The sequence below is a fragment of the Pelophylax lessonae genome (genome assembly GCF_965119305.1).
Source record: "Pelophylax lessonae genome assembly, chromosome: 13".
NCBI classification, from domain to species: domain Eukaryota; kingdom Metazoa; phylum Chordata; class Amphibia; order Anura; family Ranidae; genus Pelophylax; species Pelophylax lessonae.
Genome location: NC_138780.1, coordinates 175449244 through 175555919, shown reverse-complemented (window position 1 = coordinate 175555919; position 106676 = coordinate 175449244). Strand labels below are relative to the sequence as shown.

The following is a 106676-nucleotide window of genomic DNA, read 5'->3' as shown; positions in this document are numbered from 1 at the left end:
TATGCTGCCCCCGCCACTCCTCCTATCCAATTCCCTTGTGTTCCGCTGTCTCTGGGCCCCTGTGTGCTCCCCTGTCCCCCCCTACTGTGCCCCCCCCCCCACTGTGCTCCCTCCCCTCTCCTGCTGGCTGCTGCAGGGGATGTGTCACAATAGAGAACCAGGAAGGGGTCAGTAAATATGTAATTTACCAGCTCCTCCCTTTTCTGAATGGACAGAGTCATAGTCAGCGACATTGTAAAAAAATAAAATAAAATGATAAAAAATAATACAATTAAAATACCAAAAAATAAAAACTACTGACACCAGTGGGTGAACTTCCAGGATCGCAAAGGTCACACTTGCGATCGGGCCCTGGCATTCCACCACCGTGTGGAGGCCCCAAGATGGCAGGAAGGGGGCCCACTGCAGAACTTGTGAAAGGGTCCCGCTGCCGGACTGTAATAAAGGGCCCTGCAACGAGAGTAAAGGGCCCCAGGGTCAGTGGGAAGAGCCCCAGGCTTGAATGGAAGGGCCCCGGCCAGGGGTCAGGGGGGCCCTTCATGGTTTCTTGCACCGGGGCCCTGAAGGTTCTAGTTACACCTCTGATTTTTGCACATGTATTTTTTATGCATTTTTGTTAAACCTTTGTTACAATTGGTAACCACGTACACATAACCCAATGTGCTTTTACTTACCCAAGCTGTAGACTGTTGGTTACTTACATACACCCCTTTAGAATAACTTCAGACTAGGCATGGCAAAGTTTCAAAGTTTTGCTTCAATAACTTGAGCAATACAGATGACAGTAATACAGTTCTTTCCTAACCTAGTCCCTAACTTCAGAGGCTGCCCCAAAAGTCCATCCATGGAAAGTCCTTATAAAATATGTTCCATTATACTGGTGAAGAGAAATAAAAATTAGGATGGCGCTCTGGTGTGCATCATTATAGTAAAAAACCCCAATGGAGGCTCAAATGAACAATCTGATAAAAGTTTATTGAGTGGGTCCACAAATGGTTAAAACAATTTAATAGGTAATCCTACCGATCCTTGAAGCCTCTGTGTCTCCTGGCTGGTTTTGCAGGAATCCCTGATGTGTGTCATGGGAGCCTGATGGCCGATGGAAAGGGATAGGGCTCTCAGATGAAGAAAGGAATTGGTCTATGCGGGAAGGGCTTGCACGGTCCAGAACCATCAGGCTCCCATGACACACATCAGGGATTCCTTCAAAACCAGCCAGGAGACACAGAGGCTTCAAGGATCGGTAGGATTACCTATTAAATTGTTTTAACCATTTGTGGACCCACTCAATAAACTTTCATCAGATTGTTCATTTGAGCCTCCATTGGGGTTTTTTACTATAATGATGAACACCAGAGCGCCATCCTAATTTTTATTTCTCTTCACCTATACGCCATCCCGTGTTTAGGAATGGGCGAACAGTGTTGCAACAGACATATTTACATATGCAACTGTGCATTCTCCATATAAGGACATTACAGGATTTTTAAACCTTGGATTAGCGCTAGAACCCCTTTTTTTTTAGTCCATTATACTGGTGACTTCAGGGTGGACTGCAGGTCTCAGCAATCCCCCTACATTGTGGAAGGTCTCTCGACTGGGCGAGCAACTGGTCCTCAATTTCTTCCCTCACTTCTCTTCCTCCTCAGACTGTGTGTGGCTAAAGATTATATTACATACAGGTTTAACACATTTAGCATAACACATTTAGCATACAGATTTAACACATTTGCATCAATTGTTTAACATGGAATACAGGAAATCCATGCAATTTTCAGACTTTAAGCCAGAAATTATATATTCCTCCACCAGATTATTTTTATTTAATGCAAGTGTCCTCCCTTTGGAGAAATATTACGTTGCATCCTATACGGGACTTGTCTGCCTCCTTAGTAGAAATGGCATATATATCTATATCTGCCATTTATCCATACTTGACTAGGCTTAGAGCTTTTGAATTAGGTAGATCTAATATCCAAAAATGGTCCAGGGATTTTCAGGCAACATAACACCTAAAATACTTAAGGGATCCTGAATGGTTTGTAAAAACATAATAAACGAAGTATGGAGAGAGACACAATTTAAAGTAATGCATCGAGCATACTGTATATACCAGTCCAAAGCTATGACCCGCACGCAGGACTCAAGCTTAGTTGTCCAAAATGTGGAGAAAATAAGGCCATGTTAGCACACCTTTTCTGGTATCGTCCCTTAGTTAAAAACTTTTAGAAGCAAGTACTAAGCTATAGATCTAAAATCTGTGGTTACACCATTTCCAGAAGATCCAATGCTAGTGTTGTTTAACTACTGGGAGACAGCGCCAAGGCGACAGTCAGAAAATTGTAACGCAGAATCAGGCTGCATTTGTCTAATAACAGAAGAAGGTTCATACTAGACAATGGCTCAACCCATTGCCCCCAACCTTGGAAAGGGTACAGACATAAAGAACTTGTCTTACTTAAAATCTATCAAATAAAATAAGTGATGGGGGGGAGCAAAAGTCGAAGAAAATAAATCAACAGTCGGCTCTATATATAGAGAAATCCTTAACAGTACAGGAGAAAGCTCATTTATCAACTAATTGGGTGTATACAAGCTGTAAAACTAAAATAAGAGGGGGGGATCACATTTTTTTTAACTCATTTATTTTTTTTTCTTCCTTTTTCTTTTTTTTTCTTTTTTGTTACAATTTTTAGTTTTATTATTTATTTATTTATTTTTTTTATGCTATGTTTCACATCTAAGACTCCAGATTGGAGATGTGAAATTTGAGTCTATTGGAGAAAAAAAAGCTTATATACTAAGAGAGAGTGGTGGAAATGAGAAATTGACAATGAATGAAGCATAAAGGAACTTAGTGGCCAGAGTTGGTTGGGTGAAGAGTAATAGAGAGAAGGAATTAGGAAAAGACCCGGAAAATTGATATTATTAAAAACTGTACTTTACATGTCATTTATTTGTTTGTTTTTGTAAAGAAAATATCTTGAAAAAATTAAAAGTGTTTTCCAAAAAAGATTCTATACTGCATCTTGTCTGTGTCTCTTCCCATGCAGACCGTGTGTGTGTCTGGGCAGAGCCTTCCCCCCTTTTATTTACAGCACAAGGAGAGAGGCAGAGCTCAGAGAAAGTGCGGGAACTGGGTTAACTCTCTCCCTCTTGTCTGGGCCAGCACCTGTCCCACTAACCAGCATTTCATACAAAGAAAAGGGGTGCAGCGCTAAAGAATAGTTGATTAAAAACCACCAAAGTCCATAATGAAGGACCCATGTAAGGTAGATGGAAGTAGATCTGGGAATCTGTGGAAAACCCTTTACCAGCATCCAATCACACATCCGCTTACCAGAGGATATAGACCCCATTACAGAGATCTATATAGGCATGATGAATATAATCCTCTGAACACACAAGAAAGACCCCCAAATCCCAGTGAGCATTGACTACAGGAGCGTCTCGAGTTCTTCCTGCTTCCCTACCGGTTTCGTCATAAAATGACGTTGTCAGGGGCATGCACCAGCATTTCAACCTGCTTACAAGAGGGCTACACACGGATCGAAATCTGGCCAAATTTCAATACTTATACGTATACCCAGGTTTAGTTGCAAAAGGGCGGCTCCAGACTGAGTTGCTTCGGCCGCAGCGCAATGGTCTTACTGTTTTGATGTGATTTAGTGCCCATTCACACTAGTGCATGTGAATCGCACAGGAGCACTGTGCAGTTCCTGTGCGCTACACATGCAGTTCTGTGCGGTGCAATTTCAGCCCCATTCATTTAGAATGGTCTGAAATCGCACCACACCGCACCAAATGTAGTGCATGCACTACTTCTTGAAACATGCGGCAACTGCATGGTACAAAAGCACCATGCGATCTGGTGTGGGCAAATGCAATGCTTTTGCAACATGCGTTTGGGGTGTTGTTACTTGAACTGACCCCTGCAGCAGATCCCAAGGCCATTATGATTGGAATGCGGTGCACGAAGCCACATGGGAACACGGCTCTCCCGCACTGCATTTTAGTGTGAACCAGCCCTTAGCTGCACTTTGCCATAGACTTCTATTGTATGACGCAGTTTTGGTGAGCTTTCAGAAAACGCACAATAGCTGCTAATAGAAGTCTGTGGCGAAGGGCATACCAGGTACCTTTCGCTGCACCAGCACTGCGGTCAAAACATGGCAGGACAGTGTGAAGCCGTCCTTAACCCAGAAGATTGCAGCGGCAGGGTGGTGGAAGGGGGGCAAGGACAGGAGGATTTCTACTAAAAACAGAGGAATCAGCAAGGAATTCCTTTGTGCAGATTTTTCTGTTTTCATTTTAACTATATTTGGTCGTTAACCCTTCCCTGCTTTATTTAAAAGGGGGGGAAAAAAAGGTTTGACTTCAAATATACTTTACAGACACACTCACTCCTTTAATGTGCTTTTTTCTGCATATTGACATGCACATCATTAAGGAGTCCCATTGGTTTAAAGTGGAAAAAAAATAAGCCTCAACTTTTTTAAAAATGTGTCTGCTCTACTTTTTGTAATGGAGTGCATAGCATGTGTGTTGTAGTAACAGTAGGGGTGCCTTTTAAATTGACTGGTAATGCAACATAGTCCATGGGTTAAGGTGTGTTATTAAAAAGAAAAAAAAAAACTTAAAAAAGTTCATTAAAAAAAAATAAAGTATTTCATTTTTTTTTTTTTTTTTTACATACTGTCACCAGTCAGTATCCCGGATCACTGCCACACCAGTCATATGATGATGCTGTACTGCACTGGTGACAGTATGTTAAATTAAAAGAAAAAAAATTTCCAAGGCATATATCAGAGCACTTGCTCTCCACAATATGATGGAACAATTTTCATGTGAAAACAAAAAAGAAAACTTCCAATGGCATAATAACCAACCAATTTGAGCTTTATTAAAAAATGTTTTCTAAAAGAGCTGCTCACATTGTTTAAAAGCAAAGTAGGCATTACAAAATACGGATCACATATGTTATTGTTGAAATCTTATCTCACCACCAGTTGAGGCCAGCTGCACATCCTGGTGTCTAGGTTGCCGTGAAACCACGTCCCAATGCGTTTCGTCACTTCCGACGTCGTCACAGGGGGACCCCCTGTTTTCACATGACAATTGATCCATCATATAGTGGAGAGCAAGTGCTCTAATATATGCCTTGGAACTGTTTAACAAACAAGCGAGTGTGCCGATGTCAGGGAAGAGGTTCGAGGAGAACTGGCAGATACGCCAATGCCCAAAATGGCCGCGCTAATGTGCATACGCGATGGTGAATTGGCGTACGCCACGGTACGTCCTAAATACCAGCATCCACTGGCCTATATAAAGTCAGCACTGGCTATCACCCATTGCTGGATTATCTTCAGCTAGTATCCTGTGTTCCCTGTGCCTTGAACTTCAGCTTGATTACCTGTTACTGACCCGGCTTATTCTTGACCTTCTCTGGCTTCTCTCCTGGCTCTGAACCCGGTTTGCTTTACGGACTTGCTCCTGCCTATTTCTGATTTCCTTCTCGTGTTTGACCCTGGTTTGATCCCGACTACTCTACCTGTCTCTGTTCCTGATTGACCTCCAGTGTTTGACCCTCGGCCTGGCTACTGACCTTGCTTTGCTTTAACCCGCCTGCATTTCCAGAGATCCCTTGGTTGTGACCACCTTCTCCACCACGGATCTGATTCTTCAAGAAGCTTCACCTGCAGGCAACCTGTGCACCTTTGGGCACAGCACCCTCTGTCACCATCTCCAGGGGTACTCTGGTGCACTCAGCCGCAAGGGGAGCCCTCTCATCACCTCAGCCTCCAGCCTGATACCTGACAGCTGACCATGAGAATGGAAGGCAACAACAGCTGGTGAGTTTGTCATCCACTGAGAATGGGACCACGTATTGCACATGAAATGGTGGTTTGAAAGTAGTACTTGGAATAAGAAAGGGACTCACGAAATCTCAATTATTTAGAGCTTTAACCAATCTTTTACACAGAGATCAGCACTGGGTGTTTTTTATTTACGGACTTATGCTTACATTTATGGACTTTCTTTGAATATAGATGTAGCACCCTCCTAGACAGGTGCTAGGTAAAATCATTTATTTTGCTCCATCTACTTATCAGGGGAGCCTGATCTTTAGTTAGGCCTGCTCATTGTACTCAGTGTGTATTCATCTGGTCTGAGGGAGTGTCCCCACTGCATCCAATAGGGAGGCATGTTGGACAGTGGAGGAAACATAGCCAATAATACACAGGGTTTTGTGGCAGTCCCAGTGGGAGGGCACCACCGCAGTGCATCCTGGGATTGACCATAAAAGCCGAGAGCACAAGAGGCAGGGTGTCTTTGGGCAGGAAGCAGAGTCCCAGGAGGAGGGTGACGGCTGTCTCTCCTCCTGTCAGAGAGGAAGGCGGTCACAGGAAATCGGCCTAGTGAGCCAGGTGTGGAGCTGAGCCAGAGAAGTCAGAGGAAACTGACAGTGGAGCTGAAGGCAGAGCTCTTCGGAAAAACAGTGTCCGTGTGTACCACGGGGGCTTGTCAGGGGTCTGCCCAGGAAGGGGAACACTCTAGTTAGAGGTCAGTGGACCAGTGGCGGCCAGTGTGTTGGGGGTGCAGGGGCACCGCCCCCCCCTATCCATGCGTCTGGCCCCTAATCTACATGCGGGGCGCCGGACGCATTGAGTTCAATGGGGCTTTTTTTTTTGTATCACCTGATTACTGCCAGAGGCTCTAATAGGCTTCAGCAAAGGGTGGACCCGGGGCGCAGAGCAGTGCGCCCCGAGCCCACCCATTGTGTGACAATAGCGAATGAAAATTCGCTATTGTCACACAGATCCTCCTCCTGGCCAATCAGGAAGCGAGTCCGAAACCCGCTTCCTAATTGGCCGAAAGGCAAACCCTACGCCATTGGCCGAGGAGGAGACGGGAGGACTGAGGACTCGAGGAGACGGGGGGACTGAAGAGAAGCCGCCGCTACAGGTAAGTGCACTGGTCTCGGGGGGGGGGGCTTGGCACGATGATCTCTGCATTGAGGGGGGCACCATGATCTCTGCATTGAAGGGGGGCACGCTGATCTCTGCATTGAAGGGGGCACGATGATCTCTGCATTGAAGGGGGCACGCTGATCTCTGCATTGAAGGGGGCACGCTGGTCACTGTGCATTGAAAGGGGGCACACTATACCTTGATTACTGAAGGCCCCTTTCACACTTTTGTGACCTCAAAGTCACGCAATTTTTTACAGCGTTTTTTGCCACAAAGCAATGCCTATTACATTTTTCTGTTTGCGCCCCCCCCCCCCCCCCCTCCCTTCTCTCATCCAAATTCAAATAAAATACAAAAAAACAAATCCCCTGCGCTGTTTACTGACTGAGTCAAGGACTTAAAGTGCTAAGGATTTACAAGTTGTTGCTTAGGGTAACCCAGGGGAATCCGTTGTCAGCAGCTCCCAAGGGGGCAGTGCTACATTAATATTGTTTTTTTGTGATATTCATAGCGCTATATTTAAAGTGATACACTGTTACTTTATTTTTTGTATTATATGACTGCCACATGCAGTAGACTTTGAAATGCATACTGTGATTGGTGGCCTGGCTTCACCGTCGCTATGCTGTGCCAAAGTCATAGTAGTGGCGCCCAATGGGGAAAGAGCAGGGTCCCTGGGGACGGACTGCAGCCGAGTTGTTGTTCAATGAATATGCACCAGGGAGTGGTCGATAAGCTTAATAATGATTATTTGGCAGCAGTTTCTGTAAACATACATCAGATTACAAGGAAGGGCTGCTTTAAGAAAAATCATCAAGGGTTCAGTCATTCATATTGGACACTGGAAGCTTCTGAGTGTGAAAACATTGAGCCTGTCTAGGATTACTTTTTTTTGTTCAACCTTTATTATTGAGAAAATGCATTTTTATTATTTAAAACCTATACCTGTATCTAAACCCAGCTAAACTTTCAGTTTAACCACTTCTGGACCAGAAGGATTTTCCCCCTTAATGACCAGGCCATTTTTTGCGATTCGGCACTGCGTTATTTTAACGGACAATTGCGCGGTCGTGCGACGCTGTACCCAAATAAAATTGATGTCCTTTTTTCCCCACAAATAGAGCTTTCTTTAGGTGGTATTTGATCACCTGTGGGATTTTTATTTCTTGCGCTATAAACAAATAAAACGAGAATTCTGGAAAAAAAAAACAATATTTTTCACATTCTGCTATATAACGTTCCCAAAAAAATAAATTTAAAAATCAATTTTTTCATCTTTTTAGGCCAATTTGTTTTCTGCTACCAATTTTTGGTAAAAAAAAATTGAAATAAGCGTATTTTGATTGGTTTGCGCAAAAGTTATCGCGTCTACAAACTAGGAGAAAGATTTATGTAATTTTTATTTATTCTTTTACTAGTAATGGCGGAGATCTGCGATTTTTAGCGGGACTGCAACATTGCGGCGGACAGATCGGACACCTAACTGATATTTTTGACACTTTTGGGGGAACCAGTGACATTACTACAGTAATCAGTGCTAAAAATATGCACTGTTACTGTAATAATGACACTGGCAGGGAAGGGGTTAACCTAGGGGGGATCAAAGGGTTAAGTGTGAGCCTAGGGGGTGTTTTCTAACTGTATGGGGGAGGGACTTGTGAAATGACCACAGAGACCTGTGTTCCTATATAGAAGGATCACAGGCGCTCTGTGATCATTTCAGAGAGAACAACTGCCTGCTGTGTTTACAACAGCTGACCGTCCTTCTCTCTTAGCGGGGAGTGATGCGATCGCGGGTGCCCGGCGGCAATCAGTGCTGCCGGTCCCGTGGATCGGCATCCCTTGCCCCCAGGAACGCTCCCGCGGATCGCCGTACAGGTATGGCAATTCGCGCAGCCGTGCCAGCCTGCCGCAGTATATATGCGGCGGCAGTCAGCAAGAGGGTAAATAACATGAATACATTAAAGGCACATCAAAACAAAAGGTGGTCAAAGTCTTGCACTTCATTTTTTTCCGAAAGCAACCACAGCCTGAGTAGAAAAGCTTCCCCCCTGCCAGCATGCTTTAAAGATGGACCCTTGTTCTCCTCATGGAAGCAGTGGCCTCTCAGCAGAGGTCCAACCGATGCCCCCAAATAAGTCAGAGCCAGAGTTCTCCAATCAATATAGACCATGAACTTTGCTGATTACAGAGTTCTAGTGCAGACTTATCAGGGGGTGTGTTGGACCTCTGAAGAGTGACCACTGCTTCCACATAGACAGCAAAGGACCTGCCCTACAGCATGCTGGCAAGGGACAGACTTTTCCGTTTTGGTTCTACAGAAACCAAACTGTAAGACTTTGCACACCTTTTCTGATGCACCGAGTGTACCTTACCATACATTGGTGGTCAGTGGGAAGAATGCTCCTTACATTGGTGGTCAGTGGGAAGAATGCCCCTTACATTGGTAGTCAGTGGGAAGAATGCTCCTTACATTGGTGATCAGTGGGAAGAATGTCCCTTACATTGGTGGTCAGTGGAAAGAATGCCCCTTACATTGGTGGTCAGTGGGAAGAATGCCCCTTACATTGGTGGTCAGTGGGAAGAATGCTCCTTACATTGGTGGTCAGTGGGAAGAATGCCCCTTACATTGGTGGTCAGTGGGAAGAATGCCCCTTACATTGGTGGTCAGTGGGAAGAATGCCCCTTACATTGGTGGTCAGTGGGAAGAATGCTCCTTACATTGGATGTCAGTGGGAAGAATGCCCCTTACATTGGTGGTCAGTGGGAAGAATGCTCCTTACATTGGTGGTCAGTGAGAAGAATGCTCCTTACATTGGTGATCAGTGGGAAGAATGTTCCTTACATTGGTGGTCAGTGGGAAGAATGTTCCTTACATTGGTGATCAGTGGGAAGAATGTTCCTTACATTGGTGGTCAGTGGGAAGAATGTTCCTTACATTGGTGGCCAGTGGGAAGAATGCTCCTTACATTGGTGGTCAGTGGGAAGAATGTTCCTTACATTGGTGATCAGTGGGAAGAATGCTCCTTACATTTATGATCAGTGGGAAGAATGTTCCTTACATTGGTGATCAGTGGGAAGAATGCTCCTTACATTGCTGGTCAATGGGAAGAATTCCCCTTATGTTGGTGGTCAGTGGGAAGAATGCTCCTTACATTGGTGGTCAGTGGGAAGAATGCTCCTTACATTGGTGGTCAGTGGGAAAAATGACCGCTCCTCCCTCTTCTGTACAGCCCATGCTGAAAGTCTGGGACCTGTTCTCATTGTCCGTGTCACACAGTAAGTAAATGACGTGTGGTGTGGAGGCCCCCGACAGCACCTTTTATGGTGATCAGGAAGGATCATTGTGAGTGTTCAGCAGACAATGTACAGGGATAGGAGATCAGACAGTACATGGAGCAGTGCAGTCTCTGACCATCTCCTGTACTATGTCTGGATTCTCTGACCATCTCCTGTACTATGTCTGCAGTCTCTGACCATCTCCTGTAGTATGTCTTCATTCTCTGACCCTCTCCTGTAGTTTGTCTTCATTCTGTGATTATCTCCTGTACTATATCTGCAGTCTTTGACCCTCTCTTCCAGTATGTCTGCAGTCTCTGACCATCTCCTGTAGTATGTCTGCAGTCTCTGACCATCTCCTGTACTATGTCTGGATTCTCTGACCATCTCCTGTAACATGTCTGCAGTCTCTGACCCTCTCTTCCAGTATGTCTGCAGTCTCTGACCATCTCCTGTACTATGTCTGCAGTCTCTGACCATCTCATGTACTATGCCTGCAGTCTCTGACCATCTCCTGTAGTATGTCTGCAGTCTCTGACCATCTCCTGTACTATGTCTGCAGTCTCTGACCATCTCCTGCAGTATGTCTGGCACTAAATCAGGGTTTTTCAAGCTTTTTTCAGTCAAGGCACCCTTTAAAAATGATGGACAGTCTTGAGGCACCCCATTCTAAAATGTAAAAACTATTCTAATTGTTTTACATAATGCAGCAACATCCAAACGTAGGACACCAACATTAGAGGTATTTTATTCTTCCAAAGCAAATACACTTTTGCAAACTGGTACTGACTAGTATTCCAGTGTTTCTCTTCTCCCTCAGTTTTTCTCCATCACTCAGCTAATGTGACCCCAATGCTGATGGAGAGGGGCAGGGGAGGGCCAAACAAGGATGCTATGCAGGTAACTGACATCCTCCTTATCAACCGATGATGCCATTGGTCGTTAGGACGCCGGCAGCTAGAAGGTTGTAAGGTTGCACTGTGAAAACCTGGGGCTTTGTGTAACTAAAAGGAAGGCTTTACCCCCCTTCACCACTTGGTACCTGATGCTGAACCCCCCCAAGGCAAAAAATTATCCACAGCCCTGCTTTTATTGCAATACAAAAAAATGACGTAGTCATTAATATAATGCCCTTTGTTCATTGCAGATTTCCACATATAGATTGCAAAACACTAAAATGCTTATGTGAGAATTATCAGGTGCCGCATGCTGACCCGCCCACTGAGGATGACACAGAACCGGAGCGATGATGCAATATCTGACAGCAGAATCATCTAGGAGAGAGTAGCCCCTCCCATCAACCCCGCCCCCTGTTCATTCACCCTGCCATCCAGTTCGGAAGAAGGAGGGGCCCTGCGTGAAATGCCCGCCCACTGTCGGTCGGGGCTGAGTGGGCGTGCCTCGCATGTGTTTATAGACACGTACTGAGTTATTGTCGTCCTTACGCAGTCGTGACGTCGGACGGGCCACGCCCCCGGTCTCAGGGTATCTTCCGGGTAGTAGCCGAGTGCTGGAAGTGATGCTACTGCGGAACACCGGAGAGGACACCATGAGACCCCTCATCATCCTCACCTTCCTCAGTGGCCTGCTGCCATGGCAACCCGAGCTCGTGGCCGCCGCGTCCTCTTCTGCCCAAGGCTGCTTCTGCCAGGTGAGGGGGGGAGGCTGTGCCCTCCGGCTATAGGAGGGGGGGAGACACCGATAATGGGAGAGAAAGCCTTCCGATAGGGTGCTGGGGGCCCCCACTGCGCCTTCTATAGGGGCCCCTTTTATCTGTAATTATTATTACACTGAACTGGTATTCTCATTACATCATCATTTCATAATTATTATTATTTCAGGCCTTTAAAATACTTTTATTATTATTATTATTATTATTATTATTATTCACTGCTATTTATGTCATATAACCAACACATTTTTATTATTATTATTATTTCTTTTTCTCCAGAGTTTATTATGCTCTGTTTATTATTTGCTTATGTTTTTATTCAATATATACAATGCTCACATTTTATGATTTATAATGTGTGTGTGATTTATAAAAATAAAATAATAATAATATATAAAAAAAAAAAATATATTATACATTTTTTTTTTTTTTTTTTTAAAACCTTCCCCCTTTTTTTTATTAATTTCTCTGGTTAGTATAGACCTCTATTGGTGTTATTTGCTGCTTGTTCATTTTTTCATTGCAATTATGTTATTTTAATTTATATTCATCCTATTTTTCTTTTTTTTCGTATTCTAATCTCTCTATAGATTTTATAGGACACTTAGCTGCACCTGCCACTTTTCTTTCTTTTTTTTTTTTTTTTTTTTTTTTTTTTCATTTATTAAAGCGGTTGTAAACCCTAATAAAAAAAAAAAAAAAAAAAAAAAAAAAACCTGCAAGACAAAGGCATAATGAGCTAGTATGCATCGCATACTAGCCCATTATGTTTAACTTTCCTTAAAACGAAGCCCCGACACGGACCCCCGGACATCGATGCGGGCGCTGCCATGATCCCTCGTCGTCTCTTCCGGGTTCGGCGGCTCCGGCGCGCTGATTGGCCGAAAGAGACGGCTCCAGCGCGCTGATTGGCCGGAGCCGCGATGACGTCACTCCCGCGCATGCGCGCGGGAGTGATTTTTCCGGCAAGCTCCCGGCAAGTTAATTGAAGGTCCCCCCGGACCTTCAGAGCGCATGCCCTGCTCGCGCGAGCGGCTGCATGCACTGTAAATATCTCCTAAACCGTGCCGGTTTAGGAGATATTATTTGTACCTACAGGTAAGCCTTATTATAGGCTTACCTGTAGGTAAAAGTGTCAAAAAGCGGGATACAACCGCTTTAAGCCATTCTATCTATGCAGCACATACTGCTACTATATTATTATTATTATTATTATTATTATTATTATTACTATTATTATTAATGATATTATTATTTTTATTTTAGTAATATGTGCTATATATATATATATATATATATATATATATATATATATATATATAATATTATAATAGCTTTTTTTAAAAAAAAAAAAATTGGCATGTGTCCTATAAAATCTATAGAGGGATCAGAATACAAACCAGAAAAATAGAACTAATATATAATTTAAAATAATATAATTTTAATTAAAAAAAGAACAAAGCAAACCAAAAAAAAAATAACTGTACAGGTTTTACATGGCATATTAGCAGCACATAACACCAATAGAGATCTATACTAACCAGAGTATATATATATATATATATATATATATATATATATATATATATATATATATAATAATTAGCAGCAGATAACTCCAATAATATAGGGATATATACAAACCAGAGAACCATATATGTAAACTTATAATATTATATATTTATAAGTGCTGCATACATAGAAATATAGCAAATAATAATATAAAAAAAAAAAAGTGACAAATTTGTCCTATATAAACTATAAAGAGTTTTAGAATGGGATCAGTGAAATAATAAGACCTAACTGCTTACATGGGATGTTAGTAAATAATAGAGCCAATAAATGGGGATCTGTTCAAACTATCGAGAAAAGTAAAATAATACCTAAATGAAAGTGTTGCATAATAGCAGCTGGTAAAGGTAAGAGTCCATTCAGACTAGCGCGACCTGTCAGCCTGACAAGTCGCGGTGGGTCGCTCGCCATAGATTAGCACAGGACCTGTTCTAATAGGAGCGACACAAGTCGCTCCGACTTAGAAAAAGGGTCCTGTACTACTTTGGGGCGACCTGGAGGCGACTTGCATTGACTTCAATTATATGAAGTCCGTGCAAGTCGCGGTGCACGCTATGCACCGCGACTTCACAGGTCGCCCCACAAAGTCGTATCGCGCCAGTCTGAATGGGCTGTAAGAGTATTATAAACTCTGAAATAATGAAGTATTATTGTTTGTTCTTTACTACTTCTTGGCTTACTCTCATAAGTCCCGGTTCACACTAGGGCGACCTGTGAGGCGTAGCGTCGCCCCCTATGTGAACGGGGCCTGAATGTTACGGTTTCAGTTTTAAACTTCTCTTTGGGTTATATCTCCATTTGTTGGCACTCACTCATTTTTATCAGCTGTTATTCTTTATATATAATTATTTGTTAGTAGTTGGTCACTTGTTCTGTAATGTTAAAAAGAATTTGTAGAGGTGTTTTTTTTTTTCTTGTTAGCATGATTTTGCACTTATTTATGTATGTTGCCCATAGGGCAGCCCATTCTCTTCAGTTGGACGCCCAAAAAAGCTCTTGTTCCATTTTTGGGGATAAACTTTGCTCAGTTTTTAAAAGGTGCGATTTGGTGGAATCCTTTTATGCGACAATTGCAGCAAATTGCATCCATTGCGTGTTTACTAAGATTTGAAATCATGGGCCAAATCAAGGCAATTCTGCCGGCGATTCCAAATAGCCAAGTGGGAATGGGGCCCAAGCCTTCAGTTCTTTCCATACGCTCAACATTTCTATCCACACAGAAAGCCCAGACACCCTAAAATTCAGAGTCTCCACCAACGCTCTCCACAATCCAGCAGTTTCCCCAGCTTGTTCCTCCGCCCAGCGCCTGCAGTTTTCTTAACAACCCTTTGTCATTCTGCCCATTTCCTGTAAACCAGCCTTCTTTTAAACCACTAGAATAATAAACAAAAACCTGCGCCACAGATCATATAAACTCCAAAGTGCAAAGCTACTGTGTTCAACTTGGTGCGGTTGTGTGCCAACAAATATTTCCTCAAAGCATAGCGCTGTCATTGAGGAAATAATTCTTGTAAACCACCCTCTCCCCAAGGGGCACATCACCATGCTGGCTGGGCTCCCCATACTACAGGACTGAGCAATACTTGCATATCTTTACGTAAAGGCCACTCAGTCCTGAGAAAATGCCTGACCCCCCCCATGCCATTGGAGGAAGAGGAGGATCCTTCTTTTCTTTCGTGTTACTGGGCCAGCTTGAGTAATGCATGGAAAAGTTATGGAATTAAAAAAAAAAAAGAAATGGTTGTAATTGTAAACCCTTACATATAAAGACACTATCCTAAAGTGATACTCTGAGATGAAACAAATGCTCCTACATACGTTGTACTTGTTTTATCTGCAGCCGACTCCTCTCTACAGCCTCCTAAAGAATACCGCATCTCTTAAGTTTCCAGAGGCAGGGGCTGTGTGTATATGTATATAAGGCAGCAGTGTGATCCAGGGGGGAGGGGGGACAGAGAGCCAGAGCACTGTGTATAAGGCAGTGGTGTGATCCTGGGGGAGGGGGGCAGAGAGCTTAAGCATTGTGTGTGTGTATAAGGCAGTGGTGTGATCCTGGGGGAGGGTGGCAGAGAGCCAGAGCACTGTGTATAAGGCAGTGGTGTGATCCTGGGGAGGGGGGCAGAGAGCCGGAGCATTGTGTGTGTATAAGGCAGTGGTGTGATCCTGGGGGAGGGGGGCAGAGAGCCGGAGCATTGTGTGTGTGTGTGTATAAGGCAGCAGTGTGATCCAGGGGGAAAGGGGCAGAGAACCAGATCATTGTCTATCCCTCCCCCCGGTTCTAGTTGCCTAATCCTATCCTTGGTACTAGAAGTCTGCATAGATGTGATTCCTCAATTTACATGGCCGAAGGTGTGATTCGTCAAATCGCAGGGTAGAGATGTTAAAACTCATTCGATGTGGAAGACGATGGTGTTGAAGGCCCCCACCCCTCTTAGGGCTGGTTGTTCCAGTTTGACATAGCTGGCCTCTTTCACGCCTCCTGTGAAGTGAACCAGTTGTCCAAAATGTGCAGCACCCTTTCCCCCGGAGCATTTCCCTTTTCCCTAAGATGTAGAAGGACTGCTGAGCCCTAACCTGTACAATCTGCCCTCCTATGTTAGGACAGTCGATTGTTGAGAGGTCCCTTCATCTCCCCAATGTACCGGTCTTTGCATTCCTCACTGTTGGATGTACAAGCTTCTTTTTCTCGCACTCCAGCTATGTAAGGGATACTATTTTAATATCTCTACCCTGTAGACTTGACAGCAATTCACATGTGCGTCCGGGCGACTCGAAAGATTATCACCTATGCAGACCTTCATACCAAGGATGGGATGATGTAACTAAAACAGGGTGGTTCTACAACTTTCACACCTCCCGTCCTGTTATTGGACAATCAACATCTGCCTTGACACATTCCATTGTGATTGGAGTAAGGTGCCTGGGCTCCCTGTGTGGATATAAATGGTTGGGTATGTTCCTGACACTTCAGAATTGAAGAAGTGGTTTTGAGAAGTTATGAAACGTCTTCCAGCGTTTTACAGAACACGTCCAGTTGAATGTGAAGAGTTACAACTAGCTATACCATGCCTTGGATAACTGAGAACCTTCACAGACATATTACTATTGTTGTTACGGTTTTATATTTCTCTAAGGTTTGTATAGATCTCCTTTTTATTGGCTTTCACCGATCGGCTTTATTAACTGCTAATATTCTATGGGATACGTTTTATCAGTACTTGCTGCTATTATTTTTTTAATACCTGTTATTATTCCATGTATGTAATACTTGGCTGTATTATTATGGTGGTTCTTGTTTAGCTGTATTATTATGGTGGTTCTTGTTTAGCTGTATTATTATGGTGGTTGTTTGTTTTATAACATTATTAAGTCTTATTGCTTTTATAAATAGTTTTCAATTTTAAATTCTTCAATGGAATTATTCTGATGTCCCATTAGACACATTTCAATTCTTCTATTTAAGCAGTTTATAATTGTATTAATAATCACAAAAACAATACTAATAATGATTTGTTTTCGTAGTAGTAATAATAATTATTTAAAAAAAAAAAAAAAAAAAAAAATATATATATATATATATATATATATATATATATATATATATATATATATATATATATATATATATAATTATTTTTAATTTGTGGTGTTCTTGTATAATAACATCTGTCTGGTAAAACGTGCATCCCATTCTTGCGGGGTTTATTATTTGCTGCAATTTAGGGTGTCTATTTTTTAGGTTTTCACACAAGATTCACAGAAGAGTTTTTAGCTAAGATTTACAAGGTTTATTTTATAATTTCTTTTTTTTTTTTTTTGTTATGTGCAAACTTTTATAAAGTGACCTCTTCGTGAGGGAAACTTTAGGGCTGATTTACATTTGTTTGCACATTGCCACATGTGAGTGGGTCCTTACTGCTATTAAAACACAATTTTTATGACCTGCCACTCCCAACTTTTTATTATATTATTTTTTTTTTTTTTTTTTTTTTTTTTTTTTTTTAGTTTCTGTGGACCCCTTTGTACTTGGTATTGCATTTTTGCACACACATTACCAGATAGGTTTTTTTGTGCACTAAAGCCTCCCATTCATTTAAATTGGATTGGCAGGGCATACCGCATTCTGCAAGCACATGACCGCTGCTGTACACGTGTGCAGGGGTGCTATTCTGGTGTTATTTCTACCTTGAGGATTTGATTATTAATGCTTATTGGTGCTCTTTACATCTGCTGTCATTCATCCCTATGGAACGGCAAGCGATTTGTTGGAAATGTCGCCCAATTGTTAAAACACAACACAGAGGAGTGAATTTGGCTGTATTGCAGGGGGTGTTTTTATTGGTAGTGTTTTTTTTAACATGTGGTTGTTGTTGAATTGTATTTCCCCTTCTTTTTTTTATTTGGTTATTCACTATTACTGCTTTAGTTTATTATTTCATTTAAGGATAAGTAGTTTGCCTTTTAAATATATTAGACCTGTATTTAGGTTGTAACATGTCCTAAGCAACCTGGCCCCCTCTCCTGTGGCAGCTGGTGGGGGATCCTCTTGCCACACCCACTGTCAGATTTTAAAATCGGTGGGGCTTTGCCCGCACAGCCACCTTATTCACCGTGATCAGTAAATAACCTACAAATCCCATCTGGCACCATGACCGAAGGCTTGTAGTTCTCTATGAACTACAAGGATGCCCTCATAGTTTGACACTTTCTCCAGCCTTCAAACTGGCAGCTCTTACAAGAGGTAGGGGCCAGAAAGATGGAGGTAGTGTCTGCAGTTGGATGACATCGCACCTGCGATTCACTGTTCATGGGTGGCACAGATGGAGGGAACCTTGCGAGATCATGTGGCACAAATGAAGGGAACCTTGCTAGATCATGGGTGGCACAGATGGAGGGAACCTTGCTAGATCATGGGTGGCACAAATGAAGGGAACCTTGCTAGATCATGGGTGGCACAGATGGAGGGAACCTTGCTAGATCATGGGTGGCACAGATGGAGGGAACCTTGCTAGATCATGGGTGGCACAGATGGAGGGAACCTGCTAGATCATGGGTGGCACAGATGGAGGGAACCTTGCTAGATCATGGGTGGCACAGATGGAGGGAACCTGCTGGAACGAGGAATTACTCTAAACTTAACAAGCACTTAAAACTTGCAGTTCCGGGGCGCCCCCCACTCCAAGAGTATGTGGGGTTTTATTTTTTCCCCTTCAATCCTGGAGTTCAGCTTGTGTGTTTTTTTTTTTTCGTAATGCATTCTATGTTTTTAGTGTTGTAATATTTTAGTATTTGTAATAGGCAGTACACATGATAAGAAAATCAGTGGAAAATTTCCATAAGAGAACAGTTGGTCGATTATCTGTTCGTTAGTAAAGTGCTTTCAACAGCCGATTCCGACTGGACGGGGAAAAAAACAAAAATGCAAGCTAGAAAATTTTTATTGTACATTAACACAGTGTCCAATCAATGTGTCCAGTAATCGTAATGGAAATAATCAAAACGTATGTGGTCAGGTGGACGTGGCTGGAAGAGTCGCATACACTATATCAGGGGTACTCAAATGTAAACTTGAAAGGTCCACTTACAAATTTTCCATTCAGTCCGAGGTCCGGAAAAGTGACCGTCAAATTCCAAATACAGAACGCCAACAACAAAAAAAGGCATTCCCCAAAACTTGCCCCCATCCAATGCAGAGCGACCATTGTGCGTGCCCCCATTAATGAAAAGCAACCAGTGTGCATGCCCCCATTAATGCAGAGTGACCATGTGCGTGCCCCCATTAATGCAGAGCGACCATGTGCGTGCCCCCATTAATGCAGAGTGACCATGTGTGTGCCCCCATTAATGCAGAACGACCATGTGTGTGCCCCCATTAATGCAGAGCGTGTCCCCATTAATGCAGAGCGACCATGTGCGTGCCCCCATTAATGCAGAGCGACCATGTGTGTGCCCCCATTAATGCAGAGGGTGTCCCCATTAATGCAGAGCGACCATGTGTGTGCCCCCATTAATGCAGAGCGACCATGTGTGTGCCCCTATTAATGCAGAGCGTGTCCCCATTAATGCAGAGCGACCATGTGCGTGCCCCCATTAATGCAGAGTGACCATGTGCGTGCCCCCATTAATGCAGAGTGACCATGTGCGTGCCCCCATTAATGCAGAGCAACCGTGTGTGTGCCCCCATTAATGCAGAGTGACCAGTGTGTGTGCCCCAAATAATGCAGAGTGACCAGTGTGTGTGCCCTCAATAATGCAGAGTGACCAGTGTGTGTACCCCCAATAATGCAGAGTGACCAGTGTGTGTGCCCTCAATAATGCAGAGTGACCAGTGTGTGTGCCCCCAATAATGCAGTGACCAGTGTGTGTGCCCCCAATAATGCAGTGACCAGTGTTTGTGCCCCCAATAATGCAGAGTGACCAGTGTGCGTGCCCCCAATAATGCAGAGTGACCAGTGTTTGTGCCCCCAATAATGCAGAGTGACCAGTGTTTGTGCCCCCAATAATGCAGAGTGACCAGTGTTTGTGCCCCCAATAATGCAGAGTGACCAGTGTTTGTGCCCCCAATAATGCAGAGTGACCAGTGTTTGTGCCCCCAATAATGCAGAGTGACCAGTGTGCGTGCCCCCAATAATGCAGTGACCAGTGTTTGTGCCCCCAATAATGCAGTGACCAGTGTGCGTGCCCCCAATAATGCAGAGTGACCAGTGTGCGTGCCCCCAATAATGCAGTGACCAGTGTTTGTGCCCCCAATAATGCAGTGACCAGTGTGCGTGCCCCCAATAATGCAGAGTGAAAAGTGTTTGTGCCCCCAATAATGCAGTGACCAGTGTGCGTGCCCCCATTAATCTGGACCGCCGAGGTCTGCTTCCTTCTGTCATCAGCGGGGGGGGGGTTAGAATTGAGAGGATCGGAGTGGCTGTGTTTAGCGCTGCATGATTACAAAAAGCCGAGTACAAGTTCTTCTTACCCGACGGAGAGGATGTCCTACAAAGTCCCGCCTCCTGGACACTGGCTCCTATGATAGACGTCACCAGTGTTCTGTCTATCATAGGTAACAGCCGGCCCAGGAGGCGGGACTTTGTAGGACATCCTCTCCGCCGCAGAAGAACTTGTACTCGGCTTTTTGTAATCATGCAGCGCTAAACACAGCCAGTCCGATCCTCCCGATCCTCTCCATTCTGTCCCCCGCTGAGACAGAAGGAAGCAGACCGCTTCGGCGGTCCAGATTTTAATCCGTGTGGGTCCGGAGGCGGCCCGGAGTCCGCCTATTGAGGACCCCGGCACTATATTATTTCCTCTGCTACTTCGCTAGCATGTAGCTATGTTTGCCTTTGTTGCGCGAGAAGTTTCGTACGTTAATATAATTTTCGGTTACATCATGATACGCATCTTTGTGGAAAATCAGACGGTCGCTCGATTTTTCTCATAGGGTGTATTAGGCTTTAGACTCTGGAAAAGGCAACCTATAATCCTCAAAGGGAGATGCAAATTATTATAATTATAATATGCCTTTTGTTGCCTTGTGGATAGTTTTGGCAGGATATCAATCCTTTCTAAACTTTGAATGTTTTTGTTGGTGTTATGGAAAACCCTAACAGTATGAAATGAGAGAGTAACCAGGAAGTTATTGTAGTGTAATAATGCCTGTTAACATACGATGAGATTATCGCCTCAATGATCCTCCGATTTTTATTTATTTTTTTGCATGCTATTTTCCTATCGAAAATTAAGAGGTTATTCAAGTTTAAAAAATTCTCGTACGACAGACTAAAAATTCGGAAAGTAATATATTTGTATTGAATTTTCGAACAACAACTGTACCGATTAAATGAAAATCGTATGATCTGGTATCTTACGGGAAAAATTTTCGTGCCCTCCCATTGGATAATTTTGCATGAATTGTCCTGATCGACTCTCCAAAGCTGTGTACGAACTATCGGGTTATCATATGACTGCTTTTGAAAGCGGTATTTTTCGTACAATTTTCTGATTTGTGTACAGGTCTTAAAGGTATAATATTTAAAGTGGAGTTCCACCCTATTTTTATGCTTACCTCCATCTTCTCGCTCCGGGTCACCTGAAAAAGAAATGGATAATCGCATATTTTTTTTTTTTTTTACTTACCTCGTAGCGAAGAAAAAAATACTTACCTTACTTCCTTCTTCCTCCTTCCTCGGCCGCGGCCCGTCGTCACTTCCTGGCTCTGCAATGATTCCTGGGAGCTGAACGTCATAGCTCCCAGGAATCATTGCGCCTGCATCGGCCCCGACGTCAGTTCTGGGTCGCGCGCGTCATCCCCTTCTAAACAGCTTCTGGGCATGCCCAGAAGCTGTAGAGGGATGACGCGCGCGACCCGGAAGTGACGTCGGGGCCGGCGCAGAGCATCGTGGGACCAAAGAAGGCGGAAGAAGACGCCGAAGGGGATCTCGCTGGCTTCAAGCTGCCCACATCTGAGATGGCAGCGCTGGACAAGACGTTTTCAAGGTAAGTATTTGTCCTAACAGGTAAGTGCAACCCGGGACAGATCAGAGGCTAGCCATTGTGGAATGTACTAGCCCTGACTGTCCCGGGGGTATTAAAAAAAAAAAAAAAAAAAAATCCAGGGTGGAACTCCGCTTTAAAGTCGAAGGAAAGGTGATAGTCACCCAGCTTTTAGGCTCCATTCACACCTGGGCGTTTTCAGCTCCAAAAACGCTCAAAAGAAACGCTTCCAAAACGCCCAACAAGTAAAACCCCATTCATTTAAATGGCCCCTGTTCACATTTGAGCGTTTTGCAAAACGCCTGTAGCTGAAAAAAGTACATGAGCTTCTTTTTGGGCTGATTACCAGCGTTTTTGATAGATGTCAATGAAAAACGCCTGAAAAAATCACGGTAAAATCGCGGTAAAAATCGCGATAAAAAACGCAACGCTCAAGTGTGAATGCAGCCTTAGGCTCCGTTCACATGTAGGCGTTTTTGGGGAGTTTTTCTGCTCTAGGATCAGCTCTCAAAACGCCCAACAAGACAAATCCTATTCATTTCAATGGCCCCTGTTCACATCTGAGCGTTTTGACGCTGTATACAAAACGCCCAACGCTCAAAAAAGTACATGAGCTTCTTTTTGGGCAGATTACAGGCGTTTTCCATTGATCTCTATTCAATCTAAAAACGCCTGCACAAAAATCACCGCAAAAATTGCGGTAAAATCGCGGTAAAAAACGCGCGAAAACTCTACGCTCAGGTGTGAATGTAGCCTTATACTCTGACTCCACAATACTCTTCTACTTCCTGCAATCAGTTAAAGCGGTTGTATCCCCAAAAAACCCTGCAGGACAATGGCATAATGAGCTAGTATGCATCGCACACTAGCACATTATGAAATACTCACCTTAGAACGAAGCCCGACACGGTTGTCCGGAACACCGCTGAGGCAGCTGACAATCATCCCCCGGCGTCTCTTCCGGGTTCAGCAGCTCCGGCACTGTGAGTGGCCGGAGCCGCGATGAGACTTCACGCATGCGTGCAGGAGTTCACTTTCCGACAAGGAGCTCTAAAGGTCCGCAGGACCTTCAGAGCGCATGCCCCGCTGGTGTCAGCGGCTGCATGCAGGGTGAATATCTCCAAAGCTGTGCAGGTTTAGGAGATATTAATTTTACCTACAGGTAAGCCTCATTCTAGGATTACCTGTAGGTAAAAGTTAAAAAGCGGAGTATACTACCGCTTTAAAGTGATACTAAACACATGCTTTTTTTAGTTTTGCATTTTCACTTCTATTTCTGTATGTGGATGATGGCACTGTAATTATTTTTACTTAAAAAAAAAAAAAAAAAATACTTTGTAGTACTTTTTTTCCTAATCAATATTACAGCTGTCGCATGACCCAGATCTCTCCCAGCCTGTCTGCAAGGACACATAAGCAGGAGGGGCTTCTAGTTCTCTGCTGCTGGTCACATGTTCAAAAATAAAAAAACACAAAAAAAACAGCCTTTGGAATACAGAGTAAAAATAAATATGATCAATTTACTGTTTAAACTGGCATACAAATATATATATTTAAAAGAAGACCAAGAAACCCTGCGCTAGAGAACAAAAAACTGCCAACACTAAAAGCAAATCAGCCATGCTCCAAAGAGCTAAAGTAAAAGTGCAGCGCTAAATAAATCAGAATTTTAAAGTACTTAGAATAAAAGATGCTTTAAAATAACAGTCCACAGGAGTAGTCCTAGCAGGAACCAGACCACCAATGGAGACAGACTCAAGACCTCCACTTCGCACCCAAAGTGAATAACCAAATCCACTTACCAGATAAATCAGACCACTAGATTAGAGGAGGTCGAGAAGGCTTAGTAGCAGAGCTTTCTTCGGCTGGTTGTCACATACAGCGGGCGTATACGGATTCCTCAGTGTGTATTCCTCCAGGACTGGTTCAGCTTCTCCCCACCGATCATCCAGCTCCGGCTCCCCCTGATCTCCCGCACACTGCTCCGATCTCTCCTCTCTGCTCTTCAGACTGGCCGGCCCCACCCCCTCCAAACGTCGCACCCCAAGGAGGACGAGACTGACATTGGCTGGAACATTTAAAATCAAATATTTAATTATTTTTTGAAACTGACACTGTGTGGGTGGATTTCTACCAGTCACAGGCTTGTGTCAAACTCCTCCAGCCTGTGTCTTTAAGATAAGAGGGAGGTGAAGCCTCCATTATGCTACATGTAATATCCCAAACCTGTTGTGTTTAGCTGGTTAGTGGACATGGAGGAGGGAGTGGGCTGGCATTTACCACTGTGTATACAACCACACGTGTGACTCCTGTGTGTGTGTGTGTGTGTGTGTGTGTGTGTGTGGAGCATAGAAAAACGCATTGAAAACTGAGCATGTGCAGAGTTGCCACCACAGCTGCAAAATCTGGGGACATGAACAGAAGAGAGCAGCAGGATCAACCAGGTTTATTTATTTGTTTTGCAGAAAATAAATCCCATAATGTCGGAGTATGGTTTAGCATGTAATGCATCATTTATTGATAGTTTTTGATATGAGTTTATTGGCACTTTAAAGTATAAGGAAAGGAGATTGACTTGTCCAGCTTTTATACGCTGCCTCCACACCTCTCTTCTCGTTCCTGCAATCAGTTACAAATATTGACATTGAGATTTATTATTATTTATTTTGTTGCTTACATGACCATAAGTGTCGGTTCACACTATGGCGATCCGAGTTCGGGGGCGACTAGTGAAGTCGCCGTGCACCGCGACTTCGGCGCGATTTGTACCGACTTCACATAATGGAAGTCAATGCAAGTCGCTCCGATGTCGCCCCGAAGTAGTGCAGGAACTATTTTCTAAGTCGGAGCGACTTGAGTCGCTCCTATTAGAATGGTTCCCATTGCACTGAATGGACCGCGACTTGTCAGGCGGCCAAGTCGCCTGACAAGTCGCAGTAGTGTGAACCGGGACTAAAGCTCCTGCCTGTGTTTGCCTGAGCAGGGCTGACACTCATCAGCGCTTTGCCATCAAATGACCACATGGACAAGGCAGGAAAATGACTTTAGAAATGAGATTTATTAGTAAATAGAGCATTGGGGTGGTAGTATTTAAAATGTGGGTGACTGGATTTCCTTCTACTCAATTGTGACAAACTCTGCAGTTCTAGTACTTTCTTGTGGGGTATGCCTGTACGCAACACAGTTTAAGTACACAATGGGACCAGAACATGTATGTAAAACGAAAATGTACTTCAAAGTGAAGCAATACCCTTCCTTTTTTTTTTTTTCTCTCCATTTCTCAATGCATGTAAATACACTAGCTCTATAGGAAATCTTGGTCAGATTGGCATGGCACTGCTCCCAAACAATAAGTGACAAGGACACCAAACTTGGGGAGCACGTTAAGGGGACCCAAGACTATGACATGGTAGATTATCTAGGCATAGATTATCTAGGCAAGCTGCCCGGCCACAAAATAGGATACGTTGTAGTCCTGGGTCCCCTCTCGATGCTCCCTAAGCTTGGGGTTCCTGTCCTTTATGGTTCGGGAGCAGTGCCATGTCAAGCTGATCAAGAATTCCTATAGACGCCAGTCCTAAAAACAGGGAGTAGTGCCATGCCAAGCTGACCGTACTCGCGAGTGTATGTAAAGTGAGTGTATGTAAAATGGGGTATGTCTGTATAGCAAAAATGTGAGTTGAAGTGCCACGCCACTGCTAAAAGCTCCAGATAGAAATTTATAACCATAAGGCCCCTTTCACACAGGCGGACCGTTCAGATCCGCCTGTCAGTTTTTTTTTGGCAGATCTGAACGGTCACCACATGCATCTCTATGGGGCATCGGATGTCAGCGGAGACATGTCCGTTGGCATCCGATCCGTCAAATGTGGACGGATGGGATCGGATGAGAACAGACCGACGGTCTGTTCTCATTTGATTCCCCAATAGAGATGCATGGGGACCTGACAGCTGTGTCTCCGCACGGAGAACACCTGTCATCCTCCTGCTCAGTGGGGGATCGGCGAATCGATCCCCCGCTGAGAAAAACTGAGTCCGTCCGACAGACTCCATGTGTGAAAGATTCTCCAACAAACCTCTAAGGGCTTCACAGAACAGATGAATTTTATGTGCCACTTTGTGTTGATCTATCACATAAAATCCCAATAAAATACATTTACCTTTTTGGTTGGAAACATGACAAAATGTGGAAAATTTCAAGGGGTGTGAATACTTTTTCAAGGCACTGTGTGTGTATATATGTGTATATATATATATATATATATATATATATATATATATATATATATATATAATATATATATTATACATATACACAGTGGGTACGGAAAGTATTCAGACCCCCTTAAATTTTTCACCCTTTGTTATATTGCAGCCATTTGCTAAAAAAAAGTTCATTCTTCTTCCTCATGAATGTACACATAGCACCCCATACTGACAGAAAAACACAGAATTGTTGACATTGTTGCAGATTTATTAAAAAAGAAAAACTGAAATATCACATGGTCCTAAGTATTCAGACCCTTTGCTCAGTATTTAGTAGAAGCCCCCTTTTGATCTAATACAGCCAGGAGTCTTTTTGGGAAAGATGCAACAAGTCTTTCACACCTGGATTTGGGGATCCTCTGCCATTCCTCCTTGCAGATCCTCTCCAGTTCTGTCAGGTTGGATGGTAAACGTTGGTGGACAGCCATTTTTAGGTCTCTCCAGAGATGCTCAATTGGGTTTAAGTCAGGGCTCTGGCTGGGCCATTCAAGAACAGTCACGGAGTTGTTGTGAAGCCACTCCTTCGTTATTTTAGCTGTGTGCTTAGGGTCATTGTCTTGTTGGAAGGTAAACCTTCGGCCCAGTCTGAGGTCCAGAGCACTCTGGAGAAGGTTTTTGTCCAGGATATCCCTGTACTTGGCCGCATTCATCTTTCCCTCGATTGCAACCAGTCGTCCTGTCCCTGCAGCTGAAAAACACCCCCAGAGCATGATGCTGCCACCACCATGCTTCACTGTTGGGACTGTATTGGACAGGTGATGAGCAGTGCCTGGTTTTCTCCACACATACCGCTTAGAATTAAGGCCAAAAAGTTCTATTTTGGTCTCATCAGACCAGAGAATCTTATTTCTCACCATCTTGGAGTCCTTCAGGTGTTTTTTAGCAAACTCCATGCGGGCTTTCATGTGTCTTACACTGAGGAGAGGCTTCCGTCGGGCCACTCTGCCATAAAGCCCCGACTGGTGGAGGGCTGCAGTGATGGTTGACTTTCTACAACTTTCTCCCATCTCCTGACTGCATCTCTGGAGCTCAGCCACAGTGATCTTTGGGTTCTTCTTTACCTCTCACCAAGGCTCTTCTCCCCCGATAGCTCAGTTTGGCCGGACAGCCAGCTCTAGGAAGGGTTCTGGTCGTCCCAAATGTCTTCCATTTGAGGATTATGGAGGCCACTGTGCTCTTAGGAACCTTAAGTGCAGCAGAAATCTTTTTGTAACCTTGGCCAGATCTGTGCCTTGCCACAATTCTGTCTCTGAGCTCTTCAGGCAGTTCCTTTGACCTCATGATTCTCATTTGCTCTGACATGCATTGTGATCTGGAAGGTCTTATATAGACAGGTGTGTGGCTTTCCTAATCAAGTCCAATCAGTATAATCAAACACAGCTGGACTCAAATGAAGGTGTAGAACCGTCTCAAGGATGATCAGAAGAAATGGAAAGCACCTGAGTTAAATATATGAGTGTCACAGCAAAGGGTCTGAATACTTAGGACCATGTGATATATTTCAGTTTTTCTTTTTTAATAAATCTGCAACAATGTCAACAATTCTGTGTTTTTCTGTCAGTATGGGGTGCTATGTGTACATTCATGAGGAAGAAGAATGAACTTTTTTTTAGCAAATGGCTGCAATATAACAAAGGGTGAAAAATTTAAGGGGGTCTGAATACTTTCCGTACCCTATGTATGTATGTATATGTATGTATGTGTATGTATATGTAATGATATATATATATATATATATATATATATATATATATATATAAATATGATTATCTCTCGTAATTAAATTTTTTTTTTTTTTTTTTTTTAATAAACATGTTCTAATTATCTGCTCTGTGCAATGGTTTTGCACAGAGCATCCCCCATCCTCCACCCTCGGAGTCCCCTGCCAATGGTCCTCCTCCGGCCTTCCAAGGCCCCACCCCCCTAGAAAGCCGCTTGCGAGAGGGAGTACTCATGTGGGCTTACTCCCAATCCTGCCCCTGCTTCCTTGTCATAATTGACAACAGAAGGAGCCAATGGCTCCCACTGCTATCAGTCTGCCCAGGGAGTAGGGAGAGGGCCGCTGCTCTTGTGCACATTGCTGGATCAAAATCTGGCACAGGTAACTATAAAGGGAGGGGGGGGGGCTAGATGGGATTCTAAATGTAGAACTTTTTTTTTTTTTTTTTTTTTTAACCATAATGCAAAGAATGCATTAAAGTGACTCTAAAGGTTGTAATTAAAAAGGAAAAAAAATATTCTTGCCTGCTCTGTGCCCCGATCCCTTTATTTTTGGGTCCCCCAATGGCGGTCCTGGCTCCTCTCCGCCCTTCTGAGTGCCCCCATAGAAAGCCTTTTGCTATGGGTGGCCCACAAGAAGGCTCTCAAACTGCGCTCCTGTAATAGGACATTGTTCATTCACACACAGAGCGCGGTTCGGACCCGCCTGCCACTCTGGATGACAGCAACAGGAGCCAATGGCTCCTGCTGCTGTGTGAGCCAATGAGGAGAGAGACTCGGAAGAGCTGCTGCTCTCATGCACCTCGCTGGATTGGGATGGGGCTCAGGTAAGTCTAAGGAAGACAACCTGCACCCGGCAGGTTTTTCATTCTATGCATTAAGGTAAAAAAAAAAAACTCCTGCATCTTTGCGCCACTTTAATTAAAGCGGAGTTCCACCCAAAAGTGGAAGTAAAAACGGGTATCCGCCCTGACTTCTGTGTAAGGTCGACGCGGCGATCTACGTCACGGCCCCCCCGCCCACAGTGTCTGTCGCTGACCTTCTTCCATTTTTTTTTTTTTTTTTTTATTTTTTTTCTCTAAGACAGGCTGAAACTCTGCTTTTTCCGTTTTTAAAATGTAAGTCCATTCAAAACTAATTTGCATAGAGTGAGGAAGGATTAAACCCCCCCCCCCCCCCCCTCTGTCAACCATAAATTAGATTTTTTTTTTTTTAATCTGGGGAGGGGGGATTCCCATTACTTCCTGTCAGCAACAGATTCCGCAGGCAGGAAGTTAGAAAAAAAAAATCTACCTGGAACAAAAAGATAGCTGGATAAATACAGGGAGTACAGAATTATTAGGCAAATGAGTATTTTTGAGGATTAATTTTATTATTGAACAACAACCATGTTCTCAATGAACCCAAAAAACTCATTAATATCAAAGCTGACTATTTTTGGAAGTAGTTTTTAGTTTGTTTTTTAGTTTTTAGCTATTTTAGGGGGATATCTGTGTGTGCAGGTGACTATTACTGTGCATAATTATTAGGCAACTTAACAAAAATCAAATATACAGTACAGTATACCCATTTCAATTATTTTTTTTTACCAGTGAAACCAATATAACCTCTCAACATTCACAAATATACATTTCTGACATTCAAAAACAAATCAGTGACCAATATAGCCACCTTTCTTTGCAAGGACACTCAAAAGCCTGCCATCCATGGATTCTGTCAGTGTTTTGATCTGTTCACCATCAACATTGCGTGCAGCAGCAACCACAGCCTCCCAGACACTGTTCAGAGAGGTGTACTGTTTTCCCTCCTTGTAAATCTCACATTTGATGATGGACCACAGGTTCTCAATGGGGTTCAGATCAGGTGAACAAGGAGGCCATGTCATTAGCTTTTCTTCTTTTATACCCTTTCTTGCCAGCCACGCTGTGGAGTACTTGGACGCGTGTGATGGAGCATTGTCCTGCATGAAAATCATGTTTTTCTTGAAGAATGCAGACTTCTTCCTGTACCACTGCTTGAAGAAGGTGTCTTCCAGAAACTGGCAGTAGGACTGGGAGTTGAGCTTGACTCCATCCTCAACCCGAAAAGGCCCCACAAGCTCATCTTTGATGATACCAGCCCAAACCAGTACTTCACCTCCACCTTGCTGGCGTCTGAGTCGGACTGGAGCTCTCTGCCCTTTATCAATCCAGCCACGGGCCCATCCATCTGGCCCATCAAGACTCACTCTCATTTCATCAGTCCATAAAACCTTTGAAAAATCAGTCTTGAGATATTTCTTGGCCCAGTCTTGACGTTTCAGCTTGTGTGTCTTGTTCAGTGGTGGTCGTCTTTCAGCCTTTCTTACCTTGGCCATGTCTCTGAGTATATCACACCTTGTGCTTTTGGGCACTCCAGTGATGTTGCAGCTCTGAAATATGGCCAAACTGGTGGCAAGTGGCATCTTGGCAGCTGCACGCTTGACTTTTCTCAGTTCATGGGCTGTTATTTTGCGCCTTGGTTTTTCCACACGCTTCTTGCGACCCTGTTGACTATTTTGAATGAAATGCTTGATTGTTCGATGATCACGCTTCAGAAGCTTTGCAATTTTAAGAGTGCTGCATCCCTCTGCAAGATATCTCACTATTTTTGACTTTTCTGAGCCGGTCAAGTCCTTCTTTTGACCCATTTTGCCCAAGGAAAGGAAGTTGCCTAATAATTATGCACACCTGATATAGGGTGTTGATGTCATTAGACCACACCCCTTCTCATTACAGAGATGCACATCACCTAATATGCTTAATTGGTAGTAGGCTTTCGAGCCTATACAGCTTGGAGTAAGACAACATGCATAAAGAGGATGATGTGGTCAAAATACTCATTTGCCTAATAATTCTGCACTCCCTGTAGATAAAAGTCTGTTTTTAGTAGGTTAGGTTAGGATAATGTGCGGGGGTCATCTTTACACTCATATACTGCATTTTTAGCTTCAGGGTTTTTTTTTTTTTTATCAAGGGGGAGGTCAACCAAGAGTACCGAGAACGCACTGTACAAACGCACATAAGAGTCATATGTCCCCACGTATCAGAAACCTACACAGAGCTCTGGCTGGTGATCAGGACACACTTTCAACTGACTCTCTGTGAATGCTTCATATCCATATGAGAATATTTTAGTGTCCTGACTCCTAAGCAATCCCACTCATTCCTGCTGAACACTCAAGGTTTGGCCATGGGAGGGTTACTGTTCTATAAATGACTTCCTATTTATGTAAATAGTGTAACACTTGTGCAATTCTCACATGTATTTTTATTTTCAGGTCACCGGCTACCTGGATGATTGCACGTGTGATGTGGAGACTATAGACAACTTCAATAATGACAAGCTGTTCCCAAAACTACAAAAACTCCTGGAAACAGATTATTTTCGATATTACAAGGTACAATACTTTGGGGGAATTCAATTAAAAGAGGAGTTTGGCTTTTTTGGTGTGTGTGTGTGTGTGTGTGTGTTTTTTAGGAATCTTGCTTACCTAGGTGGATGTAGCATTGGTCCAATGCCGCATCTGCCCCCCCCCCCCCCCCCTGCTGCTTCTCAGACTGAGAACCGAGCAATCAAACACAGCTGATCGCTCAGTTCTCAGTGCTGTCAGTCACTGGCTCTCTGCTTTGGAGCACTGAGCTGTGGAGGGGCCGGGAGCACAGGAGGCTTAGCCAGATTCCAGCCCAGGCATCTGGGTGGATCCTGACCATGTGGTCGAGAACTTCCCCCAGTCTGGACTGGCTCTGTGACGTCAGCCAACAGCGGGCTTTGGCTTGCTGTCAGGGGAAAACTGGTCACGGGAGTGCAGAACGAACTGCACTCCTGTGATTCACAGGAGAAGTACAGTCAAACGAGCTTTGGCTATACTTTTAGAACTACCTGTACCTAATTCAGGCAAACATTTGTACCAGTTTGGGTAACATTACGGACATGGGGGGACAAATTTGGGTAGTTTATCGCCACTTTAGGAACGCTTTTACTTTAGATTCTTAAAGAATTACCGCCAGGTTACATATTAAAAAAAAAAAAAAAAACTGGTGGGATTTTGAAGTGGTTGTCAACCTCAGACATGAAATATGAACCACGTTATACCCCTCTATAGTGTACTTGTCTCAGTCCAGAGCACTTAGGAGTTGCTTTACTAAAACTGGAGATGGCAAAATCTGGTGCAGCTGTGCGTAGAAACCAATCGGCTTCTAACTTTCAGCTTATTCAATAAAGGTTTGACAATAAAACCTGGATGCGGACTAGTTTTTTTGCACAGCTACACCAGTTTTTTGTCTTCGCCCACTTCATGGACCACTTCTGACAAGTTTTCCTGACACCAAGAGGTAAAAAGGGGACATGGGAGGGAACTCCAGCACACAGCCTGTGATTGATAGCCTCAGCTTTGTTCCTGTGTGCTGTAAAGAGGGGGGTGTCCCTTCCCTCTAATCAGTTCTCTATAAGCTCTGTAGAGTTCCCCACACCTGCTTTCTGAAAGTTCAGGCAAGCTGTATAAATTTTGCACTTTACACAAATGAAGAGAAGCCTGCAGATAAACAGGTACAACTTATGTAGGAGGCTTTGCTTAATCTCTGTGTATCATCTGAGACCATTAACTTCACTGGGTGTATATATAAGGGTTTACAACCACTTTTGAAACCAGCTCCGAGCTGGTGTACAGAGGTATGCCAGTGCTCAGAGTGGGCCACGTCGGTGTTGGGAAGCTGTTATGTATGTGACCCCACACAGTACTTTCTCCCGGCCCCATTCAGCAATCAGCCAGGAGATTCCAGTGCCAAAAGGTAAATGTAAATAAAGGGGATGGGGATAGTTTTCATGTCGTTACCCAAATATGGCAATGCACATGTCACTGGGTGGGAGACAAGTCCCATCAGGTCCACCTGCCTTCTGAGTCACAGCACAGTGGCATCCTGCCTAGGAGTCAGTAGGCATTTGTGTTCTATGGCACATGTACTTTTAAATGTCACATCACATCTGTATCTCACAGGGACGTGCTCAGCATTCCTGTGTGATGCAATTTTCAGCCCCTTCATTTGAATGGACTGAAATCGCACCAAAAGTAGCACACGCACTCCTTTTAAAAACGTACTGCGGTACTATGCGACCCAGTGCAGGTAAATGCACTGTTTCCAATCTGCGTTTTGTGTTATCGCTAGCAATCTATTGACACTTGCCGCACATCGCACATCCAGTGACTTTGCAAAAGCACGGCGGGAAACCCAAACAGAATGCGGGTTTCCCACACCGTGTTCTGCTGTGAACGGGCACTAAAGCCACAAAGGGTTATAAAGGGTAAATTGTAATTCCTTAGGCACATTTGCCATCTGGCTCAGGGTAGTTGGCCAGTCTCAGCTGATTGCGTTTGTCTACGTTTTTGTTCCATTGTGTCCTAAAATATCTATCCTTGTGGCTGCTGAAAAATTAGAGCCCTTGATTTACAACTACTGTATATTATTTATTTTTTATTTTTCTTTTAGGCAAATTTAAAGAAGCCATGTCCCTTCTGGAATGATAATAGTCATTGTGGAATAAGAGACTGCGCAGTACAGCCCTGCCCTACAGTAAGTAATGCCACAGTGATTTTCTAAATGATTTGCTCTTGGAATTTTATTTCTTCAATCTCCACAGACCGCTCCTCCCTCTCCAGAACCCTCTGGCTTCCTCCAGCCCTTAGCGAAGCTCTGACCCCCGAAGGGAACTCTGGCCGCTGACAGAACTCCTGCCACCTCTGGGCCCCTTCCAGCCCTTTGGCCTTTGACGAAACCCCCCCACCCTTGACAGGACTCCTGCCACCGCTACCACACCCTTCCAGGCCCCCGCAATGGAACTCCGGCCGACTTCAGCCTTTGCTGGGACTCTGGCCCTTTCCAGAACTCCAGCTACCTCTAGAAATCTGACCCTTCCGCCTCTTTGGGGCCTCTTCAGATCTCTGGCTCTCTCCAACCCCCCCCCCCCCTCCTCTCTGGAACTTTCTCCAACCCCCCCTCCTCTCTGGAACTTTCTCCAACCCCCCTCCTCTTCTCTGTAACTTTCTCCAACCCCCCCCCCCACCTCCTCTCTGGAATCCTGGCTTTCTCCAGCCCGCCCTCCAGAACTATGGTTCCATCCTCTGAGCGTAACTCTCTGGACCACAAGCTACAGATTTAAAAAGAAAGAAGTTGTTCATGATTGGGTGAGATCTATTTAACATTTTGTATCTCCCTACTCTGCAGACACACAAAAAAACTATCTCCTGCGTTCAAGAGAAGTGCACTGGCCAAAGGCAATTCTCAGCTAGTCCAATATTTGCAGCGGTTTTGCTGTCTCCTGCAGGCCAGGGAAACCCCAAGGAAATCCTGCAAAAACAAAGGAACAGTGGGTTACCAACCTAGTGCATTAGCTTTGAGGTAGATCCCATTCCCCCCCCCCACCCTCCTCAGAGCCCTCCCTCAGGGCTCTGAGGAAGAGGGGATCTCCCCTCGAAACGTGTTAGCTGTTTGCATGGTCTTGTCACACTTGGGACTTGTCTAGGTGACCAGGTCGCTTCCAGTATATTTTGGACTTTGATGTGCCTTATTTCTGATGTTATTTGTAAGTTTGCATCCTATCTTTTTATACAAATAATGCAACCACAAAGGTAAAGCGCTAGGTTGGTGCTCCCGCTGTTCCTTTCTCTGCATACTGTAATTTACTAATGCTTTAACCTTGTACATTGTGCAGTACACCATTTACTCTGTATACTGCGATTTACACTTGAATTAATTTACTACACTTGACTGTAAAATAAACTGTGTCCCATTATATACTGAGCTACATATCTGTATTCATGCTACGACTATACACGCTTCAATGTCGTTATTCCACGCTTCTCTGCTGTTTAATATATAACCTCCACCATCTGTTGTGAGCACTTCAGTTCTCCAGATACCAGAATACATTATCACCATGGTCCCTGCAGATAAAAAAGAAATTAAACAAACATTGTAACATACAAACTCGCTCTGCCTATGAATTTCCGTTGCTGTATTTTGTCTAGTGTGCTGTTTTAATGGAGATTGAGACCTTTGGACCCCCAAGTCTTGTTCATGGAGTTCATTGCTTTCTCTGCAGCCAGTAATATTCAATATTAAATGCTCCGTATCTGCTTCCAGGGAGTGAGTGACACATGTCCTGAATGTTTTCCTCATTAATTCAAGGAAGGTGAACTTTCTCCTGCTCCAGATGCTGCAGTATGAACGCTCCCCTGAGAATAGTTGTTAGGCAACAGCTGGAGTGTGAAGGCAGAAGGGTGACGAGGCTAAAAGGACCAGGTGACCTCAACTGCAGTTAACCTTCATGCAAGAGCTATTTGAAGTAGACCTTTTAATTATTCATTCTTGGCATATCGTAAAAAATATATATATATATATTTCATTTAAAAACTGCCCTTAAAGGAGAAGTGGGACCAAAAGCTGGTTTTCGCTCTTCTCCTGTGACCTGTATTCAGCTGACAGTGGGCTAAAGTCAGCTGACGTCACTCAGTCCCTCCAGATTCTGAATGGATCCCGACTTTATTGTCAGAATCCACCCAGATGCCTGACCAGCAGTTGACTCAAGCCTCGTAAACAGGCAACGATTATCGGCCGTCTTTTGTTCAGTGTTGTTGTGTTGGTTGAAATGTGCTCTTGACTGCACACACATTTTCTCGGCCAACAAAAAACAACTTCAGAAGTGATGTCATGTGCTGGTTTACTTTCTGTGTGTTCTTTCTTCTCTGAGCATGCCCAGTCTTGCCCATAAGTTTTTTTTGTCTGCCGAAATCTGTACTGACTGACGGAAAATCGGCCGTTCTGTTGACGGCCAACAAAAATTTTATAGCCTGCACACCAGATTTTGTTTGGCCGAAAAGTCGGAGTCGGTTGTCGAAAGCATCATACTAACAAGCCGAAAATCGGCCGATCGGACGTTGGCCGAAAATTCACGGCCAACTATCGATGCGTGTGTACGAGGCATCAGCCTCTCAGCATGCCTATTTAGAGCCCGAGCCAGCCACTTCCACAGACCAGTGCTCTAGGTTAGCAGTAGAGGGGCAGAGTAAAGTGTAAAGGGCTGATAGTCACTGGCTCACTGCTCCCCAAAGTTCGTAAACTGATCATCCAGTTCTCAGTCTTAGAGGCTTCGGGGGACAGATGCAGCATTGGACCGATGCTGCATCCACCGAGGTAAGTGTGTATGGGGGTTTATTTTTAAACCTTTAGCTACATAGTGTACCAATTTTGCATTGCAGCCAGTGGGACGTGATTTTTGCATTGCAGTCAATGGGATGCAGTCGGCCAATGTATATCTGTAAAATCTGATAAACAGCAGCGCTCAAAATTACTCCAAACAATCCTCCAGTAACGTAAGGCATAAACAATAGTGGAAAGGAAAACCGTTGATTTCCCCCCCCCCCCCCCACCAAGAGGGAACAAGCACACTGTCTCTTACCAGATTACAATGACTACTGGGTTGAGCAGCAGTCAGCTTTTTTAAAGTCACTTGATCAGTGAATCCAGATTCCTTTATCATGAAGACAGGCTCCAAACCGTATAAATGAAGAAATACAAGGCAATCATTGCGCAGATATTTCTTAAAAACGATTTATTATACATATAGATACTACACGCAGGGTACTCGCCAAAAGGATAAGCATGTAAAAACAAAGGTGGCGGTGTAAATTAGTTTCCAACCAAAAGTATGGCTGACCTCTAGTGGTATGCAGTACCAGCATCACGTGGCCAAACTCCTCCTGACGTGTTTCGTCATAGGTGACATCATTGGGGGGGGGGGGGTGTAGTGGTGCAATGTATACCTGTGCATCCCTACTGTGAGCCTTTACCAGTGTGTATTAAAGGACCCCGCAAGATGAATGCCTCATTTTGTGGCTGGAGGATGGGCAGCATCATTTAGCGATTTCCTCCACAGCCTTACTGTTCCTAGCCCGCCCCTTTAATTTTCAGTTCTTTCAATCATGAAGGCTCAGCATTCAAGGTGGGCATTGCCTAGGGTAGTCTGCATGTAGAGTGGTTAGATCTTCTCACTCCTCCAGACTGACACCTACTCGCCAAGCATTTTGATGTTCATTTCTAAGAACCAGCCTAAAGTGAAAGTCTTTTTATACAAAAAAAAACAAACCTGTTATAATTGCATGCTCTGTGTAGTGGTTTTGCACAGAGCAGCCCAAATCCTCTTCTCGGTCCCTTTTCGGCACTTCCCTCCTACCGAATGCCCACACAGCAACTTGCTATGGGAGCACCTTAGCCGCAGCTCGGTGTGTCTATTCAGACACCGGAGCTGTGACTCTTCCTTGCCACGACTGCAGACTGCTGGCAGTGAAAGCCGGGGTAACGTTAAAACCCTACCCCGTGAAAATTCCCTACCCTCGTCACTTCCTGTGAGGGTACGTCAATCAACAGCTGAGCAGCTTCCCAGTGCGCATGCTCATAGCTGCGGTGGTTAGGGAATTTTCATGGGTAGTGTTTTTTAACCTTACACTGCGTCATTTATCAGCTGTTGCAGCACGTCCCACTGCGCATGCCCAGCCGCTAAATTAAATCATTCTGGAGACATCCCTGATCAGCAGGTGCGGCGTCCCAAATGAGTGACTGTTACAGTATAAAACACTGTAGCCGTGATTTGTATTTTCATACACCCGCTGCCGATTACATTTTCCTGGAGCTGAGGGAAGTCTGACGGGCTGGATCCGAGATGATTTCGCGCGGCAACAGCTGATGAATGAGGCAGGGTTCCGTGAAGAAACGCTACCCCCATGAAAATTCCCTACCCTCCGTAGCTGTGCGCATGCGCACTGGCAAGCGGCTCAGCTGATGTATGACGTACCCTCACCGGAAGTGACGAGGGTAGGGAATTTTCACGCAACACCGGCAGTGAGGAGGATGGTTTATGTTGAATCTTCAATAAATGTAACCATATTGCTACGCTTAGCAGCGCCTCTCTTCTCTTTTATACTCTGGAGCTCCTGCTGTATTTTGCTTCTAATCCCCTTGTGGCGGCGCCATTTGTGGATGGACATTTTATGGTTACACAACCTATCACATTGCTATAATCTTTTTATATGGACTATAAACTGAAGGACTTAGACTAAATGGTTGTGGAACGAATTATCTGAGTTTTTATTTCTTTTGGAGAAATTTGCTTTGATTTAAGAGTGCGTTGGTATACAAGCATGTTTCCGGATCGAATTATGCTCGCAATCTAAGGTTCTTTTGTATATAAATCTTTCCTTTTTTTTGTTTTCAGTGAGTAAAGTTTGTTGCTATGGTTAATTTCTAAGAATGTGTCTTCACTGACCATGTAGAGTGTACCTAATAAATGTGCATAGTTTTTTTATATTTTATTTTTATTTTTTTAGGACGCTGTTCCACCTGGAATAAAATCACCTGGTTATAAGGTATGTGAAAATTTATATAGCTGTAGTTGTAAACCTCTGAAATATGAAATGAACAAACTACATCCCTCTATGGTATATGCTTGTCCCAGTCCAGTCCTAGTGTGATTTCTGTCTTCTCTCTGCATGAATCACTTCTTCTGAAGGGGATTGACCGCCTCAGCTGTGTATTTTCCACTGCAAGTACCGGCTCGGCTCTACTCGGCCCTGCTTGGCCCGGTTTGCTTTTCCACTGCTGGTACCGCATGGTACGGTGTTGGAACAGCTTGGTACGGTACGGTATGGTTTGCTTTTCCACTAAAGTAGTACTAAAGTTAAGTGGGTGGGATAACAACGATTCTCTGACCAATCAGTGGCTAGTAGTGACTGCATGCAAAGGATTGTGGGATATGGTACCGGGTATGGTACCTCTTGGAACCACAATCGAGGGGGTACTGTTTTTGAGAGCCGTACCGTTCGGTTCCATGCAGTGGAAAAGCGCCACCGAACCGTTCCTACACTATACCATGCGGTACCAGCAGTGGAAAAGCACAAAAGCGAGCCGAACTGTTCGGTTCCATGCAGTGGAAAAGCGCCATATGTTTCCTATGTGTGAAGGGGGGGGGTTCCATTCCCTCCACTCAGGTCTCGGATTACTCTCAGCTCCCTGCTCTATGCTGTGAAGTGTGACATCAGACTCCCACCCCCTGCCTTCTGGAGCTCAGAAATGTTGTGTAAAATGTGTGCTTTAGAAGGCTGTAGAGAAGAGAGCTGCAGGTCAACAGGTATAACCTATGTAGGAGTATTTGTTTTGTCTCTGTGCATCACCGGAGGATGGTCACTTCACTGGGTTTATGTAATGGTTTACAGCCACTTTAAATATAATGGTCGTGGTAACTGCATTTAATTTAAAGCACTAGTCCAGCCAGACCGTTTTAGTTTTAGTCACAGTGGGGAAGGATTGGAACCTCTTTTGCTTTGTATTGCTGTTTCTGCAGCCATTGGAGAGATTATTCCCTCACTTGCTGTTTGGTCACCAAAATGGGATATGAGCAAAATCTCTCCAATGGGGCCACATGTTGTAATAACCTAACTGTATGACCAGTAAAAAATGAGACTTCAGTATGGCTTTAAAACCGGATTCCACATCCGTATGATTTTTATGTGTCAGCCATACGCCTCACTTGGGATTGAGACGCTGCGCATGTGGTGGTTATCTTCGTTCCACTTTTTTGCAGAGAAGGCAAGATGGACATTTTGGAAATGCTCATCCCTTAGAGTCACCCTAAATGACCCAATCTTTGCTTAAGCCCCCGTTCACATTGACTGTGGCTTTGAAATTGTGTGACTATCTAAAAATGCACGATTTCAAAGCCGTCTCTTTGTGTGTGATTTGGAAGACATCGTGCGGCTTCATGCACAGATCTGTCTATGCAAGTGGCACCCGAGATCGCCAAAAGTAGTGCAGGAACTATTTTTTTTTTTTCAAATCAGTGCGGCACAGCAAAGTCGGCGTCGCACCGATTTGAACAAAGCGATTGCTGGCAATAGGCTGCGACTTGTCATGTGATTTGACCTTACAAATCGCATGACGAGTCACTCCAATGTGAATGGAGGATTTGAACTATCAAATCGCATGACTAGTCACTCCAATGTGAATGAAGGATAAGTGTCTTATCACCTTAGCAAGGTAAGCTTGTCCTAGATCTGGTAGATGTAGGTTATGGCACTTTTCCACTGCAAGTACCGGCTCGGCTCTACTCGGCCCTGCTTGGCCCGGTTTGCTTTTCCACTGCTGGTACCGCATGGTACGGTGTTGGAACGGTTCGGTACGGTATGGTACGGTATGGTTTGCTTTTCCACTAAAGTAGTACTAAAGTTAAGTGGGTGGGATAATAAGGGGGTGGGTGGGATTCTCTGACCAATCAGTGGTAGTAGTGACTGCATGCAAAAGATTGTGGGATATGGTACCTCTTGGAACCACAATCGAGGTGGTACTGTTTTTGAGAGCCGTACTGTTCGGTTCCATGCAGTGGAAAAACGCCGCCTATACCGTACCGAACTGTTCCTACATTATACCATGCGGTACCAGCAGTGGAAAAGCACAAAAGCGAGCCGAACCCTTCGGTTCCATGCAGTGAAAAAGTGCCAATAGTGCATTTTGCGTTGTGTGTGGGTTTTTTTTTTTTTTTTTTTTTAAGCTATGTTCTCAGCAGTACTTGAATAAAACCTTACTGTGTGGTGTGTGCGTGGTGGTTTTTTTTTTTTTTTGTTTAATGCCGGTTACCATTAATCTACAACAGTAGGACAGGAAAGTTGTTTGCTGTTCTAATCTAGCACAGTGCTGAGCAATTCATGCAGAGGAAGTGTGATAAGTGTGGGCTGATGTAACTCTGATCAGTTTCATCTAAACACAAAGCTTCCCGTCAGCTGTCTTGGTTGCCATTTAGATTCAAATGTTCGGATTGTAACTGAACAAAAGAATGTGAAATTAAATCAAATTGTCTGCTGTTGGCAGCACAAATTCTCAGAATCTGGCAGTTAGAGGAACAGTTATTTTAAAATATCACTGGCATTTCGGTTTATGTGAGAATCTTAAAGCGGAACTTTACCCATAACCACTTGATAAAAAAAAAAAAGCAAGGAACATGCATTCCACATTAATAATTTATGATACCAAAATGAGTGTGTTGCCTCCAGTATTGTTCCTGGTTCTTGCTGGAGGCTGCCATTTTTTATGAAGCCCAGAACCCCTAAACAGCATAAAATCAGAAAGCGGAACAAAACCCATTGATTTTATCTGTTTCAAAAAAGATGCATTCCTGGAATTCCGACACTTTTGCTTGTGTCCTTAAAGAGGTTGTAAACCCCAATTTTATTTATTTTTTTCACCCTGAAAGAGAAACATATAATGAGCTAGTATGCATCGCATACTAGCTCATTATGAAATACCTTAGAACGAGCCCCCGCTGTGCCGCCCGCTTACCTCTATGATGGGCGACATGTTCAGTCGCCCGTCTTCTTGGATCGCGGCATCCGGCCATCTGATTGGCTGGAGCCGCGGTGACGTCACTCCCGAGCGCAGGAGCCGAGGGTCACGGCACGGGGCTCTGAAGGAACGGCACGAGCGGTCCTTTCCTTCAGAGCACATGCGCCAGTGACGTCACTGGCTGCATGTAAGGTAAATATCTCCTAAACGGTACATGTTTAGGAGATATTTACAGTACCTATAGGTAAGCCTCATCATAGGCTTACCTATAGGTACAACTTGCAGAGGAGGGTTTACTTCCTCTTTAATGAAACTGTCAAGCCATCAAATGGCTGGTGTCATAACTGATCACATGTGCGGCACCATGGCAGTTGCAGATCATACCGAAGTAGGGTCCCTAGCTGTAAACAATAGAGTTAAAGCAGAATTAAAAACTGCAAGCAGATCAGCATCTCCCAATTTATTTTTTTAATGGTTTACATATACCTGCAAAAGGGGCCAGCCTGAAGCCATCTAGCAGGAATTTATTTTCTGACTGACTAAAGATCCACTTTAAAGCAGAGTTCCACCCAAAAGTGTAACTTCCGCTCTTTTGTCCCCCCCCCCCCCCACATTTGGCACCTTTCAGGGGGGAGGAGGGAACAGGGACCTGTTTTTGACAGGTACCCTTCCCCACTTCCAGGATACAGCATCACAGCGCGGTCCCTCGGAAGTTCGCCCCCCCTCCTCTGCCGCCGAACCAATGTTATTGCAGAACACGCTTCGCGCATGCGCAGTAGGGACCCGCCCGTGAAGCCGCAAGGCTTCACTCCCGGTTACCTTACCGGCAATGGCGGCGGCAGCACCTGACAGCCAATGGATCGGCTGCGGTGCCGACATCGCTGGACTCCAGGACAGGTAAGTGTCCTAATATTAAAAGTCAGTAGCTACAGTGTGTGTAGCTGTGTGTTTTTTTAATTTTTGGACGGGGAGGCGGAACTTCGCTTTAAGATCCAGTTTTAAAATTTAGTTTTATTTAGGCAAGATTTAGATTTGCCCAGTATCCTTTTTGGGAATGTTCAAGCCAAGAACTTCTGCTTAACCACTTTCGGAACTGCCCACTGTGTATTTACGTTGCTACTTTGACGTTAAATAATGGAGTTATGACAGCAGATAGCTGCCATAACCCCGGTATTTTCCTACACGGGGTTTGGGGGTTCCAAGTAATTTTCTAGCAAAAAGTACTGATTTTTTAACTTGTAAACAACAAGTGTCAGAAATGGGCTTGGCCCAGAAGTGGTTAAAGAGACCCCGTATTCTTGCTTATTCAGCGCAAAGCGATCGGGTCTTTTAACCCTGACCCATTATACTCTCCTTTTTTTATATCACAATTTCAACAAAATATCAGGTGTCTGCTAGTGTTATAGCTTGGGAGAAGTGGTGACAGTAACTTCGCTGTTGCGTTACAGGTTTGGGTCTGGTGATTGGCCACTAGGCCTATGCACTGCATCATGGGAGTAGTTCATCTGTACCTGAAAGCAGCAAGTACTTTGCTGAGACTCCAATGAGGTGTGTGTGTGTGTGTGTGTGTGTGTGTGTGTGTGTGTGTCACACCCCCGTTCAGTTTTGATGCAAGGGAGTTGGTTTACACTGAAGGTTGAACTGGGCCTTACACCCATTTGAATGAGGCCTAAAGCTACACTTGCTGCTTAACAAAAAAACATTTTTGAATATAATATTTTATATTTTGCTAATTATAAATATTGATTTCTGACCAGATCAAAGAGAAAAGTACATAAACTACAGTATATTTCCCTACATAGGTCACAAAACTATTTTACATTCCCTTTTTTTTAAAATATATTTTTGAGATTAAATAAGTCAGCCATGTTTTAGGTAAACAGATCCTTGGGGAAAAATACATATTTAATTTGGCTAGATCAAGAGAGAAGGTTTCATCTCCCAACAGGAGAGGCAATCTATGTATATAATGAACAATGCCTGTTGGCTACAGCCTGTAACAGGCTTATTTATCTATAAACTGGATTGTTTAGTTCTTGCCATGCTGAGTGACGATTTTCCATCATTTCACAATTCTGCTTTCTACTGTGCGTTTGTTATGGGACTGTGTATAATAAATATTTCTTCCTTGTCCATTGGGGGATACAGTCTTATACCTTCAGGTTATACTGCCGCCTAAAGGATGATTTTCAAACTGTAGCCAAGCCAAGGGTATAACCCCCTCCTACTACCAGAATGCCGCCTTCCCTTTTTTTTTTTTTTTTTTTTCTTTGCTAGTGTCCTGGGAGGTTTGGTGTGTGTGTGTGTGTGTGTGTGTGTGTGTGTGTGTGTGTGTGTGTGTGTGTGTTTTTTCTACACCACTGCTAGAGGTTTGATCTGCAGCTATCTGACGTGGTCATCCTCGACCTGGCTTTTGCACAATACCAAAACCAGACCCCCCCCCCCCCCCCCCCCCGCTGCTTGTGGCATGCCTGCTGATTGTGCCAATGTCTGCTGCCTGGAGTCAGCTGTCCTTTGCTCTTAGTCTCTTATCCTCAGAGTCCTCTTTGGCTCCATCATGCATAGCCTGAGCTTCTGTGTCTAAGGTTTTTACTATGGTTATGCAGAACTTTGACGCGCATTACCCAGATACTTAATGACTCTGCTGAAGAGGATGCAGGAGAGTGCTTCTTGCCTTTGCATACAGATTCTCTTATCCATTTACCTGTGTCCTTGGCATTTCCTGAACCAGTTGCCAAATCCTCATCAGATGAGCTTTCCCCTGAGGAATCCTATTCTTCTACTATTACTCCCAATTTAAGAGACCACCTTGGCTCTTATCAATGGCTTGTGCACCACTTTAAAGCTAGAGGGTCAGCCTGTTGATTCTACCAGTGTTCTTTCCAGCTTTGTGTTTTGAAAGAGCCCACAAGGCGGCAAACACTTTTTTTTTTCCTTTTGCATTCGCTTTTTTTTTTTTTTTTTATAGCTTTTTCTGTACAAAGGATGGAAGCGCGAGCTGGGTTTGTATTCATTTGGTGAGGATTATGTCTAGGAGATTCCCTCTGTGGATCCAGCTGTATCTCGCCTTAGCAGACTGATTACTATTTTGGTGGAGGATGCAACTATTTTTAAGGATCCAAAGGATACATGACTTGAAACCCTTTCCAGAACTCGGTTTCTACTGTCGGGTCCTGTATTGCAGTGGTCCTCAGGGCCCACTAACAGGCCAGATTTTAAGTATTACCTTGGGGAGATGCAGACTAGAGTACTGCAATCACTGAGCAGTAAATGATATCACCTGGGATGTATTTCAGTTATCTTGCAAACCTGGCCTGTTGGGGGCCCTGAGGACCAGGGTTGAGGACCACTGCTGTATTGCATCTGATTTTGGCTGTGATGTCACTTTGTCATACTTTGGCTGAGTGGACTAAATTCCTTTTTAAAGGAATCCAACCACAGTTGCCATTGATCCTCTACCATCTGCTCCATGTGTTTACCAAGCAGTTTGGTGGTAAATTTAATCTGTGATGGTTTCCTGGATGACTTTGACCTTGTTTCTCGCATAGGTCTCTTGATACATATACGAGGGACATTTTGTCTTAAGCGATGGACTACCAAACTGTTTTGTAACAAGCGTTTTGACTGCATGGTCTTGAAGGGACAGCACCTCTTCGGACCAGCTCCCATCAGTAGTCCAGTGGGGGGCCATAGGCAGGGCTGATAATACTGCTAGGAATTTCAGTGTGGCAGTGTTGGCTCACTGCAGGTAATTTAGTGCTCACTAGATTTTTGGCAGGGTCAGCAGGTGTTTTTCTGTATTTGAGAAATACTTGAAATATGCAGTGCATCTCTGCAATACATTTTATAAGTTCTTGTATATATGTTCTGCCAAGACATACCCTTTTTAAAGTATTTGATGCTTCATATGCATGAATATACATATTCTTACCACCTGGCCTTGACGACAGCCTTGTACTTACCTGATTCGGCGTTCTCATTACCGACTCTTTTCCCACCTGGGCCCCTAGGGGAGTTCGAGGCTCCCTCCGGGCACCTGCTGATACCTCCCCCCCCCCCACGACCCTCCCCTACTTACCCAGCTTTCCTGCCAACCCAGCCCCCCCCCCCCCCACTCGGGCCCCGGCGTACCCACTTAAGTGGTTGGTTGAGACCCCTTCTGTGTGGGGGTCCATCCACGCAGTGTGGCCTCGGCCACACCTACAGTTTGAGCGTACCCTCATTGCATCCCAGACGGGACGCCAGGTCGATCCCATATACGTATTGCATTGCTACATGTTGTTTGAATGTTGTATGCAACAGTTTTGTATTTCAATGCGCCTTGTTTTATCAAGGCATATACCTAATATTTTCACTGCATGTTGCTGTAGCATGTTTCTTTTGCCTTCAATAAAAACTGTTTAAAAAGAAACGAATATACATATTCTGCCCATTAAAAAGAAAAGAATATACATATTCTGCCCATTGCTGCAACAGCTGTTCAAGAATTAACATAGAAGTTTTGGTGGACCTTGCTGCATTGCAAGTCTGCAAGACCTCTATTATATGACTGTATACATTTTGTGTATTAATTTCTTTGAAAAATAGAAATGCGATTCCAGTGCCATGTAAACAAAGCCATAGTTTTCCAATTCTCTATTTATTTTTATTAAGAAGCCCTGCAGACTGGTCCAGCCAGGATAAAGAGGTTTTCATGTGTCCTGCAGAGAGCAGTTGGTTTCTATGGAGCTGTGCAAAGAACTGCAGCCTCTGAATAAACAAGATGTCATGGTTGACAGGATGCACTCCGTAACTCGATCAGATTAAGCAGGCGATGAATTTTGAATGATGTTGTGAGTGCAGTTTTTCAGGCTGTGCGTTATTGCATCACGTGCTGGGCAGTCATGGCAACCCATGGTTGGCTGGCATTTATGCTGACTGCCAGTTACCATACGCTGTCTTATTTTTTTTTTTTTTTTCACTTAAAGTGAACTTGTCAGCCATTTTAGGCCCCTTTCACACTTATGGGACCTAAAAGTCGCACGATTTTGGCTGGACTTGAAGTTATGCCTATGGACCTCCAAAATGCATTAAAATCGGCCCAAAGTAGTGCAGGGACTAATTTGAAGTCGCACAGATATGAACGGTACTCATTGGAAATCATGGGAGTATGCCTTGTCAAGCGACTTTGCAGTCCCAAGTCGCAGGACAAGTCGCACAAATGTGAAAGGGGCCTTACACTTTTTAAAAAACAGAATTCAGTACCTGGTAACTCCTTTTTTCTAGGAAGTCTGAGAGATGGGTCTCCTCGCACCTAAAACAGGAAACCCCTCATCCACCATTTTAAAAGGCCGTCGCATACCTCAGTAATATACAAGTGCTGGAGGAACAACAGGCACATATACATTATCCTTCCATAAAATTTCCGCCTAAAAAAAAATAGGGATGGGTATGAGAGCTGCCCTGGAAGACTTCCTAGAAAATGAGTTACCAGATACCTAACTGTTTTTCTCAAGTTGTCTTCCAGGGCAGCATCTGAGAGCATTTAGCAAGTAATACTACTGGGGGGGGGGGTCTACAACCTAAAGGACCTTTCCACTGAAGGATTGATCTTGGCTGGACAGGAAATCTATCCTGTAATATTTTGTAAGGGTACTGAAGCTCGCCCAGGTTGCCACCTGGCAGATCTTGTCTGCCGATCTGCCGTAACACCTCCTTTCTCCACATACAAAGATGGTCAGGCCCTGGTAGAATGGGCTGCAATTCCCTGCGCTGGTACCTGGTTGAGATTGGTAGATGTAAGGCTCCATGTACACGGGACGTTAGAAAAAACGTGCTGCAAAGCTAGTTCTGACGCCGGGAAAAGGCAGCTGTTAAACGTGCTTTCAGTAGCTGTTTCCATTGGCGTTATTGCACATTTGGCCACGTTGCTTTTAGCAGCGTTTTTTCTGCCTCCATTCAAAATCAATGGTTCCCTATGGGAGCCTATTGATTTGAATGGAAGGCGCACCACAAGTTAGGATCAGGGTGATCCGACTTGCGGTGTGACTTGTGCTGTGAGAATCTTGAGGGGGAACTCCATGTCAAAAATAGGAATTAAAACTGCACGGGGGTCCCCCCCAGGTTACAAACCAGGCCCTTCGGGTCTGGTATGGAATTTGAGGGTAGCCCCACGCTTAAAAAACAGAATCCATACCAGACCCTTATCCGAGCATGCAGCCCGGTAGGGCAGGAAGGGGGAGGGGACGAGCGAGCGGCCCCACCAACCCCCCCCCCCCCCCCCCCGGGCCCGGGACCATACAGGCCACATGCCCTCAACATGGGGGGTTGCTGGTGCTTTGGGGCAGGGGGAGATCTGCACCCCCCCCCACCCCAAAGCACCTTGCCCCCATGTTGATGAGGACAAGGGCCTCATCCCCATAACCCTGGACGGTGGTTGTGGGGGTCTGCGGGCAGAGGGGGCTTCTTGGTATCTGGAAGCCCCCTTTAATAAGGGGGCCCCCCAGATCCCGGACCCCTTCCCTATGTGAATGTGTATGGAGTACACTGTACCCCTACCCATTCACCCCATAAAAGGCAGTGTGTGTAAATAACGACAGTAGACGTTTTGGAAAGTTTATTAAAAATCTTCATCCGGTCTTCTCCACTCTGGTCTTCTCCCTGAAAAAACCACCCCACTGCTCCTAAATGGCCATTTACAACGTCCCATGTACATGGAGCCTAATGCCCCATACACACGTGCAGATTATCTGCAGACTTTTGTCTTCAGATTTACCTTTTCTATGTAGTGTAAGGGCCTGCCGGATTGCATACAAATTGAAAGTGTTTAGGTTTGACCTCCTATTATATGGTTTTGGTAAGTCTACAGACAAAAGTCTTCAGATAATCTGCACGTGTGTACGGGGCATAAGAGATGCTAGTCTGATCTAACTGCCAGCTCTGTGGAGCTATTGAGGCGAACCCCTTCCTCTGTCCATACTGATGCCAAAGATTTAGGAAATGACCACTGACTCCACGGAGAGATTCTATCTACACTGAGAGGTTCTACCCATAACTATGAAGAGTAGCAGGGAACCCCTAATTAAATCAGTTTTAGGAATCCATACTGAAATAGATTTTTCTCTGTGGGCCATTGGAATAAATGTCCCATGCACTGGAGACCATAAAGACCAAAAACCCTATATAGCGATGATCAGAATTCCACTTTACAACATGGCCACAAAAAAACCATCGCTGGCACCATCCAATGAGCAGCCAATCTGGCACTGTAAGCATGGAGACACTGCTTTACATCCCTGGTTGGGTCTGAAAATAGCTAAGAGATCACCCATACCTGAATCCAAGTGAACTACTGTAAAGACTATAGAGACCGGAGCATAAAACTGTATAGTAGAATTCCATGATACCTACACCATAATTGCCACTGCAACGTCTGCTGTGTCCAAATAGCTACTTAAAGCATTGACTAACAAACAAAGCCCTTGACCATCAGTGTAGAAAGGGGTGACCAGGAAAGCGCTCTGACCACAAAAAAGAAAGAAATACACAAACTGCTAGACTGGCAATCAGTCACTACGCATATAAGCAATATGTAAGAACAATCATACAGTACATTCTTCTGTAGCAGAACAGGCTAACCCGTTCATGTTGATTGTTACACCACGTTCTGTTAAGGAGGACCATCAGAAAACTAAGGCCTGCTATATCACCTCAGGCTGGCCCCTTCTGCAGGTATAGCTGTAAAACCCTAAAAATAAGGGTCTTTTCTGTGTAAAATTCAGTAATACATTGAGTCATCCTATTTTGCGCATGCTCAGTTGCTCCCCATTTTAGGCATTTTTAGACAGATTGTAGACCGATCTGATGACAGCCTTAAAGCGGAAATAAACCCTATTCTCTTTTACAGCCAATGAAGCTGCTTCTGTCTGATCTGTAACAGTCATGGTGCTGCGCATATGATGCGACTCATGACGTCAGTCATTTGATGGTTTAACAGTTTGGTTGATGCAACAAGGACATGTGACAGTTAGCAATCCAGGCATTCCAGGAATGTAACTTTTTTTGAGACCTAAATTGATGGGGATTTGTTCCGCTTTAGGCCTTTTTCGATCTAAAAGTCATGCAATTTTGACCGGACTGAAGCAATGCCTGTGTAATCTTGAGGTCTATACACCGCCAAAACGCATCAGATCAAAGTAGTGCAAGGACTACTTTGAAGTCGCACAGACATGAACGGTACTCATTGGAAATCTAGTATGACATGTCATGTGACTTGCAGTCCCAAGTGGCAGGACAAGTCACACAAGTGTGAAAGGGGCCTTATGATTCACTTCTGCTCAGGGGCCATACAAAAAGATGTGACTATATTTGAATATGGTGCAATAACAACCCAAGCCAGGTATAAGGTCTGAGTGATGGCAAATGATGGGCTGAAACACCCATAAACACTGCACATAAAATGTACTACAGATTATCATGTGGATGACCTGGCTGTCTCTGCATCCCTGGCCTGGGATATACTATTGTATAGAACATAGACACTATGATAGAATGTAGTGCCCCACATCCTTCGTATAGGCACACCCTCTTCTATAGTGCCATAAGCGGAAGACCATCTCCACTGTAGGGATGTCTGCATAAACACAATTGCTTTTAAGGAGATGAGTGATATTCCATATTCCCCTGAAGCTAGAGGACTGGAATCATGTCCTAAAATCTACCAGTGTCAGGCCCAGGGAATGTGTCTGGAAATGCCTGAATGTGTGGGATATGATTGTCTGCTGGATGAAGCTTCAGGAGTTAGGTCTCCTGGGCAATCCATACACAAGGACAGATACAACTGGAGTATAATAGAAGACATACATGTATAAAGAACTGACTAGTGCTTAATCATGTAGAACCTGCTGCAGCAAAGCCAATTTCCTTGAAGGTTTGAAGAAAAGAAACCACCAATATATAAAGTCACCGGTTGTAAACTCCTAAATAAAAAGTACCCTAGTCGGGCTCCTGACCAGAGGTCTGATTCCCCAAACCGGGCACACAAATTGTCTACCATAAATACAACCATATTGGCAACTGCATACAGTCGGAGTTAAAGCAGTATGCATATAATAAAAGCTTCCCAAATCATGGCCCATATATGGCCGAGGCCCATGCACAAAGTAGACTATCAGTAGTATCAAATAGAAACAGAGTCACCGATAATTGGCAAGAGCCTTGATCTGTGACAAGGAGAACTTGGGTACTGGACATCAGTAGCGAACGTTCAACTAATGGTCTACGTCATTATAGTCTACAAACAATATCATAAATGTAGACAAAATAACATTTTGAGACATAGTATACTGCAGAATCTCTCCCCCACCCCCTTTGCTCAAACCCAACCTGGACACCATTGCCACCTCCTTAGCTCCCATCGCACACTGACTCCCTAGGGCGGCTGAGGCTCTGAGCTTTATTTCTGGCTCTAAGATAAATTCAGCAAATCGGAGCCATTAGTGTGTGTGCTACCCAGAAAACCTGGCGTAAAACACCATTTTACAGAGTAGCACGGAGTCACCCTGCTACACTGGCTTAACATTAACTACGTCTAAAAATGTTCCGTCCCCCTTCCTGCTACTCATTCTGCCTAGCCTGTGTAACAAAGATTTTCGTATATGCCAGTTTTTACTCCAGGATGGTCCCATGATCCTTTTAGCCCCTGTGTCAGTGAGAAGCAGGGGCGAGGAGGGAGCGCCAACAGTAGCGGGGACATGGGAGCCTATGAGTGATGTTACCACTCTCAGAATTCCCAACCCAGTTTCAAGCACACCCTCTGCCTCTTGGAGCTGCCGCTCACTGACACGGACGAGCTAGAGGTGCAGGATCATGTGACCGGACTAGAGTGGACTGAAAATGGGCAAGTATACACTTTTTTGTTTTTACATAGGTTAGGCAGAATGGGTAGCAGGTGGGTGGTGGGGGACATCTTAAGCATGGGTTAGTTAGGCCGGAATTCCATTTTAAAGTGATTGCAAAGGTAAACTTTTTTTTTTTTTCTTTTAAAAAATAATAAACATGGTATACTTTTACCTGCTCTGTGCTCTTCATCCTCCTCCTTCTAGGGTCCCCCCGCTGGCACTCCTGGCTCCTCCTCCTACTTCTGAGTGCCCCCATAGCAAGCCGCTTGCTATGGGGGCAGTCATGCAGGCTTTCTCCCATTGACACAGAGCATAGCTTGGCCCTGCCCCTCCTAACTAGCTGTGATTGGCAGGAGCCAGCGATGTTGCTTTTGTGTACAGTGCTGGATCAACATCGGGCTAAGGTACTATAAGGGGGAAGGGGGCTGGGAGGGTGCACAGAATGATTTCTGGCTTAATGCATTAAGGTAAAAATCCTTCTGCCTTTAGAAGCACTTTAAGCTTTCTTCAAGTTCATCTGTTCTATCTTAGGCCCCTTTCGCACTTGTGCGACTTGTCATGCGATTTGGGACTGCAAAATCGCATAACAAGTCCTCCATTATTTCCAATAAGTACATGTGCGACTTGAAGTCGCACCGACTTCAAAGTAGTCCCTGCACTACTTTGGCATGATTTTGATGCGTTTTAAGGTACAAAGACATTCGAGCCCAGACAAAGTCGTGGCAAAATCGCTGTAAAATTGTGCGACTTTGAAGCCGCACAAATGTGAAAGGGCCCTAAAGCCCTCTTTTCCACTTAGGCCTCATTCACATGGGCGCTGAGACCTGTGGTTCTTAAAAATTTGTGTGTTTATTCAGTTTGAGCTGCACGTTATTTGTGTTTGGGGCCAAGCGCATGCCTGTCGGATTGGGGCTGTATCCATGCATCTGCTAAGTCCTCATACATTGACAAGGGCTGCCTACACAGCACCTGTGTGCTCAAGCCACATAACATATGGTCCATTCACAGACTTCGTGTTAGTGCCAGTGTGAATGAGGCCTTCAAGTGTATTCAAATTTCTTCTGGCTGTGATGTCAGATCTCCCACCTCACTTTTTGTCCTCGGGACTAGAGCTGCACGATTAATCGTATGAAAATCGCGATCTCGATTCACCCCCCCTGACGATCTAAACCTGACATATTCTCGATTCTTTGCATAGCTGAGGGAGCAGAGAAAACAGCTGTGGAAAACTCCCAGTAACTATAAACAAAATGATTACATTGTATCTTTCCTCCCGCAAACGCCTATCAGCATTAAGGCTGGCCATACACTATACAATTTTCTTGTTCACCTTTGCTTTAGATTTACCAAAATCATGTGATATAGGGTCAAACCTAAACACTTTCAATTTGTATGTAATCAGGCAGGCCCTTGCACTACATAGTTTAAGGTAAATCTAAAGGAAATTGAATAAGAAAATTGTATAGTGTATGGCCAGTCTCCCAGTAACTATAAACAAAATGATTACATTGTATCTTTTCCTTCCCTCTGCCAGGGAGAAAGGAAGTTTAACCTCTTAAAGACTAGACCTTTTTATGACACTTGTTGCTTGCAAGTTTAAAATCATTTTTTTTTTGCTAGAAAAGTACTTAGAACCCCCAAACCTTTTATATATTTTTTTAGCAGAGACCCTACAGAATAAAATGGCGATTGTTGTAATATTTTATGTCACACTGTATTTGCGCAGCAGTCTTTCAAACGCAATTAATAAACTTTAATGAATAAAAAAAAAAACGTAACAGTAAAGTTATCCCAATTTTTTTTGTTACACAGAGAATCGTGATCTTTATTCCAAGCTAAAAAATCGTGATTCTCATTTTGGCCAGAATCGTGCAGCTCTACTCGGGACATACTTTTCTTTTTTCCCAACTGAGCCTCTGAAAGCAGTAAAACCAAATAGGCGTTCTAATCCTTCCCCATTTCTATGCAAAACGAAACAAATATAAAAATAACTTTGGCTGTAGAATCACTTAATTTACATGTGCCCTGTGCTGTGCCTACAGTGGAAGCCTGGGTAAAAGGAGAACTAAACCTATTATTATTTTGCAGCCAAAGGCCACGCCATCTTGGCCTCTATTCAGATCTGCATTGAAATTCCTCAATGGAAACACGACCATAGAAACCTTACAGAAGGTTCACCTCTTCTCCCACTTTGCTCAAAATAGTTTTTGCTGGATCTGTACTTTTCATTTGGTGAATCGGATGTTGAAAGTTCTGTACACAGTATGGGAAGATTAAACGATCCGTCTGAATAGGAAATTATTTGTCCGATTTTTCTTATAGTGTGTGTACCCCACTTTATTGTAAATGTTTTGTTTTGTGGCCAACTTTTCCACCATATTCACAGTAGGTAACCATTTCCCTCTAGGCACTTTTAAAGCAAATTATTTAAGTGCCTGAATGATCCTTTTATCAAAGCAGAAACCTCTACTATTTGTATAATTCTTTTTTTAACCCCCTTCGTGCTGACGTAACGCATGTATGCGGCCTCACTTACGTGGGCTTTTCTCCATGGGGCGGCATATATGTGTATACCCCTTTGTGCTGGGAGCGCGCCACACAAAGCTTCATAGAGAGCCCCAGGTCTCATACGAACGGTCGGGACCCCGGACTGTTGGTCCCGGGTCACCTGATTGCTGTGATAGCCTCTGATTGGTTATCACTGTGAGCCCGTCCCTGTTTTTTTTTTTTTTTTTTCTTCTGAGTGCCGGTTCACACTTATGCGCTTGTACTGCGAATGCTATGCGTTCTAAATAGTCTCCAATCGCATGCATTTACAAACTTCATTGAATTCGTGACACTCGTTCACATCTATGCGTTGCGATCCAGATGCGAATGTGATGCCATGATAAAAAGGGTCTTGTGCGAGTTTACAGAGTTGCGTTGCGAATTTAGTCTCCATAGACATCAATGTAAATCGGTCTGGACTCGCATTATCAGTTCAGATATGTGCGAATTCTTATGTGCGAATTTTTATTTTTTGTTTGATTTTCCCCTCAGCTCCACCCCTCCTGAGCTTAATTAACATAATCAACGCAATAAAATTTTCATTACAATCGCGCTGGTACTATTGAAAAACACAAGGGAAACTCGCACTGCAAATTCGCATTGCAAGCGCAAGCGCATAAGTGTGAACCGGCACTGAATGAATGAAAAGATGCAGTGCATCTTGCTATTCTTACAGGAGAGGAAATGTAAACATACCAAAGTGTGTTTAAAATAAAGGAAATCAAAAATAAAGAAAAAAAATAAAATCAAAGTTTGCCAGGGTTAGTGTTGGGGTCAATGGTCACCAGTGAATTGAGTAGAATTACGTGTGTGTGTGTGTGTGTGTGTGTGTGTGTGTGTATATATATATATATATATATATATATATATATATATATATATATATATATATATATATATATATATATATATATATATATATATATATATATATGTGTGTGTGTGTATATATATATATATATATATATATATATATATATATATATATATATATATGTGTGTGTGTGTGTATATGTATATATATATTATAATATAAATATTATTATTTTTTTTTTTTTTTTATTAGTATCCGTGTCTGTTAGTGTCAGTGTGTTTTTAGGTGGGGGAAGATTTAAAAAAAAAAAAAAAAAGACCATTGTTTTTTGGGCTGTACTATGGGTACAAACAACTAATATACATATATGTGGTATCTCTGCATTCGTCAGGAGCAGGAGAATTTTCATTTTGGGTGGTTATTTGGTGGTAAATTATGAAAATGGCAAAAAATATACAGCTATATTTAAAAATGTTTTTGTTATACTGTTTTTGGCCAGTTTTTTCCTTTTTTGATAAAAAAAAAAAAATCAAGAGATTTGTTACCATTTACCACCAAAAGAAAGCCAAATTTGTCCTGAAAAAATGCGGTATAATCCACCTGGATACACAATGTAGTTGTGGTAAAATGTATAATTTTACTAACACATGTCAAAGTTGCAAATTTTGTGCTTGGGCATTTAGATTTGTTTTACACTTAGGTGTGTAGGGGTTAATGTTCGGTGTCAGGAAATGATGGGTTTCAGTAACAAAATGTCATGGTGATATCTGTGTCGGTCATCCAGCGTGGGGAATCAGTACTAGATACAATGAGATGACAAGGCTGCTGTGACACTTATCTGTCTTATCGACGCAAGTCAGCTGCTGAGGGGGATGCCATTATCAGGCCTCCCGTGGCTTCTGTAATGCTTGTCACACGTGGGCATGGGCGGAATGCCGAAAAATTACACCGCTTGGTAGAGCTGCACGATTAATCGTTAAAAAATGGCGATCTCGATTCACACCCCACAATCTTAAAACTGCATGTCCTCTATTCTTACGGAGCCGCTCTCTGCTCACTCTCAGCTGTCAAAAAAAAAAGTCTCCGGGCAAATGTTTATCAACATTGTTAAGGCTGCTAGATAACTATAAACACAATGCTTTACAATGTATCATTTCCTTCTTTTAGATCAAAGGAATGAACTTCTCTGGAAGTAAGGGGAGTGTAACCTCTTAGAGCCACCTCAGAATCGGATCGCACAGTGGTTCACACTTGTGCGATCCGATTCTGTGCAATCTGTCAGATCACACTGCGATATGCGATCAAACTGGGGGTGTCGTTAACATTTAATTGACACCCCCTGCGTATCGCATATGGCAATGTGAACTGCCAGATGTGCGGATGCGATGCGGGATCACGCTGCATATTTGCAGCGCTCCCTCATCGCATAAATGTGAACCGAGCCTTAAAGCGGTAGTATACACCGCTTTTTTAACTTTTTTCCTACAGGTAAAGCTTACCTGTAGGTACAATTTTTAAAGTAGAGTTCCAGCCTCAGGGGTGAAATTTAGATAAAAATACCCCCGGGACAGTCAGGGCTAGTACATTCCATTAAGGATAGCCTCTGAACTGTCCCGGGTCGCACTTACATTTTTTTAGAAGAAATATTTACCTTGAAAATTTCTTCTCCAGTGCTGCCATTTTGGATGTGGGCAGCTGAAGCCAGCGCGTCCTCTTCGGTGTCCTCTTCTCTCAGAATGCGCCTGCAATGGGCCCCGCTCGTCACTTCCGGGGCATGCACGTCATCCCTGCACAGCTTCTGGGCATGCCCAGAAGCTGTTTAGCAGGGAATGACGCGCCTGCACAGAAACTAACGAGTGGGGCCGGTGCAGGCGCATTGACTCCTGGGAGCGATGATGTTCAGCTCCCAGGAGTCATCGCAAACCAGAAGAGACAGCGCGGGCTGCGGCCAAAGAGGGAGGAAGTAGAAGGAAGGTAAGTAAGTATACTTCTTGTATAACAAGGTAAGTAAAGAAAAAAAAAAATTCGGGAGCATCCATTTGTTTTTCAGGGCAATTTCAGCAAGCAGATGGGCCAAAGTTGTTTTTGAGCCCGGAACTCCGCTTTTAAGATCTCCTAAACCTGCACAGTTTAGGAGAAATTCACCCTGCATGCAGCCGTTGACACCAGCGGCACATGCGCTCTGAAGGTTCCTTGCTGGAAAGTGACGCCATCGCGGCTCCAGCCACTCACAGCGCCGAACCCGGAAGAGACAAAGAGGGAAGATATCAGCTGCCTCAGCAGTGTCCGGGAAACCGTTTGGGGGTTTCAATCTAAAGCCCCGTACACACGTACCGATGGTCGGCTTACAAATGTTCCTCTTTTCTCCCCGGGATGTCGGTGTCTGCTGAAAAGTGCAAAGACAGCACAAGGACAGCACAAGAATTTTGTCCGCCGACTGCAGAAGTGATGTCATGTAATGGTTAACTTTCCCTGTGTTTTCTATTTTCTGAGCATGCCCAGTCTTGCAAATCTGCGGTCTGTCGGCCGAATTGTGTACTGACAGGCGAACAATCGTCCGTTCTGGTGTCGGCATACAAATATTTTCATGTTTGCACGAAAGACTTTTGTCCGCGGATTGTGCGCAGACATCTGTCGGAGGCACCATACTAACACGCGTACAATCGGCAGATCCTTCGTCCACCGACGTTTGTATGCCGACGATCGGTACGTGTGTACGGGCCTTTAGGTAAGTATTTCCGAATGAGCTAGTATGCGATGCAACTAGCTCATTGTGCCTTTTTGTCCTGCAGGGTTTGGGGTGTTTTTTTTTTTTTTTTTTTTTTTTTTTTTTTTTGAGGATACAACCGCTTTAAAGACTAAGCCCTTTTCTAACACATGTTGCTTACAAGTTTAAAATCTGTATTTACTGCTAGAAAATACTTAGAACCCCTTAAGATTATATATATATATATATATATATATATATATATATATATATATATATATATATATAACTTTTTTTTTTTAGCATGGACCCTAGAGAATAAAATGGCGATCGTTGCAATCTTTTGTCACACTGTATTTGCGCAGAAGTCTTTCGAACGCAGTTTTTTGGGAAAAAAATACACATTAATGAAGTAAATAAAAATAAACAGTAAACTTAGCCCAATTTTTTTTGTATACTGTAAAGGATGATGTTAACGCCGAGAATTATGAGAGAATCATGGTCTTTATTCTAAGCAAAAAAAAATTGTGATTCTCATTTTATCCAGAATCTTGCAGCTCTACTGCTTGGTTTGCATTTACAAAACCTCTTAAAGCAGGATTGTGCATTTCACAACTGATTTGGTTTGTTTAAAAATGATCTTGCATTTAAACAAGTTTTTTTTTTTCCCCAGTACTATGAATGTATTTGTGACCCATGCATTGGGTGACAAGCCACTTTAAAGTGGACCTTTCAAGTCTGCATGAATACATTCTGGACATGTGACGATACACATTTTTACAATTTTTTCAGAAAAGCTCTACTTGTTAAATAATCTCCATCCATGATCTATAGTCAGAGATGATTACTGGTCATTACTGTGCTGCAGGCAGGAGGAAACTTTTCCACAGTTGCCCCCGCCCCCAGTGATCAGACTGTAGCATTGCAACTACAGTCACAGGGGCCGATCTCTGTAAGAAATTTGTCTTGCACAAGATTTACATGAATGTAATATCTGACTCCCCACCAACAAAATACCTAGAAGTGTTGGGACCCATTCACGCTGCTGGGCATCTGTCAAATTTGGGCTGCAGTGAGGTGTGACGGGATGGTGTGATACTTGTTTTACCTCATCACCGTTTTTATTTTGACAACTTTATTTAAAGTGCACAAATGGCACTTTTCCACTGCAAGTACCGGTTCGGCTCCACTCGGCACTGCTTGGCTCGGTTTGGTTTTCCACTGCATGGTACCGCATGGTACGGTTTTGGAACGGTTCGGTACAGTTTGGTACGGTTTGCTTTTCTACTAAAGTAGTAAGTAGGTGGGATAACAACGATTCTCTGACCAATCAGTGGCTAGTAGTGACAAACAGTCAAGACTGCATGCTAAGGATTATGGAATATGGTATCGGTACGGCCCTCTTGGAACCCCAACCGAAGTGGTACTGTTTAAGCGAGCCGTACCGTTCGGTTCCATGTAGTGGTAAAGCGCCACCGTACCATACTGAACCGTACCAGGCAGTGGAAAAGCGCAAAAGCGAGCCGAACCGTTTGTTCCATGCAGTGGAAAAGCGCCAAAAGTAACACTTCATATCACTGTGTGGTGCTCTGCTGTGCAGTATCTTCTGTGCATTGTGATAAAATTCACCATATCTGCATTTTATCACATCTCTGGGCTACATTGCAGTGAGAAATTGGCACATAGAAAACAATGGTTTTCAACTTGCAATGTAAGGGCCCTACCTTGCATACAAGGGCCAATTTGGACAGGAGCCAATTGCCTACCAGTATTTATTTTTATTTTTTTTGGGGGGGGGTGGAGGGTGTGAGGAAACTCAGGCATGCAGAATTCATGATGGTAGTGTCCTGATTGGGAATCAAATTGAAGATACTAGTACTGAAAAACGGAAGTGCTGCTGACCACAACTTCACTAGAATCTGCCTGAAAGTTGCATACTGCTCCTGGGGCGGTGACCTCACTCATATGGTAGCTGAGTAGTTCCCTCTTCTCTCTGCTGGCACGAGCATGTAACTAGAAGTTCAAGAGTGCACCTATAGCTCAAATAAGACCCAACCAACCCATCCAACTCTTTAAAAACCCTAAATCTAGCGGAAGCGCTAACCTTTGTTGCAGAAACTGCATCTCTATGAAGCCGCCATGTTCCGTCTCCTTACTCAATGTTCAGACATTTTGGGCTGCATTTCAGGTACTTTGCTGGGCACCTCTGGAGAACTGCGAGCTGAAAACTAGACTTTCCAAAGAAATCAAATTTTTGTCTTCTGGTTAAAGTTTTACTTTTAATAAAGCTTGGGCCTCTTGCCTCCCATTGTTGCATAACTAGAGTCTATGGCCTCACTGACCAGGAAGCATAGGAGGTGTCGGAGCTAATCTCAACCAAAACCCGATAAGTTGTCATCCCTGCCGGAGTTCTCTCCTGTTGGACTATAGAACCCCTCCCATGTCCTTAACTCCTATATAACATAAGGCCTGGCTTACACAGGGCGTACATAAGCGTACCTCTGCGGAGGGCCGTGCAGATTGGGAACAGTGACTGTGTCTGCGCAGCTGCTGCATCCCAATTGACAGCAATAGAGGTAAACGCGGCCCTCCAGGGTTGGGGGGTATGCTCTATGTGAACCAGGGATAGTGGAGAGGCTTACTTTATTCCAGCGGTCGCCAACCAGTGTTCTATGGTCAATGAGAAACTTTTGGTGGTCCCCAGGGGTTCTGTCTCAAGCCAACCTTGTGGCAGATGTTTACCGTCCAATATTTCCAGTGTTGTTCTCAATGAGCGCTGACAGTCTACTGTCGGTATGCATTGTTACCTGATGCTTCATCTGTAGTTCCGACTCCTGTGAGCTCAGAGGGAGGTTCTGGGAGTGGTACAAAGAGCGAGAGGGGAAAGGTGGGGACTTCCAATGGCAGCTCTGATCAGATTGTAAGAGAGCATGGAGCTTGAGCATATGGCTGGATAAGGAGGTGAGATCCAATGAGTATGTGTAAGGCAACGGTGTGATCTAGGAGGAGGGGGACCGAGAGCCGAAGCATTGTGTGTAATATATATAAACCCGATTCCAAAAAAGCTGGGACACTGTACAAATTGTGAATAAAAACAAAATGCAATGATGTGGAAGTTTCGAATTTCAATATTTTATTCAGAATACAATATAGATGAGATATCAAATGTTTAAAATGAGAAAATGTATCATTTTAAGGGAAAAATACGTTGATTTTCTTTTTCATGGCATCAACAAATCTCAAAAAAGTTGGGCCAAGGCCATGTTTACCACTGTGTGGCCTCCTCTTCTTTTTATAACAGTCTGCAAATGTCTGCGGACTGAGGAGACAAGTTGTTCAAGTTTAGGAATAGGAATGTTGTCCCATTCTTGTCTAATACAGGCTTCTAATTGCTCAACTGTCTTAGGTCTTCTTTGTCGCATCTTCCTCTTTATGATGCACCAAATGTTTTCTATGGGTGAAAGATCTGGACTGCAGGCTGGCCATTTCAGTACCCGGATCCTTCTTCTTCGCAGCCATGATGTTGTAATTGATGCAGTATGTGGTCTGGCATTGTCATGTTGGAAAATGCAAGGTCTTCCCTGAAAGAGACAACATCTGGATGGGAGCATATGTTGTTCTAGAACTTGGATATACCTTTCAGCATTGATGGTGCCTTTCCAGATGTGTAAGCTGCCCATGCCACACACACTCATGCAATACCATCAGAGATGCAGGCTTCTGAACTGAGCGCTGATAACAACTTGGGTTGTCCTTGCCTTCTTTAGTCCGGATGACATGGCGTCCCAGTTTTCCAAAAAGAAGTTCAAATTTTGATTCGTCTGACCACAGAACAGTTTTCCACTTTGCCACAGACCATTTTAAATGATCCTTGGCCCAGAGAAAACACCTGCGCTTCTGTATCATGTTTAGATATGGCTTCTTTTTTGGCCTATAGAGTTTTAGCCGGCAATGGCGAATGGCACGGTGGATTGTGTTCACTGACCATGTTTTCTGGAAGTATTCCTGAGCCCATGTTGTGATTTCCATTAAAGTAGCATTCCTGTATGTGATGCAGTGCCATCTAAGGGCCCGGAGATCACCGCCATCCAGTATGGTTTTCCGTCCTTGACCCTTACACAGAGATTGTTCCAGATTCTCTGAATCTTTGGATGATATTATACACCGTAGATGATGATAACTTCAAACTCTTTGCAATTTTTCTCGGAGAAACTCCTTTCTGATATTGCTCCACTATTTTTCGCCGCAGCATTGGGGGAATTGGTGATCCTCTGCCCATCTTGACTTCTGAGAGACACTGCCACTCTGAGAGGCTCTTTTTATACCCAATCATGTTGCCAATTGACCTAATAAGTTGCAAATTGGTCCTCCAGCTGTTCCTTTATATGTACATTTAACTTTTCCGGCCTCTTATTGCTACCTGTCCCAACTTTTTTGGAATGTGTAGCTCTCATGAAATTCAAAATGAGCCAATATTTGGCATGACATTTCAAAATGTCTCACTTTCAACATTTTGATATGTTATATATTTTATTCACAATATAATATAGATAAGTTTTATTAGATTTGTAAATTAGTCCATTCCTTTTTTACTCACAATTTGTACAGTGTCCCAACTTTTTTGGAATTGGGTTTGTATATAAATATAATCTCTCTATATCTGAGTATGTGTAAGGCAGCGGTGTGATACAGGGGGAGGGGGGAAGAGAGTTGTAAGTAAGGGCCGAATGGCGACCACTGACCTAGTCCAGCAGGGGAGAATGGAGAAGGGTTGACCGTGCAATTTGTAAATCCAGTGGTGGGGTTGTCCGTTTTACTACAGGAAGTTCGTAGCTCAATGGATTTCTTGCAGAATTCATCGATATTTTACCGTAGCATTTTTAAAATGACAAAACCTTTTAAAATGGTAATTGTAGTGAGATACTGAAATTTTTATGTTTAGTCAGTTTACACCTACACCTAAATCTAAAAATATAAACTCTTTGATGTTCAAAGCACCAGACACAACCTGCATTGCTCCTACTTTTTTCATTTTTACATCACTAAAGGTTTATAATTAAAGTTCAGATTCTCCAAAAACGTAATATATTGTTTTTAGAGAATGCAGGGCTTGAAATGGTAATCCTCGTGTAGACGTTACCTGTTAATGTTACTCTGGAATGTTTTTGGATTGCATAAATTGGCTGCCCATTGGTGTGTGTCCACTTCTTGAAGGTCGAGGAAAGTTTAGATTGTGTAGTTTGCGAATGTCGCAGAAAGGTTATGGAAAGCGCTAATGCCAGGCGGATTCAATGATTATTTTGGAAGCTTCTAAAAGAGAAAATAATCTTCCTTTTTGTGATAAAAGGACCATTATAGGTGAACCGCCGCTCTCTTTTTAGACAGAGATTGTGCTTTGAGATTACTGTAGAGTGTTCACCGGGCACGGTTTTAAAGGAGTCAGCTGTTTTATATTACAGTCTACAGATTGCTGAGACTGACATGCAATATATTCTATTCTATCTGCAGCTGCTTTTTATGAGTCCTAGAACAAAGGCAATGTAAATATGGTTTGCAGACAAAAGCACATTGCCATAGAAGTAAACGAACGCCTAAAGTTGAACTCCGGGCACAAAAACTTTCATTTAAATATACTCTCTAAAAGCCAAATGGGATATAAAATGACTTTGTGTGCAACAAATGCCTCTGCCAGCCCTGGTGTTACCTTGCAGAAGTAGCAGTGACATCATTACTGTGCTCTACATAGCCTGTGCAGAGTAGAGCTGTGGGTGGGGCACAATAGGCTCCACCCACTACAGGCTGCCCTCAAAACGACAGGAGGGGGTGGACACGAGACCAGTCACCCTGCACAAGGAGAGAGCAGCTTTTGCAAAAAGTGTAACCCTGGATTACTGCACAGATCTGAATGACGTACACAAAGCACACCAAGATTTATATTATAATACGCACGTTTATTTTATGAAGACATTCCATCCATAGTTACATAGTTAGTGAGGTTGAAAAAAGACATCCGTCCATCCAGTTCAACCCATGATGTGCGCGTGTGTTTGCTGTTAACCGTACATTGTATACCCCTGTATGTTGTGGTCTTTTAAGGTGCCCATCTAATAGTTTTTTGAACTATCAATGCTCCCTGCTGATACGACTGCTTGCGGAAGAGAATTCCACATCCTTACGGCTCTTACAGTCAAGAACCCCTTACGCACTTTAAGGTTAAACCGCCTTTCCTCTAGTTTTAGTGAGTGTCTTATTGTATTTCCTTTCTCTGAATAGGTTTTTCCATATGCTAGGGTCGCCAGTACAGTATTTGTACATTGATATCATATCCCCCCTCAATCGTCTCTTCTCCAGAGAATAAGTTCAGTGCTTGTAGTCTTTCCTCATAGCTGATGTCCTCCATTCCCCTAATTATTTTTGTTGCCCTTCTCTGGACTTTCTCCAGTTCCAGCACATCCTTCCTGAGGACCGGTGCCCAGAACTGGACAGCATACTCCATGTCTCTCTGCTTTATTTTGTCGAGAAATCACTTTGAAAAACAACCCCCCAAGCATTTCTAGCGGTGGCCATCTTGAGTAAAGGCAAATGATTCATGTAGTATTTATTTCCTGCAGTCCATCTGCCCTCAGCTTAAGCATGCATGCAGTAGAGCTGTGCTTGGCTGGGAAAACTCCTCCTCCTCCCCTGCTGAATACTCCTGGAATGTAGGACATAATTTACCCAGGCAAGAAACCAGGAAGTAAAGATAGGTGTTAAAAAAAAATGTTTAGAACAAGTAAATATGATATACTTTCCTATTTACTAAAGCTATCAGCATGAGGATTAAAAATAATTGGTGGTGTTTTTTTTAATTTTAGAATCCTACCTACCTAGGTGGATGCAGCATCTGTCCCCCACCGGCTGAAGGGCTGAGAACCAAGCGATCAAGCACAGATCGCTCGTTTCTCAGGGCTTCCTGAGCAAAGAGCTGGTGAGTGTCAGTTACCACGTTTTGCTTTGCCTCTCCATTGCTCACTGGAGCCCTGGGCTGTGGAGGGGATGGAAGCAGCCGGCTCAGGCTCTCAGCGGCTTGCTGAGAGGCAGTGCTGGTCCAGACATATGGGCGGTTCCTGACCATATGTTAGTGACCTTTCCTGAGCCAGCTCTGTGACGTCAGCTGACAGCTTGAAAACTGGTCACTGGAGTGCAGAAGGAACTGCACTCCTGTCATCCACTGGAGAAGTACAGCCAAAAGAACTTTGACTGTACTTTTTTTCTTTTGGGCATCTAAACTTGACTTGGTATCCTCTTGTAGTACCTGTACAGCCTGTGGGCTGCAATGTCATCCATAGCCTTTGATGGCCCATCCGTTGTCTGCTCTCCCTCCTCTCCCCTGCAGCTGCTGCTGGCTGACACAGGAGAGATCATGTGAATGGACCGGAGCAGGCCAAAATTTAAATATATACATTTTTTTTTTTTTTTTTTACACACAGGTTAGCCAGCATAGGTGGGGAGGGGACATTTTTAAGATTTCTTAGGGTTTAGCTTGGAATTACACTTTAGTGAGTGCGTTTTTATAAAGTTTGAACTAAAGCCCTATAAATACCTCCACCTTCCAGTGATGCATTCCTTGCTGGCTGCTGTCATCTCTTCTTCCAAGCTTCTTTCAAGCGCTGGGCTTTTGCGCTCCTGATTGGCTGGTGGGAGGAAATGGAATAATTTCAGGTGTGCGCATGGGAGTCAGTGTACATTCCCGCTGTACCGGAATGACTAACTGTTCATATGCAGCTCCGTGTATGTTCTGTAGAAGACTGTGTGAACAGGCAGGTAAGTGTGTGTTATTGTAGAAAGACCTAGCATGTCCCTTCTCCAATAAGTAGCAGCCTGCTTGCTGTGGTTACCTTAAGTTGTTCTACTTTAAGGCTACATTCACACCTGAGCGTAGCGTTTTTACCGCGATTTACAGGCGTTTTTTGTGCAGGCGTTTTTAGATTGAATAGAGACCTATGGAAACGCCTGTAATCTGCCCAAAAAGAAGCTCATGTACTTTTTTGAGCGTTGGGCGTTTTGCTCACAGCGTCAAAATGCTCAGATGTGAACAGGGGCCATTGAAATGAATAGGATTTGTCCTGTTGGGCGTTTTGAGAGCTGATCCTAGAGCAGAAAAACTCCCCAAAACTCCTACATGTGAACGGAGCCTTAGTGATTGTAAAGTCTCATGGTGTGTTTGTTATTTAAAAAACAAAACATTCTACCTACCTCCTCTGTGCAGCTGGTTTTTCACATGGCAGCCTGGATCCTCCTCCTCGGGTCCCTTTCCCCTGCTCCTGGCCCCTCCCACCTGTTGAGTGCCCCCACAACAAGCAGCTTGCTATGGGGGCAGCCAAGCTGCAGCTCCATTTGTCCATTCAGACACGAAGCTGCTGATTGGCCCCGTCTGTCTCTGTCTCTCTGTCTCTGTGTGTGTGTGTGTGTGTGTGTATATTATAGTGTGTGTACATAAATATGTGTGTTTTGGATTATAGACCATAAAGCCTGAGCACCCACAAGAAAGCCCTTTGATGTACAAGAAAAGCCTGTTAGGATGCATGCTGTGCTTATCTGTCGAGCAAGGGCAGTGATGTCCAGACTGCTGCCCAGGGGCCAGATGTGGTCCTTTGCTTGCCTGTATCTGGCCCCTGGGATACTATTCCTCTAAATTTACACCGATGATGTGCCACAATTCCTCCCCACTGACACCAGTGGTGGGGCACTATTCCTCCCCACTGACACCAGTGGTGGGGCACTATTCCTCCCCACTGACACCAGTGGTGGGGCACTATTCCTCCCCACTGACACCAGTGGTGGGGCACTATTCCTCCCCACTGACACCAGTGGTGGGGCACTATTCCTCCCCACTGACACCAGTGGTGGGGCACTATTCCTCCCCACTGGCTTTTTATGTACTTCCATTTGCTGATGAAATAGTTCCATAAATAGTCCCCATGTGCTGGAAGGCTTTTATGTTCCCTATTAAAGCACAATATGTTTCAGCCGCTTTGGCTCTGTATTGTGACCAGCGAGAGCTTACCTAAAATTCTGGCACTCTTCTGTAAACTTGTATGTTAAGGGATTTAATTAAAAGGAAAATAAATGGCATTTACTCTGATTGTGCTTCGCACATCCACAGTTCAGTAAACACCGTGTGACAGCGGTAGAGAAGATAAAGACAGCTAGGGAATATTTTTTCCCAATCCTAAACTGCTTCTGTCTCATGTGAGCCAGAAAGACGTCAGAGAAGTGTGGGAAAACGAAGCATGGGGAACGTTTGTCTGTGGACTCACTGGGGACCCAGAATGTAATTCTGCATCGAGAGCCATCCTTGTCAGTATTTCTACTCCAAGTTATTAAAAAAATGGAGAGATGCTGCAGGTGGCCGCGTGCAGCTGTGCTAAATCCTTTAATGAATATTTTATTAAAGCTAAACCGCAGGCAGATATGAAAGACACAAATGAATGCAGCTATGTAGTCATTAAAGCTGAAGTTTTTTAATCTGCTTATATTTTGCCATCCCTGGTTCCTACTTTTCTCCCCTAATCAACATGCTAATGAAATTATTAACTAAAGCCTTTCTGTTTTCATTACACACCTTTATTTTGTACCAAGTGTCATTATCACTGGATCTCTGTGCTTATCAAGGCAATGCAGGCTGATCATGGCTGGGAGGGGGGGGGGGCAGCAGGGAGTTATACATGGCATCCTGAAAACATCGCAGCACCTTGCCACAGTACTCCCTCCAAAAACCCTCCACCCTGGTGTAAGAAGTGGGCTGCCTCTTGGGAGAAAATTTGCAAATGTCTTGAGTATGGATGTTGGTCTGAAGGAGTGGACTTCCTAGGCAGGCAGGCTGTATTTGCATGCAGATTGGCACCCCAGATGTTTTGGAACTACATTTCCCATGATGCTCAGCTACACTACAGAGTGCATGAACATCATGGGAAATGTAGTTCCAAAACATCTGGTCGTGCCAAGGTTTGCCATCACTGTCCTAGGTAATGCCAACATTTGATGCTCATCCTCCCTGATTTAAAGAAATTAAATCCAATGAATTATAAGGTGGGACGGTAAGGTCAGAGAGGAAAGGGCTATATAATGCTGGAGATCCTCCAGCCAGGAAATGAGGCAGGCTCTGTAGCAGTGGCGTAACTAGAACCTTCTGTGCCCTGGTGCAAGGAACCACGAAGGGCCCCCCTGACCGCTGGAATGTTAGGACCTGGTTGCAAGTGAGACCTTTGTGACACTAGGGCCCGGGTTGCATGTAAGACCTTTGTGACCTTGGTAGTACCACCACTGGTGTCAGTGTATATTTATATTTTTCTTTTATATCATAATTTTTTTTTTTTTTTTTTTAACCTTAGGAGTCCCATTGGGGGGACTTTGCTGAAATATCAGGGGATTGGACAGACCTCTGTTTCACCTTTTGAGACCAAGAAAGGAGATTGAGGACACAGCCCTCAATCCCCGTCTCTGCAGTCTCAGATGCACAGAATAAATGTACAGGAATATCTCTGTGCAGAGTTTCCCATTCATTCACAAAATAAAGCCTATTACTGTGTTTACTATGTTTCAGTGATGGACAGTCAGTGATCGATATCACTGACTCTTATTCGTTCAGACAAGGAAGGGACCTGTAAATGACACATGTACCGGCCCTTTCCTGCTCTCCATCCCGACAGATCCCCTGCAGCAGCCAGCGGGAGAGGATGGGAGAACCTGGAAGAGCTGCGGGGGGTGGGGGGGGCAGGAGAGCACAAAGCGATAGGAGGGGCGGGGCATCTACACATAGAGGAACTGATCTCTCCATTTTCCTCCTGCAGCTGCTGAATGCCAGGGGGAGAGGAGTAGAAATGGGCATTCAGCAGCTGCAGGAGGATAATGGATACATAGATTCCTCCTGTATACAGCTACCCCTGCCACTCCCCCCTATCAAGGTGTTCAGGAGGGCGGCATGGGTTCCCTCGCAGCATGGGACCAGGTTGCAATCTATGTAGCATCTAATGCGCACTGTGAGAAGCTCAGAGTAAGCAGTTTCAGTACAGGAGAGGGGTCTGTACAGCTGAGCAAGACTGAAGGGAAGGCTAGAATGCAGCTTCAATACACCTTTAATTGTATTTTATTCAGGGCTTTTTTTTTCTCAGAAAATAGGTGCAGGAACTCAACCACAAACCCCCTCCCCCTGACACATACATCCTCCAAACTGCATCAAATAGTGGGGATGGTCAAATTTCAGTAACAGTGGGAGGGTCTTAAAGGGGAGTTAAATACCAGAAGGGCATTATATACAGAGTGCAGAGTTCAGGGATGCTCTATGTGCAGAGTTCGGGAGTGCGTTCCACACAGAGTGCAGGGTTCAGGGGTGCACAGAGTGCAGAGGTCAGTCGTCTTCCACAACTGCTTACCTCTGCATACCCCATCCACATCTCACTTTCACCCCTCTTCTTCCCAATACTTCTCCGCACACTGTGGGTGGCTCCACCTTTCTCACTTGCAGGGAAATCTAGTAGGAGTGTCAGCATTCCCACTGCACTCCGGGCACCTGCATCTCCCTTGTCCCCATCCTGCACTCAGTAGGAGACACTCAGGAGATCAGATCTGTGGAAGCCGTTGGGAATCAAGCTGTCACTTGTAAACACAGAAGCCAGACCCCTGTATTTACAAGTGATAGTGGTGAGCAGAGGGCCTGAGCCAAAGGTGGTGGAACTGAGTTCCACCAAGTTCCAGCTGAAAAAAACCCTGATTTTATTAAACTGTAGCCAATGTAAGTACTTGAATTTTGACGTATTAACCAAAGGTGCAATTACACTTTAAATACAGACAGTATTATCTACCCAAAGTCTATGGAAGTATAAAAGGGTTAATGTGCTTTTACTGCTCCTTTTTAGTACACTGAGTCTGCGAATCGAAATGGCGAGCTGGAGTGTGAGAAAGAGAAAAGGTTGGGTGCTGTGGACGAATCCTTGAGGTGAGTGAACTTTTATGTATACCCCATCTTTCCTCCAGGTTTTGGGACATTATTTGGGACCATTTCAGGTCATCTTTCTGTACTTTTGTACATATGGATGGACTCCACCCAAAAGTTAATGCTAGATTTTGGTGGGGCAGTGGGGGAAAGGCCCAGAACATATCAGGAATTGAGTTTGGTCTTATTATGACATTTCTTCTTGCAGTGAAGCCGCCCAGGAAGCCTTTTCACAGTGGAACCATCATGACGATAACTCCGATGATAATTTCTGCGAACACGATGGTATGTAGCTTATCCTTCTCCTGATCTCAGACTGAGAAAGATGACACAAGAACCAGGCACTCAATTGTAACTAATAGCTCAGCGGTGAATTCCCTGAAGGCTGTGTATTTTAAAACCCAACTTCAGGAAACTATAAAATGATCACTTGCAGCGGAGCTGGGCCTGCACTGCAAGTGTTAATGACTAATTTTAGATAAAGGGGGAAGAAAAGCAGATATACTTTGCCCGATCATCAGCTCCTCCCCGCTGCTAGACCAGTCCCTGCATCGATTCCTTCACTACATCAGTTTAAAGCGGAGTTCCACCCTAAAAATTATCTTTGCACCATCTGCTTGCTTTAAAAAACTTGAAAAAGAATTGGATAATAATTAAACATTTAATATACTTACCTTCCTTCCTCTTCCTCCCTCTGCGGATAAGGCCCCGACGTCACTTCCTCCTTGCATTGACTCCTGGGAGATGAGCATCATCAATCCCAGGAGTCAATGCGCCTGCCTGCACTGGTGTCACTCGTCCCTTCCGGTGCAGGCGTGTCATTCTCTGCTGAACAGCTTCTGGGCATGCGCAGAAGCTGTTCCGGGGCAGGCGCGTCATCCCTGAAGTGACGAGCAGGGCATTCTGGGATTCCGATGTCGCCGAAGAGGACGCTTCAGCTGCCCACACCTGAGATGGCAGCGCTGGACAAGACATTTTCAAGGTAAATATTTCTTCTTACAGGTAAGTGAACAGGGGACAGTTCAGAGAGGCTATCGTTGCTTAAATGCACTAGCCCTGACTGTCCTAGGGGTATTTTTAGCTTAAACATTTTTTTTTGCCCGGAACTCCGCTTTTAAGGTCCTGATGTCCAGATGGAACGTGGGGGAGCGCCATCCTCTGGCGGAGCGGAGGATCAGGGGATTAAAGGCACTTCTTCTCTCATTGCAAGAGCAGTTAACTCTTGCAATGTGGGCATAGCCCCACTGCAAGAGGTACGTTTATAGTTTCCCAGAGTTTGGCTTTAAAAATGTTTAATCTTTCTGCTGTGCAGATAAAGTAATATGGGGAGAATTAAATTCACTCTTCTAAACGGAGTGCTGTTTTTTATGTTGTGCGTACGCCAGACAAGATAAGGAGCTGCTAAAGAGGGGGGCTCCCGCTCTCTGACCCCAACACCCCCCCACCCCCCTCATCAGCTATGAGGGAGGAAGAAGACTATTTATTCTATGTTTGCTGGGGGTTAACAGCCATGCAAATAGGCAGAGAAAGTAGCTTTCCTACTTATACTTAGGCTGTGCCCATGTATTGTGTTCCCTGCATGGGCAGAGAGAAGCATGTGAGGTGCCTACCAAGTTATTGGCAGACCATTCACTTCCCTTACACTAAATCCAAGCTGGTGGGGATTTGCAGAATTTAAAAAATGGACGCCATCTCTTTGTTAAATAGTTGTGGAAACCATACTAGTTTCTATTTCGTTATGAAATGGAAACTGGAGCAGATAGAGCTGCCAAACACCGCTTGTGCCACTTCCCTGCACCATTACGACGGGGCTCTTGGACAGGACTTGATCTGGTTTGGTAGTTTTTTTTTAAAGAGATTAAAAATGACAAAGTCCATGTTTCTGTCTGTTTCTGTCTTTTGCACAAGCACACAGTTAGTAAAATAAACACTGTTACTCTACGCTCACTAACTTCCCATGCTCCTTATTGTAAAAAATAATCCTCTATCATTTTTTACAGATGAGGAGTCTCCGGATGCGGAGTATGTCGACTTGCTGATTAACCCGGAACGATACACTGGGTACAAAGGACCTGATGCTTGGAAGATATGGAACAGCATTTATGAAGAGAACTGTTTCAAGTAAGTGACTATATTGTTTAAGGTTGTCCTTTAGGACTATGGAGGAGAAAGAGAATAAGCTTGATCATCTTCTTATCTCTATCTTTTTTAAAGACCATCACCGTACAGTTTTGTATGGTGTGGGGAAGTGATGGAGCCCCTGTCGGAGTTTAAAGCCTAAATTCGGCAGATATAAATGACACAAATAAATGCAGCTCAGTATTCTTTAAAGTGGAACTCTGCTAACTTTCACACCAGTGATGAATTGCCATTGGGAAGGCATTCATCCAGGCCAGTGATGGCGAACCTTGGCCATTCACAAAGCAAATGTTGGTGGTTTCATCAGGAACTGGCCAAAATCTGCCCAGTGTATGGCCAGCTTTAAAATCTGAGGTCTGCACTAAGCCCACAGAAAAAAAAAAAAATGGCAGAAGCAGAGACCACAGGCTTCATATAAACTGGACAGAACTCAAATGGCTTCGGTGCAATGCAGGTGTTCTTTACTGGCCTGGCTGGATATGGAAACCCTTTGGGTGTAAGCACCTGTGCGCATGAGGCCCTAGTCCAGTGACGGTGAACCTTGGCACCCCAGATGTTTTGGAACTACAATTGCCATGATGCTCATGCACTCTGCAGTATAGTTGAGCATTATGGCAAATGTAGTTCCAAAACATCTGGGGTGCCAAGGTTCGCCATCACTGATCTAGGCAGAGCAGTGCAAGCAAGCCGGGAAAAACGCTTAAAAACTTGACTGTTTTACACATTTTTTTTTTCTTCCTTAAATTCCACTTTTTAAGAAATCCATGAATTTTTTTTACTATATTGGAAGCCATTCACGTGTGCTGTATGCAAATATATTGACAAAGAAAGAACAGAGTGTTGACCTCATCAGTTGATCTTCCACTTTCTTCTTGCACCTCCCTCCCCCCCTTTTTTTTTTTTTCTTCCACCTTCCTCTTTCCCCCTTTCTCTTCTCTCTCACCCCCCCCCTCTTCCACCTTTTCTCCCTGTCCCTCTTGCCTTACCCTTGTGATGGGTGTTAAACCGAACTGAATGTGAGTGGAATCCCCCTCAATGGAGACAGAAATTCAAACGCCTTTTTATGTTTTCGTTTCTCGCCAATTAGAACTATGTCTCTTTGACATAATTTCAGATCTGACAGGATTTCTAAGCCACCCCCTCTCTATCAAAAAAAAAAAAATGTTGAATCGAAAAGGAAAAAGAAAATCAGATGATTATGAGAGGAAATGGTTTCCTACAGAACTGTTTCCTGCCAGTAATCTCTGAGAGAAGCAATCTGCCTCCCCGAGCAAAAATAACTGACACTGACAACAGCTTGCTGTTACCACATGGAAAAAAAAAAAATCAAGAGTGTTTAAAAATCCATTTGAAACCCTGATATTTTCTTTTTTTTTTTTTACTTGTTATACAATCAGGCTGCGTTGCATGTAAATATGACCTTGTTTTTTATTTATTTATGTGTTCATGCTTAAAATTGTACTAAGTTGCCCTAAGCTGGCAGCACATTGGAGAGCCGAGCCACTGCTTTCACACAACATAGCAGGCATGTTATCCAGTAGCCTGATGTGCCGCCTGCATAGTGCTCCAATTAGCAGTGCCGCTCCAGGAGTATATGCTTTGATTGGATTATGGTGCGGGGGCGTGTCTTGACCGCTGCACTCTGTGTGAGAGTAGTAGTCCAGCTCTCCAGTGTGCTCCCGGCACGGGGAAGCATAGTAATAAACCCAAGAACAAAAATTATACAAAAACCGACTTAAAGGAAAAGTACAGCCAAAGCTCATTTGGCTGTACTTCTCCTGTGGATCACAGGAGTGCAGTTCCTTCTGCACTCCTGTGACCCATTTTCAGCAGACAGCGGGCTGAAGCTGTCGGCTGACGTCGGAGCCAGTCCAGGCTTGGGAAAGATTGCAACCATATGTTCGGGATCTGCCCACATGTTGGACTGGCATCTGGCACAGTCTGTCGCTAAGAGCTCCTGCGCCCTCCACAGCCCAGCTCTCCAGTGGGTGCTGGGGGGGGAGCAGAGAGCAGATGACTGACTGTCACCAGCTCTCTGCTCAGGGAGCTCTGAGAACTGTGATCTGTGGTGTTTGGTCAGTCTTAAGGCCTGTACACACGATACAAAAATTGGAAGTAAAATTTGGTCCAATGAACGATCTGCCGATTTTCGGATCGTTAGTACGGTGCGTTCGACAGCCGATTACGAACTTTCGGACGACAAAAACTGGATCTGCAGTCTATAAAATTTTTATCGTATGTGAACAGAGTCCAATTTTCGTTTTAATTAGTACAATTTTTGTCCGGAAAAAAATTGTAAGAGCAACAATAGGCATGCACAGAAACTAAAGAACACATACAAAACAATTCAACACATGACATCACTTCTGAATTCCGTTGTACGGGAATTTTCGTATGAAAGTAACCTCGTCACTTTCCATAGGAGACTAGCATGCAACAAAAAATGGACGAAAGATCGTTCGATAATCTGATCGTGTGTATGAGGCTTTAGAGTCAGCGGGGACAGATGCAGCATCCATTTAGGCAAGTCTGATTCCACCCCCCCCCCCCCCCCTAAAAAATCCTCTTCTCTTAAAAAAAAATTGCAGACACAACATCTAGTGATTAGCAAATTGCAATATGTTAAATCTTTAATTTTGAGTTTAATACTGCTTTAAAAGCTCAGCATCTGAAATATTCTTTTTCTACAGGGCTACCAACATTCGAGGTTCTCTTCCACTTTAAGCTGCACTAAGACTATTGATTTTGTACTTCTAAATATTAGTGAATTTGTTCAGCATGACCTCGGCTCCAAGCCTCGTTGTTTGTTTTTCTAGCTGGCATAGCCTTTAGCTATTTACATATTCAAATACAGGCCAAGCCGTACATACAGCCTAGCAGTCTTATCTAAGTCAAACACAGCAGAAGTGAGAGGACACCAGAGACCTGCAATGAAATGACTCCTGAAAAGTGTATCTGTAATGTGAAATGCAGAAGGCCTAAATCCTACAATAAAAGGAGTGGAAGACTTCCTCTTGCTGCTAATGCCTATAATGGACAGTGATGAAAAGGCGTTCGTCATTGTTGCAAGCCGCAAAAGTTGGGTTTCTCCAGAGCAGCCTTTTTCAACCAGGGTGCCTTGAGGTTTCTTCAGGGGTGCATCAGCAAAATGCCTTTAAATTGGCCTAAAATGTATATGGATGACCAAAAACGTATATGGATGAAGCCTGCCTTTTTTAGTTACACAAAGCTACAGGTTTTTATTGTGCACCATCTCAACCTTTCAGCCATTGGCGTCCAACTACCAGTGATGTCATCCGTGTTGATAAGAAGGGTGTTAATCGCCTGCACAGCATCCTTGCTTGACCCTCCCCTGCCCCTCTCCATTAACACTGGGATCACATTAGCTGAGCGATGAAACTGAGGGAGAGGAGAAACATTGGAGTAATAGTCGTTAACTAGTGTGTAAAAGTGTATTTTCTTTGGAAGAGTAAATCGCTTCCAATGTTGGGTATCCTACGTGTGTTGATGCTGCCACATTATGTAAAACTATTAGAATAAATGTTTACATTTTAGACTGGGGTTCCTTGAGACTGTCAATTAATTTAAAGGGTGCCTTGAGATTGTGTATAATTTTAAAGGGTGCCTCACTAATTTCTAAAGGGTGAAACACTGCTCCAGAGGACTGCTAAACTTGCTTCCCATGATAGATGAGTGATGTCTTGGAGGGTCTCTGGGTTGAAGCTTTGGCTGATCTCCTCTGCTGTTCTATCGTGTTCCCCAGAACACTTCAGTCAGCGCTTTCAGCCAATTAAATGCCAATCAGCAGACCTTTTTCAGTCATCCCCCCTTCAACAGGAGCTGGCCGAATGCAGACCGGCTGCGGTACGAGCTGAATGTTGGCTGATTTGTATTGAACCGGCTGATGCGGTCGGACATTTGGGCCATGTGTACTAGGCTTTAGGAGCGTTATTTCAATTAGTGTTACTAAACCCAGGAGCCTGCATTCACTATATCTGATCGCTCACTAGTACACAGAACAATGGATATGCAATTATTTCAGGAAATCTAAACTGCTAAATACCTTTCAGCAGTAGTATATAGCAGCTTTGTGACTTCTATCTATTTCTATAATGTTTTTTTATTTGATAGTGTGGGGAAGGGTTTGAACCTTTTTATTGGGTTTTACCAACATATTCTGCAGTGCTTTACAATATATTGTATCAGCATGGGCAATATTTCCATTCCATATACATTGTCTGCTGTCTCCTAACTGATACACTGGTTCCACATGTTACAATCCTTCCATTAGATTTCACTATTTTGTATTGATTTCATCTGGTCCTTGTTCCTAGCTGTACTAACACTCTAGGACACCTGTTAAACTCAAGGCCTGCAGACTGAATTTGGCCCGCCAGACCATTTCATGTGGTCCTTGAACCCAGGTAGGGTTTTTTTTTTTCCCAGAACCTCGGCCCCCTCCCAGCTGATCTCTCTGCAAGTGATAGAGAGAGGCAGAGTTGCCACAACTGCCGGAGCATACTATAGCTGGGTCGGGTAGGTAAGTTGGCTTTTGGGGGGGCACAGTGGTGCAGAGGTCAGCCGAAGAGGAGTGATGGCAAGATGTGGACTGCGTGCGTAAGAAGGCTGAACCCTGAACACTAGCATACCCCTAAACCCTGCCCTCTGTATGCAGTGCCCTTCTCAAACCTTTACTCTGTAGGTAGCGCACCCCTGAACTTTTCACGGCCATGGCCGACACAAATATTTAATTTTTCACAAAGACTGCTGCTTCAGTGTTTTATAGGTCTTTTTTGTCAGATGTTACTATGGTATACTGAAGCATAATTACAAGCATTCCATAAGTGTCAAAGGCTTTTATTGACAATTACATTAAAGTGATTGTAAAGCCTTGTTTTTTTTTTTTAAAGAAAAATAAAAAACATGTTCTACCTACCTGCTCTATGCAGTTGGTTTCCTTTCTCAGGCTCCTCCTTTGCTCGCCTAGCCCCTCCCTCCTGGTGAGTTCCCCCACAGCAAGCAGTTTGCTATGGGGCACCCGAGCCAAGTCAAAGCTCTCTGTGTCCATTCAGACATGGAGGTGAGGATGGATTTTTCTTGCGCTAAAGGTGCCAATGATGGCTGACAATAAATTCATATTCCTTTAAATTCATGCTATTAATGAAAAAGTTGACTATATAATAATACAATTCTATATAAAATTCTATTCTTTTTTTTTTTTTTTTTTTAAACTATCATTTTTGGTTTCGGTGTTTGGCATCCTGCATTTTTGGTTTCAACCCCCAAATTTCTATTTGGTGGACCTCTAGCCATAATGCTGATGCGGCCCGCGGTGAAATTGAGTTTGACACCCTTGCTCTAGTAGGAAATCTACAGAGCCATGAGAAGAATAAAAGGGTATAAATCCAAGAAGCACCGTATTGCAAGCCCACAATGTATTCATTCAGCGATGGTATTATCAAGAATTCAAGCAGATCATGTTTTCTAATATATAAAATGTACTTGTACTTCTTCATTTGTACTTGTACTTCTTCATTTAAAAATGTATAAATAACTGCACCTTGATAAATGCTTTTGAATCATTATACCTAGTGTTGATTAAGAAAAAAGTATTGGGGGAAAAAAACTTTGACTTACAAGCTGACAATTGGCCAACTGCAACACCTTGCCTTCCTTTGTGTAACTGGTTAGGGGATGGGGAGAGACTGTCAGAACAGCCACTTCCTCTTCCTGAAATCCTCAGATGGACAAAGACTTCAGTTTAGCCACAACAGAGGTACTTTTGCATTATGCAAGGATTGTGGAAGTTCCAGGAAAGTTGTGTAATTGAGCACAAACACGTGTCCAATATACTTATCTGTACTATGACCTTCATCCTCTCTGGCCTGTACTATGTTTTATGAAGATATAGTTTACTTAACCCTGTTACAAAAATAGTGCCTAGCTAGCTACAGGAAATTCTATTTTAACCCCCATTTTTTTTTTTATTTTTTTTTTTCTTATTTATTTATTTTTTATTTAGGGGTGGAAAAGATATAGAATGTTAGTTGAAGCTATAAAAATAAGCAATTTTTAGCCTTTTACCTAAATGGTGAAGGTTTTGACTGATTTTAAAACTTTAACCATTTAAACCTTCACCTGATTGACAGCTTGGAAAATGAAGGCAGGCCCCGATTGGCTACCCAAGTGTATATTGTAGAAAATAAGCCCAGGTTCACACTAGTGTGATTTGTCATGCATCTACCGTCAACACTACATTGCATGAAAGTGGAAATCCCATTGTTCTCAATAGTGCTTGTTTACATCAATCCAAGGTGGGGCAGTGAGATTTTTGGAAAAGTGAAGGTGCTTCTTCTGGCGATAGTGCGTTTTTGGCCCCATAGACTTAAATTGAGTGCATACAAAATGGAGTTAAGCAGTCTCTTCCTCCTAGCAATAATAATGTCAGAGCAAATATAGCTAGTCATTTCCAAAGACAAAAATGCATTAAGAAGTGAAAACGTAAATTAAAACGTATTAAGAAGTGCATAAATGTGCAATAAAATGGCACATGCAGCAGCACTAGCATTAATCTTGAATAAGGCTCGATTCACACCTATGCATGTTGCTTTTGAGCGTTTAGCAGTGCCTTTTGCTGTGCTTTCCATGTTTTCAGACACGCGTTTTGATGTGTTTTCATCCTTGATTTTTTTTTTTTTTTTTTTTTTTTTTTTTTTTTTTTTTTTTTTTTTTTTTTACTTGGCCAATTCGTTGTTTGGCAGACTAAAAAAATCAAAATGCGTCCAAAACACAGGACTTGTGTGTTTTTAATGCATGCCTATTGAAGTCTATTGCATACAAAATGCTGCATTTTGCGGGAAAAAGTCCCTGACCCTTTCCAAAAACACAGAGGCGCAATAATGCATTGATGTGAACCTGTTCTATAGGAACCAATGTTAAAAAAAAAAAAAAAAAAAAAAAATGAAATGCATTTCTGCAAAAAGCACGAAAAAACACTTTAATGTGAATGGAGCCTAAAGACAGATAGTCGGTTTGCTTACCTGGTTGTATAGTTTTAGAAATTTAGGGCAGACACCTGACGGATTATCTGATTGTATAGTGTAGAAAATAAAGGCAGGTGCATGATTACTTACCTGATCATACGGCTTAAAAAAATAAAGGCACGCAACTGATTAGTTATTTCGATAAGCAACATATATGGAATACCATTTGGATACCCATCTAATTAAATGTTATCCCTCCTTTCTTTGCAGGCCAAAAGCAGTGAAACGGCCACTGAATCCTCTGGCTTCGGGGCGAGGTAAGCTAAAAAGAAAAGTTCACTTTGTTTTTTTTTTTTTTAACTGTGTGCTGCGTACATTTTATTAGTACTTATCCAGAAATTCTGCTATTAATACGTCTTATCCAGAAATTCTGCTAAAACATTTCAGTAAAGGGGATACCACCCCAGGCATGGTTTTATTCCGAAATTGATTGTCATATGATGCCAGCAGTGAATGGAGAATAAATATACTTAATAGGTATAACAATAAATATATTTAATTTTTTAATCTTCTATTTTTTTTTTTTTTTTAGGTGAAAATGAAGGTAAGGGAAACCCACCCATTTTATTTTATAGCCCTTTCCAGGTAATAATTCATTATATTAATTGTATGCTGTGTCATTTGGATAGCTCAGCCCATTGTTTGTGACACTAATGCTGTGTAAATTGACCCCAACAGGAGATTTTATTTTTTATATATATATATATATATATATAATATAATATATATTATTATTATTATTTTTGTTTGTTCTGCTTGGAGTCGTTAGAATCCTGTCTAGGTTTTTACCGGTATTGGTGTCCCCTCTATTCCTGTTTCTGTGGCACTGTTCAGGAAGTAGGTGGATATCTCCACAACAGTGTCACGGCATTCATTCATTCCAATCCAATCCAATGTGAGTGCAAGCAAACATCCAAGAGTCCCAAAGTAATTTATTGATAAAAATGGATTCATAACAGAATAAAGCCAACATGTTTTGAGGGCCAAACCCACTTATCTTCACCAAGGCTTAAGAATTCTGATTGTACTAAGTACATCTCTTATTTACTGCTTGGAACAGTTTCAAGAGGACAGGTTAAGCTAGTGTTAGTGAATGCAGCTGCATAAGAATGCATAACCTGTGTTGCTTAAGACGATTGTCATCTGAATTATTGTCTCCGTTGGAAGATTTAGGGTCCATTTATACGACATGTGGTGGGACTGCGATGGGTGTTTATTCCAGCGCAGACTCCCAGCATGACAAGGAAAAATGCCTGGTCTCCTGTGTGCCTGGTTCACACTACTGCATTGCTGTGGTGTGCAGGCACAATGCACTGAAAACAAGTTTTGCATGCACTAGGGTTGCACCGATACGGTATCAGTGCTGATACCAAGCATTTGCATGAGTACTGAGCTCCAATACTGTTGCAGTCAGATCTTAGCCTATACAAAATAAATGGACTCAAATCGCACTGTGAAGAATCATGTTTTGAACCGAAATGCTGTGCAATTCCTGTCTGAATCAGATGCCGTTTCCCCCGCCAATCCTGTGTGAAATCAGGCTCGTCCTACTGACTTCAGCCTGGGTTCACAGAGGAGTGATGCCGGAAACCGCATGTGATTCAGACAGGAAGCGCAACACATTCCTGTTCAAACCACATGCAATTCTTTGACAGTGTAGTGGTGGTAGTCTCCCCTGACTCCAGTCTGACAGAGAACTGCTGCAGGTCAATTGGATGTCCTGCTTGTGTGATTCTTCCAGGCGTTGGAAGAGGGCCTCAATATTTGCCTTTGGTAGGAAAGGCCTGCTGAGTCTTCTAGTGGGTGGCCCGTTAGATGGCAGGCTAGGAGTCTGAGAATCCCGCAAATGGGGAAACTGGTCACAGCCGTCTCAGCTTGAGGGAGAGCTGTGCATTGCCGATGGTGTGGGCTGTGAAGTAGGTATCGACTGGGAGGTTCCTGGTTGCTGCTCTTGCCACCGCCATCTTGGAGCATCCCAGGATGGCCGAATTGGGGGAAGTTTTCGGGAAGTAGCGCTGTATCTCCGGCTTCTTCACAGGCACATGAGTCCGTGGGTCTCTTCTCCGATTTAGTGCTTGTAGCGAAGGTGGCAGCTGCAAGAATCCACCGGGATGCAGGGTAAGAGACGGGAGCTCAGCCTCAACATGTCCTCACGCCGCCATGTCCAAACAAGCCCCCGCGATTCTTGCGGAGCGATTTGAGCCTATTCATTTAGTATTGGCTAAAATTGCACTGCAAAGGCATCGGTTCAGGCAGTCCCAGGGTTACAAACAAGATAGGGTCTGTAGGTTTGTTCTTAAGTTGGATTTGTTTGTGAATCCGAACAGGTACATAAGTGTAGATCCATCCAAAAAAATAGTTTTAAATGTTTTGGATAGCATAAGGCAGGGTTAACACCCCTGTAATTGTTTAGCTATCTGTGCCCATGTTCAGAAGATTTCACCTCACTTTCTGTGCCTATGACAATTGGATTTTGAAAAGTTTGGGTCGTTGGGAAAACAAGTATTGGTGATAAAGCTTCAGTGGAGACACCTTTTTCCCATTATAACCCTTACAGGAATGAATTCCCCTTCCTAGGGTTAGATTGCCTCTCACTACTTGTTGTCTCCCTCCATTTGTAAGTAGGCGTAGTTTGTAAGTCGGATGTTTGTAACCCAGGGACCGCCTGTAATTGGTATCGGCGAGTACTCGTGGGTAAAAACCAGGTATCGATGCATCCCTAGCATGCACTATTTTTTTTTCAGCTTCCTGCAATTGAAGTTCATGAAATGTCTTTGTGACTAAAAAAAAGGAACAGTGTGGTGATTCTACCAGACCCCATCCCACACCAGCTTCTACGGTATAAGGCAACAGCTGGTGTAAATGAACCCTTACCCTCAAGTCCTGTTCTAGTGACAACCTGGGTTTGGGTTTTCCATAAGCTTAATTTCTTTGACAGTAGTCACCAGAAGAAATAGAGAATTTTCTTTGTGGGACAGCAATAAAAACCTGCATACTAACCCTTCTCCTCTGTCTGTAGATAAACCCTTCCCCCCTCCCCTTTTTTTTTAATTTTCACATTTTTTTTTTTTTTATTGGTTTTAGAAAATACTCTACAAAACGGCTTTTGGGCAATCCCCGGCTCTAAAAAAAAACATACAGCATGAAAAAACAAAACGCGACAATCCAAATTGTAGTCACGACTCCTGTACCCCTCGATAACTGAGGGTAATGGCATGCACATGACCACCAGTAATCAGGAGGTGAAAGTTAGGTACTATCATGGTAATTAGGTACATATCCAATTTGAAAAATAGAAGCAAGAAAATTAGGAGTGTAGCACAATAAAGTGCAGTGTGAGTAATCTATACTCCCAGGGAGACGATAAAAGGTACAGAGAGGTTACACGAAGTGGGGGGGCGCATGTCATAGAGGTTACACGAAGGGGGGGGCGCATGTCAGATCAACCTCAACATAGCCCTTCCCCTTCAGAGGAGGCTTTAGATTTACTTTCATTAGAATGTAGGCATTTGTATTTTTTTCTTCGGTCAATGTTTTTCCTTTTCTTTTCCAGAGACCATGTTCTATAGCTGGCTGGAAGGTATGTGTTTTAATTTCCCACCAATGATGGAATGTTCAGCATATAGATCTCGTCTTGCTCTTGTAGTTACAAGCATACTGTTTAGACTGTTTCTCCCTGAAAAAAATAGGCCATTCACCTACCTGACAATGACTGTAGAAGAAAAGTCTGTGTATGTATGTATGTGTGTGTGTGTGTGTGTGTGTGTGTGTGTATATGTATGTATGTGTATATATATATATATATATATATATATATATATATATATATATATATATATATATATATATATATATATATATATATATATATATATATATATATATATAGTGTGTGTGTGTGTATATATATATATATATATATATATATATTGTGTGTGTGTGTATATATATATATATATATATATATATGTATGTATATATATATATATATATATATATATATATATATATAGTGTGTGTGTGTGTATGTATATGTGTGTATATATATATATATATATATATATATATAATATACTATTCCAGTGATTTTGCTGCTGGTCCCATAAAGTATAATTTTGATAATAAAAAAAAAAAATTTGTATCAAGCTCTCATACAAATATATATTTGAATCAAATCTTTAAATCTTTATTATTTTTGGCAGCAATATTATGTGGGCAGATTTCTGCCAGTCACATGCTGTGTCACACCCCTCCAGCCGGTGTCTTAGAATAAGAGGGCGGTGAAACCTCCATTAATCTACATGTAAAAACCCTGCCCCCAGTGTAGTTTAGTGGGCTTGGAAGAGGAGGGAAGGAGTGGGCTGTCATTTACCACTGTGTACACCCACATGTGTGACTCTATAGTCACATGGGCTGCTCAGATGCGATAGGTGAAGGAATACTCCGTGAAGAAACTCACTGAAAACTGAGCATGTGCCCTAGCTGCCAATACTGCTCTGCAAAATCCCCAGCTGCAGTGGGGATATGGACAGAAGTGATGGATAGAGTACAGCAGGATCAACCAGGTTTTTTTTTTTTTTTTTTGCAGCAGAATACAAAAAAATGAATGCCATAGTGACTGGAGGAGTATGGTCAGCATGTAATACACTATTGATAGTTTTTATTAACGTGGATTTAATGACCCTGTAAAGCGAAGTTCCACCAGTTTTTGTGTTTATTAAAAGTCATCAGCTACAAAAAGTATAGCTGCTGACTTTTAATAAACAAACACTCGCCTGTCCCACGGTCCAGCAATGCGGCCGGTGGGAGCCTCGGTTCTCTCCCTCTTCTCCCTGCGGCGCCGGCATATCTAGTGTGGGTACCCAGCTGTGACGGCCGGATGCACACTGCGCCTACGCGAGACGCGATGGGCGTCCTGAGCGGACGGGCAATCTTCTGGGACCTGTGACGTGTCCCAGAAGATTGCAGGGGGGGGGAGTGGATAACTTCCGCTCGAGACGCCTAGGCGGCCCTAGCTGAAGTGGAACCTGTCAAATGTAGGTACCCGCTCCCCCCCCAAAAAAATGACATGCCAAATGTGGTATGTCAGGGGGTCAGGAAGCCTTAAAGCGGGTGTTCCATTTTTGGGTGGAACTCCGCTTTAAACTAAACGATCCATCTGACTACAGTTTTAGAAATAGAACAACCTTTTGTGTGTGATTGGTGGAGGAAGTAGACAGTTTGAGATTGTTGTTCATGCACACAAGGAGAATTTAAGAAATTAAGAGCCAGTGTCCCTTAGCCTGTCATAGTTGTTAGTGAAGGTGGGTGGGCACATACTGCACGCTTCTTGCTGATTTTCAGTGATAACAAATCAGGGAGGTCACAGAAAACAAATATTCCCAAGTGTCTGGTATTGGGGCATATATCACTTACACATCGGCAGCTCTCCAATCATCCAAAATAACATTGTAATAGGGTGCATTGGAAATCTAAATCATTCATTAATAATTATAGTTTTTTTCTTTGGGCTGGACTTTTTTAATCTGTCAGGCTGCGATGTGATGTCACAGCATCACTGGCTTGTAAAAGGTAACCTGGCCAGACTGCAGGACAGAAAAGCCCCTGCGTTGTCCAAATTAACTATTTTTTTTTTTTTTTGGCTGTGTATTCAGTGCAGGCTAAAGGGACCACCGGGGATAGATCATTGGTTGTAATGAGGAAAAAGCTTTACCATTCCTTCATATTTCAGCTTGCGTGTACTATTATTTTTATGTTGTTTTTGTTGTGTTTTTTGTTTACAGCTGAATTTTTTACTTCTTTTTGTAGGTCTATGTGTTGAGAAAAGAGCATTCTATAGGCTGATATCTGGGTTACATGCAAGCATCAACATTCACCTCAGTGCAAGATATCTACTGCAAGGTATGGAAGATATAATATACTGAGCACTTAAATTTGGCTTGTCTTTAAATTTACATTGCAGTTCCACCCAATATTGGAGCTGGATGCCTGTGGGTGGAATCGGCCTCCATCTTCTCTGGTCTCTCTCAAGCTGGCTATACACTATACCAGTCATCCTAAACCAGGGTTCTGTGGAACTCTAGGGTTTCTTCAGTGTTTGCTACACAGGCCTGCTGGAGGGAGGACTTGGGTAAGCATTCCTCTAATCCTAGACTAAATTGGGAATTGAACCCTTGCCGTGCAGAGGTGCCCACTGCAAGGGTAATTAAAAAATAAAAAACTAATAAAAAAATCAGTTTCGCTTTATTTCCAATTTTTACTCCTGGCCTAACTGTGCACTTTCAGCATATTCCATATATTCTCCCTTCTACTAGAGCTGGCCATAGATCATTTTAAATTAAATCAATGGCTGTTCCAGTCAATCGGCTGCAGCTGCTAAGTGTATTGTGACAGCACAGGAGTCCCTGCTGTCAGGATACAATAGTACAGCAGGGAGCATTCCTTCAGCCACCTTGATTGTGTGCATGGAGGAATCCTTTTTGACAAGAAGAAATATGGGCAATTTTTTTTTTTTTTTGGCCCCATTTCTCCTATGGATCACAGGAGTGCAGGTTTTCAGCTGTCGGCTTTTCAGCTGTCGGCTTAGGTTACTTAACCGGTCCAGGCTGGGTAAAGATCACGACATTACAGTTGCAATCCACCCAGATGCCTGGACTGGCAGCTAGCTCAGCCTCTCAGCTGTGCCACTGGGAGACTGAGCCAGCCGCCCCCTTCCCAGCCCAGCGCTCCAGGCTCTCTGCTCAGAGTGGAGGGTAGAACGAAGTGATCCACGGTGTTTGATTACTCAGCTCAAAGTGCAGAGGCTGTGTGTGTGTGTGTGTGTGTGTGTGTGTGTATGTATAGACAGTATCTCACAAAAGTGAGTACATCCCTCACATTTTTGTAAATATTTTATTAGATCTTTTCATTCATGTGACAACACTGAAGAAATGACACTTTGGTACAATGTAAATGAGTGAGTGTACAGCTTGTATAACAGTGTAAATTTGCTGTCCCCTCAAAATAACTCAACACACAGCCAATAATGTCTAAACCGCTGGCAACAAAAGGAAGTACACCCCTAAGTTAAAAATGTCCAAATTGGGCAAAATAACTCAACACACAGCCATTACAGGTTGCCCCTGGAGTCTTCTTCCACTGCTCCATGACGACCTCACAGAGCTGGTGGATGTTGGAGACCATGCGCTCCTCCACCTTTCATTTGAGGATGCCCCACAGATGCTTAATAGGGTTTAGGTCTGGAGACATGCTTGACCAGTCCATCACCTTTACCCTCCGCTTCTTTAGCAAGGCAGTGGTCGTCTTGGAGTGTGTTTGGGGTTATGTTGGAATATTGCCTTGCGGCCCAGTCTCCGAAGGAGAGGGGGGGGGGGGGAGAATCCTGCTCTACTTCAGAATGTCACAGTACATGTTGGCATTCATGGTTCCCTCAATGAACTGTAGCTCCCCATTGCCAGCAGCACTCATGCAGCCCCAGACCATGACACTACCACCACCATGCTTGACTGTAGGCAAGACACACTTGTCTTTGTACTCCTCATCTTCCTATAGCGTAGGCCATCTTTAAGTAGAGCAACAATTCTTTTTCTCAGAGCGTTCTTTGCCATGAGGTGCCATGTTGAACTTCCAGTGACCAGTATGAGAGAGTGAGTGATGACACCAAATTTCACACACCTGCTTCCGAGTCACACCTGAGACCTTGTAACACTAACGAGTCACATGACACCGGGGGGGGGGGGGAGGAATGGCTAATTGGGCCCAATTTGGATGTTTTTCCACTTAGGGGTGTACTCACTTTTGTTGCCAGCGGTTTAGACATTAATGGCTGTGTTGAGTTATTTTGATGGGACAGCAGATTTACACTGTTATACAAGCTGTACATTTATTACTTTACATTGCAGCAAAGTGTCATTTCTTCAGTGTTGTCACATGAAAAGATCTAATGTTTACAAAACTTCCTCTAGTCTCTGGAAGCCTCCTGGTGCCACCCAGGGCTGCCATTTTGTTGTAGCCTGTGTGTTTCTATGCATGACAGCCTTGTTTGTGTAGTCTGGCAGTGGTTTGCCATTGAAAATAGCGGCGGTCATGACAGTGGAGCTTTGTGGGCGACGGAAGCTCCTCCTCATCCCCCGGTGCTGACTTCTGGATCCTTTTACTTCCTGATTGCCGCGCGTGCAGTGCCAACTATCTTGGTGGCTGTAGGTGCCTGTTTCTGCTGGGTGGGGTTATATCCCTCTCTGCTGGGGATTGCTTGGTGCTCTGTGCCTGGCGACTGGGTGGTGCTGCCAGCACGGTGGGGGTGTCCCTTGCAGTGTTTTACACATGTTTTGTGGGGTTTTTTTTGTGGGCACATATCCCCACTTGATCCCCTCTCTGAGGCTGCGGGACTCTCCGGGTCCCAACCGTCCCATCGATGCACTGATGGTGGTCCTGGAGTCCCTGGTGTCCCGGGTGGAGGTGGCTTTTGGGCGACAGGCTAGCAAAAAGTGCCCCCTGCCTCATCAGATTCTGATTTGGCGGATGTGGGTCACCCTGCTGGGTCTGCAACCACGCGCCCGGAATCCTCTGATAGTGAGGAGGATTCCTCCAAGTCTGCAACCATGCACGAAAAGGCGCTGGTGGAATCACTGATTGTATCTATGCGTGAGACCTTTAAGATGGAGGACGCAGCTGCGACAGAGGCGCAAGTTTCCTTTGGCACTCCCAAGCCATCCAGAGTGGCAAAGGTGTTTCCTTTCCCTATCTATTTAGACAGAATTGTCGCTAAAGAGTGGGGATGACCAAAGCGTCCCTAAATGCTTTACTAGGCGTTACCCCTATGAGGAGTCCCTTATTAAGAAATGGACTGTTCCACCAGTGGTGGACTCTCTGGTTTCCAGATTGAACAAGGCAACCATGTTTCCGGTTGAAGAGCCTTTAAGGATCCGGCTGACAGGAAGGCTGAAGCTGTTGCCCGCAATATGTACACTCTGGCTGGTTCGGCACAGAGGCTGGTATTCACCATTGCCTTGGTGTCGCAAACTCTGACCGAGTGGGCAAAGCTTTTACGCCGTGACCTGGAGGGAGAATGGCTCCCCCTGCCTTGGCTGAGTTGGTGGACCAGCTGGTTCATGGGCTGCATTTTATCCTTTGCTGCCTCTTTGAATGCGGCTCCCCTAGTGGTGTGGCTTTTTATTTTGGCAGTGGTCCTTCGGCGTGTCTTTTGGCTCAAATGCTGGTCTGCGGACTAATTAGGCCTTGACTGGTCTTCCTTTTCAAGGAGATTTCCTGTTTGGAGCTACCCTGGATGACCTCATAAAAGGTCTCATAGGAGGGGAAGAGTACTTTTCTTTTCCGCAGGCTACTAAGGCCAATGAACCTCGTCGTGGATGTGGGCCTTCCTTCTCGGCTCATTTTTTCATTCCTCAGGGTTGACTGACAAGGGCTCAAATCCTTTTAGGGCCTCCTCTAAAGCAGTGGTCCTCAACCCTGGCCTACAGGGCCCACTAACAGGCCAGATTTTAGGTATTACCTTGGGGAGATGCAGACTAGAGTACTGCAATCACTGAGCAGAAAATGATATCACCTGGGATGTATTTCAGTTATCTTGAAAATCTGGCCTGTTAGTGGGCCCTGAGGACTGGAGTTGAGGACCACTGGCTTACAGGGTCTGTTTTGGGTCGGTACAAGACCTGTTGCTTCAAGGGGTGGTTGTCCCGGTTCCAACTTTGGAACGTTTTCAAGGTTTTTACTCAAACCTGTTTACAGTTCCCAGGAAGGAAGGCAAAGTGCATCCAATCCTTAACCTCAAGGCGCTGAACTTCTTTGTGCGGGTGCAGAAGTTCAGGATGGAGTCCATTTGCATGGTGCTCGCATCCCTGTGTCAGGGGGATTTCCTTGCTTCTATCGACATCAAGGATGCCTGCCTTTACATTCCAGTATGTGCTAGCTGCCACCGATATTCTCCGCTTTGCCGTGGGAGAGGAGCATTATTGGTTTGTGGCATTACCCTTTTGGTCTCGCCTCTGCTCCCTAGGTCCTCACAAAAGTGTTGGCCCCGGTGCTAGCTTTGTTACACCAATGGGGGAACACTATGCTTGGACAATCTCCTTCTGCGAGTGGAGTCTCCTACTGCTCTGGTGGAAAACCTGGAGATCACGATTCGAACTGTGCGGGAGATCGGCTGGATTCTGAGATTTGAGAAGTCTGCGCTGGTTCTCTCCACAAAGCTGGACTATCTGGTCCTGACTCTGGACTCAGCCTTAGCCAGAGTGCTCCTTCCCCTGAACAACCTCCCAGAGATTGCAGGCTGCAAATCCTCTCCTGCTTTCCAGGACTTGCATGCGGGTGCTGAGCCTGATGGTGTCTACCTTTTTTTTTTTTTTGGTGGTTCAGTTTGCACAGTTCCATATGAGGTTCCTGCAAAGGGAGATTCTGGCCAAATGGGACAAGACTCTGCAGTCTCTGGACAATCCGATCCGGCTGAGTTGGGGAACGAAGGAGTCCCTGATTTGGTGGCTTCATTCTCCGGCGCTTCAGCTGGGCAAATCCTTCCTCCTCTTGTATTGGACAGTGGTCACCATGGATGCCAGCCTGTCCGGCTGGGGAGGCATCCTCGGCAAGCATTCTGCTCAGGGGATCTGAACACAGGAAAAGTCCAGACTTATGATCAATGTCTTGGAACTCCGAGTGATCAGACTGCGCCTGGACCATTGGACGGATAGTCTTCAGTCCAGTGCGCACTCAGACAATGCCGTGGCTTATGTCAATCACCAAGGGGGCACAAAAAAATGTCCTGACGGTTGTGAAGGTAGCCGACATTCTAATTTGGGCAGAACGGTTTGTTCCAGCCCTCTCTGCCGTACACTTTCCCGGGGTGGAAAACTGGCAGGCGGATTACCTCAGTCGGCAGGCATTGGACCAAGGGGAGTGGTTCCTTCATACGGAGGTGTTCATTAGTTGTCTCCAGTGGGGCATCCCCAAGGTGGATCTGTTGGCGTCTTGGCTCAACAGAAAGGTGCAGAGGTTTGTGGCTCGGTCACGGTATCCTCTGGCGGATGCCACAGAAGCACTGGTGGCCCCGTGGGGTCAGTATCATTGGATTTACGCCTTTCCTCCTCTCAAGCTTCTGCCAAGACTTCTACACAGGATCGAGGCAGAAGGGATTCTGGTCATCTTAGTGGCTCCGGACTGGCCTCGCCGGGCTTGGTACGTCGATCTGGTGCGGCTGGTCGCCAACGTTCCTTTGTATCTGCTGTCCCAAAGACTGTACTTCCATCCTGCTTTATAGTCGCTGACTTTGACGGCTTTGCTGTTTAATGCTAGGTGCTGAAGGATAGAGGTTTATCTGAGTTAGGGATGCACCGAAATGAAATTCTTGGCCGAAGCCGAATAATAATGAAATGCTTGGCCGAAGGCCGAAGGCCGAATACCGAACGCGGTGTTTCGCATTTTTTCCATTTATTTTGCCAATTTTTAGGGGGCACGCTGATGGGCACATTTTATGTTAGGGGGCACGCTGATGGGCACATTTTATGTTAGGGGGCACTCTGATGGGCAAAACAAAACATTTAAATCAGCGTTGCTCTTAACATAAAATATGCCCATTAGCGTGCCCCTTAAAATAAAATATGCCCATCAGAGTGCCCCTTAACATAAAATATGCTCATCAGAGTGCCCCTTAACATAAAATATGCTCATCAGCATGTCCCTTAGCATAAAATAAGGGGCACGCTGATGGCCACATTTTATGTCAAGGGAGCACTCTGTTGGGCACATTTTTTTTCTTTTTTTTTTTTTTAAGGGGCACTTTATAGGGCACTCTAATGTAATGAGCATGGCAAGTGGCAACAACATATAGCAGTCTGCACACTAATGCTTGTGCAGCTGCCAGCTACCGTATTCTCCCCCAAATGTGCTCAGCTCCACGTCACATACCTGAACTGCAGCCAGAGCCAAAAGCCGCGAACAGGGGGGTGGGGCGTGGACCTAGTGTGAAGGAGCCGCAGTCAGGAGCAGGGGGCGGGACGCGCGCGTGACGTCACACCCCCTACTCGCGGCCGGACAGGACACCGGCAGCGTGTGAGAAGGGAGCCGCGAGCCGCAATGAGGAAGGTGAACGGTCAGGGCGGAAGCTGACATTGTTCGGCTCAAAATTATTCGGCCTTTTGACTTATTCGGCCGAACGCTGAAAGTGCTATTTTCTCTATTTTCGGCCGAATAATGTTCGGCCGCCGAATATTCGGTGCATCCCTAATCTGAGTCTGTGATTCCTACACTGTTAAAAGCTAGGAAATCTACTTCTAGTAAGAGCTACCATCGTACGTGGAAGACATACATTGCATGGTATGAGTCTCCTTGGGGTTCATCCTCGCTTCAACGGGGGGTTGAAAAGAAACTGGCCTTGGGTACATCAAGGGCCAGGTGTCTGCCTTGTTGGTCTTCTTCCAACGATCTTTGGCCACACACCTCCCTGATGTGTGCCTTTTTCTTCAGGGTGTCCAACATTTGGTTCCTCCACTGCGGTCTGCCGTTGCCACCTTGGGACCTCAATTTGGTGCTTTTGGCCCTCCAGAAGACTCCTTTTGAGAATCTTTGGGAGATTCCCCTGCTTACAGTTGGCCTTTTTGGTGGCTATCGCCTCTGCGCGCAGGGTGTCGGAACTAGCGGTGTTATCCTGTCGTTCACCTTACCTGGCGATTCACAGAGAGGTGGTTGTTCGTCGTTCCTTCCAAAGGTTGTCTCTGATTTCCATTTGAATGAAGACATTGTGTTGCCTATCCTGTGTCCCAGGCTTACACAGCCGAAGCAAATTGCCTTGCATGCCTTGGATGGGGTTCGGGCAATTGGGGTGTACTTGGCAGCTACGGAGTCTTTTAGGAAATCAGACTCCCTATTTGTGCTCACGGATGGGCCTCGGAAAGGATTTTCCGCTTCCTGTGCGATCCAGATGGATCAGACAGTGATTCAGGCCTATTCCATCAAAGGTCAGGTTCCTCCTTTTCCTGTAAAGGCTCACTCTACTAAGGCACTTAGTGCCTTTTGGGCCTTCCGTCATCAGGCGTCAGTGACGATGATTGCAAGGCAGCCACCTGGTCATCGGTGCACACTTTCGGAAAGTTCTGTAAAATGGATATGTTGGCATCTGCGAATGCTTCTTTTGGCCACAAAGTTTTGCAGGCTGCTGTTTTAGAGGACCTGGTCCTCTTTTGAAGGTGTATTCTTTTCAGGTGGGCTCCAGTTGTTTTTGTTGAGCTCTGGTTTACCTGGTTGGCTATAGTTTAGCCTTGGGAGTTTTCTTTTTCGCTGTTCCCACCCCTCATTTTTAACACTGCTTTGGGACATCCTAATGGTTAAGAAGATCAGGAGCTGTGTCCATCAATGAACAAAAGAGCAAATGGGATTTTTGACTTGCCATACATTGACAGACACAGCACCCAGCCCTCTGTGGTGTTGTAATTCTTCTGATACTGCTTGTAACAAAACGGAGTACCCATAGCAGAGAGGGAGTATACCCCCTGGGACTGCTCTTAGGCGTAGCCAGACTTTTTTTCCACCTAGTGTCCTGCTCTTGTAGGGAGCAGTATAACCCAATGGTTAAGAATATCAGGAGCTGTGTCCGTCATTGAACATCAGAGAAATGGATTTTACGGTAAGTCAAAAATCCTATTTTTATTTTCCCATATCAAAAGCTGGAGTAATTTTTTGTGAACCTGGTTGAAAATCTGCTTTTTTTTTTTTTTTTTTTTTTCCCAAGTTTGACTCTCTAGATTTTATTTCACCTATTTGTACATTTTTCCTTCCTCTGTAGACACCTGGATGAATAAAATCTGGGGACATAATGTGACAGAGTTTCAGAAACGCTTTGATGCCACAGAAACCCAGAATGAAGGACCTCGGCGCCTAAAGAACCTGTACTTTTTATACCTGATCGAGCTGAGAGCCATCACCAAGGTCCTCCCTTTCTTTGAGCGACAATCTTTTCTACTTTATACCGGAAATGAGACTAAAGACCTGGAAACAAAACGGCTGCTGATCGATATTCTGCATGAAGCCAAGTAAGACTCATGCTCTTCATTGACATCTTTTATACAGTAGAGCCAAAGAGCTCAGAACCCCATTTAAAGCCCTACTACAAGGAAGCAAGGCTAGAGGTAGAAGAATAACCTATAACCCTGACCTTAATCCTCGCTCTGGCAGGCTTCCCCCACACTGTACTACTAGTCCATGGAAGCCTTTTCTCTTCTAGCGGGCGGTCGCACTCTTGTCATAAAGTTAAATGCAGGACCAGTGGTCCTACATTGTACCTGAAGGCAGGGAGGCCCCACACAATCAAGCATTAAGAGAAGAGGGCAGTAGCCTGCCAAAGCACAGAATAGATATGGCTCTACCCCTAGACTTAAAGAGCATATTTAACCTTTTTTAGTGGAGGGTCCCCCTGCCATTTTCACAATGACGAACGAGTTCAGCGTTAAAGCTCAACTCTTACATTTTTTTATTTTTTTTTCCCCCCCAAAAAAGCAGCTCTTCTTTTAAAACTTGCTTCCTCTGCTTATTTAAGTAATCCGTTTTTAACAGCAAGATGTCCATGACACTGGCCATCAGTTGCCCAGACTAAAGACATACTGTGATCTCAGGGCACCATGAACGCCCCACCTAGGGGGGTGTCACCGCATCGCCCTTCATTCACAGTCAGCTGTGAGACCCTGAATTGTGTAACAGTTCATAAAAGCTTTCAGTAGTTAGTGTCTCTAAACTTAAAAACCGAAATGTAATATATTGCTTTATACCAGGCTTCGATGTGGTAGCTGCAATCTAGTGTCCATCAATAGTGGAAGTAGTGTTGGGTGATATGATACTTAGTAGTTCTAAAGGCTGGAGGTTTTTTACCTTCATGCATTGTGTGCTGCTCTTCCAACAGCCAACCCCCCCCGCCCCCCCATACTCATCTGAGCGATGTGCACAAGAGTCTTGGCTGTCCTGGTACTCCCTCTCTTCATTGGCTGTGACAAGCCATTGGCTGCCACTGCTGTCAATCACAGCCAGTGAGGAGAGAGCGGGGGCTGGGCCGAGCCGTAGCTCTGTGTCTTATGGACACTGGAGTGAGCATGGGCCAGTGCCCCCATAGCAAGCGACTTGTTATGGGGGGCATTGGTCAAGGTGGAGGAGCACCAGCAGGGGACCCCAGATGAGTATTGGGGCTGGTTTTGTGCAAAAGAGAGAGCAGGCAGATATGACCTGTTGTGGTGGGAGGGGGGTTATAAAAGCCAAACCTTTTTAATATTGTCTTATGGTTATGTTGACATGGGTGTACTTAACCACTTCTCCTTAGGTGGACGTCCTATAACGTCCTGGAGTTTAAGTGGTTAAATCTGAATGATGCCTAAATATTAAATATATCAAATATAAATCGGCCGGCACTGGCTGTTTATCATTGAGCTGACCAAAGACCAGATGGACCCCGGTCATCTTGATGACCCTTTGGAGGCCAGGCACGACCTTATGATGTCACTTCCAGCCTCGGCAGATGTAAACACAGCATTTTGCTTGGCTGAGAAGCCGAGATCGTGTGTTTTTTTTTTTTTTTTTTTTTTTTTTTTTTTTTTTTTAAATCTCAGGCTTTTCAGCCTAGAGGCGAGGTCTGGGAGCTTACAGACCCCAGATCTTGCTGTAAAGAGGACCTGTCATGCCCTATTCCTATTACAAGGGATGCCTATATTCCTTGTAATAGGATTTAAAGTGAACCAAATGTAAAAAAAAAAAAAAAAGTATGCACCGTGTGCTCGCACGCAGAAGTGAACACATATACGCAAGTCATGCGTGCATATATAAACTGCATTCAAACCCCACATGTGAAGTATCCCCACGAATGTTCGAGTGAGTGCAATAATTCTAGCTCAAGACCTCCTCTGTAACACTAAACTGGTAACCTGTAAAAAATGTTAGTGTTGCCTATGGAGATTTTGAAGTACCAAAGTTTGGCGCCATTCCACGTGTGCGCAATTTTAAAAAGCGACATGTTTGGTATCTCTTTACTCAGCGTGACATCATCTTTTACATTTTATAGAAAAAAACAGGCTACCTTTTTAGTGTTTTTATTCATTAAACTTTTATTTTTTTGTCAAACGCTTTTAAAAAATTGCTGCACAATTACCGTGCGACCTGTAAAGTTGCAATGACCTCGATTTTATTCCCTAGGGTCTCGCTAAAAAAAAAACCTATGGTTCTGAGAAATTTTCTAGGAAAAAAATGATGATTTTTCAATGTAGGAGAGGAGTGCCAAAATAGGCCCGGTATGGAAGTGATGAAGCGATATCTGTGTGAAAGGATGGGTTTGCCTGCATGGGATACACAGGTGTTCAATGCAACTGCGTGCAGGCAGTCCCATTCATGTCAATTGGGCTTCAGCAGTTGCACGGACACAGCGCCTGGCCCCGATTTGAAATCGATGCAGGTGCATGTTTCCCAAAATGCAAATTGGGAACAGGTGCGGTATCTGCGCAACTGCTGCGGCCCAATTGACATGAATGGGTCTGCCTGCATGCAGATGCAAGGAACATCTGTGCATCCCCTGCGGGCAAAGACGGCTCTTGCACAGGTGTATGCATTGATGTGCCCAATGTGAACGTGGCCTTACTATAAATGTAGAGTATTGACACATGACTTAATACACAGACCTAGAACACTGATAAGAATCCTTATTTTCAGACTAGTGACAGTCTTTTACAGCCTCTAATAAGATTTAAAAAATGAAAGTCACATAGCTAAAATAAATATCCTTATGTAAATTGAGCCTAAAGGTATTATCTACATTCCATTACTTGTAAGTGTTATTGCTGGTCAAGTTATACTTCTTTCTGTTTTCATGTTTTAGAGATTTCCCCCTGCATTTTGATGAAAATTCACTTTTTGCTGGTGATAAGAAGCTAGCTGACCGCTTAAAGGTAACGTAAACAATACAACTAATATTGGAGTCTGAGGATTGGGGCTTTCTAAATTGAGGGCTTTCTGTGGTTTTAAGAACAATTGTGATGCAACTGTGTGATGATCTCTTGGTATACGAGATGCAAATGGTAAATCTGAAAGCGAAACTAAAGTGTTTTTTTTTTTTTTTTTTTTTTATTACAGAAGAGATTCCATAGGTCTCTTCTGTTGTAAATGCTTGTTCGTGCCTGTCAGGATTTTTTTTTTTTTTTTCTCTCTATGCTTTGACATGTGATGGTGCTGGGACGAAGCAGGTTCTGTGTGCACATGCAGGAGTTGCATTATGCCGGCCTAGCCAAAAGAAAATTGGCAAACACAGGAGAAGCCCCAAGAGAAATTTTGGCTGTTGCACTGCTGGCAGGGGTCACTTTGCATTTTTGCACATTGTGGCATACTTACCTTGCAAGAGTATAGTTGCACTTAATGGCAAAAGTTTTATTGGGGGCCACAAAACCTGTGTGTGGTTTAGTTCCGCTTTAAAAGAGAACATGATTTTCCCCTTTAGGGCAAAGCCAGCAGGTTTGCATTATTCCCCTTATATGCCTTCCTTTGCTCCATTCTGCATTGGGAACCAAATAAATACCCGATGCTTCTAGGTATGAAGTAGTGATCAATCGATTATCGGCAAAGCCGATATATCGGGGGCCGATATGCACTTTGCCCGATATATCGGAATCGGCCTTTTGATTTACCGATACTTCGGGAAAATGCTTGTACCGGAGTGATGCCTGCAGCTAGACATATCACCCCGGTACCGGTGTCCATAGCCAACGGTTGGCTGTCTTGTAATGACAACCGATGCAGCTGAGAAGCCGCTCGGCTGTCATTCCAAGGAGCGGGAGGGGATGTCGATGTCCGCTCCCGTGGCTCGCCCAGGTCTCCTGTCCCACCAGGAGACCCGGGCATCCTACCTTCACCGCCACCGTCTGACCGGGTCTCCATTTCTTTGAATTTGGCGCCGCCAAGTACCCGAAAGTGATGTCATGACATCACTTCCGGGGACTGGCGGCGCCAAATTCAAAAAACGCACAGCATTCAAAACAGCCAAACTTGGCGCTTTAAATGCTTTTAAGGGCAGAGGAGGGGTTTGGGGTCTTTTAGACCCCCAGATTCCTCCACCACAGTACCTGTAGACACTAAAAAAAAAAACAAAAAAAAAACCATTTTTTTAATGTCCGAAAATATCGGCCGATATCCAATGACCATACTATTGATCGACCGATATAGTTTTTTTTACTGCCGATACCGATATTTTGAAGTGATGTGACTTGTTTCATGTTACAGCGCTAAGCAAATCCGTTCATAGCCCATTGTAAGATTTTTAAGCTATGATTACGAAGACTCTTATTTCCCAGATTTTTCCTTCAGATTTTCAGTGGCTGAACAGAGCAATGGAAGTTTATGTTGCTGGGAGGTGGGCATTAAAGGGAACACCTTGGCTTGCTCTGCTTCAGTGCAGTTCACTTTTGAGAGACTGAATAGAACTTGGAAAGTTTCTTGGCAGGCTTCTACTTTTTTCCCTACCAGGATTATCACATCTACGATGGGAACGAGATACAATTGGTCACAGATTTTATAAATGGATAGCTTCCTTTTTTTTTCTTAGCTGTGCTGCAGCTAGGCCTGCTTATCGCTACTGATAATCAATGCAGCTATACATGTGACAGACGTTACCTTTGGGTGCCCATGTTTCCTGTATGTGTCTGTTATTTCTGTTATTTCGATTTTGCTTTACACAATCACAATGTGTGTTTTTTTTTTTTTTTTTTTATAGGAAGAATTCCGGCAGCACTTCAGGAATATCTCTAGGATTATGGACTGCGTTGGTTGCTTTAAATGTCGCCTTTGGGGAAAAGTGCAGGTAAGGAGCCAGGAAATCACCTAAATTATACTCAAACCTTTCCCGCTAGCCCTGCAAGAAGCAGTGTATGGTCTTTGAATTTTGTGATCGCTGTGATTGGGTGTCGGATTATATGATTTGAAAGCCCATCTTTACCGGCTTCCGGTTTGTCACTGTGGGGTTTATTTACTAAAACTAGAGGGTGTAAAATCTGGTGCAGCTGTACATGGAAGCCAATCTCCTTCTAATTTCAGCTTGTTCAATTAAGCTTTGACAGAAGCTGATTGGTTTCTATCCAGAGCTGCGCCAGATTTTGCACTCTCCAGTTTTAGTAAATCAGCCCCAGTGTGACTGGGAGCTATTGGTGGCTGTGCAGTCCCTGTATCCCACAGGACTGAACATACTACCAGCACAAAACTTCAATGCCAGCTATATGCATATATCTGGCAGCATGTCATGGCTCACCTTCTTGCCGCTACTGATTTACATACAGTTATACAGTGGAAGGTGTTAAAGTGTAACTTCAGATAAAACTGAGTTGCTTGTGTTGAGTGAGGAGAAGCTGGAAATTTGTCAGCTTTTCACTTCAGTTTTCCTCTTACTTTCTGTTTAAGGGAGCAACAAAGACAGCAATGAACCTAAAAAGAGAGGCTTCAACTCTTCCCTGCCATAATAAACTTTTTTTTTTTTTTTTTGCCAACTGTGTATCCGTTGGATTAATTTTCCAACTTTCTCTCTTGGCAATCACCATCACTAAAGAAGCAAATTTAAAAGATCTTTTCACAGAAGAAATTGCTGCAGGATTCAACCCCCTCTTTTATCCAAAACTTTACATAAAGTTTGGTTGGTGGTGTTCTTGGATCGCTGTCCCATGAACAGTGGGTATAGAAAAGAATCGTCCCCCTTTTTTAAAATAACATTTCGTTGCTTTGCAGCCTGAAATGAACACGCACAGTTTTTGTTTTATCCAGCTGTATATAGTCCATGCAACTTATAACATTCAAGTGAAAGACATAACCCCAACATGACAGAAAAGAAATAAAAAAAAATATATATATATATATATATATATATATATATATATATATATATATATATATATATATATATATATATATATATATATATATATAAATTTTTTAACCTATGATGTATGATCAAATCCTCACCCAATAGTGGTTGATCGTGTCTTCTGCTGACATCGTAATTAAATGGTTGTGCGGTTTGGAAAGCGCTGGACAGTTGACGGTTACCTTGTACAAATATAGAGGTGTCTGCTGCGGTAACCAACCACATCCTTCCTTTCTTACTAGCTGTAGAAAAATGACAGCTGGGGTCTTTTTTGGTTGCTAGACAACGCAGACAAAAGTTTTGGAGTTCGATTCCATCACTGCTTGACACTGTTTTACTGAGGTTACACCGGAATTGGTCCCAGGCGACTAAACAATGTCATATTTTTTGCCTCTATAGATAGAATGTGCAATCCTGGTGTTCTGACTCCTAATTGTGTTACCTTGTACTCTTGGAAACCGTTAGTTCCGGTTCACACTGAAGCGGCACGACTTCGGGGGGCGACCTGTGAAGTCGCGTGCACAGCGACTTCGGTGCGACTTGCACAGACTTCACAGAATGAATGTCTATGCAAGTCGCTCCAGGTCGCCCCGAAGTAGTACAGGAACCTTTTTCTACGTGGGAGCGACTTGTGTTGCTCCTATTAGAACGGTTCCCATACCACACAACGGACCGCGACTTGTCGGGCTGACAAGTCGTATTCGTGTGAATGGACACTGTTATTGTTTACATGACTGTCTATTGTTGTAACACTATGTTCTTTTTTTTTTTTCAAATAAAAATATATTAAAAAAAAAAAAAATTTTGGAGTTTGCCCCTTTATAACCCATTTACACTCTCTCTCTCGCATTGTAGTAACATGAACAGTGCACAGCAATGCATGTTACATGCCTTACTGTGTTGCAGTACCATTCATTTTATTAAACACCCCAACACACTAAGGAGACATACCACCGTGGAAGCGGGCTGCTTTGCCAGAAATGGTGCATGTCCAATTTTTGGCACATTAGCAGCCTATTCATTTCAAAGGGCTGCCTTTTAACATTTTATAATAAATGGGATGTAATGCACGCAAACATGCCAAAAATCAGACTTGCACGATTTTTCTCAAGGCACCGCAATGCTCCCCTGTGCATTGCCTTAGTGTTGGGGTGCCTACCATGCTTTGTGGGAAGCACTGCCATGCATTGTGTGCTAAAATGCTGATGCATTACTTTAGTGCGATGGGGTGCAACTCAAAATGAATGCAATTGTAATGCATAGTACATGCACTGCGCTGCTGTTCATTTCAAATAGAACCCCCCAGTGCACTAAAGCAATGTGCCTGCTTTTGTCCCAGTGCCATATCATGATGTCTTGCATTTCCAATAATGTTACATGTCTGATTTTCAGCATGCTTGGGTGCATTGGTAGCCCTTTAATTTCAGTGGCCTGCCTCAATGCAACGCATGTGTGTTTAAAGCATCACTTATGTGTATGTAAGGTCTGGGCTGATTCGCTCTATCTTCTCATGTCTCTCTGTCTGTCTCTATTGCTATATAACCTGTAGTGTTCATTGTATTTTATGCAGACTCAGGGATTAGGAACGGCACTGAAAATTCTGTTTTCTGAAAAACAAATTGAGAAAATGCCAGAAAGTGGGCCGTCCTACGGCTTCCATTTGAAACGCCAGGAAATCGTAGCCCTTCTCAATGCGTTCGGAAGGTCAGTACATGTAAATTGTAAATGCTTTGTCTTGTTGGGTTTTTCCTCCTGGATGATGTAGGGATGATAGGGAAAGTCAGCAGGAGGGACGGTACTGCCATTTTGGTCTGATCCTGAAAACTGAAATCATCACTTGTCCATAATTCGTTTTTAATAAAAGATTATATAGCTGCTGCGCCTAGTAAGAATTTTAATCTGCAGAAAATTTAAATAATGCAAAAAGCTGCTGACACAATATTGTGAAATAAACAATATAGTAAACCTAAAAAAGAGAAATGGTGCAGCGCTGTAGAATTGATGACCTAAAGCAGTTAAGACATCCACAGCCAGAAAGATAGTCCCAATGGATTTCACATAACAGAGTGCAGCTTAAAGTGTACAGAGGCCACCACTGACATCCAACTACACAGCCTCTTACCATCCGTCTCTGACCTTCATTACAAATGTCTAGAAATGCAGTGTTCATCTCTCCAGCGGGCCCTTGAACTGACCACAACCTCCTTCTGCTCTCTCAAGTGATCACCTCCAGGACTTAAAATGTCTCATGCAGAAACAAACAAAACACTCTTCATAGTGCAGGCGTCTCAAGCCAGTTTATTAAATTTATCCGGAGGAGCTGAAGACTCAACACTGGTACATGCTGGGATGTGGCGGCCATCTTGATGGTTTGAAACGCTGATTGAGTCTGTAAAGACATGCAGGTTTTTTGCTGCTATCATATAAGTGAGATTTTTAAAATAAATTTAATAGTAAACTGGCTTGAGATTCCTCTACTATGAGGAGTGTTCTGTTCGTTTTTGCATGAGACAATATTTTAAGTCCTGGAGTTGATGGCTTGAGAGAGGAGGAAGGAGGTTGCTGTCAGTTCAAGGGCCCACTGGAGAGTTGAACACCGCATTTCTAGACCTTTGTAATGAGGGTCAGAGACGGATGGTAAGAGGTTGGGTGTCGGTGGTGGCCTCTGTACGCTGGTTTTAGCTACACTCTGTTATGTGAAATCCATTGGGACCATCTTTCTGGATGTGGATGTCTGAACTGCTTTATGTCATCAATTCTATAGCGCTGCACCATTTCTCTTTTTCATCATTTTTTTGTTTTTGTTTTGGGTGGACTTAAAATGAACCTGTCATGATGGCTTCATGTATACTACTAACATAGTTACTAAAAACAGTTTGTGTAACAAGCTTTTACAAAGTATTTGCAGATCTTTCCGCCAAGCTTTGAAGCCTTCTAAGCACTCTTCAGCTCCACTTTAAACATACTGTTAGCAGGCATCAGTAAATGTCAGTGCTACATGAAGCTTGTCGAAAGCCTGCTAGCAGCTTGTTTAAGGTGACAGTCAGCAGCTGTGTTTAATTTTCCCAAAGGGATACTGAAGAATTCTATAAGGACCCATTTACACCCAGTCCCACAATGGATCTCCTTTCACAGAGCAATGTAGGAAAGACTGACGGACATTCAGAAGGCAATGCTGCTGCCTCCTAAATGCCTGTTTTTTTATTTTATTTTAACAGCCGAGAATATTGCACCATAAGGCCCCTTTCACACATGGAAGTCCGTCGGCGGACTCCGTTTTTCTCAGCGGGGGATCGATCCGCCGTTCCCCCGCTGAGCAGGCGGATGGGAGCTCTGTCTCCGCGCTGTGTGCGGAGACAGAGCTGTCAGGTCCCTGCTGTTCTCTATGGGGGAATCGGATGAGAACGGACCGCCTGTCCGTTCTCATCCGATCCACTGGACGGATGGAAAATAGGGTTTCCATCTGTCTAGATTTGACGGATCGGATCAGATCCGATGCCCCATAGGGATGTATGGGGCATCCGTTCAGATCCGCCTGAAAAACTGACAGGCGGATCTGAACCTTCTGCTAGTGTGAAAGGGGCCTAACTGTGAGCCTGGGGTTTGTTTGTATCATTGTTGTGATGTGACCCACTTTAGTTGACTGGGTAGCTTTTGGTGATAGTACTGCGTTCACTGTAAAGCACAACAGTCAGTCACCATTACTCTGCTCTGCCCCTCTAGCACTCACTGGAGCGCTGGGCTGTGGAGGGGATGGGAGAGGCACTCCTTTTGTTCCATAGAAGTATAGCCAAAAAAGCATTGACCATACTTATCCTTAAGTCTGCAACTAAGCTGCTCGAAGCTTGCAGAAAGCGCTCAAAATGCTCTGCAAAAGCTTGCTGTACACACTGCTGTTATATATTCAAAGACCTATATGTACTAGACCCGATAGTACAGTTCTGTTAGAACCAAGCAAGTATGAGGCGGTATTCTACTCTATTACCAAACACTCAATGGGCATAGTGGCAGTGATTCGTGAACCTTGAACCCATAAACGCTTTAAAACACAATGTTATGGTTGATCACTTTGTGCTTTTCATGAGACTAATATGTTTACCTTGATGCAAACTCCCAGATGTCAACCATTTTTCCACTTCCTTCCTGCAGGATTTCTACGAGTGTCAAAGAGCTGGAAAACTTTAAAAGACTTTTGGACAACGTGTGACAGCAGAGAGACAAGGACCCAGAAATAGGGAAATTTGCACTATGGTGGCCCATACTTGTTTGACAAGAACATCCTTGGTCAAAATCTGAGAATCTCCATTCTCACTGTGAAAACTGGTCCTTGGAGGACTTTCCTGTGTATATTGTAAAATAAATATGCTTAAGATTTTTCTATTTACCGTGACTTGTAACTGCACTTCTATCAGACACCCTGATGAAGCTTTAATCACATTTTTATAAGGGGATAGTTTTTTCCTATCCCCAAATAACGAGCATCTGTTTCATCTGCCTTGACCACTTCTGTCCAGTGACTGCTTTGTGTATCTGCCTCACCCTGGCATATTTGCTGACTGCTATAACCTAACCATGCCTTTCTCTGTTAATAGCAGGTGTGTTGGTGCAGCAGAGTGGGGCGTGGAAGGGTACTTTTTATTATTTAAAAAAAGAAATGCATTTTTGACAGTCAAACCCTTCCCCTGTGTTAGATGATCTTTTGTTAAAAATTATTGTACTAATCCTGGAAAGGTCATACGATCACGCCATAATAGTAGTCCTCTCTCAGAAAGAAGCCCTTACTGTTTATTTGCAGGGTAGGGGGGTTGAAAAAGTGGTACTTCAATCAAAACGTTTTTTTTTTTTTTTTTTTATTCTTAGGGTGGAAACTTAACTTGTATCTCTTTTTTCCTGTCTGTGTCCCTCCTAAACAAAGCAGATGCAAGACCACTATGCATTCCCTTTATTAAATTAATTTAAAAAAATTGTAGTTGTCACTTAACTTTTTTTTTTTTTTCAATCATGGAGAAAAAAAAAATAGACCAAAGAAAAAAAATTAAAGGAGATATATATATATATATATATATATATATATATATATATATATATATATATATATATATATATATATATATATATAAATATTTATCTCTCATGTATGTATGTGAAGCTCAGTAACTCAAGCTTAATTTGTATATGCCTCCCTAAAAGGATTCACACTTTAGACAAATTTTATTTAAAGTACAATAAGTACTGTATAGATATTCTAAAAATTACAGTTGACTTGTCCATGGTGGGAGCAATCTTAACGGGGACACAGACCGCAATAAAGCTTGACAGATCATTCTTCTCTGGTCTGCTCTATCCAAAATTGTAAAAATATTATTGAAATGTTTTGGTTGGAGTTTCACTTTAAGGACCTTGTTAACTAATGACCTGCCCAGATGGCCTGCCCTCTGGTATGGAGCATTGACACTCACATGGACCTTGGTATCTATTTTGAATGCCAGTCTGCTGTTGGTACTCAGCCAGCTGCTCACTTGTCCTCTGGTGTCTATGAAAACTTGTAGGAGGGACAGCTGCTGCTCATCTGATTGTAGGGATCCTGATGACCGGCATGAATCAACAAGCCCTGTTGTCATTTATTATCAAGGCACCCCCCCACTTTCCTTTCCATAGTTAAGGCCATACTCTCATGTTTTGGGCCTGCTGGTGACCCTCAGACGATAATTGGTTGGTCTGTGTAAACCCTAACTTGCTCACCTGATAGCAGTCGCCCTATTCTGAAACGTAATGCCTGTAGAAAATTGAACGTAATAACCCTTCCACACCCTTCTGCTACAAAGTGACAGAGCAGAGACATAAAGAAGTGTGTGGTTTTTGATATGAGACGGCTTTGTTGCATGGAGCTGCACCTGCACTTTTCGGGTTAAAAAAACACAAACAAGAGAGCTGCTTGGTAGGTGGTCACTAGATGGTGCTAGAGCACAGTTAATGAGCTCATCTGCATGGATTGATGTATGTTGCTATATAAATAGTTAATGAAATAAGGCATGTATCCACAGGGTCCATTAAAAAGGTTTATTGAGCACATGAGGACAAATTAAAAGGCTCTTTGAAATAAATGATGTTGTGCTAAAAAGCTCTCTGACATTGTAAAGATGACTGTAATCTCATACCAGACTTCGGTACCTCGAGAATCGCTGGATAAGCGAGTGACTCCAAGGAAGAGGTCCGAATCCGCTCCAGAAACGGTGTTCCATGTAGAGAGGTTGTGCAGCAGATTCCAACAATCCAGTGCACAGGAAGTTGCTCGAGGCTGGGCAGGAAATGACCTCACAGGAACTGCAGAAGGCTGGGAGGAAGCCACAATGTTCACAGGATAGAGGCTTGAGTCACAAACAAAACAGTTGCCATGACGATGCGTTTCGCAATCTTGCCACAGCATCATTTATTTCAAAGAGCCTTTTAATTTGGCCTTGTATGCTCAAATCTTTTTATGGACCCTGTGGATACATGACCTATTTCATGATTTATATAGCAACATATACCGTGTTTCCCCCGAAAATAAGCCTGGGTCTTATATTCATTTTAGGTACAAAAGATGCATTAGGGCTTATTTTTGGGGGATGTCTGATTTGTTCCGTCTTCTCTCCCTCTCTCCCTGTCGGCAAAGGAGTCAACATCCCTGTAAACTCTAGGTAAAGTCCTTGTGAAATCATTTAATCCAGTGGTCCTCAACCCTGGTCCTCGGGGCCCACAAACAGGCCAGGTTTGCAAGATAACTGAAATACATCCCAGGTGATATAATTTGCTGCTCAATGATTGCAGTATTCTAGTCTGCATCTCCCCAAGGTAATACTTAAAATCTGGCCTGTTAGTGGGCCCTGAGGACCGGAGTTGAGGACCACTGCTTTAATCTGCTCTGTAAATGGATTATATAATGTCCAGTGCCATTTACCTCTCCCCCTATCATCTCTTATTTTACTATATATCTTTGGATTATAGTTAGGAGGTAGGCTGCAGCCTTTATTTGTCATCTATAATAGGCAGCGCCATTTACCTCTCCCCCTATCATCTCTATCATCCAGTGTGTGTCTTTATGTAATGTTATAGAAAATACCTTATTTACAGCGTTGCTGGGCGCTCCCATGACTCGCTGGAGCTCTTCTTTCCCCCTCCGAGCACTGCTGAGGGAGATGCCTGGATCCGCGCTGATGTCATCCCTGCTCCAAGCACTGCAGGGGGACAGGCCATTGACGTCAGCCGGGAGGAGGAGACCTCCGTCAGGTCACACGAGCGCCCACAATAGGGTATTATCATGTTGCATACAGCCGGGAGGAGGAGGTCTGGGCATTAAATAATTGTTATACAGTGCAGATTACATGATTTTACAAGGATATCAACTAGGGCTTGTATTGCAGCCATCCTAGAAAACAGAAATGGGTCTTATTTTCAAGGAAACACGGTATCAGTCCATCCAGCTGAGCTTAATAACTGTGCTCTATCGCCATCTAGTGACCACCTATTAACAGTGCTTTTTTTTTTTTTTTTCTCTCTTCTGATCATTTCTTGAGGCCTGGGAGTTTTTGTATGAGCAGCGCAGTTAAGGGGCTGAATTTGAATTCAGTTTTGTTTTTTTTTCCTTTACCCTAAAGCTGTAGTGCCTGCATGTTGGTAATTTTACTTTTAAGGGTCCTATTGCACCTCCATCACAAAAATGTTGACCCAAGGCTTATCCTGTTATCCGTTACCAACTAGATTTCTCTATTCTGTTGGTAGAATGACATAGGTACTCTGATCGGGCACAGATAGTTTCCCTTTTGGAGAGTTTCACAGTTGAGGCTTTTGTCGTCTTTTCAGGACATTGCTCCTACTGCTTTATCCGAATATTTATTACCTTACCTGCATCTGCCTTCAACACAGAGTTGAAGCATTTTACTTGAAATGTATTTGTGGGCAAAAAAAAAAAAATATGCAGTGCATCTCGGCAGTACATGCACATTTCCTCGTGTTTTATCCCTTTTAAAGGTCCTGCAAGTACAGAAACATACTTGTTTATCTGCAGCAAATCCAGCGTGCCTCTAACTGGGTTTTGAGATGACAAAAGTGTCTCTGCTGCACTGAAATCTCAAGCAGCATTGTCAGCCCGGCCTGAGCTCTCCCCCTGCTGGACTTCAGAACATCCCCCCCCTCTTTAGCTTGATAACATATGGTGGAGGGGTTATAGACTCCAGCATTGGAGAACTGGGCAGAGCTGACAACCTTAATTGGAATTTCAGTGCAGCAGAGGCAGCATTATGAGGTCACTACAGGAAGTTAGGATTTCTGGCAGGATTAATCTGTATATTGTTGTACTTGC

At 43.8% G+C, this 106676-nt stretch overlaps 1 protein-coding gene across 1 annotated transcript; it reads left to right on the top strand.

Moving 5' to 3' along the window:
* The first annotated feature begins 11701 nt into the window (after positions 1 to 11701).
* On the top strand, positions 11702 to 102719 carry ERO1A (endoplasmic reticulum oxidoreductase 1 alpha). The gene is made up of 15 exons (XM_082242702.1): positions 11702 to 11901; positions 31259 to 31378; positions 33465 to 33548; positions 38357 to 38395; positions 69204 to 69283; positions 69489 to 69565; positions 71281 to 71401; positions 78673 to 78719; positions 82016 to 82042; positions 84271 to 84363; positions 92252 to 92498; positions 95315 to 95384; positions 97199 to 97285; positions 99906 to 100039; positions 102485 to 102719. Exons 1-15 carry the CDS (start codon positions 11770 to 11772, stop codon positions 102540 to 102542), a joined length of 1416 nt encoding a protein of 471 aa, XP_082098828.1. The 5' UTR covers positions 11702 to 11769; the 3' UTR covers positions 102543 to 102719.
* Positions 102720 to 106676: the final 3957 nt, after the last annotated feature.

Bases quoted from the DNA above. Each gene is read 5' to 3' on its own strand.
- ERO1A (XM_082242702.1), top strand. From the start codon at position 11,770: ATGCTACTGCGGAACACCGGAGAGGACACCATGAGACCCCTCATCATC. The intron at 33,549-38,356 runs GTAAGTAATGCC...TTATTTTTTTAG, and splicing joins CAGTACAGCCCTGCCCTACA to GACGCTGTTCCACCTGGAAT. The intron at 71,402-78,672 runs GTAAGTGACTAT...CTTTCTTTGCAG, and splicing joins TATGAAGAGAACTGTTTCAA to GCCAAAAGCAGTGAAACGGC.